General features: G+C 45.3%; 1 protein-coding gene across 1 annotated transcript; it reads right to left on the bottom strand.

The window, feature by feature from the left end:
* Positions 1 to 23229: 23229 nt before the first annotated feature.
* LOC146772859 (uncharacterized) lies at positions 23230 to 117749 on the bottom strand. The gene is made up of 7 exons (XM_085637037.1): positions 117315 to 117749; positions 77723 to 77825; positions 74679 to 75011; positions 53344 to 53646; positions 50121 to 50234; positions 45889 to 45941; positions 23230 to 23319 (listed from the first exon to the last, which is right to left on the bottom strand). The coding sequence occupies exons 1-7, from the start codon at positions 117747 to 117749 to the stop codon at positions 23230 to 23232; spliced, it is 1431 nt and encodes a 476-aa protein (XP_085493163.1).
* Positions 117750 to 144179: the final 26430 nt, after the last annotated feature.

The following is a 144179-nucleotide window of genomic DNA, read 5'->3' as shown; positions in this document are numbered from 1 at the left end:
ATTTGCTCTGCTGAGCTACGTGGAATTCCACAAGCATGGCACCACGTGCGATGCAAGAGGGTGCTGCTGGCTTCTGCAGCTCAAGTAGAATTTCTACTTGAGCGGCAGCTTCCTCAACATGAACGGAAGGTTTCTCAATGAAAGCGGTAGTGACCATCAGCTTCCACCTGCATTGAGAAATCTCAATGGGAGGGGGTCTAGCGTTGGATTTTCCTTGTTGCGCTCATGAACTTAATGTTGCAGAGTGAGGAAAAGACTCTTCTCCACCGAGTGGAGTTTTTTGCAACTCCATTTGCTCCATCGAGCGAGGAGTGCTGAAAACTCCGCAAACTCCGCGAACAGAGCGGAGTTCACCACATTGAGAATATCCTGCAGGCGAGCCCCAAGGTAGAATGCTTTTGAAGCCATAACCCCTCTGGTTGAATGGACCCCAAACATCTTGGCATCAATGCTAGCTGCCTGCATGGCCCAATGGACCCCTCTGTCAATTGTAGGGGAAGAGACTGCTCTCAACAGCTTTCATAGGGCTATCAGTAGTTGTCTCTCTCCATGGGGCGGACCTCCACCATCACAGCCTCGTAACTCTTTATACATCTCACATCACATAGTTTGTGGAAATCTGGAAAGGAAGGTAATTACACTTTGGAAAGTCACCCCCTTCGGGGTAAATACTCTACCCGTTATGTTCAGTGCTCTGACATCTGATACACGCCGGCATGAGATTAGACAAAGGAGAGCGACTAATTTGGGCAAAATGTATTTCCGTGAAATGTATCGATTCAATGGCCAAGACAGGAATAACTTGAGAACCTTGTTAACTTTCCACAGAACTGAGTATCTGGGTTCCTGAGGGAGAGAAAGGCGAATGCCTAGCAAAAGTTTATGCACCAATGGGTGTTCCCCTACCGGGTGATCGCCCACCGGTAAAATCACCGATCTGAAGGTATTGATAGTTCTATATGAAGGACCCTCTGAAGCCAAGTAAGCATGAAAATTCAGGACATGGAAATCTCTGCCCCCATGGGGTCAGATGTAGTGTATGACACCAGCCCAGCCACCTAGTCCATGCCGATCAATAACGCTTGACTGTGCCGTCTTCCCATGTCTTGGAGATGAGGGACACAGCCTGTCTCGAAAGACCCTGGACTTTCCAGCATCCCCTGTAATTCTTCATGCCATAAAAGACAGAGACCCCTCCAACATTAGAGACTAGGGATAACCTTTCGGGTCTCGAAGGGAATACGGAAACAGGAGTAGAGGAATTGGAAAATTTCAAGAAAGTTCCAGAAGAACCAGATGCCAAACTTGCAATCTCCATGTCGGGGTCCCTAGAACGATGTCTGACTCCTGACGTCTGACCTGAGCTGAGAGACGCATGATCATCACAAATGGAGGGAAGGCGTAGCCCTGCTCCAGCTAACAATTTTTGAGGAATGTGTCCGTGACCGCTGCCTCGGAGTGCGGGTGCCAACTGAAGTATCTCAGGATCTGGTGGTCCAGACGAGAAGCAAAGAGGTCCACCGTAAACGGGCCCCACTTGTCGATTAGAACTTGGATCACTGGTGGAGGCAGACACTAGAGTCTCACTACTTGGAAATGACACAAGTGCCAATTGGCTACTTGGTTGGCCGCCCCTGGGAGGTGTTCCGCTGTTATGGAAATCTTATTCTGCAGGCAGTAGTTCCAAAAGCTGCATGCTAGATCCGAGAGATTCTTGGAGCGAGTACCTCTAAGATGGTTAATATTAGGAACTGCTGCCACGTTGTCCATCTTGAGAAGGACACAACACTGCACTCGATCCTTGGTTCAACAGTGGACCACAAAAGAACCCCCTCTCCAGGAGTTTGATGCAATTGATGAGCATGGTCTTTCTTGCAAGGACCATCCACCTCCTGTGGCGATATCCCCACATCTCGCTCCCCAGCCCCTGCCACTGGCGTCGGACTCTATAACCAGGTCCAGAAGGGAGCTGAATATCGCTTGACCATTCCAAGCCTCCAAGTAAACCAGCCACTACTGGATCCTCCCTAGCGTCCTCCAATGAGGGAAAGTATGTCCTGGGAAGAGAGGCCTTCAATATTTTAAGGGCCCAACAGTGCAGGGGCCCCAGGAATATGGACTGGATTGAGCACAATATGAGCCCCACCATCCTTGCTATCTGGCGTACGGAGGTGGAAGACCTCGCCTCCAGGCGGCACAGCTCGTATTTCATCTTCATAATCTTCTGGGAAGGAAGGCTGAGGGTGGCCGACCATGTCCACCACGAACCCCAAGAACACCAGCAACTGAGAGGAGGTAAGAGCCAAATTCTGCTTGTTTATTATGAATCAGAGAGTTTCCAAGAGCGAGACTGCCATCTTCAGATGCCAAGAGAGATTTTGCGGGCAGCACAGAGCTGACGACAGACCAAAACGAAGGGTGGTGAATTTGAACTGGAGTAAGCGGCAATGAGATGGGAAAACCGCGAGTGGTAGGTAGGCGTCCGTGAGGTCCAGACACGCTATCCAGCCTTGAGGAAGAATAGATCCTGGAGCAAATGCCAGCTAACCAACCAATCATTGAACTCTTTCAAGTTGATTAATGGCCTCTGGCAACCATCTCTCTTGTCCACCATAAAGAGATTGCTTAAAAATTTTGTGCGTGAGGGGACGTCCTCACTATTGCCCCTTTGTGGAGTAAGTCTGATACGTCTAAGTCCACCAGCATGGCGTGATCAGGAGAATCAGGGGGTTTTCTTAGTAAGGGGAGCCACAAAATTCTACGTCGAAACCTTGTACAGTTTGAAGGACCCATGTGTCGGAGGTGAGGGCCTTCCAGTTCTGGAAGAAACCTGGAAGCCTGCCTCCCAGGTGTTGCTGAGGAAAGGTATGTATGCTCTCCAGAATTGGTTCCCTTGTTACTGCCGCCTTGGCATCCTCCTCTCGCACCTCAGTGTTGGGGATAGGCCCGGGTGGGTTAAAAGTTTCCGAACATGGAAGCATCCCTGGTACCATCCCCCTCCTGCTCTCATGTCGTCTGGCGTAGGCTGGGTGTTGAGCTCGGCCAGCCGAACGCCCCCTACCTTGACCAGCCCCGGTGAAAGCCTGAGGAGTAAATATGCATTTTATGGATGCTTGCGCCTTCTCTAGGGAATAAAAGGTCTGGACAAATTCACCCAGTTCCTGTGTAAATGGGTCCTCACCTGATTCCCTGAGGGGTTATAGTGTGGGGGCCTCCCAACTGATTATGCAAGCCCAGAGGGCCAATAACAGGGCCAGGTGCTGCAAGACACCGTGCGCCCACTGAAAATACCTAGGGCAGATGGACTCGCCTGGGCCGGTGCCAAAAGTACAGCCCCCATGGGGGTGTAGAAGCTCCAGGCGTGAGGGCACCAACAAGCAGATTGCAAGCACCTGGCCGGTTCCACTGTCAGTTTCAAGTAATTGAATATGCGCACCAGCAAGGGGAAGCAAGATGCGCTAAACGCAAGTGATTCTGCGGTTGTCCCTAGTGGCCGGAGACCAACACCACAATGGCCCCAGTCGCAGCAGCACATCAATCTAACTGACAGCAGCCGTGAAGGAGCGATACACGTTCCCGCGGCAGTGTAATGTAAAAATAAACACACACAGAGCAATATAGTCAGTAAATCACCATAAACATCAAATAATGATGGAAATAAGGAGGCCAGCTGGTGGGAGGCACTTAACTCAGCTGCAGGAGCAGCGAAGAAAGAGGAGGCAGCAACAGCAACCTGAGACTATGAAGGGGTCCTGGCCTCGTCTGATTGGATGTTGTTATTTGTTGAACTGTGACACTTTGTCCATTAGGGTTATGGAAAATGAAGTCTGTTGTTCTTGGAAATGTCTGCTGTATCAATAAAATGAAGAAAAAACAGTGTAATCCTTGCCTCTGGTCCTGACAGAATCTCTCATCAAGTTGCAATTACTTAATCTTTGGAAATCAGAAATTTGCTGTATACCGTCCAGGGCACAGAAATCACAATTTAAAATATCAAACAAGTGGTACTGTCCACATGGGACAAAGGACAATCATGCACTTTGACACATCTGGACCTCTCAGCAGAATTTGACACCACTGACCGAATATTACTCCTTGACGGGTTGGTAACACATGCAGAGACAGGAGTATTGTGCTTACATGGTTTAGCTTATTTGTGAATAACAGACTAAACAAGTCACCTGGGGGATTTCTCTTATCACTATCACTAGGTTTCTGCAGTCTCTCCTAGTCACTTCAATGTTTACATGGGTTCATAGATGCACATAATGTCTGTCCACAATGTTGGATACCAAATATATGCAGATGATGCCAGACCTACCTCAAATTGGAGTAGGTTCCTGGATAGCAAAAAAAGGGGATAATTTAAAGACAAAATGCTAACTGGCCACAAATATTCTGTGCATTGAATGAAGATAGCTGTTTGGAGAAACAATTGGACATCTTGATGAAAATTATACAATTTCTAAAGTTTTAATGATGCTATGTAGTGTGTTTAAGTTCCTCCTCTGGGATAGCAAGGTGTACTTCAGAGAACAACAGAGGTGCGCTGTTGCAGGTGTGTGTGTGTGTGTGTGTGCATGTGTGGGCGAATGCCAGTGTACATATGTGTGTTCGTATGTGTCATACGTAAGGAATAGCATGGTGTCCTGGAGTGCTTGAGAACGGTGCTCTGAAAGGGCTTTTTGTGACATTTTATTCAAGTTAAGTATGGGGTGTTGCAAGACAGAACTAAATTTCATTCACAAAGTTCTGTGTGAGCCACACTACTGGAATATCAGAGGATGCTTCACATGGAATGAATATGCTTTGAGAGAGTTGTGCATGTAAGTTCCATTAATGGTATAGACAGAAATCTACACGGCAGGCCTCTCAATGTATATCAGAACAAGGCCTTTTCTAATTATGGGTCAAAATACTGAGTAAGCAGGTGTATTTCAGGTCAAAGGTGAGGTAGTATCGAATGACTATGCCAAAGTCCTTATGCTGAATCCTAAGGGGCTGCTACAGAGCTGGACTGAGGTGTACTATCAGCGCTATGTGTGAGACCCTGATACTAGAATAGCATAGACATTTGTGGGATATGATCAGGTTGCACTGACAAAGTTGTGTGTGGGTGTCAGTCCTGGAATAACAGAAGGTGCCTAATTTGTGGCTGTGATCTCTGTTGCGGTTCTCCGACAATCATTTTTGGGGACCAGGATATATTTTTAAGCAGTACCAAGACCAAGAGCAAAAGAGAAAAGGGCAGTATAGGGATAAAAAAAATAGAAGCGAAAGATAGGAAAACAGCGACAAAGTAAGAAATAGAAAAAGGACTTACAAGAGTGGGATAATGTAACAGGAAATGTAAAGTGGTGAAAGAAACAGACTTAAGTTTTAATGGAGACTAGAAAACCTTGACATTCTGAGACCCTGTTGGAGGCAGTGATGGAGGCAGGGTCCTAAGAAAAACTTTGGACCCATGATCCTAGATGTTTTTATATTTTGCCTACTGACTGAATGGCAGGGTAGAAGTGCCATGACAGAGCTCTGTGCGTGTGTGTTGGTCTTTTTGCTAGTTTTTAATTTGAGCCGGTGGTTGCAGATGGAGTCAATTAGCACTCTCTTGATGGGGATCTGAATTTATTGTTAATAATTAGACTTTGACCTAGAACAAGGGAGAGAAATACAGGAAGGGGCGAAAGGAAGAGGAAGAGAAAGATGGAAAAACTGTGGCAAAGCATGAAAGCAGTGATGAAAGAGAACATGAAGACTGAGATAAAATGCCAAGGAGAGTAGGTTGGTGAAAAAAGAGGCAATGAGGTGAAAACAAGACTAAACAGCCTTGGTATTCAGCAGAGACAATTGCACTGGGCAATTTCCTGACTGTGCTGTTTCAAGACCGCCTAGTACTGCACAGCCCTGATCACAGTGAGTGGTTGTAGGTTGCAGGCTCAGTATATGATGTACACCTATTGGTGAGGCACCCAGCACTGAGTGCAGGCAACCCTTAGTGATAGTTGTAATGGTCCCTGATAACCAAAGCTCTCGAGGGGTAGCTGTGGAGAGTGTGAAGTGGGCACATTACCACTCAGTCAGTGAAACTTACATACAAGAAAGAACCACTCCAGTGTTAGAAAAATACCTCGTATTTACTATACACTAACACTAAAATTACTTTGGTATATCTCCTATCCTGAGATATCAATAAACAATAAGATATACTTCAAAACTGGTAAGTAAAACACATAAAACACACAAGCCTCTATGGAGTGGCCAAAAACTAAGTAAATGGAATGCGAAGTGAGTACCAAACCAAAACTAACACCCAAGAAACTAGGGAACACGGGGAGCACAAAACCACCACAGGTAAGTAACTAAGAGTTGCTAGGCGCCCGTGTGCAGATGTTATACCACGGGTCAGTGTCCATAGCATAACGTGTGGAAGTCGCAGTTGGAGCTTTGCTGTTTCAGGATCCTCCCCAGAGGACCCTGAGGAAACTTTCTGGATCAAGGAATCACAGAGTCATGGAGTCAGTGGATGGAGGACCGCCAAAGTCAGCCTCCTTCAGTAGAATCACTAAGGGCGCTCTTAGTGATTCTACTGAAGGAGGCTGACTTTGGCTACCCGCTGCATCACCTATATTGGCACCACCTCAACACACTGACTTCAGCTTTTTTCTTTCTGTGCCAGTCAGCACAAATTCGTGCAGCAAGCTACCCGGTGTCACTTTTTGGCAGGTTTTTTTCAATGTTTAGTCAACCCCTTTTTTAGTTTGTAGGTTTTTTCCTTATGTCGAAGAAGACTTCTGGGTTCAAACCGTGCACCTGTCACCGCACTGTGTCGGTCACTGACCCACACCTGGTTTGCCTCTGGTGCCGGGAGCACGACCATGACTCTAAGTTGTGCTCCGACTGCCGGGCCATGGCTCCGAAAGCTTTGAGGGAGTGGTGCCTAAAGCTACTTGCGGCCTGGTGCTCAGCACCACATCGATCTCCTCGGAGATCTAGTTCACAGTCCCAGTCGGGAGGAAGCTCCGGGCACCGTTCTGGGAGTCCTAAGTTTTCGTCTTCCCACTCGAAGTCATCGAGTCGGTCAGGTAAGAAGCACAAAACACATAGGATGCGACGGAGGAGTCTCGAAGTTCTAGACCTCGTTCCTCTGAACCTGCACCTGTGTCAGCTCCATGCTACCCCACCTTCCCGGGAGCTGGAGTGATCCCGGCCTTGATCAGAGAATTTTGATTCCATGTGCCTCATATTTAGGTGGCCTGATCCTACAAGCGTGCTTTTAGGCCAGGAGATTCAGAGGGGCTACATCGGGTTCCATACCGGCGGCTCCGAACCCGATGACCGCCCATGAATCCGGCGATGGATCCGGACCGACGCCATTGCAACCTTCCCCTGCCTGGCTCTGAGACTCTTGATGCCACTAACGCCCCCTGCAGCAACAGCCCCATTCTTATCCCTGACGATCCAGAGCTGGATCGGCGCCTCTCAACGCCAATAGTGGCTCAGGTAGAAACTTTAGGTCCAAGGTTAGTTCCTCAGCCTTATTCTGCAGAGCTAAGAATGGAAGAAGATTGGGAGGGGTCGCTGGACCATTTACAAGACGAGCCTTATCAAGGCATGGACTGGTACGATGAATTAAGGGACACCAGTGGACTGGATACCTCTTCAGGTTCTGGCCTCCTTTTTCCCCCCTACCGTGGTTATGAAGGAGGGAGCATCATACTCTATGGTGGAGCAAAGGACAGCTGAGGTCCTTGATCTTCAGCTCCCTTCCGTGGCAGTCAAGACAAATATCTTGACAAATGTCCTGCTGCTGGGTGTCTCCTCCTCGGAACCCTTGTTGCCCTTGATGGAGCAGGGTTTCGCAAAAATGAAACCTGTTCGGATCATGTATCCCCATAATTCGTACTAACAGTAAGTAGACGTAGTAAGTCTAACGTGCAAACACATAAACACAGGGGAATTGCTTTGTGCATGCTTTAAAACTAACCCATAATCACATTGTATTGTAATAATTGTTGTGTTTGCATGAGTAGGCCGCAAGTGCTTCAGTATTTTCATGTCTCATTTTGCTTCTAAAGTAATGATTCATGCCACTTGTTCGCATATTGCTAATGCTGGGTAACATTAACGAGAACTAGTGGATGGTGGGAGGTAAACAGTGATGGTTATATTACCACATAATTAATAAATGTTCATTTCTATCAACTTTAGTGTACTGAGTGAAGAATCCATTTTATTTTAGCTTTGCAATGGTGGGAGGAGGGATTGCTAGGAGCGAGTTCGTTCTGCCATGAGGACAGAAGGCTGTGCTGTGCGATGAAAATTACATAAGGGAGTGAAGGCCAGTGCATGCATCGCCTGCCAACTACTGTACATGAGAGTGGGACCAGAGGTGTCTTCAACAAAAGAACTGTATTTTACTAATCAAGAAATATACATTTGTATCTAATGTGTGAACATGTGAATAAACCCTGGGAAAAATTGTGCAAAAGGAAGTGATGTAGGAAATGTAAAATCATGGTGGTGTGACAGTACCACCTACCCTGCCCACCAATCACAGTGCAAGTTAGAGCATAAATGCAACATTTTGGGGAATGAACATGTCAATTTAGACTATATGTTTGGGACTTTAGGGGCGGGGTTAGAGTAGTAGGGGAATATTGCTAGGAGAGAGAAGAGGGAGATACGCCGCTGTCCGTCGGTTTTCCTAAGAGGCCTAGCTCTCGCATCTTGTCCTGTACCTGTCCAGATTCTCTGCGATTTTCCTGATTATCCCTTGGGAATCTTGGTCATCCCTTGGGACCAGGGGTGGTCTTCCCATTACCCTTCAGACCGTTAGGTTCGTATGTAGCTTAGGTGTCCTTTAATGTTTCTTAGCATTAATATATCTGTTTTTGAACTTTTGTCTTTCCACCTATCCACTCCATCAACAATGAAATTATATATTTATTTCCCGATGAATCTATTGTCTCTTCATCTATCCTTCCGTTAGGTATTATATCTGTTTGGCTTAATCATTTTTGCTGGACCCTTATGTCTCTTACTCTATCTACTCCTTCATCGCGTATTGTCATTGAATATTGAGTCTGTAATCAATGTATATGAACACCTCTACATGAGATTTGGTGTTTATCTAATTGTGACCCAAAGCATTATGAGCAATTTTACTTTGAATTAGAGATAAACATATATATTAACCTCACCAAGAGTCTGTAGTTTATTAAACAAATGTTTGGTAAAACTAGTCTTTATCATTGCCATCAACTATTCAACTAATTGATCCATCGATCAAGTAGAAGAAGAGTTGATAAATAAAATTAATTAGTTAAGTAATTATTTAAATGACATAAACGAACATTCAAAACAAATTGACCCCCGGCACAATCAGGGATTTCTGGGTTGAATGTGTATGGGCCATTGAAGTGATTTGTGGTGTATTGATCCCTGATTAATGGATATTATTGGCGCCGGATCACCCTTCAATGAGACCTTAACTGATGTCCTACTGGGAACCTGGTCCAAGCCCAGCACAGGGATTCCTGTGAATAGGAAATCACCCACCATCATCGCCCTGCACTGGGTAACTTGAAATTCCTCACCAACCACCCTACGCTCGACAGCTTGGTGGTCAAAGCATCTACGTATCACAGCATGTTCCCTTCACACACTCAGACAGGGAATTTAAGAAGCTGGACAGTTGGAGTAAGAAAATGTATTTTTCCGCCAGCCTTGCATTGCAGTCTGTGAACATCGCATGCCTATTCGGCCGCTACTCCCACTCCCTATGGGAAATGGTTGGGCAAGTGCTGCCACAGGTCTCAGAGAAGGACCGTGCCATCCTCTCCCAAGGAGTATCAGAAGGGAGAGATGTGGCAAAGTTGGCCATTCATTGTGGTCTCGGCATGACCAACTCACGTTGTAGAGCGATTACATCAATGAGGCCCTTCCTGAACTGGGCAATGTGGGAGATTGCAGGAGGTGGAGGAGGAGGGTGTTCCAGAATTTGGCTGCGAGGAAGGAGAAGGCCTTTCCTCCCATTCTGGTCTTGTTGATACGTGGGACGGTGACCAGAGAGAGTCATGATTCGGTCAGAGTTGTTTTTTGGGTGCCTGGAAGGAGAGGCATGCGGGTCTGGTGTTGTGAAGGGCCTTGTATGTGTGTGTGAGGAGTTATTCGTCTTTCGACTGGAAGTCAGTGGAGATCACGGAGATGTTGGGTGATGTGACTGCGACTGGGGATGTCCAGGATCAGTATGGCTGCGGTGTTCTGGTCAGTCTGAAGGAGTTTCTTGTTGATTCCAGGGTAGAAAGCGTTGCCGTAGTCCAGTCTGCTGCTGATGAGTGCATGCATGACAGTTTTTCTGGATTCGGTTGGGATCCATCTGAAAGTCTTTCGAAGTATGCGGAGGTCTGGAAGTTCATTGTGAGCAATGAGTCAAGTATGATGCTGAGGTTTTGTGCGGGGTCTGTCGGGGTCAGGGGATTTCTGAGGGCGGAGGGCCACCTGGAGTCGTTTCATGTGGAGGTGGTGGAGCCAAGGATGAGAACTTTAGTCTTTTCTGAGTTGAGTTTCAGGAAGCTGTTCTTCATCCAGGTGGCGACGGCTTTCATCCTTTCTTGGAAGTTGTGTTTGGTGATCAGAGGTGTTTTTTGGGTGCGTGGAAGGAGAGGCATGCGGGTCCGGTGTTGTGAAGGGGCTTGTATGCATGGATGAGGAGTTTGAAGGTTATTCTTCTTTCGACTGGAAGTCAGTGGGGATCACGGAGGTGTTGGGTGATGTGACTGCGATGGGGGATGTCAGTCTGAAGGAGTTCATTGTTGATTCCAGGATACAGAGCATTGCCGTAGTCCAGTCTGCTGCTGATGAGTGCATGCATGACAGTTTTTCTGGATTTGGTTGGGATCCATCGGAAAGTCTTTCGAAGTATGCGGAGGGTGTTGAAGCAGGTCGAAGATACAGGATTGGTCTGGCAGTTCATTGTGAGCGATGAGTCAAGTGTGATGCTGAGGTTTTGTGCGGAGTCTGTCGGGGTCAGGGGATTTCTGAGGGCGGAGGGCCACCTGTTGTCATTCCATGTGGAGGTGGTGGAGCCAAGGATGAGGACTTTAGTCTTTTCTGAGTTGAGTTTCAGGCAGCTGTTCTTCATCCAGGTTGCGACGGCTTTCATCCTTTCTTGGAAGTTGTGTTTGGTGATGTTGGGTTCATTGGTGAGGGAGAGAATTAGCTGGGTGTCGTCAGCGTAAGAGATTATGTCAAGCCTGTGGTTCTTGATGAAGGTTGCGAGTGGGGCCATGTAGATGTTGAAGAGGGTGGAGCTGAGGGAGGAGCCGTGGGGCACTCCACAGTTGGTCTCTGTCAGTTCTGAGAGGTAGGGAGGGAGTCTGACCCGCTGAGTTTTGCCGGTGGGGAAGGAGCCTGTCCAGTCGAGGGCCATGCCGCGGATGGCAGCGTCGTGGAGTCTGGTGGCTAGGGTGCAGTGGGAGACGGTGTCGAATGCAGCCAAGAGGTTAAGGAGTTTGAGGGATGCGGCAGCGAGTAAGGGGGCCCCGGTGCTGTGGTTGCTTCAGAATCTGAATTGGGAGATGTCCAGGACTTCAATGACGTTTGCTAGCTGGGTGTTGACAGCCTTTTCAATTACCTTGGCTGTGAATGGAAGCAACGAGAAGGGCCTGAAGTTCTTGAGGTCTGTCAGGTCCGCGGAGGGTTTCTTCAGGAGGGGGTTGACTTTGGCATGTTTCCATTTCTCGGGTAAGGTGGCGGTCTCGAAGCAGCAGTTGATTGCCTGACGTAGTTCGGGTGCGATGGCAGAGACGGCTCTGTGGAAGATGTGGCATGGGCAGGGGTCTGAGGGTGCTCTGGAGTGGATGCTTTTAATGGTCTTCAAGGTGTTTTCTGTCATGATCCATTTTAACGGGGTCTGTTGGGTGGCGTCGCATGAGGGGGGAGCTGGATCGGTGAGGTGTTTTTGGTTGTCGAAGTTGCCGTAGATCAGCTTAATCTTGTGGTGAAAGAAGGTGCTGAGTCTGTTTCAGAGGTCTTGGGAGGGTGGGATGTCTGTTGTTTCTCTGCAGGGTTTGGCAAATTCCTTGATGATAGAGAAGAGCTCTTTGGTGTTGTGTGTGTTGGTGAGGATTCTGTCTTGGAGGAATTTCTACCTTGTGGATTTGATGAGTTGGTGGTGTGCGCTGGTGGCTGCTTTGTAGGTGGCAAGTGTTTTCAGGGTTTTGTTGTTCCTCCATGTCTTTTTGAGTCATCTGCAGGAGCGTCTGGATTGTTGGAGTGCATGGGGTGAACCAGCTTGCTTTCTTGGTGGAGTTGCTCCTCTTCTTTAGAGGATTTCGGATGAGAGTGGAAAGTGGGCAAGGTGACAGATTGCCCCACATGGAATGGTGTTACTACTTCCAGGGGAAAGAGGCCCTAGTGCAAATAACCAATTTATCAGGGAATATTGTCAGGTAAAGATGCTTGGATGACAAAGCCTTCAATTCATTTACTCTCCTGGCAAAAGTGATTGCCACAAGGCTGTTCTGATAGTAAACAGCCTGAGGGGGCAGTTGTGAAGAGATTTAAATGGAGCACACATCAGCAAGGTGAGAACCAAATTAAGGTACCACTAAGGCATAATGAAAGGGGAAGGTGGCAACATATGTACAAGGCCTTTGAGGAATACATTTACAATGGGAGATTAAAAAAATTAAGGTTGGTCTGGCAGCCTCGTGAAGGCAGCCAGGGCTGAAAAGGTACCCTTTAGGAATGCCCAGTGCAGAGCCCTGCTGGGCAATGGTAAAAATAAAGAGCAAAACTTGAGAGGGAAGCAGAAAGAGGATCAATAGACCTTTCTGTACAATATTTTACAAATTTGTTCCACTGGCAAGTAAAGACTGTCTTGGTTGCAGGACACCAGACTGCCAAAATAACATTGCAAACTTCGTGAGGAAGATCGAATGCTATAAACTTCAACCACCCAGGAAGGTTTGGAGGCTGTAGCTGCAGGGGGTGGTGGGGTCTGATCCGACCACTGGTCACCCAACCCACGGGGTCAGAACTAACCGCTCCCACTGCTGGGCAAAGATTGCTAAACTTGCATGGTCTTGTGGCTAGGGTATGGCTGGTGCGACTGAAAGCCCCTTCTGCAGTGACGAAAGGCATACGGAGACGTGTGGCCACTGAGAAGACCAAGGACTTGGCTGTAGCCTGTTAGTCCTTAAAGTGCTCCAGCACCATGTCTTCCTTGTTTCTGAAGTGAAGGGTGACATCAAAGGGCATTTCCATGAGAGAAGCCTGGACATCCACTGAAAAGCCAAAAGATATCAACCAGGCGTGGCTTCGAACCGCTACCATTGATGTAATCGCTCTACACCGTGAGTTAGTCGTGCCGAGACCACAATGAATGGCCAACTTTGCCACATCTCTCCCTTCTGATACTTCTTGGGAGAGGATGGCACTGGCCTCCTCTGGGACCTGTGGCAGCACTTGCACAACCGATTCCCATAGGGAGTGGGAGTAATGGCCAAATAGGCATGCGATGTTCACAGACTGCAATACACGGCTGGCCGAAAAAAACATTTTCTTACTCCAACTGTCCAGCTTCTTGAATTCCCTGTCTGGGTGTGTGGAAGGGAACATGCTGCAGCAGATAGATGCTTTGACCACCAAGCTCTCAAGCGTAGGGTGGTTGGTGAGGAATTTCAGGTTACCCGGTGCAGGGCGATGATGGTGGGTGATTTCCTATTCACAGGAATCCCTGTGCTGGGCTTTTCGGATGACCCTAGCACTTAACGGAGCTGCCCACCCCCAGCACCTTGAGGCCCTCAGTAGTTGTTCTTTACCAACACTGATTGATCGTTTGACCATCTGGACCCAAAAAGAGGATTGTCATTCTACTTTGACCGCAATAAAGAGTTCTGGGTGAATGAACAACTCTTTGTGGGTTAAGTTGGCACTGAAAGGCCGGGCGATGTAGAAGCGCACGATGTTTCGATGGATCGTACTCTGCATCAAGTTCTCCTCGAACTGGCAAAGAAGCTGCCTCCTGAAGGTTCTCGAGCTCACTCACCAGAGCTAAAGCTGTGAGCACTGCATTAGCACACGAAGTTCCGATCCTGGATATCTGTCAGTTAGCAACGTGGGCATCCCTGCACATGTTCACTAAATATTATTGCCTGGACAATCAGGCCTGCAGGGGTGGGCACTTCGCCCGCTCGGTCCTGCAGGACTTCCTAGTTTAAATTTGTCCACAGACCCCAGGGGATGGCATTGCATGGGTATCTATTTAAAGGTAAGGAATCTGTGCCTAGAAGTCTCTACTGGATTACCCAGTTACTTACCTTCGGTAGCGCCTTATCTGGTAGAGACAATATCTAGCCTTAGATTCCTTACCAATACACCCATCCTCCCTGCTATGCTAACAGATTTTTAGGGTCTGGGTTGATCCCTTTCAGGGCCTTAGTTTGGACACAAGTGTCATTGCACGTCATGGCTCCGTGCTTCTGGCATGGAAAGTTGTGAAAAAGTAGCTGGAGTCAGCTCGCGTGGGAGGCGCCTATATAGGTACCGTGATGCCACTCCAGTGCAGAAAATGCTGACTACAGACGTGGAGCCGAACAATGCCACCTACTGGTGCGCAGAGGTACTTTCTGGAACTTCTGGATCCAGTCTGACGCCTGGGAAATTTAAATGTAAAGAATCTGTAGCAAGATATAGTCTCTACCAGATAAAGTATTGCCGAAGGTAAGTAACTTGTTCATATGGCCACCCTTCGGTATAGATGCAGGACCTACTTAGTGTAGGAAAGTAGGATCTGCTTCTTATGATTACCCCCACTGTTTGCTTGATGTTAACCTGTTTTTGACTAGTCTGATTGAGATCCTGCTAATCAGGACCCCAGTCAATCTTATATCTCCTTAAAATGTTATGATTGTACTTAGGTACACTCCAGATTGGATACTGGGGTACCCTTATAAGCCCCTAGTATATAGTACCCATGTACCCAGGGCATAGGTACCCCAGAGGCCTCTCATGGGCTGGAGCATGTATTATGCAACCCATGAGAGGCCATGTAAAATGGAACTACAGGTCTGCCATTGCAGCCTGTGTAAGATGGTGCATGCACCACTTACGATAGATATAGGTTCACTATATCTATAGGTCACTACACTTAAAACATATCAGTCACCCCTATAGCAGGCCTTATCAATCCTGAAGGCAGGGTGCTGGGTGTTATGTGAGAGTGTACCCCTGCATGAGCAGAGCCTCTCTGCAGCCTTTGGAGACCATTCTCCTGGGTTGTCTGTGACCCAGTCAGACATATAGGTAGAGGTGCATTATAACCTTGTGGTAAATGCTATCTCGAAAACGGCTGAAACAAAACATGTCGTGTTTGGTATCAAACACCTTGGAATCATACCTCCACAATGATAACCGGTGTGGGAGGCATGATTTCACCCTCCAGAAGCAGGCTTTGTGGGTCCCTGGTCTTCCCAGTACCAGCCTTCTCGACCCGGACAGCACAAAATGGATGCTGCCGACCAGAGACACATTTCTGCCCTACTGCTGCTGAGCCACACTCGAGCAGAGAAAGGCAGCACCATAGGCATCTTGTCACAGGGAGGTGTGACCACCTCCCAGACAGGATTTAGTGCATTGGAGCTGGGTGGGTGCACTTCCAAGGTGCCTGAAAGTGTGCAAGAGGGTCACATTAGGTGTCCCTATGCATAGTCCAGCTCAAACCAGTTCTGGGAGCCGTTGGCTCCTGCTCTGGCACGAAAATGGACAAAGGACATGGGTGTATCCACCCCCTGTCCTGACCCTCCCCTAGGAGGGTCCACTGAATCTGTCCAACCCTCTCCCGTGAGTACAAAAGGTCTTACCGGGCTGTAGGACCCTAGATTCGACATGGACAAAATTCTGAACAAGAAACCACTGACCTTCAACCATTTGGACACTCTGGACTTTGCTGGACTTTGACTGGGCCCAACTTCATCTCCCTCTCCGTCCAAAGCATCGTCTGCTCCCATGGACCATACAGGCTCTGTGCAGGACCTGTGGAGCATCAAGGACAACTGAAGTATCTCCCTTGGGATGAAGGAGTCACTCCCCTGCATTCGTAGGCATGTAATGCAACTGACCGGTCTGATGATCCTGAGCTCCTGCCGACTCCGAAGAGCCAGCAACACAGGAGGTGGTTTCCTATGTTCCATGAGGTTGAGCTGCCCTCTCACTGAGTTTGAGGCCAGTATCCCTCTTGGGGACAACATAACCCGAACCCCTGTGCACCGTGTACATTTGCAAGTGCATATGCTTGTTGGTGTTCCCCAACATTGTGCATTGAACTGTCAATAGCCCCAACCTCTGTGCACATTGTGTACCAAGGACTTTGGCCTCCTCGCAATCTGTGCCCTGCAAGCTGTTGTTTGGTGAAACTGCTAGCGGTCCCCTCGTGATTCCTGTGCCTTCGGCCTGAGGGTCCATTTGAGGGAAAATCCTGATTTTCTTGGGCTCCCATGGTTGCTCCAGGCCTGCCCTGATTCCTCTTGCTGTGGTGAGTCCTCTGGTCCTTGCTGGGCCAGACCGTAACCTTTCTTGACCTTCTTCATGGGTTGCCATTGCCAAGGCTTGTTGGTGCTGCCCCCAGACACCGACCCCTCAGCACTCGACATCCTTCATGGGGCAGCTCGTATTTGGCTCCTGGTTGTCCTCAACATCTCCTGGTCCCTGCAGCTGTAAAGTCAAGGTCTCCTTCTTCGCACCTGAAGCACCGACATAAGTGGGCATTCGTCTACCGAGCCCCTGGTCACTCCTGAGTGACTCAGACTCCGTCCCCTCTGCTTTCAGGTTCCTTCCATCAGGAATCCACCTGTGGATTCCACCAGATACTTTACTTCTTTCCAGCAGTGGCATTTCCTTGAAGACTCCCATTGAGAATGATGGTGGTTTCTGATGCCACTTTAGACCTATGCACCCAGCTTCCCTGGTATAGGTAACTCTGGTACTTTGGTATCCCCAGGTGGGTTGGCTCTTCAACCTTCTATGTTCCAAAGGGTTTCCTCGTTATCCACTGGGAAGGGTCCTTTAACTTTAAAATTGCAACCACGACTCTCCCATTGCATTGTACATAGCACGCGGTCGTGTTCTCAGACTGCACCCATCCTCCGTGCGGCCCCTACTTACTCACCTTGGGTGGTTCCTTGGGGTCCCAGTGATTCTACACATTCTAGACACTGTCTTGACTCGAGTGGTGGTGCTTACACCACTATTTTAGTATATGGTTTGGTCTCCCACAGGAGCCCACTGTGTATTAGTGCTACTTACAATTGTTTCTGTGCTAAAGTATTGTGTGCTTTGTGTTTATCTGTGTGTAGCAGATACTGTGAGGTATTTAAGGTGTTATAATAATAAATATATATTCTTATAACTACTGTGTGGTTCTCCTTTTATTTAACCAATACAATAAGATTTAATTCTGGTAAAGCAAGCTGCTTAACATTCCTTCGAGACTAAGCCTGAAGGCTGCTCTCCCCAGCTACTACTTGGATAGCTTTCTAAGGTTATCTTTGACCTCTTAAATCACTATAAGGGTTGTTTGGACTGGTGCAAGGAGCCCACTTTAATTAGTGGACATCATATACCAGGCCAACTTCTCATACTTAGCTGGAACCTAAGTGTCTCAGAACATCATTGTTAGAATATTGTCTGACATAAATGTTGTGTTCTAAATATCCTACACAAAAATCTACATTCAGTGGGGTGATATTTTTGTAAATGACATTTAGAATGTGATGTTAGTTTCAGACAATATTTCTCTCTACAATGTTCTGACATTCAACCTTGATGCTAACATGTTACAGCATCAATCTCCCCATGGCATTTTAACACATTCCATGGGCGTCGGTGTCAAAGGCCCACATGAAATATGTACCACCTTAAGCCAGCCCTGAATTTATAGCCACCAGCATCCTGGATTCATAGTGTCACTTTTAACATTGAAAGTATAGGCTCAGGAAATGGGCAGTTATTTAAAATGTCAGGACTGTTGAAGGTGTCACCTTGACAGGTATGCTTTGGCTCTACTGCATCATAAATTGCTTCTCTAATGTGCTGTACATTACTGCACCACAAGTAGCTTGAAACAGCATGTGGCAGGTACCGTAGTTATGCAGCGTATATATCAAGAAGCATGAATTCAAAGAGACATAGAAAATACCAGTAGAAAAACATAACCACTTCAGTAGAAATATTATTAGGGCTCAATAAATGTGACATTGCCATAAAACACAAGCACAAGGTATTAAAGCCTAAATTGCAATATCTTTTAAATGTATTCCAATATATGATCAGAGGTAGGGTGTAACGGTTTGAAATATGTATTCACATGGATCCATTTTGCTAAGTGAAGCTATCACAATTGGCACATATTTAGATCTCAGAAGGCTGATTGCCAATTGCCTGTGGTGGCTGAGACATTCTTTTAGCAAGCCCTATGGAGGCTGATACCTAAAAATAAAAATTACCTGCTGTCAAGAGGTTTTTTTCAACCAAAACTGCTCCTGCCAACATTGTGGGAGCAACCTCTGTGGAAAAAGAAAATTGTGTGACTGCAGCGACCAGGTGGTACTTTTTAGATCTGGCCTGAGACAGCGCATAAGCTGTCTCTTCTGAGACATTTTGGTTACCTAATCGGCTTGGAGCCCGCCCACTGCTTATCTTTTGTTGGCTTCATTGTCATTCTGATTTGCTGGCTCCTAAGTGGTCAGCAGGTATGGTTTAACTTTCTCTTCATTCCTTTCTCCCTTCTGTGGAGCACGGACCAAGTACTGATTGCTTCTTTATGATTAGTGTCCTTCCACTGCTCGCACTAGAATTGAGGTACTTTACATAATGACGGGGCTGCGTCAAAACACCCTTTTTTTGGTTTCCTCTCTACTCATTTGGCTCAACATTGCTAAAAAACATTGCCAAAGCTAATAGTTTCTAAAGGCTAGACCTATTGACTTTGCCATTATTTATTTGTTTTCCAAAGACAGTCCCCCAAAGAGGTTCCAGTGGATTGTCTTTGGAAAATTAAAAAAGAAGGAGCCTTGTCAGACAGGGTTTCCTCCCACAATGAGTAGGCCATTACTATATTTATGTCTGACCCCTTACGCTGACATGAAAAATGCCAGTGGAAATGAACCTGAAAGGCCCCCAGTAAATAGGTGAGTTGTCCTATTTTATTTACACTGATAGTCCAACGGTGGTCAGTGTTATGCCACGGTAAAGCTGGTGGTGGCCTTGTTGCTAGGGAAACCCTTATCCATGATCTCTACATGAGATGGGGAAAAAAAGTTTGTGGTCAGGCCCCATTACAGACAATTTTAAAATTAACCCCCCCAAGTCATTACTGGTCTATGGAAACTGTAGAATTGTAAAGTACCAAATAAAGGGTTATATAAATTATGAAATTAGATACTTAGCCAAATTTGAATAATTACTGTTCTACGCCAGATAAATGCAACTCTGAAAAGCAATAAAACAAGCACAAATGTATATTATTATTATCCTTTATTCATATTTTTAACAACAAACAAACTTTGATGCCACACCAGAATTGGAGCAACAGGTAATTTTGTCATTAGTCACATGCCACTTCAAGCTTTTTTTGTGTTGTCTTAATAGTTTGAAGTTATGAGAGGAACAGCAGTGGGTGCTGCACTTCATTTGAGATGTACTGGCAGAGCCTTATGTGACATAACATGTATTTGCAGCATGCATGTTCTCGGCTCTGAATAGAGGTCTATTGTTACCCGTCTCAATGGTATTAATTTTTTTTTACAGTGATATACATATTGCGAACTTGACCCGAAGGCATCAGAGCGCTTCACATGAGCACCAGTTGCGTTACAGGCAGACACATTATTTTTTTATGAACGGGGAGATTAAGTGATTTGTCCAGAATTGCAAGATGTTGAGCTACTCATGCCGAAACTCGAACCCAGATCCCCAGGTTCGAGGGTGACCGCTCTAGCCGTTAGGCTGCATCCTCTCCCTAATTTACCAATCTCATGAGGATGAAGGTCTTAAAGGACCCTCCTGGATTCTCATATGTCGCCATGGGGTCAAACACAGATCCTTGTTGTGAATGCACTGGTCCATTGAGTTATCAGTCCAGCTGACGATGGATAGCATTCATCAGCATGTTACACATTTGTAACTTTTAATTTAAATTACATCAGCAGTCTGTCTTTGGGTGTGTCCACTGGCTCCTGATACACAACCGTGCTCATTTCAAACTACTCATGCACATATTCAAGGTGGCAGTGGCGTAACGATAATTGTGGGGGCCCCTCCGAACTCTATCAGGAGCTCTGCGGCTGAAGTGCTGTGCTGAGGGGGCCCTGTGGAGCATGGGAGCCCCCTGCACTGCGGGAGCTGCAGGGACCTGTGTTACGCCCCTGCCAGGTGGTAGAGAACTTAGACCCCACCTACCTGAACAGTTACATCTCTTTCCACCAACCATCCAGACACCTCTGCTCCACAGGACTCCTACTTGTAAACATCCCACGCACACACAGAACCAGATCAGGAGGACGGGTGTGCTCTAACTCCGTTCCTAAAGCGTGGAACGACCTCCCACTCCACATCAGAGCCTCCTCCTCTCTTCTTCAATTCTGCAAGAGGCTGAAGACCTGGCTTTTCAATTAACCACCCTAGCCCAGGCTGGGCTAGGGACACACACCTGCTCAGCGCCTGCTTACCTTCGTGGGTCATAGTGCGCTTTGCAAATCGACATAGAATAACATGATGGGTAGCATTCGTAAGCATGCTATGCATTTGTAGATTTTAATGTAAAGTACTACAGTGGTTCGTCCTAGTGGTGAGTCAGAGGAATAGTCCATAATATTCTGCAGTGAACTGTGGGTCTAAAATCATGGTGATACATTTGTAAAGGCATTGCAGATATTTTGTCAGAACAATCAAGATACTCCTGAGTGCCACTGGAATTGTGGGAAACAGCACCACATATCTCGGTTTTTACAGCAGTGTGTAGGAAAAGAAACATGTTTGAGAAAATATTTTGAAATGGAAAAGTCATAAAAAGGGCTTTGATAAAATATTTTGTTTAGCCTTTACCAAGCAACAAACAGCTCACAAGGTGTCATCTCATAGGAAATTGTATTGGGACATTTGTATAACACTTTGTGACCCTGCTGAAGCCGTGGAGCATTTGACACACCAGGAGTGGGCTGGTTGCATGAACAGTTCTCATTTTACCTCGAAGATACCAGATTGCTGTGAACCAATCGGCTATTTGATATTTCACTTGGATTTTTCTGGTTAAATAGAACCCTGGTCAAATCTTTATTTTTATCGAAGGTCAAAAATGAAGCTTTAGTCAACAATTTGGCCACTATTTAAATTTAAGTGATTTGAGGAAAACCTGAGATTTGGGGCAGAAATTATAAATCCAGAAGAGAACCTGCTCGTGGAATTTCCTTCCCAGTAATAACTTGCGTCTTATATAGCTCTTCATACTATAGTTCTGATATTTGGAAGCGCTGTATATTACAGCTGCTCTCACCATCCAATGTAATGGTACTTAATTTCTGGACCTTGGAAGGATGAGCCATGATGACCACCAGATCACAGCAGAAGCCAGTGACCTGTGTTAACTCACTCTGCCATCTTGCAAAAGGGAAATGACCTGGGGAAGAAATTACCTCTCTGGATGCTCAACCATTTTAGCTCCTCTCACAGAAATATGAGGATTATGCCTCACAACCAATTTCTAAATCACACTTTTAACTACATGGAGTCACCTCATCAGAACAGCATTCGGGGGCTCTTTGGAGCATAGAAGGATAGCCAGTCCAGGAGGGCCACCAGCAACTTTTGAGACTGATCAACACCAATGGACTGAGATGCCAAGACATGGCAGCAATTCTGGACTAAAACAAGCCCAGTATTAGCAGGATAGAAATGAGAATTAGCTTTAAAAAGGAAAGTGTTTCCAACAGCTTAGATTGAATGCAGGTCTGTGAAACATTAGACAGATCTACATGAGCAATTCAAGGTGCAAATTGTGAGGATCTAATTGAGCAAAATTCAGGACTTAACTTCATGTTTATGTGTAAATTTAATAATTTATTCCGATTATAGCGACTTATCAACCTCTAAGTTTATTTCAAAGGAACACAGTAAAAATTAAGCTTATTTCTTTGATTAAGCAAATGAGTAAGACCATCTTCAAGGAAAAAGTTACATATTGGTCGTTTTAAAATCTGAGCACAATATTCGCCAACAGAAGCGTATGAAACAGAAACAGAAGCAATCGCTCTTTCTAGACCTCTATAGGGAGGATGCCCTTCTATCAGTGATTATCTTAGTATATTTTGCTATGAGAAGCACAAATATGAAATGCTTACTAACGAGACAGAGGGAATGGGGTCAGATTTAGAAGTTCTGGAAGGTATCTCCCTCCAATTACCAGGCATCCTGGATCACCTGGCAGGGAATCAGGGAAAGCATGAGGGACTTGGAATGACCAGGTCTAACTTGGCATGTGATCCCTGATTCTGTGTCGGTTCCATGGATATTTTCAGTCCGCTTTCAGCAGGAGCAAACTGAGCGAGGAACACACATGGTGTTACTGGGAATGCACAGAGTAAACTTGGGAGCCTGAGGAGGTATATGAAGGGACTTCCAAGAAGGCAGTGGTCTCACTCTTTCTATCATACAAGACCATCGTCAAGGAAAAAGTTATTTTGGTCCTTTTAAAATTTGAGTACAATATTCGGCAGCAGAATCGTATGAAACAGAAGCAATCGCTCTTTCTAAACCTGTATAGGGAGACAGTCCTTCTATCAGTAATTAACTTAGTATATTTTGTTATGGGAAGCACGAATATGAGATGCTTGCTGAGTAGACAAGGGGGTATGGGGTATGGACCTTCAATTACAAGGCATCCTGGATCACCTGGCAGGGAATCAGGGCGAGAATGAGGGACTTGGAATGACCAGGTCTAACTTGGCATGTGATCCCTGATTCTGCGTCGGTTCCGTGGATATTTTCTGTCAGTAGCAAAATGAGTGTAAGAACACACGTGGTCTTACTGGGAAGCACAGGGTAAATCCAAAAACATGAGGAGGTATCCACCCCAGAGATACCGCTCTACCAGACTTGGAAGGGGCTTTCAAGAAGGCAGTGGTCTCACTTTTTCTATAAAACAAATGTTTGATTTCTCTTCTCCGATCTTGATTATATTTTCTTCCCACTGATCCTTCCTTGATGTTTGTTTTTCCTGGGATTCTTGGTATCAAAATCCAGGTCTGCATAAAAGATGTCACCCTGTGTAAAAAATATTCACAATAATTTTTATTATTACATAAACAAAGAGCTAATGTATTAAAAAAAAAAGTGCACTGAGAGCCCTCAACAAACACTCTAGATAACTTACCTGTCATTAATCACTTTTTTGGCAGGTGTGATATTTAAGCATATACATCGATCACTAAAGACAACACTATGCCTCCCAGACTGGAGAAAGAACACTGTAATAACAGAGAGATATCCTTATTAAGTACCAGTTCAGGTACTATATTCTCTATGATGGTAAAAATGCCACATCGCTGCCCTTCATCGCCATCCCCCAGCAGCATCATGCCCCTACTGGGCACCTTCTTTCTCTCATCCCGTTTCGGCTCCATTCCGAAAAGGTCATCATTCAGAAAGGCTCACTAACAAGAGTCTTTAGTACATCACAGGATATGAGGTCACCTTGAAACCTGCCCCACCACAAGGCTGCTTAAATATGTATCCTCTTCGGTTGTGGTAAGCTGCATATAGTGTGTATACCACAAGTTTCTGCTATACACATCTATGGATTAGAAGCTGGTGGTGTTTATGAGTTTAATAAAATAGCCCTGTCCCTTTATTCCCAGCCTTCTGCAGCCCCTCTGTTCCCTGTTTATAAAATAGGGAACATTACAAATAAAAATGGATGCTAAAGCTGTTCATCAGTACTGCTGTGCCATCAGTGGAAGTTGCTGAGCAACCGATCCAGTGTTTCCCTGTAGCTTTGATTTGCCATTGAGAACCTTCCACCAGCAGAGCGGTTCCTCTTTAGGGTGGAGAAGCATTGCCCCTCTTGGTCCGAGCGCAGCAGCAAACAAAAATGAAAATGGTAATGGTCCTTACCATTTAAGTGCACCTCTTTGTGTATGAGGGTGGGACTAGGGCCATTCCGACTAGCAGACAGGTCATAGTTGCCTAAAGTGCTCATGTCAGATGGCCAGCTATCTTGCCACAGCTAACCCAACATGCGCACTCAGACCGCAGTAAGTGTGAGCTGTATAACAGCAGGGCAGACTGCAGACATATGCTTCTAGTCTGAAAAGGAGTGCTATGTTAGACTGCTTTCACCAATCACGGCGCTACTCTCATGTTGAAAAATGCATGAGAGCAGCTCCAGCAGTGGTTAGGTTCGTTGGCACTTCCTATCTTCAAATTACAATGAAGTTTGACCGTGTCCTGTTTTGTTATAAATATCAATGTTGCATGCTGTGTGCATGGTAGCAAGTTCCTGCTAGGAATGCACTTTTCAGTCCATGCTGCGTAGGAACTTTTTTGGGCCTTCACATTGTGGTGCCCATTTTCATGGCACTGCTGTGGGAACGTAAAAGAAAAAAGCCCGCCAGACAGGAGGAACCTACTAATCTGGCTGGTGGACTAATCACAGCTTTGACGGTGCGGTGCGGTGGTGTGGTGTGGCAGGTGGTGTGGCAGACTCGGCGCCGCACTGCCAAAGTCATAATCAGGCCCTTTGTCTTTTTCTCTTGCCTTCTGGTATCTGCAGTCTCACAATTATAATGGAAAATCTGTGAAGTTATAGAACGGAAAGGACAATGAGTACTATATGTGCCATAGATCCTAATGCAGACATGGGAACTCCACAACTGGGTTTGATAATAAAATACAGACAATGGGGTCGATTCCGATCCTGTATTTTTTTTTCCGTACGACCTGTATCCGTAAATTTTTCCGTACGAATTGTACAAGTACCGTCCGACCCATGAAGTACGATTCGTATGGGAAAAATACATACGGATCTGCCCTATCTGTACGAATCATATCGGGAAAAGTTGTACGAGACAGACCTGGACACTTCTCCGTACGAATCCTAAAAATACAGTCCGACCGCACAAGTACGATCCGGACCGGCTTTCCGTTTTACGAACTGTACGGAAAACGTCCCGTACACGGGGAATGACTTTATCCGCTACAAAGCGAACTTTGTACGACTCTTATCCCGGGAAAAGTTTTTCCCGGGGTGCGAGTCGTACAGGGGTACGAGTCGTACAGGCCCCCCCATGCATATGTACGCACCTTACAATAACATCGCGTATGTACGCACTGTACATACGCAATGTCGGTGTACGCACTGTACATACGCAATGTCGGTGTACGCACTGTACATATGCAATGTTGGTGTACGCACCGTACATACGCAATGTCGGTGTAAGCACCATACATACGCGATGTCGGTGTACGCACCGTACATACGCAATGTTGTTGTACGCACCAATGTTGTTGTACGCACCGTACATAGGAATGTTGTATGCACCAATGTTGTTGTACGCACCGTACATACGCAATGTTGGTGTACGCACTGTACATACGCAATGTCGGTGTACGCACCGTACATACGCAATGTTGTTGTACGCACCAATGTTGTTGTACGCACCGTACATACGCAATGTTGGTGTACGCACTGTACCTACGCAATGTCGGTGTACGCACCGTACAAACGCAATGTCGGTGTAAGCACCCTACATACACAATGCATGGGGGTGTGTGCCTGTACGAGTCATACCCCTGTACCGTACTGAACCATGGACACTGTAAAACAGCACAAGGAGGGTCTATTCGACTCGCACAACACCACAAAACACGTCTACAGTGCACAAAAAAGGGAAATGACTGACCTGGCCACATCCAAACAGGCAAACAGAGGGGCAAACTCACAACCACCCCTTATAAAAACCCACCAAAAATTCAAACTGAGGCCCACCCACAAATGGACCAATAAAAAGTGCCCACACACACAAACCATGAGCCTTTGCAACAGACTCACTGCAGCTAGAGAGCACACACCAACAGCTGCACCCATCCACCTTAACATATACACCTTCACACAACCTCCTTCACACATACCCCCTCTTCACATTCAGACCCACACATTCACATTCAGACCCACACACCCACAACCATCCACACCCTCACCCCACACCATGCCCACAGACAAGAATCCAAAGTTCACAAGGGAGGAGCTGGAGATCCTTGTCAATGAAGTCATCAGAGTTGAGCCACAGCTGTTTGGAACATTGGTCAGACAGACCAGCATAGCCGAAAAATCACGCCTGTGGCAGAGGATCGTCGATAGGGTGAATGCTGTTGCACCCATCAGAAGGACCAGGACTGAATGCCAAGCCAGGTGGTACGATCTGCGGAGGGCGGTCAAGCGAAAAATGAATGATGACTACGCCCAGAGCAACATCACTGGAGGTGGTGGGCCCCGCAGACCAGTACATTTCCATCCCTGGGAGGAGAAGGTGATGTCCCTGCTTCCGCCGGTGGGAGTACATGGACTTCAAGGAGTTCCAGAGCCTGGTGAGTACACAAACAACTTATGTAACATGGGGGTAATGGCATCCACACCCCAACTACACCAAATGCACGCAACTACCCCCAAGCCCTCACCGGCCAGAACCACAGTCAAAAACAACGCTGATGCTAATAACATGTGTATGCCCCATTGAGAAAGCAAGGCCATGCTATGTCCCATGCTACACGAAGCACCAACACAAGAATGGATATCCGGTATGCTGGGAGGGTGGGTGTCACAAAACGCATTTTTGAACTCCAAATCAGACACAATTGCCCTCATCCCGTATGGCCCAGGTACATACCCATGCACCATGCGCAATGCACAGGGATTGGGAAAGTACTGACAAGATAGCTGACACTTTGCCCGGGTGTAGGCAGCACAAGGCCCTCCTGTGACCAGTGCAAACACAAACACCAAGACAACAAGGTCAGATATCTAGGACAGGAACTCACACTCACTGTCATGGCAGCATGCTCCATGGGGGGACAGCTACATAACCTGGGAGCCCCAGTGCCAAATCACACTACACACACCAGCAGGCCCTGCCACACACACCCCTTACACAAGCAGACACCCCCGGGACAGGCAATGGATTTACCCACTGTCACAATGGACATGTAACACAACAAGACCAATACATAGCCGAAGAAGCATCCAAGCAAAAAATCTACATGTCAAAGACTCAGGAGAACATATCAATCTGTCCCCCGCAACATACCCATCCACAAGTGAACATTGAGGAGAATGCTAGGCACATACAGCTACCTGGAGGAACAGTGTCAACTTGAATGTGTATGAAACATGGATGTTGCATGAAACAGCATTAACATTGTCTGTCTCTCACACACAGGGCAACGTGATGAATCTCCCCCCAACAATGGGGGTGAAGAATCACAGTCCCAGGCTCGGGAGGAACCTGATCCCACCGGCAGCGACTCCTCTCAACACTCCGCGGATGACTCCGACCGACCTGGACCCCCTGCTGTCCAAGCCCCTGCAGCACCTGGTTCAGGAACATCTGTGCCAAACACCACCCCCATTCCTGCCACATCCCAGGAGACAGCGAGGAGCCCTGCCCGCAGTGAACAGCTGAGCCAGTCTGACCAGGAGGGACAAGGTGTGGGGGGCACCCAGGAGGAGGCAGACAACACCGCCACTGCCATCCCTCAGGGGTCCCGTAGACCCGATGTGCCCACAACAGCAGCCGCCCAGGCACGTGTGGGCAGGGCTGGTTGGAGTGGAGGCAGGCAGAGGCGAGAACCTGACCAGCCAGCTGAAGGGACCGGTATGTCACACATACACAACATCATGGACGCATACCGGCGTGACACCATGGAGTTCAGCCAGGTAGTGGTGACCCTCACAGAGATGAAGAACCAGCAGGCCGAGCAACATGCCAGTCAACAAGAACACTAAGGACGGATGGAGGCAAGACTGGTTGAGCTCCTGGCGGTGCAAAGGGACATAAGCCATTCACTCCGTCGGATCGCCGACATTATGGGCAACCCTCCCTGTGCCACCAGGCGAAGACCACCACCAGGCACAGGGAGGGAGGAGGATGATTCGTCCGATGGAGCGTCCCAAGCATCGTCAAGGCCTGCATCTGAGGGTCACCCGAGAAAGGTGGGTCGTCCACGGAAAAGACCATGAGAGGCAGCGGACCATCCACATCTCCCAGGTCACCTGGCCTGGCACCTGGCCTTCATGTGCGACAGCATCACCTCATTGACTGACATCATCTGCCACATGGACTTGCTGGTCACAGTCTGACCAATGATGCCAAACACTGTGGCCTGGACTCTGATGACTTCAAATGCCAAGGATCCCATCACCCCCTGTGAACTTTGGATTCTATGGTCCCTGTATTGCACCTTTTTCTGTGCACAAATCACGCCCCAGACCTATAATAAAAAAATTAATAATTGTAATTTTATGTTGCAGTCATTTAGCATGAGTCCACAACATACGTGTGGGGATATGTCAAAGTATGCCTGAGTGTGGAACTAACTCCAGCCATCCATACACTTGGATCTGAATCCCGTCGAGGACACACATGGGTCACAATGTATCACCAAATACAGACATGGAGCCCAATACTCACCCGTGATGGGCTCAAGCTGCTGAGGGGGGGGCTTGCAATACTGCTCAGACAGACCAATTTGGCAGAGTATCATGAAGGTGTAGAGGTCATGGGTCATGTTGAGGTGGCCGGGGAGGGAGTCCCAGGTCTGTTTGGCGAGGTGGGAGAACTATCTCCTGCATGCAGTTTTTCTGTGGATGTGATGAATGGTGGCCAGGGCAAGGTGGGCTGCACGGAGTTGGGCCAACGGGGTGTTGGATGACAGACGTCCAAGGTCGGTTTTGGGTCTGGGGTTGTGGACTGCCTCCTGAGTGTGGTTGAGGAGTCTGAAGCTGATCCTGCAGCAGACAGTGAGCCATTGTAGCTATCTCAGGTGGACGGTGATGTGGCTGGGGCGGGGGATGTTGAAGATGAGGTGTGCGGATGCACCCTGGATGTGGACAAGTTCTCCTGCAGTTTTGCTGTTGTTCCTCCGTAGAGGGCGGTGCTGTAGTTGACCCGGCTGGTGTTGTGGACCTGGGGGATGGTCTGTCTTGCCTTGAAGTGGATCTATCTGTGGATCATTTGCAGCATGCGGAGGGTGTTGCAGCATGAGGCACAGATGGTGTTGAGTTGCATGGTAATTATGAGCGATGAGTCCATGATGAACACCAGCTTGCGTGCGTGGCCACTGGGTGCTGGTGCAGTGCCCAGGCCGGTGGGACACAAGGAGTTGACCCAGCTGTAAGGGGACAATCCTCAGATGATGACCTCAGTCCTGTCCAAGTCAAGCCTCAGGTGGCTGATGTTCAGCCATTCGTCAACGCATCTCATGCCTTCTTGAAGGTTGGATCTGGCAATGGCTGGGTCTTTGGTGAGGTTGCGGAGCAGCTGGGTGTCAATGGCATACGAGATGATGATGAGGTTGTGTGCGCATGTGATGGTGGAGAGGGGGGTCATGTAGACATTGAAGATCGTCACGCTGAGAGATGAGCCCTGGGGCATGGGCCACATGACCCCAGTGTACTACATGCTGCAGGGTGGAGGCTGACTCCCTGGGCCTTGCTGGTGAGCTACTTGTTGATTTAATCCTGGGCCCTCCTCTGGATACCAGTGTTGGAGATGTGTGAGCTGAAAGTGTGGTAGCACATGGTGTAGAATGCCGTTGAGAGGTCAAGGGGGGTGGTCTCACCATTCTTGAGCAGGGCAAAGTTGTCGTTGGTGGTGCCAATGATGACGGTTGCAGTGTTGTGATTACTGTGGAAGATGGTCTGGTGCCGGTTGCCTGGAGCTGTTTGCGTGGAGGAAGTTTGTGAGTTGCTCGTTGAGTGTCTTTCTGATGAAATTTGCTGGGTAGGGAAGCAGGGTGATGTTCCAGGAGATCCTGCGGTACTGCCGTCCGTTGTTTAAGAAGGGCCTGGGTCTCTGCATGCCTCCAGCTCCCATGGAATGTGGCAAACTCAAAGGAGACATTCATGACGCGCTGGACGTGGGCTTCAAGGATGGGGAATGATGTGGTTGAGATGTTGTGTGGGAAGGGGCCTGATGGAGAGCCAGAGTGGATGGTGCACATGAGCCAGGTGGTGTATTTGCTGCTGACGGGAGTCCAGAACCTGAGGGGGGTTTGTCCTGCGGATAATAGTGCTGTCTGCCTCTGTGTGCCAAGGCTGTCGTGTATGGCCATGAGCTTGCAGTGGTAGAAAGTTGCAAGGGATGTGATCTGCCTTGCAAGGGTGGGGTGTCTTTTGGATGGAGATCTGCTGTCAGTTCACTCACAATGCTGATGAGCTCCTTGATGTCTTGTGTTTTGGTGCCTCGGCCCTATCTGAAGGATCTCCACTTGTCCTTGCTGATGATATGGCGATGGCTGTGTGTGGCGTTTTCCAGGGCTGTAAGGTAAATGATGGTTCTTTGTGTTGCAAAGTTTGCACAAGAGTCCGGCTAGATCTGTATGAGTCCAGTAGGTCTGCCTTGTCCCAGGTGGCTTAACTGTTGTTGTGCTTCACAGGAAAGTCCGTCAATGTGGCAAGATTTTTGGATCAGTTGCTGATCCAGTGTGTGAGGTTGCAGGGTGTGGCGGTGGTGTTGGTTCGAGTATCCCACACAGCTTGTCTGTGGTGACTTACATCAAGCATCTTTGGGGGATCAGTAGTGGGGTGTGGGGCAGTGTGTTGCTTTGTCGGAGACGTGGCTGGAAATGTTGATGGACCAATGATGGATGGTGGTGTGGTTCTCCTCCAGCAAGAAGTTACTGGCCCCCAGCCACATGTAGCCTGTGGAGGTGAGGGCGTGCGTGCAGATGTACGTGTTGATGGCTTAGCAGAATTGTGGATGTAGGCCTGGAGATCTGTAGATGACTGTTACTCTGAGGGTTGCCAGGGGGTTGGTGCAAAACCGGATTTGTGACTCTGAGGGTGTACTTGGGAATAAATTGCAATTCATCCTCCAGGATTGTTGGTGCCGTCCCTGCGGGTGATCTTGTATCCGTCTGAGATGGCAATGAAGAAGTTGTGTGCTGAGGATGCTTTTGTCCAGGTTACTGTCATGAAGGTGATGTGTGGGGCTGTTGTGTTGAGGAGGTAACAGAGTCCAATGGCGTGCTGGTGGACGGAGCGGGTGTGGAGTAGGAGGCACATGACCTGGTTGTTCTGACAGGGTCTGGTAGGCGGGGCAGCGCTGTGTAGGCAGTTGGAGTTGCACTCTCAGCATGCGAAGGTGTTGTGTGTGCGCTTAGGGGTTGCCTGATAGCAGGCGGTTGATTGCCTGGAGGACATTGCTTGGAGGGTGGCTGCAGCATGAGCCTGTTGTGTGATGTGGGTCATGCAAAGACCAGAGGGTTGTGCACTGTGCACGTTGCAGGCGCAGACGGTCCTGCCTTTGGCACAGCGTTGGCACAACAGTGGCACAGACAAGCTGCTGGCTGCATTTAGAATGGGTGGAGTGGGAAGGGAGGAGCATTTTGGAGGCGTGTGGGTTGCAGAATCAGGGCACTCGGTGGGGCGGTGCCGCAGGTGAGGCAGCAGCAGGCGGAAGGGGTGAGAAACTAGGAAAAAAGTAGCACACAAAGACAAGGAGGTCAGAAAGGCACAGTGCAACAGGTGTATATAAAGGAAGGAGTGTCAGGTTACTCATGGGTCACTCCAAGAAAATGTATGAACAATCAGCAAAAATGACGGCCACAGGATCAGGCAACAAAATGCGGAGCTGCGCACAGGAGACACACCATCAGCAGGCGTTCACGTCCCGTTGTGGGGAGCAACCTGCACAAATACATACACAACCAGGTACTTCATGCACAATACATATTATTAGCCATGAAGAACTGCATGCATGTTGCCGAAGTACACATACACCCATATGCTCAATCTTTGACAATTATGCCATAGATGACGCATGCAAACTGGCAAGAGATCTGCAGAGACAGAGATGAGGCAATTTGGATTGTGCTGAACACCTTTATTCCACAAACACACACAAAGGGAAATGCATCCATATGAGCAGACTCACAGGTCAGTTGACATAACATGTGGGACATACGCTGGACCCCCCCTTCACAACACGGATGATGTAAATCCCAATGAACTGGCACACAAGTTAAGGGGATGAGCCAAACACATCCTGCTGCACACGGAGAGGCTGCAATTCCCCATAGAGCCTGTTGTTGTGAGGTCCCACACTATGTCCACCCGTAGCATCTGCAATGTTTCAGAGGCAAGGTTTACACACATTGATGCCTTCATCAGACTCCACACTCCACTACAGATGACTGACAAGAAGGATGACTATCATGTCATGGGAGTGATGCTACATGTGATATGCTCCATGGTGAGAAGACATGTATGCATGGTACCACAACATGCACAGAAGCAGTCCCCACACATTCCCAACCCGTACCACCACCAAAAAGCCTTGCTGCAATCCTTACCCAAACTGACATTTCCACATGTCCGTGCATGGAACGCTGATTCAGCACACGTTGCAATCCTCATGAGGAATACCAGGAGGACAACGATGACACGAGCAGACAACAGGCGCAAAAACCTAGGAATGACAGACACACAAGAAGTCACCTAAAAAAATTCTCGCCGCACACATGGTCATTTACGAAACATGAACAATGTTGGACACATGCAAATTTCAAAGAAAGTCTCTCCGCAAAACTGTGTGGCATGACATCATCACTGGAGTGACACATCAGAACATACATCAAAGTCACTTTGCATTCAGTCAGCTGGACACACACATTGCAACACATGCCACTCAAGGCTACAAGCTTGCACACTCATACCCAGTGACTCACCATGATGAGAAGAAGTTGCGTATGAGCTGACTCCGAATATCATCCTCATCCTCCTCATCACTAGCCTCGTGACCAAGCCCTTGATCCTCCACGGGTGGATGTTCCTGCTCATCCGGATACAGGATGAGTGGCACTGCGTTCTGAACTGCCATGTTGTGCAGCATGCAGCACACAAGGAAGATTTGGCAGACCTTCTCCGGTGCATATGGGAGGGACCCGCCTGTCTTGTCAAGGCACCGGAATCGGCTCTTCAGGAGTCCAAACGTCCTCTCAATCACTCGCCTGGTCTGTCCGTGTGCATTGTTGTAACGGTGATCTGCAGCTGTTCTTGGGTTGCGGAGAGGTGTCAGCAGCCATGGCATGTTGGGATATCCAGAGTCCCCTACATGGAAACATCATGTAAATAAGTGGGTCAGGAGATGCCGTAAGAGCCAAAGATACCACAACACACAGGACAAACAGAGTATACCCACCAACAAGACATGCTTGTTCGTTGTGCAGCCGCAGCATCATTTGTGGCACCCTGCTACACCTCATGATGTAGGCATCGTGTGCTGATCCTGGAAAACGTGCACAGACATGGGAAATCAGCATGTCAGCAAGACACACCACAAGGGCATTTATTGAGTGGTAATGTTTTCTATTGCGATAGGCTTGCTCCTGTGCCTGTGGTGGTAACAAAGCCACATGTGTCCCATCAATGAACCCAATTACATGGGGCATCCCTCCCAGGGCATAGAAATCACCCTTGACATCTGTCAACTCCTCAGGAGTTGGAAATTTGATGAATTCATCAAGGTGCTCCAACATGGCTGCCAAAACATCACGCAGGACACGGCTGAACATTGTCTGTGACATCCCACCAACATTAGCTATGGTCAATTGAAACGTACCTGTGGCAAAAAAATGTAGGGCTGCCATCACCTTCATCTTGGGGGTCAGCGCAGTAGGATACCTGTGTCGCGGTTGGAGGTGCGGTGCCAGCTTGTTTGTCAAGTCCTCAATCAACTGTCGAGTGAATCTGTAACGGCGGATGCAGGCACGTTCCCTCATGGCAGCCAAGTCTGGCATTGGTCTTGAGACAGGCGGTGCCCTGCAAGACATTGTTTGGAAGAATGAAGATTGAGAGTCAGCCAACATCAATGTCACTGAACATAGCACATGCTAAACTGCTACTACACATCAGGTAACTATGGAGTCTGGTGTGTGCAATACATCCAGGACACATATGCCAGCTTGCTGGCACTCCTACGAAAAGCCAGATACACCTGTTGATTGTCAAGTCTACATGACATGCCCTGAAATGAGCTAGGGGCCAGTCTGAGTGAACAGGCAGAGATATCACCGGAGTGACACACATCCACATAGCTGCATTGGAAGGATGTCATCTCATCCAGACAGCTGACTGCAAGGCACACACACAGGTCACATGGAATGTCAAATGTACATATCAAACACATTGCGATGAAGGGGTACACGTGACAACAGAAAAACACAGGTATTGAGACAACGCAGACATGTATGCCTGGGAAAATATGATGTCCGATGCACACAGACCCTACAGCCGTGGGAATCCACATGTGGCATGGTGTGCGTAGATGTGTGCCATGCCCATCTCCACACAGACCCATGTTGGATGCACCAACAGCAGATGCAGTTGACGGGACACTGACAGCAAGCTCATGGGAACACATGACACACACCTGACCTAGTCACAAAGGGGCACGCTGATCGTGACATGTCAGTTGATAGAGTGTCCCTGTCCCTGGCATCAGGAGACAGGTGCGGGTGTTGATGACTGTGCCATCCCACTGCTGCTGTGCATGACACATTTGTACTACAGACACACATGTGGCAAGTGGCAAGGTGATGTGTGCCACATAGTGCCCCATCACACATGACATGTGTCCACAGGTCATCACACATCAATTGTGCAACTAGATGAGATGACCTGTGCAATATCACTGGCTGCCACACCTAGGGCCTGAACATGAAAGTATGAAATGACAAGTACTTGATGGACATCCTTGTGCGACTCGTAGCCCTCCATTCTTGGCATGTGTACGCCTGTATTACCATTGTAAGCGTGTAAAACGCACCGTACACCCGCATTCAATGCGTGTGTACGCTTCGTATCATTATTGTACTGGTGCCGTACCTGTACGTGTGAAACGCACCGTACCCCCCCTTCATTGCGTGTGTACGCCTCATATCCCAAATGTACTGGTGCCGTAGGGGTACGTGTGAAACGCACCGTACAACTGGTGCCTGTAGGGGTACGTGTGAAACGCACCGTACAACTGGTGCCGTAGGGGTACGTGTGAAACGCACCGTACACCCGCAATCATTGCGTGTGTACGATTCGTTTCACTATTGTACTGGTGCCATAGGGGTACGTGTGAAACGCACCGTACAACTAGCGCCGTAGGGGTACATGTGAAACGCACCGTACACCCGCAATTATTGCGTGTGTACGCTTCGTTTCACTATTGCACTGGTGCCGTAGGGGTACGTGTGAAACGCACTGTACCTGTGTGTGGATTTCAAAATTACATAGGGGACACATAAGGGACAAGTATTAGGCCCTAAATGCATGCTGGTTGTCATGGATACAGAGTTTTCAGTTGAAATGTGTCCATCAGGTGTCCTGGAACAGTCAGTTGGCCACAAAATACAATGTTGCAAAGTGGTTGTTGACTTGACATGATGCTCAAAATTTGAACGATGCGAATGCGTGTCATTGGTGTATGTTTAAAGGGATTGGAGTAAACGTACGATAAGAATGAGTCTGACCAATCACTATGTACTCCTCAAAATGAATCCCCCTCAGCAAGACAGATATAAGGCAGCCAGAACCCATGAGAGGGTACTTGCCTGCACAACTTTCGAGTCGACCACACTGCTGTTGTCTCTGCTTCCTCTGGACCATGTCACGTACTGTGGAGAGGGCCCAGCCATTCACCCTGGAGGAGAATGAGGCGTTGCTGGCCTGCCTCCTCCCACAGTACACCAAGCTGTATGGGAGACCAGGGGAGCAGGTGAGTGCTGACTCCACTACCTTTGCCTATGCACCTGTTGTGTGACTGTCAATATTGTGTCCAGGTGGGACAGACATACAATGTTGTTTAGAGTGGGTCCCAGGGGGGGGGACATGCTGATGTCTCTCATGCAGAGCATGATGTAGTTCCTGTGTGCACTCCTTACTTGCATTGTGCTTACTGTGACTTTCACTGCATAGTGCATGACACATTCAACCTAGCAAATCCTTGGTGGCTTTTTTTCCTATTGTCCTGAGGTGATTCAGTGGTCCCCCCGGTGTGACAGGTGACTGTACCCACAGATATGTATGAGTTGAGTGGACCTGTGGTGAGAGTGTCCAAATGATGTGTACGACCTCATGGACATTAATGTGTGTGAATGTTCATGTGGGTGAGTGTCTATGTGAAGTGTTGCACCACAGCTGCATGGAGGAGGCAACAGATCTACCCATCTAATGTGACAAGTAAGCTGTGCTGTGTGTCTGACTTGCAGAGCTAGCACGACACCTGTGACACCCCACTGGCAAGTGGCACATGTGCAGAGTGAGGGTTGTATCCGCTGTTGTCTACGACAGGCAAGTGATCTGTGCCTGGGTGTGTCTGTCTAGTCTGCTGAGGGTGTGTCAGTGGAGTGGGACATGTGACTGCTTGGCACGTGCTGTCCATCAGCCTGCTGTTGCACGTGCTGCACAGTGTGTGGCATGATCAGTGAGTGTGTCGCACCCCTCATGCCACCTGTTGACTTTCAATGCCATGTAGTGCATTGGGGCTTGCACACAGGCCAATTTCTTATTGTGAATGATGCAATTCCTGTCAGCATCCTATGCCCTGTTCAACATTTCAAAGATGTTCAAATGTGTGTCTCTGGGACATGGAGCAGGTGTATTGATGTTGTGTCACTTTGTCATCCTGACAGGTAACTGCCTACGAGAAGGGGGAGATTTGGCGGGACATCATCAGGGCCGTGAGATATGCGGGGGATCGTAGTCGGCAACTGCCACAGGTCCGCAAAAGGTGGCAGGACATCCGGTGCTGGACCCGGCGGATCGCCTGGGTCCAGCTGGGGATCGACACTCCTCGCCCCCATGGCGGGTGCCGACGCCTGACCCCCCACATGACCCGTGTCCTGGCGGTGGTCTTCCCTGACCTCGATAGGCAGTTACAGGAGAGACTGCAGCAAGGAGGGGGTAGATACATGGCTGTTTGTTGTGTTATGTGTCACCAGCTTTTGGAAGTGCTCTGTAGCCTGGATACACTCCCAGAGTTTATATGTGCAGTGCATTTTCTGTTCCCCAATGTCACCTGGTGCTCTTTTTCATCCCTTCCCCTCCTTGACATGTGTCCCCTGGTCTGTGTGTAATCACATTTGCACATGGTCATCTAGGGTGCCAGTAAATCTAAGTGCACATTGCTTTCTGCATCATGTGGGAGGGTGGTCTGTGACTTGTGTTGGTGCCTTGCCTGTGCCATGACCTGTTCACTATGTTGGGGGTCCATATTTGTTGGCACTGTTGATGATTCTCAACATAGGAGTGTGAGGTTTCACCTGAACACCCTTGCACCATGCATGACCAATGTTGTGGCCTCAGACATGATGTGCATGAGTGGGAGATTTGCATAGTGCCATGACGGTTGCTCATGGTACAGTCAGCTCATGCCAGGAACACGGAGCAGTGGGCCCACTACAGTCCCCTGAGACACCCTGGCCTCCTAATCATGTGTGTCATCCAACACTGTGCACATTCTCTGTGGGTTCAGCATAGGTCTGCCTCTGTGGCATTGATCCCTGGCCTAGTTTGTATTTTTCAAATGTGTGCTACATGTGTCCACTGGACAGGGATACACCATTTTGCTTGTGCATACTCACACTGGGCAGTGCCTGTGTGGCTATTCACAACAATCTGTTGATGGTTGTTTGTCACAAATATGTATTGCCAGCCCCAGGAGGTGATGTTGTGTAAATGTAGCAATTTTTGCTGCACAGTTTTTGTAACCCTGAATAAGAGGTGTCACTTCTTGATCGGTATCAATCACATTGACTCAGGTATGGGTGGTTGTGCGGGAGAGGTCTACATGGGCAACCCTGATTTTTCCTTGCCAGGTCTGACCTGTGTGTGAGAACTAGCTGTACAAAGAATCACCGTGCAGTGCCCCTGTGATGCTGGCCAGTGCTTAATGTTTGTGCTTTGCAGCCTGTGTCAGTTTTTTCAAAACATGATTCCTGCTCATACATTTTTGGCACCTGTGTGTGGTTCAGATGCAACGCAGTTTGGACTTTGTGTGCTGACAGCTGTGTGGACATTCTGGCTTGCCATGAGGGTGTCTCCACAGTACAGCTATGCTTTTTTACAACCCAATTGCAGGCCCAGTAGCTTATGCATTGTCCTGGGTGTGGACATGTGTGCCACTCCAGATGACAGGCAGTAGGTCATATGTGTAGCCAACTGTGTAATCAGGTGACGGATGGCCATGTGACAACTGACATCATTCAAGTTGTTACTCTAAAAAAATTGTACCTTGGCATTCACAGCACTTGTCAACAGTTCTTCATGTTTTAAATGTGGTAATTTGATGATTTGTGTTAAGAACACTGATGTGCCTGCATGAAAGATGTCTCCCAAGGAAGTGCACACCAAACGACATTTCCACTTTCATGGAACACGCTGGCACCTTTTCAAAGAAGCCACTGTTAGAACTAAATAGTGTTGCAGATTCTCCATATACATGTTCCCACAGTGGTCTTGATTTTGTGAGACTCCTTTGTTGTTGGTGATACAAACTAACGAGTCTCAAGACATCAAGACCTCCGTGGGCCCATGTATATGTACTTTCTGCAACACCATTTATTTCTAACAGTGGCTTCTTAGAAAAGGTGCCAGCTTCTTCAATGACAGTGTAAATGTAGTTTTGTGTGCACTGCCTTGTGAGACATATTTCATGCAGACACATGAGTGTTCTTTTCACTAAATGGCGAATTGGCACATTCAAAACATGTCGATTGTGTAAAGTATTGTGAGTCCCAAGGTACCAACATTTTTTCGTTTTGTGTTCCAAAGTACTTACAGGTCTCTGAATGTGGTGACACCTTGAGTATTGAGGTGTGTTAGTTTACCTTGGGTGCACCACTACTGTTTCTTTCAGGGTAAACAAGAGGTGGCATGACTTCATTGTATTGCTGTGCTCACCGGTTCACAGACACTAGGTTCTCAGTGTATTTCTCATTCAAGTTGTGGCCTGGTGTGTTATTTTTTTCCTTGTGTCCAAGTGGCATAGTGGGTCTACAAACTGGGCAGTACAGGGCTTACATATGTGCGGAGTAATCTAGCTATTACTCATGATGCATTGCCTGGTATGCACTGTGACCAATTGTTTTTGTGCTCATGTGTCAGATGTATACAGGTGACTGATGCATTTCGGTTTCTTCTCCTTGCCCACAGCATCATCATCCGCAACAGAGGGAGACACCTGCACCGACCTGGAGGAGGGACCCAGCGACAGTGCCACCAGTGCTGTAGAGTCAGAAGGAGCCAGTGGCACGGAGGGCGAGGGGAGTCAGTCCGAGGACCTGTCTGGAGGCGATACCAGCTACGACGCCGACGGGTCCGACGCTGACCTCCTCAAGGAGGCGGAGGCTGCAACACCACCTGGCAGCATCCCCACGTCTGTCCCTGCCTCCTCCGTTACCATCTCCGCCCTCCCAGTTGCTCCCGCCCCTTCTGTCCGTGCAGAGGCCCAACATGTCTCCTTCTGCCCAGGCACCGCACCCCCTGCCCCAGTCACCCCTGCTGCCCTCAGTAAAGAGTCTGTGGACATACTGCGGCAGTTGCAGGTTGGGCAGGCATCGGTGCTGAATGTCCTCCATGGACACACTAAACTGCTCACACAGATGGTGTCGTTCATGGAGGGCATGTCAGCAACGATGTCTGACCAATGCAGGATTCTGCGGTCCATGGACTCTTCCCTGACGGCAGCGGTTACTCTCCTGCAGTGCTCCGTCCCCCCCTACCCCAGACCCATCCACACTTCCCTCTCCCATGCCTGTCCAACGCACACCCAGACAGTCACGGGCACGCACCCCACCAGACACAGCCAGTACACCCCCAAGCAAGGCAAAGCGCACACCTCCTGGCACGCACACTCAGGGGGATATTGGCACACCCACGGGGTCTGGGGACAGACGACAGACGACATACACGCAGCCACAGTCGCAGTCCGCAGTCCTCACAACCCTGTCAATCCAAAACCACTCCCCTTGGCTCCCCTGCCAAACGCTCACCCAAGCAGCTCTTCATGGGTGAACTGGACCTCGCCCCCACTGAGCCACCACCCCACAAGCGGGCGAGGAAGTCCCCGGGCACAGGAGTTGAGTCCCCCACCATGTCGACCCCCTCCCCCAAGAGCGCTGCACCCCATCCCTCACCCACTACACCCTCCGTTGACCCTGGGGAATCCTCAGGTGCAGGGGTTAGGCTGGACATCCTAGCAGCAGTGTGCAGCGTCAAGCTCGCCTCCACCTTTGGTGCTGCCCCACCCCCTGTGGTGGAGATGTCCACCCCTGCACCCACCACACCTACCCTTCCCCCTCCTGTCCCTGCGGTGCCTGGTACTGCCACAGATGATGCCCCCCCCCGGTCAACAAACCTTGAAGTTCCTTTGTGCAGGCAAGCTAGGGGTAGACGCGGTCCTCTACGTCCCCCCTTGGACTTGAAATATGGACTGGCCATTTGCCTCTGTACATAGTCTATTTTTTTTTTTTTTGGGTGCTGAACAATGCCTTTTGTTTTACTTTCAACACTATTGCTTTTCAGGTACTTGATGTTGGTGATGAGGCTCCTGGAGTTGGTGTTCTGGTAATGTGTTAGGGTTCTGAGAAATGTTTTTGTATGATGGTCATGAGGTGGACCATGGTATCTGTGTGCCATCACAATGTGTCTGCAAAGAATCATTGGTAGTGTGTGTTCATTTTGTTTTGAGACATTGTCCCAAGGAGTGTTCCTTCCTCTGTGGCACCTGACATCTTCCCTGCAAACAGTTGCACTATTCTTGTGCTGACCTGTGTCAACATTTCCTTTGTTGGTGACGGATCCCTTCAACAATGGCCATGCCTGCCCACCGATGTCTCCTGCTGAATCGTCTATGCCATCCTTGCTTGTCACTGTACTTGTGTTTTGAAAATGTAGCAATGCCTTCAGGGACAAATTCCCCCTTTTCAGCACTATGCATGTGTGTAATCACGGCCTACCACACAAATGGTACTTGTTATTCAGGGTATTTGGGCACCTGACTCACAATTGTGGGCATTCTATCTAAGGGAATTCCACCCTATTCCTTCCATGAGAGACAACATCTTGGTGGCTGGACCAGCACCTGGACATTCCTATCACTCCTGGGATGTGCGTGACACTGTGTGTTCTCTTTGGCTATCTTAGTTTTGTAGGCAGTTCCATGACTATACAGTTTTGTGGCATGATATCAGGGTGTGTATTGTGCTGCATCCGCCATGGGGGGGTGTGCATGTGTTATATGTCCTCACACCCACATGTGGTGCATCATGCAGTGTGTGAAAGACATCCATCCTCTTGGGAGTGGGACACTGCTGTCAGTGATGTGTTGTTATAGCACTATCATCATAGTCCAAAGTTAGGGATGCGTCCATACCACCATGTAGGTGTGGTCATCAAATAATGATGTACACCCCCCCCATATCTCTGTCCACTGCTGGGAGTCCTCTGCACCCACCCCTCATATTGCAGGCCACTGCTGGTAGTCATATGCACCCAGCCCCATATCTCTGTACACTGCTGGGAGTCCTCTGCACCCACCCCCATGTCTCTGTCCACTGCTGGGAGTCCTCTGCACCCACCCCTCATGTTGCAGGCCACTGCTGGGAGTCCTCTGCACCCACCCCCATATCTCTGTCCACTGCTGGGAGTCCTCTGCACCCACCCCCATATCTCTGTCCACTGCTGGGAGTCCTCTGCACCCACCCCTCATGTTGCAGGCCACCGCTGGTAGTCATATGCACCCACCCCATATCTCTGTCCACTGCTGGAAGTCCTCTGCACCCACCCCCATATCTCTGTCCACTGCTGGGAGTCCTCTGCACCCACCCCTCATATCTCTCTCCACTGCTGGTAGTCATATGCACCCACCCCCATATCTCTGTCCACTGCTGGGAGTCCTCTGCACCCACCCCTCATATTGCAGGCCACTGCTGGGAGTCCGCTGCACCTACCCCCATATCGCTAAACACTGCTGAGAGTCCTCTGCACCCACCCCTCATGTTGCAGGCCACTGCTGGTAGTCATATGCACCCACCCCCATATCTCTGTCCACTGCTGGGAGTCCTCTGCACCCACCCCCATGTCTCTGTCCACTGCTGGGAGTCCTCTGCAACCACCCCCATGTCTCTGTCCACTGCTGGGAGTCCTCTGCACCCACCCCCATGTCTCTGCCCACTGCTGGGAGTCCTCTGCACCCACCCCCATGTCTCTGTCCACTGCTGGGAGTCCTCTGCACCCACCCCTCATATTGCAGGCCACTGCTGGTAGTCATATGCACCCACCCCCATATCTCTGTCCACTGCTGGGAGTCCTCTGCACCCACCCCCATGTCTGTGTCCACTGCTGGGAGTCCTCTGCACCCACCCCTCATATTGCAGGCCACTGCTGGTAGTCATATGCACTCACCCCCATATCTCTGTCCACTGCTGGAAGTCCTCTGCACCCACCCCCATGTCTCTGTCCACTGCTGGGAGTCCTCTGCACCCACCCCCATGTCTCTCTCCACTGCTGGGAGTCCTCTGCAACCACCCCTCGTATTGCAGGCCACTTCTGGGAGTCCTCTGCACCCCCCCATGTCTCTGTCCACTGCTGGGAGTCCTCTGCACCCACCCCCATGTCTCTGTCCACTGCTGGGAGTCCTCTGCAACCACCCCCATGTCTCTGTCCACTGCTGCGAGTCCTCTGCACCCACCCCTCATCTTGCAGGCCACTGCTGGTAGTCATATGCACCCACCCCATGTCTCTGTCCACTGCTGGGAGTCCTCTGCACCCACCCCTCATATTGCAGGCCACTGCTGGTAGTCATATGCACCCACCCCCATATCTCTGTCCACTGCTGGAGTCCTCTGCACCCACCCCCATGTCTCTGTCCACTGCTGGGAGTCCTCTGCACCCACCCCTCATATTGCAGCCCACTGCTGGTAGTCATATGCACCCACCCCCATGTCTCTGTCCACTGCTGGTATTCATCTGCACCCACCCCTATATGTGTGGCCACTGCTGGTATTGATCTACAGCCACCCCCATATGGCTGGCCACTGCTGGGAATCCTCTGCACCCACCCACCCACCCCCTTGGAGCAGTACACTGCCGGCCTGGACCTACGCACACACCAATATGAAGGTAACATGCAGGGCCAGTCCGTAAGCCCACATTCCTGGCGTGTGTACGCCTCGTATCCCAAATGTACTGGTGCCGTAGGAGTACGTGTGAAACGCACCGTACCCATGCATTCATTGCGTGTGTACGGTCCGTATCACTGTTCTACTGGTGCTGTAGGGGTACGTGTGAAACGCACCGTACCCACGCATTCATTGCGTGTGTATGGTCCATATCACTGTTCTACTGGTGCCATAGTAGTACATGTGCAACGTACCGTACCCACCCATTCATTGCGTGTGTACGGTCCGTATCACTGTTCTACTGGTGCCGTAGGAGTACGTGTGAAACACACCGTACCCACGCATTCATTGCGTGTGTACGGTCCGTATCACTGTTCTACTGGTGCCGTAGGGGTATGTGTGAAACGCACCGTACCCACGCATTCATTGCGTGTGTACGTTCCGTATCACTGTTCTACTGGTGCCATAGGAGTACGTGTGCAACGCACCGTACCCACGCATTCATTGCATGTGTACTGTCCGTATCACTGTTCTACTGGTGCCATAGGGGTACATGTGAAACGCACCGTACCCATGCATTCATTGCGTGTGTACGGTCCGTATCACTGTTCTACTGGTGCCATAGGAGTACGTGTGCAACGCACCATACCCACGCATTCATTGCGTGTGTACGGTCCATATCACTGTTCTACTGGTGCCGTAGGGGTACGTGTGAAACGCACCGTACCCACGCATTCATTGCGTGTGTACGGTCCATATCACTATTCTAATGGTGCTGTAGGGGTACGTGTGCTCACTCTTCTAATGGTGCCGTAGGGGTACGTGTGCAACGCACTGTACACGTCCACTTCCATTGTTGCGGTACACAGGGGCTGCTGGACACGCCCCCCCCAAGTGACCAGACCCTGGTGGTAATGTATGGGCTTCATATTATAGGTTTGGCTTTGGGTATGGGGTATGTTTCCTGCCCCTCACCCCCACCCTGGCCCCTGGGTGTTGTTCTCACCTTCTGCGGCGTGTACGTCGGGTCTGGTGCACCAGGTCGTAGGCTAATAGGACCGGGATGACACGTATGATGGGGTTCATGGCGTGTACGTCGCGTACCGAGGCTGCATTGCGTAGCGGTTCGCGGAGGACTCTGCTTTTCCGGCTGTGTTTGGCTCCCGTAAGAAAAGAGCCGTACAGAGTGCAGTAGGGACGAATCGTACTTGCTGGGCCGGAGACCGCTGCTTAAATACGTCCGGACGTCGCGTACAAGCTGTTCCGGATCAGAATCATTGTTTTTTTTACCCGTATGGTCTTTTATACGATTCGTACGGAAAAAGGCTTTCGGTACGAATCGTACTTCCTAGGTTGTAAGAAAAGTTTACCGGGTACGAGTCGTACAGAGAAAACGCTCCGTACAGCGATTCGTACTGCCTTTTTCCAGGATCGGAATGGGACCCAATATTGGGTAACAGTCGGCTGTGCCTACACAAATAATCTGTACCAACTGCCCCTCACTTTGTACATCCCTGAACCACAGCACCCAGCGCTCACCCAAAGCACAGCACCCAGTGCTCACATGAAGCATGGCATCCAGCGCTCACCCAAAGCACAGCACCCAGTGCTCACGTGCATCACAGGACTCAGTGCTCTCATGAGGCACATCAAACTGTGTTTCAAAGAGAAACATCAACTAGTGCTCTGCTTGAGGGCATCATTAGTGCATCTCCTATACACATCACTTTCTGCTGTTCTGTCGTACATTGCACTGTGCCTCCAAGCTCAAATCAGGCTGGGCCTTGCTGAGTTTCATCACTGTGTGCCTCCTTTTGCACAGCATTATAGAGGACTCTTGGTTTATGTGCAGTAACACCTGTATGCTTGTTAAACTTTGCACTTGGATGCATGTATTTCTGTTGGACCCTATGAAAATGTAATCTGAAGATGTGTTTGTGTGCACTTGTGTTATTATATTGTGTGCTTCTACATGAATGCGTAAAAGAAAAAACATAACTATTGGCTTTGACATTACTAGTTATAAGAAATCTTTCTGAGTGGATATTGGACTTATTGACCGTTACTATTACGTCATTCTGTTTTTGTGTTCCAAACCTACTTTCACCACTTTGGGCCTGATTCTGATGCAGTTAGGAAGGCCTCCTAACGGCATTTGCTCCTTCCAAATCGGATCGGGAGCGTGTCTTCCCAACCGAGGGCCCAATTATGATGCAGTTAGGAACATATGCTCCCATTGAAGTCAATGGGAGTCCAACCAAATCGTATCTGGAAGCATCCGGATGCATCGTACTCCGCCGGTCGGACTCTCCCGATCCGAGTGGGTCGGAAACCATTTCCAAACCGATTCGGTCGGGAAGCTTTTCCAACCCGCATCAAAATCGGGTCCTTTGTGTGAATTTTAAAAAACAAATCTTGTAGAAGTCATATTTACTTGACTCATCTTACCTGTGTGCCTTCTGTTTGTGCCCCAGTTGCCACAGACTGGCTCTGACAGGTTCCTGAAATAGAAAAACAATTTTGCTCCTAACAGGTTTTTTTACTGTGTCATGAGACAATTTATGTGTTTTCAATGTTGATGAGATATGCACATTGGTGGCAACATTAACCATCAAGTTATTGTTCATTGAGTCTGTTATAACTTGCATTTTTCCTGGTTTTCTTTATAGCATATCAAAATGAAATTGAATAGAGAATAACACAGTTCTCCATGGGCTGTGTGTAAAAATGTTGACCATGAAAATTTCATTTGACCAAAATATGGTTGTTAAAATATCAACAAAATGTCTATTTTATACGCATCTAATTTAAAGGGCTAAAACAGTGACTTCCAAAATATTGTGGTCCAAAAATGACGTTGTATGGGTAAGTATATTTATTTTATTGCAATTAACATTATTGTAATTTAAAGTTACGTTGATTTATATGTTTAGAAAGTAACATATTTAATGTGTGTGTATGTGTGTATAGATATATATATATAAAAATATATATAAATACATATATTTGGCACGTCCCTCCATGATGCCACAGATGGCAAGTGGCCACCTGCGGGAGGGGCGTGTGGTGTTGGGTGTGGCCCCCGGCTTTGTAAATCCACAATTCTCCAACCAAGAGAATAAACGTGCACTCAAAATAGTTTGATTTGCTTTATTGGATGAAATCCAGCCCCAGCTACGTGTTTCAGACTACAGCCTTGCTCTAGCACTGAGTGGCTGTGCTGTGCTACCAATACCCTGTGCATGAACAAGACTGTAGTGCCGAAACGCGTCTATACATATTAATATCAATTTATTAACTTTAAGATAGTCATGCATGTAACTTTACGAATAGTTTATCAAGAGATATAAAAAGCACATTTTCAATTTATATTAATGAATAAACTACAATATAAATCAATATAATTATTAATATTTTTTTATAAATAATATAGAACATATTTTACATTTACTAAACCATTTGGAATAATTTTTGTCAATTATAAACACAAATCTTTTTATTTTTTTTAAACAAAAAAAATAATAATAATTCAAAAACAAAACACCATGGAAAAAATAATTGAAAGATATCAAATAATTTTCAAAAGATGTACTTTAAATTAAAAATAACTTTAAAAACTCCAGGATGAAATAACATTTATCGCTCCCAATTCTGATCCAAAATCATTAATAAATAAACACGTAAAATAACTCAAATACAATATTCTAACTACAATCTCACTTGCATTGGGGAAATTGCATAAAACACAAATGCCTGCATTTTGTGGTGGCGGGGGACAGATTTACTGTTCTAATTTCAGTCTAACAATAATTGCAATAGGTATGAGGGATTGTCACTTTTACTATGATAACACAAGTCTAACAAACATGGACTAGAAACATACCTTCGGGGGTAGCTGTACTATTCTAAATACAGGAAAACAATCGTTGAGGAAAGTGAATTAATTTGGGTGGGACACATTTACTGATGTAAATTCAATCAGAATATTATTGGAGAAAGTGCATACATTGGTGGGGTCATGTTTAATATTGTAACTCCAGACAAAAAAACATTTGGGAAAGTGTATACTTGCAGGTGGTCAGATTTACAATTCTATCTCCAGTCAAATAAGCGCTGGTAATAGTGTAACATTTGGCGGTCAGATTAACTACCAATCTAGCTTCAGTCTATCAAACATTTGGGAAAATGCATACATTGTGGCGGGGAGAGGTCCAAGTTACTGTTCTAAATCAAATCTAGTAAACATTGGGGAAAATGAATACACCAGAGTGGGAGAATTGACTTACAACTATATCTCCAATCTGACAAACACTGAAGAAAGTGCATACGAAGGAGACCTTCAGATATACTAATTTAGTTAACAAACATTAGAGTAAGTGTATGTTCGGGAGGGTGTCAAATTTACTATTCTGACTCTAAGTCCAATGACAGTTTAGGAAAGTGGGTACTTTTAGTGTAAGAAGGGGTGAGATTTACTACTCTAACACCAGTCTAACAAACATTTGGGATAGTGCACATATTGTGGTGTCAGATTCACCAGACTCAAATAATAACAGTACATGTAAAATATTTTTTCATAAGTTTAAATAAAAGCTTACATTTATATTTAAAACAATTATTAAAATAACTAACAAACATATTTGAATTGTGAAAACACTTTCCAAATTATTAAATACATCATTTTTTAAATGAACACTATCCCTCAAAGGTCCCGAAAACACACACTTGTAAAAGAAAGGTGATAAAGTCTCATATGATAATGTAAAAATAAAATACAAATATAAAGTTTCACATATTTCAATTTGAATGAATTCTATTTTAATAATATGTTTATATTATACATGATATAATTATTAAATATTATAATATAGTAATCAAATATTTTAAAACATTTTCCACAAATGTACTAAATATACCAAAAATGTAATTAAATGAAAAAACTGTGATAAATTTAAGAATTATTTTTAAATGAAATATAATTCAATACGTTAAAAATATCAACATAAAACATAAAAACATTTTCAGTTAAAAATTAACATAATTAGTAGATTAATCCTTTCACATAAAATGAAAGGCATTTTAAATTAAAAGACTATCAACCTAATCCTCAAATAAACCCCACATTCCAAAATAACAACATATTTCAAAATTAGGAATTATATGAAGAAACTAAAAAAATGGTCAGACATTAAAATGTGACAGTAATTATTATATACTTTATAATAACACTACACACCCAAACCTTAATACATCCCACAGCCCTTAAAATAATAAAATAATTTTCTAAAAGCATTACATCCCACAGCCCTGAAAATAAAAAGATAATTGTCTAAAAGCTTATAAACACTTTTATAATGTGATATTAATCAAAAGGTAATGTCCATTTAATACCAATTTACTATGTTTTATTTAAAAGATTTCCTACTAAATCAACCCATAAACTCCATTTCCTGCAATTAAAATGTATTATATAATTAAAATATGCATTAAACATGTAAATAAATAAGTGAATTAATAATTAACATTTTAATCAATAACCATAAAGTAATAGACAATTAAAAATAAATTCTCTCAAATCACGAAAAAACTCATGAAACCAAAAAATGATGATGCATTAAAATATTATTTTAATAATAATTAATATAATTTTCACATTAAAATAATTAATAAAGTAAAAGCATAAAATGCAATAAAACAGCATCACAAAATGATATTACTGGCAACAATATTTTAAAAAATAATATTATTGTAAAAAAAAAATTTAATGGTCTTCAATATTTTTGTCCACAATATTTTTGTAGTCACAGTACTTTTATCATTCATTATACTTGACAGAAGCCGTACAAAATTAAATTATAAAGGTTAGAGAAGCATAAGGTGAGGAGGCAGCAAATTAGACCATTTTTAATCCATTTGTTTTTCATTAAACTCAGGGGAAAGTCAATGGCTCTACGTGCGTTGCATAAGCCTTTTGAGGTAAAAGGCCTCAATACCCAGAAAGGGCCTCATTACTAGGTTCATTTTTATTCTGATGAGGCGAGTAACAGCTGTTATTTACACCTGCAGAAGGATGAGATCTGAGAGAACACTGCAGTTCTGTTTTAATTCACCCAGAGATTTTCACTGGTGAAAACAACCAACATTTCTGGATGAAACTCTGTAGCAAGGTGTGGAATTTCTGTAGGAATTAGCATTTCTAGGTCTGATTTCCCTGGTAACTCAGCTTTGCAATTTTGTAGTAACTGTCCCCTTAATGTTTACTGTTACCCCTGGTATTGGTAACTCCGGAGAGTGGACTTAATAGGAGGATTCCCAGGGCATTCGTAATGAGGCCTAACAAGAGTCCCCTAAGATTTCACTACTATTTAAAATCCCCAAGCAAACTGTGAATGTTTTAAATACATCAGCATAGTTTTTAAGCATAAAGTTTCTACAAATTTACGCTACAGAGGACTACTGTATTTTTTTATTCAATTTAGTTGTCAATTTCAAATCTATCTTAAAGAAGCTAGAGAAGAATATATAGTGGACGTTAAATATGCAAGGGCGATTTGTCTCAAGGTTAAGTATTGATTGTGATGATATACATAGAAAAGGAGGTACCATTTATTCAAAGATTGATCTTGGGGTTATCAATGGCTGTTTACTGCAGTGGTGTTGGTGAGGGTGGGGTCCATTACCTTTATCTGTAGTTTGGTAAAGCCTGTAGAAGGTCACTGACAAAGTCAGCAGCAAGAGGAGGATCCCAGACACCAGGGGAGCAGCGCATTGACTGACATCAGTATTGGAGAGAGCTGGGAAGGATAAAGAAATTATGTTACGTAAAATTTTCCTCAATGTGCAAATGCATGACGCAGTCACCTACGAAGTTCCTGACGGATTAGCAGGGTGATTGTTGATAGGGTTGGGCAAATTATTTTTACCCATGCGTAGTCTTGCAAAAATCCAAATTATTGGGGTTTGCTTGTTTTGCATTTTTCCTGCGTTTCTAATGTGTACTAATGTGTTTTTTTTCTTGAAAAAAAAAATGTTTTGTTGGAACTGTAAAATTAGATATGTGCAGTGGCTTCATGCTATGGGCGAGCTGTTTTTACCTCTTGGCATTAGAAACTGAACATGCAATATAATGATGTACTATATTGTCTGCCTTTGTACATGAGTTACAGTATTTACATGGACACCTACCACACATGGTACATGTAAAATACATTATTATCTAGGAAAAGAGGGGCCCCTTCTAGACCAAAGGAGTAGGGCACTATAAAGTGAATCAAAAGGGATATCCTTTGGAACAAATAATGAGCTTGCAGTAAGATCTAATATAGTGAGTAATCTTACCATGCATATCCTAGTTCAAACCCAGTTGTTTCATTCATTCATCTCAAACTAAGGAGGATTGTATTGCGTGCCAACAGGAACACAAAGAAACACAGTTATAAACTAATAAAAATCTGGTTTGATTGATACATTTATTAATTCTACACAATACATTAAAAACGCAAAATTTGTTTAGTACAGACAGTAAATAGACACGAATCAATAATAAATCACAATAAAAATGAGCAACTTAAGTTCATCGCAATCAATTAAAAACAAACAATTTTAAAAAAAACGAACAAATGAGAGTCACTAGCTAAGACAAACACAATATGTCATCAAAAGTATAACACATCTGTCAAAACCCTATGTGGGACGTAGAACCTGGTACTTTTGTGCTTAGTACTCGTTGACTGTCGTCCCGGTGAACAGATTAGTGTAACAAGATAAGCGTCGACGCGTTTCAATGGCTTGATTATATTTCCATCTTTCTCAAGACCAAATTCATGACTCTCATTTCATGTATTAAGGAGCACCCGAGAATTTAGCACAATAAAAAGTCTGTACCTTTTTTAAAAATATAGGCGGGCTACCATCGATGTAATTAGTCAGTGGTTTACACTGTAACTGTTTGGAAGAATCTTGACAGTGGTCTGCAAGGTCCTAGGAATATTCTTCCATAACATTGAACTACTTTTTCCAGTTAATGCTTTTTTCAAAAAATGCAGTGTTCTGGTTACTTAAAACTCATTTTTCGTTGTCCAATCTGCTTGTAAGGACTGTAATAATATGTGTTGGCCAACCTTGGAAAAGGGTGTGCGCGATTTAGAAGCTATTCTTTGTCCTCTTATCATGGATTTTGTGTAGCTTCTTAATAGAGTTGTCGATATATTTGGTCCCTCTTATAATTAGGGTTTGGTAGAAAACCGTCCCTGGTAGAATCGGCGTGGTACGGATGATAAGGTCTGAATTTGGTCTTGAGAAAGATGGAAATATAATCAAGCCATCGAAACGCGTCGACGCTTATCTTGTTACACTAATCTGTTCACCGGGACGACAGTCAACGAGTACTAAGCACAAAAGTACCAGGTTCTACGTCCCACATAGGGTTTTGACAGATGTGTTATACTTTTGATGACATATTGTGTTTGTCTTAGCTAGTGACTTTCATTTGTTAGTTTTTTTTTTAATTGTTTGTTTTTAATTGAATGCGATGAACTTAAGTTGCTCATTTTTATTGTGATTTATTATTGATTCGTGTCTATTTACTGTCTGTACTAAACAAATTTTGCGTTTTTAATGTATTGTGTAGAATTAATAAATGTATCAATCAAACCAGATTTTTATTAGTTTATAACTGTGTTTCTTTGTGTTCCTGTTGGCACGCAATACAATCCTCCTTAGTTTGAGATGAATGAATGAAACAACTGGGTTTGAACTAGGATATGCATGGTAAGATTACTCACTATATTAGATCTTACTGCAAGCTGATTATTTGTTCCAAAGGATATCCCTTTTGATTCACATGTAAAATACAAACATTCCACAAGATCTTTGGATATTAGGCATGGAAAACAGTTTACAATTTTGCTCAAAGCCTTCAGGTAGTGTAAACATGGCAGTGTACAGCAGCTTCAACGTTAGGATACTTTGAACTAGTTGTTCTTAACTTGTGGTCTGGGGACCCCAGGGGTTCGCAACGGCTACTCAAGAGGTCTGCATCTGCTTAGAAAATTACATTTTAACAAACTAATAAAGTATATGTAAATGAAGAAGCAAAAGGTCCAATTTTTTTTTTTTTAAATGTTAAGTAAATGGGAAGGATTTTCTAATTGGAGGTAAAAAATTAAGTTGGTGTCCTGCGCTTGATTTGTGGGAGCAGTGCAAATGCATCAAACTGAATATAGTATGGACAATGAGTGGCCTCAGTTGAATATAGAAAAGCCCCAACCGGCACAATAAAATTAAAAATATTGATTGTTTATCTTTGTGTATTAGATAAAATGTTCATCATTATTTACCTATTTGTTTAATGAATGCTTGTTTCATTTTTTTTGTCTTGTTTTGATGTTCAAATCACCCAAATTGCTTAAGCCAAGGTCACTGTCTACCAGAAATGACTCAGTGAGATCCCCAGATACCAATAATGATTCAGTGAGGATCCCTGATACCAGTAGTGGTTCAGTGGGGTTCACGGACTCCAGTAATGAGTGGGGATTCCCAGAAGTAAAAAGGTTAAGAACCACTGCTCTAAACATTCAGCATTACAAGTAAAAGCGACATTCAAAAATGACGAATAAGTGATAAATAAATCAAGTGAGCATCAAGTTGTGAGTGTGTGGTTGACCTATGGGCATGGGCCCTAAGTTATTGAGAAGGTCGCCTAGTTTAGCAACAGAATCTGGGAGAAGCAACAGCCCATGTTTGACCTTGAAGGGCTCCAGATAATAATACGAAAAAGATAACATCTCTGGTAATAAATTAATGTCAACTGGGTCATCAGCAACTTTTTCCTGTGGAGCACTAAACACAGTTCTAGAAATTGAGTCAGAGATTTTTTTCATGAATAAGGATGTAAAAATCTACCTCTGTGGGCTGCACTTCTCGTCACCACGCTCTGAGATGAATTGAACTGGACATTACAGGACACCTCTCCTCTGGTCCAGTTTTCCGGGGAGATGGAGATATGACTTATAAAGGTAAAGTCCCCATTTATGTCTTGGGTCAATCTTGTCTGCCCTTCACCTGGGCTCCTAGAGATGTCCCAGGACACCCAGACTGGTCCGGAAACATCCCTGACCACACAGGCCAGAGGGACAGGGCTGCGAAGCATATTCTGCTGTAGTGGGGCGGTCACAAGCTCCACCGATGTCCTTTCTGTGTAACTGTCTGAAAAGGGGACAAAGAAAACCATTGACTACTACATATTATCTGGTGCAAAAGGCCAGGCAAAATGTAAAATTACACAGAATGTAGTTTTTTTTTTTTTTTTTTTAAAGTTTTTATTGAAATTAGACAAATCAAATAATACAGATTTTGCGGCTGTGCGATACACAAATAACCAATCAGTAGCAGCATTGTGACATTTCCGGTCCTGAAATAAACAATACCACACCATGAATGCAACCGACAACAAGACCCCATCTGCCAATCCATCATCAACACCTGCCCGAACCCGAACCAGGGGGATCCCTGACCCGTGAGCTGTCTCCAGGGTACTAAAGACGTCCCCCTCCCCTGCCCTCATTTCTAACATGGGAAAACGCCACGCGGTGTACAGTACCCGACCCCAGGAGCTCAATATCCCCGCGTCGACACCCCAGCTGGACCCCTACATCTTCGTAATAGTGGGTTGGCACGACCTACCCCACTCCAGTGGGAGCTATTCCGGGATTCGGGGATGGCGGGGTCGAGTCAGGCAAGCCTGCAATGTATGTTTTATAAGGGCCCCAGATGTCCCTAGGACGCGCTATCGTTGGGAGGAGACTAGAGTAGATCTCGCTATTCGTGCTGCAGAAAGCCATGGCTGTAAGCCATGTCTTGGACGTGGGAGCTGTCTTCCTCCCCCAGTGCTTTGCTATCTCCCGCTTGGCCAGAAGAAGCCCTAGAGAGGCCAGTTTACGGACATTCTTTGGGAAATTGACCGTATAACCCAGCAGTGCGACCTCAGGAGTGGGAATGAGTGTAAGCCCTAGCATCTCTTCTAGGATCTTGTGAACCTGAGCCCAGAATGTCTGCAGTCTCGGACACGTCCAGGCCATGTGTGCAAAATCGGCATGTGGTGCAGCGCATTTCCAGCAGGCGTGCGGCCGCGCGGGATCAATGGCGTGGAGTCTAACCGGGGTCATATACCAACGGCGTAGGAATTTATAATGTAGGAGTTTGTGACGGCTATTCAATGACACTGTGTCGGTGACCTTGCAACATGCCGTCCATTGTTCGTCCGTGATAGGCCTACCAAGGTCTGTCCCCCACTCCTCCCGCGCACGATCATCCGCACAGGGGACCCGCGCCGCGCACGCCCTGTACAGCTTGGAAACAATATGTGCCCCCGTATCGGCGTCAATCAGGATGGTGAGAGGTTCAAGGGAGGCCGGCTCGAGGGGGAATCCCTGAATCTCCGCCCGGGCGGCGCAATAGAGCCGGCGAAGAACGGACCGGTCCATGAATGTAGCGTCACTTAATCGCGCGTCCTCTGACGCCGAGAAAATGTGCCCACCCGGGTACAAGTCCCCGATACTGGTGAGGTCAAATTTCGTCAACGTTCGTCGCACCAGTGCTTCATCCGTGCCAGGCAACAGCCCAGGGTTGGGTATCGGGAGGGAAGACGAATACAGCAGAGGCTGAGCCAAATAGCGCGAGAGCCTGTTCCATGCCCAGCTGGCGGTAGACACGGTTTGAATGTCCTTTGGGTCCCTGGGGACACCTTTGGGCAACACCGTCGACAGGCGACCCGGGAGGACAAAGTCCGCCTCTGGGCGAAGGAATGGGATCCGAGCATCAGGGTGATACCAGGCATAGGCATGGGCACACTGAGCGACTAAATAGTATAAATATAAATCCGGCACTCCAAGGCCGCCACGATCTTGTGGGAGTGTGAGGGTCGCCCAGCGGATCCGGGGGTGTTTCCCGCCCCAGACCAGCCTAATCATGAGGGACCGCAGTGTGGAGAAGAAGGCCCGGGTCAGAGGGATAGGGATGTTATTGAAAAGATACAAGAATTTGGGGAGCACTATCATTTTAAGAATAGCTATCCTGGCGGACATAGAGAGCGGGAGCCGCAACCACCCATCCACCTGAGTCTCCAGCCGCGCAATCGCGCGGCCATAGTTGAGGCGGATGATTTCGTCCGTGTTCAAATGTATTTGTATGCCCAAGTATCGCACCGAGTCTGAGCACCACTCAAGAGGGAACTCACATTGCCATGGGGAGGTGCCGATAGTCAGTGGGAAGATGATGGACTTATGCCAGTTTATGCCCAGGCCCGAATGGCTACCGAAACGAAGGATCTCCTGTATCAAGGGGGCCAGGTTGGCCTGCGGCTCCCTGACATACAGGATTGTGTCATCGGCATAAAGAGAGGCCAGCAATGGGCCCGTCCGAAACTGGAGACCCCTGTGGAGGTGCCGCTCTTGGAAATGCCGAATCAGGGGGTCCATAGCCAAAATGAACAAGAGCGGTGAAAGCGGGCAACCCTGCCGCGTACCGCGCGTGAGTGAGAATGGGCGAGAGAGCGTGCTGTTGAGACGCAAACGGGCCGTAGGGCGACTATAAAGGAGTCTGACGGTCGCCAGGAAGTTCATGGGCATGCCCATGCGCTCCATGACGGAAAGAAAGAAAGGCCACCCCAAAGAATCGAACGCTTTTTCGGTGTCTAGGAGGATCGCGGCAGCCGGAGTGGTCGGGTTAATTCTGTGCAGAACCGTGAAGAGCGTTCGCAAATTAAGCGACGTCGAGCGGCGGGGGACAAAGCCGGACTGTGCGGGCGATATAATGAATTCCATCAGCTGGGAAAGCCTGTTGGCCACTATTTTGGCCAAGATCTTATAGTCAGTGTTTAAGAGGGAGAGGGGCCTGTGCGACCCACACAATGTAGGGTCCTTATTCGGCTTCGGGAGCAGCACAATGACCGCCTCACTAAGAGTTGACGGGAGGGAGCCACGTTCCAAGGCCTCCGCATACACTTCTATTAGCTTGGGCGCCAGCAGATCCGAAAAGGCCTTGTAGAAGTCAGCGGAGAAGCCATCAAGGCCCGGGGCAGAAGAGCCCCGGAGCACCTTGATCGCCCCCCGCACCTCCGCCACCGTTATAGGTTCCGCCATGAACTCCTGCATGCCCTTATCCAGGAACACCAGAGCGATTTCAGATAAATAGGCCGCACGCGCGGCCGCGGAGTCACCCAACTTGGTGGTGTATAGATCTGTGTAGTAGGCCAGGAACTCGTCCCGGATCTCAGCGGGCGTTGTGCGGAGCTCCCCGTCCGTGCCCCGCACCTCGGCGATCAGGGACTTGCTGTATGGTGGTCGCAAGGCCTGCGCTAGCGTGCGCCCTGGTCTGTCCCCCTCTCCATACCTACGCGCAACCTGGTATTTCCCCAGATACAGGATCTCCCTGTCCGCGGCCTCCCGGAAGTCAGATAACAGTCGTAAGCGCCTGGTAAATACCTCGTCCGCGGGTGCTTGCTGCGCCTCAGTGTCTAGCGCGTCTAGCTGTGTCTCCAGTTGTGTTATTGTGGCGCGCAATACTTTCAGGACCCCCGCGTGCTTAGCAATGCAGACCCCTCTGATGTATGCCTTGAACCCATCCCAGAGCACTGCCCACGAGTCCACCGAGCCAGTATTTATGGTGAAGTAGTCCTCTATCGCCTCGGAAACCTCGTGCACAAAAAGGTCATCCAGCAGCGCCCTCCCAGGGAAGCGCCACTGCCGCTCAAATCCCTCAGGTCGAGGAACGTCTAAGCCAAGCAGGACTGGAGAGTGGTCCGAGTACGTTCTCGGGAACGTCCTCAACGCGCGGAACCAAGGGGACAGGCCCGGGGAGAGGAGCCAGTAGTCAATTCTGGTCCAAGTGTTGTGCTGCCCTGAAAAGTGTGTGTAGTCAGTAGTGTTTGGGTGTCGCCTGCGCCATATATCCGTCAACAAGAATCGACGGCAAAGGTCCTGGAATGCGCGCCTTGCCCTAGGCTTAGAGTTTGTGGCCCCAGAGGTGCTATCCAGCCCCACATCCAGCAACATGTTTAGGTCGCCGCCCAGCAAAACGCCAGCCGGCGCCAGGGTTACCAGATGGGCCGCAAGCGCATTGAAAAAATCCGGGGAATCAGTGTTGGGGGCATACACACAGACAAGAGTAACAACATGGCCCATCAAGACCCCCTGTACAATACAGTAGCGCCCCTCCCTGTCCCCCAGGAACGTTTGGCATTGAAACGGGACTCTCTTATGGATCAGCACCGCAGTGCCTCTGGCGTAATTACTATAATTAGCGAAGTATCGGTGAGCGCCCCAGGAAGCCACAAAGCGGGAGGGCATGGGGCCATGCAGATGAGTCTCTTGGAGAAAAGCAATGTCCACCTGATGCCGATTTAAGTAATGCAGTACTTGTTTGCATTTACTCCGGTTGTTCAGGCCCCGGACATTCCAAGTCATTAACGATAGATTGAGAGGAGCTTCATTCAAACCTATGTGGGCCATTGATGCCAGTCAGCAAGTGATGGGAGCAGCAAAATCGGGATGTCACTGTGTATCAATAAAGTTCGTTCACACATAGCCGTAGTAGTAGAATCAAAATTGCTTACCCCAACCCCCCTCCCCCCGCCCAGCCAAACCACGCAAACGTGAGGCAATCCCAATTCTGGAAAAAAAGAAGAACATAGCTCTAGGCAGGAATACCCAGTGTAACCAAACAACAAAAAGTAGAGCATCGTAACAGAAAACGATCCCAGCGGTTTCAACCAAAGGGGGGTGACAACGATCCGCAATCAACCCAGCGCTGCAGAACCAATATACTCCAAATGTTAGTACGTCCTCAAATAACCAAAGTCAAAACAGTGCAAAGTTCAGTAACGGGCGCAGTCTCAGCCGACACCGGAGGATGAGAACAGGTCCTGGCTGCCCGCAGACCCACTACCAGGGGGAGACCGTCCACCCTCATCTCCCCCCGGCGGGCCCCCGCGCGGCTTGTAGGTACGGCAAAACTCCTGCACCGCAGCGGGATTGTCAAATAGCCGAGCTCGGCCATCAACCTCGACCCGGAGCCGGGCCGGATAGAGCATGCCATATTTAAGGCCCAGGTTCCGGAGCGCCGCCTTCACCCCCGCATACTTACGCCTGGCCTCCTGGACCATGGCGGTGAAGTCTGGGTAGAATGAGAGTCTTGCACCTTGCCAAGTAATCTCGCCCTTCTCTCTGGCAAGCCGCAAGGCCGTGTCACGGTCTCGGAAGTTCATAATGCGGGCAATCAGGGGGCGAGGCGGGAGCCCCGGGTTAGGCCTCGGCCCCAGGGAGCGGTGGGCACGCTCCACCACGAAGCCAGGAGTGAAGGAGTCTCTCCCAAAGATATCAGCCAACAGTTGTTCCACAAAAACATCCAGCCGGCCCGTGGCCGTGGACTCCGGAACCCCAATAATCCGTACATTGTTTCGCCGACTGCGCGATTCCAAATCTTCGTTTTTGCTGGCCACTTCCTTCAGTATGCGCTCCAATCTGTCCACCCTTTTGATCTCCTGTACCGATTTATCCTCCACTGCCGAGATCCGGGCCTCAGCCTCTCCCAAACGCTTGTCATGGGCCTGGATTTTGGCCCCCATAGTTTCCAGCGTCTTATTTAGGGCGTCAAAGCGACCATCCAGGGCCCTGAAGCCGGCACGCATCTCCTGTAGCCAGTCCGGGGCCGGAGCCTGGGTCGTCGCGCCGCCGGTCGCCCCATCAGCCGGGTCCAGCATGTCAGGGGGGTTATCCGTGGGCTGCTCAGACAGTTTCTCGAATTGCAGCGTTTTCTGTTTGGGGTCCTTGCGACCCATTCTCACAACCGCCAGACGTGTGGAGCGCAAGGGAGGCGATGGTGCGATGGAGCCAATCTGGTCTGGAGTACTGATGATGGTGGGCCCACCGGGCACCGGACAGATCACGTCCTCACTGCGCAGCAGGCAAGAGCCACGACTCTGTGTAGCCAGCAGGTCCCCAATGGAACATCAAGTGCGCCATCGCGATGTGGTCAGCAGCCACGATTCGGCGCCGCCGGGAGGGGCAAGGGAGGAACGCAACAACCAGCCGCGGAGCACATGGCAAAACCCGAGAGGGCCCAAGTGACGAGGGCGAGACAACCCGGGCGTCGGGCCCAGCGCAGGGCCCCAACCGCCCCCCCCACCGCCAGCAGGCCGTCCCGCCACACCTCCCAGGCTCCCCGACCGGATTAGTCCGGGGCCCCAGGGAGGAGACAACGAGTGAGGCCGCGGCCGGAGCGCAGGGCCAGAGCCGTGCGCCCGGTCGCCCCCCGGCCCGCAACGGCGTAGGGAGAAAGAAGCGTGCCCCCGCCAGCCAGCACCCCGGTGCTCAATGCCCCCCCCTCCGAGCCCCCCGGGTACCTGTCTCTCGGCCGGCCGCCCTCCTCGCACTCGAGTCCCCCGATCCCGGATCAGCCCGCCATCTTGGGCCTCAGGATGGTGTGCTCATCTCCGGGCGCCCCCGCGGCCCGGGAGGTCCGCTCTGTATCCCAGCGCACTCCGGGGTCTTAGTAGGGTCAGCGGCAGCGTCTGGCGTCCCGCGCCCGCATCAGGAGGGCGAGGAAAGCAGGGTTTGCGCCGGGTCGATGGCGGAGCTTCAACGCCGTGCGGCCATCTTAGCCCGCGGCTTGGCCACGCCCCCACACAGAATGTAGTTAATGAAATAAACAAGCAATGGATATGAGATACCTTTGGAGGTATAGTTGATTGAATTTTACAACAAACTCTGCGGGAAAGTTAGAGTTTGACAGACAGAGTACTCATTCACAAACATAATGGACTACCCTGTCCTTCAAAAAGACAGACCACCCGACCTATTTAGGGTTGGGAAGACTGTCATCATTCTGTCGATGGTTCTCTTTTTGGCTGCTTTCATTGAACACTTTTTCTGATTCCCCAAGGAGTAGGGTGCATCAGAGGAAGGGCATTACACTGCCCGCCCTATTTTGGATGGATTGTGTGAGGTAAATGTTTTGTGTCCGAAAAAATAAACAATGACCTCACACTCAGAAAAAAACCTCACTGGGTGTGGGGGTTATTAGTTTTCTGTTTTTGAATAACAAACTCCAAATTTTGGGGTTTATTTTTGGAAAACAGAAGTTTGTAAAAGTTTGGAAGACAGTCCTCAAAACAGAGGGCAGTCATCCACCGAACATTGTGTACCTTGTTAGGAACCGCCATTCTGTCAAAGTACAGGGATCACTGATCCGGGCCAGTGGTGAATTATGTTCTTGATAAACCATAGTTTGTTAGGGAGGCAGACGTAATGTGCTCCTTCACCCAGATGTACAGAGTACCAGCTAGTAAACTCTAAAATATAGATCTGGCCCTCTGTCTCAATCCTTCTCTGGGTGAGCCCCAAATTTTAAATTCCCTTTCCCCTCAGCTTTGCTGACGGTCTTGCAAATAGCTTCTATTCAGCCATTAACTTTACTTTTTTAGTCTTGTAAGACCTTCATGCAGTGCTTTAGTACCATGCTGGTCCTAAACTACTGGTGAGGGAGAGGGGAGGGCCTTGTAGCTGTGAGGTTGGACCACTACTGCAAAATGCACAATGAAATGTACCTCACATAAAATAATTATACAATGTTTGCCAATGAATATAAAAGCAGTTAATCAGTTGATCTACAGAGTAGTTATCAATTAAATATAGAGAGATTTTTTTATTTAACATATACACATTTTCTACAGGCTTACCATATCATATGTCACTGAGAACATCAGTCATACAAATTAGCAAATTGATTCAAAGGCTTTTTGGTGAGTTAAAAGTAGTGTGAGCTGTTACCCAACTTTGGCAAGCATTGTATGATCATCTTAGTGAGGTACTTTTAATTGTGCACCTTAGTACCGTGCTAACCTCTTCTGTTTCCTCAACTCCCCTCAATTCACATTTGCTTGCTTCCAAGGCATCCTTTCCAACCCACTGCTGTTCTGATATGAGTATTAAGAATGCCTTTTGCTCCACGCCCCTTTCTACCCAATGTTGCACATGGTTTCTGGGCTCGATGTTAGCCATATTGTTGTTACTTTTGTATTTGTCCTTGAAATCCTACTACCCACTTTGTTTAAGTCATATTTATATCTGCATTTGTTTACCAATGTTTAATGTATTGTGCAGTGCAAGTCTGTTTCCATTGTGGGCCTGTTTCATTCTAAACAATAAGATAACCAAATATAAGTATTCGGCTGGGAGAGGTCAGCTTGTTTCATGGGTCGCAGTGAATTAGCATCAATTCTTTGAAGATTACAGTTCAAACTGAGACCAGGGGACTGTTTCACACCTTGACATATCACTTTTATTGTGATTTAACATTTTCAGAAGCAGCAAATATCACAAAGGCCACATAAAGAGGCATCTTTCCAATGTAACAATAAGTACAGAATTGAAGACAGATAAGGTTGGGGGTGGATAAGACTGTGTTAAATTTGCTCTCTGAAGGTGTCAAGCTGTCTTGAAAGTATTATCATTTCAAAGAAAAGAAAAGAACCTGATTGCAAAAATAAAACCCTTGCACTCTTAGAACATGTAGTCCCTGCTTGTGAACCTCTCAAAACACAGTTGACATCAAGCAACATCTCATAAGTCTAACAATTTCTTAGGAAACACTTATTCTCATTATCACTGCGACAGCATCCTTCAGTTGTCTCCCAAGCAACACAAATATACTGGAAAGACCTATTTTTATTGTGAGCGGAACACAACCAGACTACCAGATGCCCTGCTGGACGTCCAGACTCACACTGCACCATTGTTAGAGGAGGCGGGAAATCAGTGCTATAGAGTACAAGCGCCTTGACACCCTCGGGTAATTGTTTGCGCTCTATAAGTCGCCATTTCATTTCATTCCTACAGCGTGGGACACAGCCAAACTAACAGAGGCCGTGCTGGACTTTCAGGCCCACAGTGCATCATTGGAGGAGGAGGCAGGACATCTGCGCTATAAAGCACACATTTGAATCCCAGATGAACACTGGGCCAAGACAGGCCCATTTGAGCCTATCAGAGACGGGAAGAGACAGGGAGGAGCCACCCCTCTGAGATCTTGGATTTTGGATTTTTCATCTAATATTTCATTTACATTTTCTAAGACGTTTTTGTAAGGTCAACATGGGTAAGAGAAAGTCTACAAGTCTTACTGGTGGTAAGGACTGTGCAGCTACTTCTTCGATAGCTAAACATTTGACAGAAGTGATGGGAATAATGACCAATGAAATTGCCAGTGTCAAGGAGGGACTCGAGGTAGTACAGAGTGCGTGTATGATGCACTTAAATCTCCATCCACTAATAAGACTCTAGTTGTGTAACAAAAGCAAGTTGATGTTATTGAAGTACCTTTAAACAATCCTTGTGTCTCAAATGCACCTATGTCTATCACCAGTATTACTACCTCCTCAATAATCCACTAGCCACCAGCAAAAACGCAAAAAGAAGTTGCAAGAGTTACGCAGCTATAAATTAAACAGGTGACACATGTGAGTGGTGCGGTTAATTGTAAGTGCAGAGGACGTTTGGGCTTTATAAGAAAGGAGGACATTTCTACTTTGCTATATGAGAAATTAAAAACCGTTCTAGTATCTTTGGAGGGATCCATAATGAATCTCTTTGATCTAGTAAATACTAGATTAAAGTGTTTTGAAACTTCCTTATTCAAATAGGTGGAGTGTATTAACAGCTCTAAAGGTAATCCCATAATTGACATGACAAATTTTAAAAATAGAGATCAGATGGAGAGGGTGACGCTAAAGAAAGCTGTTAGAGCTTATGATGAGCAGGAAAGATCACATGGTCGAGAATGCAGGGTGCGAGGTACCGTAGTGTATAAACTTGCATCTAAATTTCCTTTAGAAGCATCTGTTGGTCTGACTCCTGCTCATTCTCCTCCAGCATTTGTGGCGCTGCCATTGCCATTAACCTCTGAGGCTACACCTTATTTGTAGTGTTAAATAATGTCCCTCCCCAGGAAATATCCATTACAACGCAGTCATTACATCGCACTGCTTTTACAACACAACTGTTACAATGCAACCGCCTTTACATCACATGCCATTACAATGCTACAACGCATGCCATTAAAACGCATACCATTACAACGCATGCCATTACAACGCATTATAAGGTAAGTAAAGGAGATTTTAGTTTTAGGGTGGGTATGGGTTTTGGGGTAGATGGGAATAGTAATTTTTACCCCTACAATACCCAACACTTTCCCTACTGTTGCAATGACTGGAGTGGGAATAGTAATTTGTACCCCTGCACTATCCAACACTTACCCTACTGTTGCACTCACTGGAGTGGGAATAGTAATTTTACCCCTAGACTATCCAACACTCACCCTACTGTTGTCCCAAAAGTATTATGTGTTGTAATGGTATGCGTTGTAAAGGTATGTGTTGCAATGGAATGCGTTGTAATGGTAGTTTTAAAAATGCATTGTGATGATATGCGTTGTAAAATCATGCGTTGTAATGGATGTTGCGATGTAAAAACTGCGTTGTAATTGTTTGCGTTGTAATGTCATACATTCTCCTCCCCACTATCTCAACTAGCCTGAGAATTGGTATGAATTGAGAAACAAGACTGTACATTGGTTATCTAAAGGGTTAGGATGTACACCTCGTCTCTTTGATGTTATATTTATGTTGAGAGTGTTACCTTGCATGAGGTTGAGAAATACAACCTGTCCCAGTGACTGTGTGGTAGAGAACTTTAGAAGTCCTACTTTCGCAGGTCATATTATGTCCTGATTGAATCCCTCTGCTTGACATTGTAGCATGATTAAAGTTGTTTTGTTGGGTTATTTTAATAAACCCGCTGATTATAGAAAACTGGGACCAGTGCCTTCTCTGGTGAAGATGGCCGTAGTTATGGAACAAGTATTCAATATTGATTCCTGCAATAGATTTACTCCTCCTGATCTTATTAAAAAACTTGATTGACAAAGTGGGTCGAAGACCAGGAAAGCCAGGATCTGATTGAAAACGTGGGGAAGATTGATATTCGCCATTGAGGCCAAAGATGACAGCGCCTTAAATTAATATTTCTGTGGGTTTTTTTGAAGGAATTAACTGCTCCTTCAGTTGAGGCATAGATCCCAGCTTTGGAGTGAATTAGGTATTTTAGCAGCATTTATCAACAGTCACCAGAGGTGAATCTCGCCATTGTTCCATTTAAGAATTTAGGTACTGTTCCATCTCATTTGAGTTGACTAATGCGTGCTCTGCTGTTAAAAAGAGCAAGCTTGGTAAAGCCCAAGGCTTAGACGGTTTCTTTATGGACATGTAAAAAAAGAATATGGATGTTTGGAGTCCCATTTAAGTAGTGTTTTAAAAGTGCTTGCAGACAGCGATTTTCCATCTACGTGGCCGCAGTCCTTCATAATCCCAATCTTTAAAAAAGGGAACAGAGCGGATCCAAAATGCTACCGACCTATCTCTTTATTAGATTCTACAGGAAAGTTGATAGAGAGAATATTATTGGAAAGAGTGGAATATTGGGAGGAGAAAAATTCTAATCTGTAGGATACTCAATCAGGTTTCAATAAAGGATTGGGTACAGTACCAGTGTTTAAATTTTTATATTTTAATCAGTAAGTACTCTGTAGACAGGAAGTGGTTTGTTCATCTGGGCTTTATGGACATTTGCTGTGCATTTGACTTTGTTAACTACACAGTTATGGGCCATTGTGAATTCTTTAGGCCCGCTGTTATTTCAAATGTATACCAAACGATAGCTGAGTTCCATTTTTGTCCTAATGGTAAGTGTACAGATGCCTTTAGGATCAAACTGGGAGTTAAATAGTGGTGTGTGCTTGCTTGCTTTTTATTTACACTTTCTATTAATGATCTAGAGAAGTTATTGGTTGATGTTTGTTCCAATATGCTACAGATTGCTGCTCGTCCAATACCTGTTTTACTCTGTGCGGATGCGCAGTTTTAATGGTGAGAACAGCAAGTTGCCTACAGAAATGAATTAATTCCTTTGTGCTTATCATGCACCAACTGGGCAGTAAAACAAATGTAAATATACCCTTCACAATGATTTGTGAACAGGGGGTTGCAAAGTCACAACCTCATACCATTTTTGCTGACCAGATTACCAAAGTATGCACTTTTCCGTACTTGGGGATCCAAATTGATTCTCTTGGTAAGCGGATCCATTTGAGGAGCATCAGGAATCAGCAGTTTTGAAATAATAAAGGAAGTGTTTAGGTTTGTCGCAAAACTGAGCTCCAAACCCCTTAGGGAGATGTGCAATATTTAAAGGAACACGTCTCTTTCTATTGCTCGTTTTGACGCTGGTCTATCAGGCTGAGTAGATTGTGGTGCTAGAACATTAAATACCTTCTTAAGAAGGCAACTGGCCGTCCCGCACAGATGCTCAACTTACCTTTGTCACAGGGAACTGGGTTTAGCCTTTTCAGAGGACATGATTCAACTACATCCGTTACTCGTGTGGCATTCAATATGGTCCAAACCAGAGGCTACCTTCTATAGGGCTCTATTTCGTGAGTATTACTCAGTAATTGCAGTAAGAATGACCCCATATTTTCAGGGTCGGGGGTGAGAAAAGGAAGACCCAGCTAAGTCAGCATTCTCCCAAACTATTACCACATGAAACAAACGTAGCTTAATAGTAGCTCAATATTAGAGACTTTATGCTCCTGATTTCTGGACTAGAACTTATTCCACTAGCCGCCTTTTGTGTCGCTCTAACCAGGACCATTGGACTATTCTTAGAAATTGATGGGATGACCTCAACTCCCCCTGCCACGTTCCCCAGGGGGCCATGCTTCATCATTGGTCATCCTGCGCTCACCAAAGAATCCTCTTTTGGTGGGCGGGTCCTAAAATACATTGAGGGTACTTGCAGAAATAAGGGGTGAAGGATCCAGGCAAGGAGGTAAACATAAAAGTCCATATCATTTGCCCCAATAAAATATCCCTTTTATTAGTGGGGTGGTGAAGAGATAGTTAAAACTTACTATGCGATGTAATAGGAGAATCTTATTACTCCTACATCCAGCAGGTCGACATGTTTCAGCCGTATCCAATGGCATGTGTAGGCCGGGGACTTTCGTCAGGACCGGGATCCCTATTTTGCCCTATATTAAGTCCCTGACTTCAATCATACATGAGCAACACTCAATCAATACCCTTGTAATGTTTCAGCTGGTAAGATAAGTAATTGCTTCTCATTCAGTGTTCATGGGGTGCTGTCCATGTATATACAAAACAAAAGATAACATAAATCCAAAAAATCTCAATATTGAAATAAACTCACAGTAATTAAAAGACAGGCACATGGAACATATAAGAACATAAACAAACAGGGAGACTGTGCTCCTCAAAGTAGCATTCTGTGTCAACTGTGTGTACACTGCAATCATAGTAAGCCAACATTTTTCACATAACCAAAGGTGGTATCCACTGCAAACCACACTGTGATTAAATGTGCATGTATATACCATACACACATGCTCATTCATCATATTACCATCACTGAGGAAGCTCCAGGACTCATGGAGGAGTGAACAAATAGAGCCTTATATGCCTTGTGTGGGACAATATGTATTATAAGCAATACTCCACAATTAAACTAACAGGGTGCCTGGCAAGGGGAATTCACTTACTTCTTCAAAGGTCTCTCCCTGCGTCTTACACCTACTAAGCATTCCTTTCTCCTCCAAGCAAAAACTGGTAGTGTTGTTTGAGGGCTTTAGGAATACATGCGCGGTGCATGTAATAGACGGTTAGGTATTCATAAATCTCAATGAGTCATGGGAATCTTTCTCCTAAAGGGTAGGCTTGTGCATGGTGCACGCATATTGTGAGTGGCAATCCTAGAGAAAATGGACCACAGGGTGCGGAGTCGTGGGTATGCTACGCCGGTATGTTTAATTAAAGAACTCTTGACACGGACAACATATCAGGTAAAAAGCAGACTATGTTAAATAGTAATTATCATGTATACAAATGTTCCTAAGGGGAACTCATTCCTTTATTCATCGAATTGATTACATGCCAATTAGTCCCAGAACTGCTAGGATAAATTATTCAATTTAAAAATTGGGGATTTAACAAACTGAGTAATATATCATTAACAGACCTATGATCATGTCCTTGTGCGAGAGACAGCGATTCAAAAAGATCTGTTGAGCATAGTGAATATGGTTGTCAACTACAGTAAATTTCTCTACTTGGACCCTTCTGTTTGTTTAATTTGACGTGCTCACCAAAAACCAATATCCTATGCAATAGGCATTTAAAACTCAGCCAGACCAAAGATACAGACCTTCAAAGAGCGATTAAAATTATAATTGTCCGTATTCAAGTCACCCATGCAAACAGGTCACTCACTTGGCAACATGGAGCCAGGGTATGTCGTTGTTTAGGTCTCGTATTTTTGGTTTCAAATTATACACCCAGTGTTGTTCCCTAATAAAACGTTTCTGAGCAATATTGTGGTTTTGTCTGAGATTTGTTTTTTTAAGACTACCCATTCTAGGTCCTTATCTGAGTGTTTTTGTTCCATATAGTGTGTAGTCATACGTGTAGTACTTTTCTTACGTCTGATATTACTCCGTTGTTCCCCTATCCTGATTCCTATCTTCCATGTCTTCATGCCCATATATCTTATTGAACAGGGGCATGTTATCATATAGATGGCATTTTCACTATTGCGGTTTGTGTGATGCTTCACCACCTATGGACGCTTTGTTCAGATATCTCATTCCTGATAGGCCTTTGAAAATGGACAAACAGAACAATTTCCACACTGGAAATGTCCCGGCACTGCGGGTAGGTCCCAGGACGTGTTTGGTCCTGGTGTTGGTAATACTGGTGGCCTATTACATGAGTGGGCAAGCGTGTCACTCAAGTTGGTGCTCCTTTTGAAAGAGAAGAGAGGGACTGACCAGTTGTTTTCTGGTTTTGTAAAATTTTCAGGTTTTTTGTGGCAATTCTCTTAACTAAATTAGAAATAATATTAAATGTAGTTCCACATGTAGCTCTATTTCTTCTCCACAGTATGTTTCTAATAAAGATTACCAATTTTTCTTTTTTTGTTTGCATGTTTTTTCACTTGTTGGATAATGGATCAAGCGTATTTGCGGACCAAACATTTTTCAGGGGATATACTCAGTGAAAAACGTTTGGGTTGCAAATACCCCCCAAAAAATAGACTTATATGTGTAACCACGTTTACTTCTATTTCTAATTTAGTTAAGAGAGAGAGAAACAATAGGCTGGATACATGCTATCCAGTCCGACATACTGGCTAAACCATCTTGTCTATAGCAGATATGCAGGGTTACTACATGATTGTGCAGATGTGGCAACTTTAAATTCATTCTAAAACTGCTCATTATCTCTGAGTTAGCCATTACAATGATGATAATTCTGATACACTTGATGTATGTTAGATTACCACACACTAAACACTATGGCCATCATTGCAAGTAAGGCTAAAAAGTGTGAGGTTTTTACCACAGGTGGCAAACACAACTACCCTGGGGAATGAATTTTGCCATGTATGTTAAATGCCACCTAGCTTTCAAATGAGGTATAGGATGTGGAATCAGTATATAACACACAGTATTCCGCATTTTTAACTCTTTATGGGCCTTTTTGACCTGCCTGAATCTATTTGTGGAAAACCGCGAGGGTGTGATAATTATCATCAACTCATAATCATGATCACAGTGCAAACAAGCATTTGTAATAAAGCGTAATTATTATAAAAAACCAAGGCGTCTATTGTGTGTAATGAGTCCTGAGGCTTAAGGGTGAAATTCCACATTTCTACTCAGGTAGATGTTCTCGGGTAGGTCAGTTGTATTCCCATTTTTATGAGTGTAGCCCAAAGGAGATTTTGAGAAAAACATGCCGGTATACACAGACCACAGGAGTACTCTCCATGTGTCTGAGGAATTGGAATAAGGGTGACACAATCGCCGTAACTGGATTTCTGACGTTTACAGGAAGATTGGGGACCTTCATACTTTTGATATGACTGATGAGTGAGGACTCTTTTATTGGATGAGATTGAACACGACAATTGAAATACATTGCGATGATCTGTGAAATAACCCTGATGAAGTCAATTTGGTTTATGTACTGATGATGAAACTCGTGTTGGCTACAAGATTGACTGCAATGAATACTGAATTCCAGGAGTGACAACTCTATGTGGAGATGGAACAATAAAAAGACAAAGGAATACCACTACAGAATAAGAACTTTTTTGTACTGACATTTAATTGTTGTGATGTTCAGGGGTCTTATAATCTAAAAAATAACATAAGAGTTCTCGGTAAGAGTTCAAAATGTACATTGTGGAGCAGGCCCTCCAAAGTAATGCTTGTAGCGATATGACATTATTTGAAAAGGGACTACCAAATCAAGTCCTACAAATGAAGTTAATATTAATGTGTTGCTTTCAAACACTGGGCAGATTGAGAAAATTAAAATTAAAATGCAGGTGACAATGTGGCTTGTTTGAAAAGGACAAAAATGTAACAATGACTTGGGAATTAGGGCGTCTGGACCTATTGGCTGTGTGTCACCCCATATTATGTGCTAGCTGTAATAACCGAGTCAGTGATTATACCCATGAAAAATGCTGAACCCTCTCCCCCTTTGGTTTCCGTCCCCCACCCTCCAATATGGGAAGAGCTGCCTGGAATGCCGCTTTCATCTGCCGGTGGGAAGCAACAACAGTGATAAAATCTCCACCATCATAGCTTGACCCAGGGCCAGCTTTAGTACTGGTGGCGCCCGGAATCATTTTTGGCGCCCCCACACCCCATGACCGCGTCTTTGGATTCTCTCAGACATAAGTGCCCCTCATTTCTCCAATCATGTGTTATTACTAAACACAGCGCTCCCCCAAGGTCAGCGCCCCCCTCCACAGGTCAGCGTCCAGTGCCACTGCACCAGTTGCGCTGCCCTAAAGCCGGCCCTGGCTGGACTAGAGAGAGCCAGTGAGATCAATCATGCCACGGAGCCCTCATAATACACAAGAAGCAGAGGGCAGGGAGGCGGGGAAGGGGGCTCCCACAGCACCAACACACCGATAAGGATGCTCTTAATCTAAACACATCCACACTCTGCCACCCTTTTCAGATACAGCAGCTATGGCTACCATAAAAAAATGCAGTAAGTACAAACAACAGAGACAGGGCACTTTGGGTGCTACTGAACTCTATGGAAATACTTTCAAGTTTACTCTGTAGACCAAACTAACGATTTTATTTATTCGTGAGTATAAATAATCTTGACTTGTTTTTGAACAGCACCACAGGCTGAGTGTCACCTGCTTGAAGTTGTAAATTGACAGGCAGTAAAAGTTTATACATATTTGCATTAAAATAATTAGCAGCAGTTTGTCAACACAAGTTGTTTGATGCTCGTCAGTCTGTGTGTGAATGCGCTGCTGATGCTGCTGGAAAGAAACACTTCAATGGCCTTTTGGTGATCTTTGACCCTGTGACGTTCAAGGTTGTCTGGGGGTGCGGCAGCACGTGCAGCCCCCCCCCCAGTTCCAGGCCCCCTGCCTGTACCCACCCAATGCACGGTGGGAGCTTGGACATTCCACCGCGGAAGGCAAGGAGGAAGCAGGACTTGTAAGTCGGTGTATCACTGCCTCTTCCTGTTCATTTCGTCTCCATGGACGACAATATGCGAAGAAATGTGTAATATATTCGAAGGCGTTTTCCAATGTTAAGTACACACCTCATTTAAAGCGCTCTGAAACCCCGGGTCTGGTGTGTGTGTATATATATATATATATAACAACAACAAGATTCTGTGGATAATACTCAACAGAGACTGCGTAAAATAGACTTACAACAGAAAGGAGCTGGGGAAAGCCCTTACAAGCCGAAATCAACGTTCCTTCCAATGATGCCGAAAGACGCAGTCGACATTTTCCATGAACGTGTCATAGAAGAAATCAAAAAGCTACACCATCAAGTGAACTACAAAAAAAGTAAATTACAATATAACAAAATCCAATATCAAAATCTGATGAAAAAATTAAATGACAATGTGGAAATTGTAATCAAAAAATCTGACAAGGGCGGTAACATCGTTTTATGGCCCAAACAAGAATACATTTTGGAAGCAATGCGACAATTGAACAATGAACAATGTTATGAAAAATCTACTATGAGGGAATATAACAAAACGAAAGACTCTCTAAAGAAGGAGCTACAATTTTGGAAACGGGAAGGATTAATAACTTCAGAAGAATTTTTATATTTGCATAATGAACATCCAGTTCTTCCTTTCCTTTATCTCCTACCCAAAGTCCACAAAAACATTATACCAATTCCAGGTCGCCCCATAATATCGACAATCAACAGCATGACTGAACATATGGGCGAATACGTGGATTTCTTTTTACAGGAGTTGGTAAAAGCTTTGCCCTCATATGTAAAGGACACAGGTGATTTTTTAAAGAAAATCAATGATATTGTCTGGACAGACAATTCGACATTAATAACATTAGACATTGAATCACTGTATACCAGTATAGAGCACAAGTCTGGTTTGATCGCTTTGAATCATTTTCTGGAGTCGAGGCCCTGTGAATACTATCAACATAACAAAATGTTAGTAGCTTTTGTTACTTGGTGTTTGAACAACAATTATTTTTTGTTTGGTAAAGATGTTTACAAACAGATACAGGGTGTTGCCATGGGGGCCTGCTTCTCTCCTAGCTACGCATGTTTACATGTGGGCTGTTGGGAGGAGCAGGTCCTCAGGAAGCAACATCTAGAGACCTTTAACAACAACATTGATCACTGGTTGCGTTACATCGATGATGTGTTTTTAATATGGAAGGGGAGCATTGACAGTGCCAATAGATTTATTGAAAAGATCAATACGAATTGTATGAACTTACATTTCACATCACACATAAGTCAATCTAGAGTGGAATTTTTAGACGTGAATGTGTTCATCAAGGAAGGCCAAATTGTCACCACAGCCTATAGAAAACCAACTGCTGGCAACACAATCCTACACGCAACCAGTGCACATCCCAAGCACCTCATCAGCAGTATTCCGTACGGGGAACTGTTGAGGCTTAAACGTATTTGCAGTACCCCAGAAAATTATGACAAATGCAGAGAAGAAACTCTGAGTCGACTAAGAAAAAGAGGCTACAATAACAAAACGTTAGTGGAAGCCGTAAACAAAGCTGATAGTCGAACAAGAGAATCATTGCTTCCACAAAATGTTGAGAATGATACAGCTCCTGCAGACACAGTCGATGACACACCAAGACTGATAATAGCGTATAGCAGGCAAGAGAGGAAAATAAGATCGATCATGAACAAAAATTGGCCCATCATTCTTACTGACAATGTCCTAAACTCAAGACTGCCAAATAAACCAGTAATTACTTTCAGGAAAACTCAATCTATGGGGTCCAAGTTGTCTAAAAATAGCCCAGAATTGATCGGTAATGCATCTTGGTTAAAACCAAGACAGGGCTTTTTTAAATGCACATCATGCAGAGCATGCAAGTTTGGAGTGAACACAACCCAGTACAAATCTCCCTTTAGAGAAAATGAGATAAAGATCAAGGGTAGTTACAATTGTCGTACTGAATTTGCTGTTTACGTTCTTGCGTGCACTTGTGGGCTTAGGTACGTGGGAAGCACCAAGCTTCAGGTGCACGTAAGGATATTGCAGCATTTACGAGCAATCGTCAATAACGATCCGGCCTATCCGGTTGCTCGTCACTTCAAAGAGGCACATGACAACGATGTAAAATGTTTATCTTATTTTGTGATTAATTCAATCCCAGTACCGCGTAGGAGAGGAAATCGAGAGAAGATGTTAAGACAATGCGAAACCAAAATCATCTTAGAACTCGATAGTAAATTCCCCAATGGGTTGAATAATTCAGAGGATTTACACACGTTTCTTTAACTGAACTTAATATACATATCTTTTAACAGCTTTTGCAGCAATGTATATTTATAGAAACAATGATGTAAATAACCAGTGGACCCCTAACAAAATGTAATATTTAATATTTAATATTTCATGTTATTTATGGTTGGTAGTCTTCTTGAGTAAACGCACTGACGTTTTTATATTTTTTCGTACTTTTTGATATCTGATATTATAATCATTAAGCACTAGCACTTCTCGTTCACCTAATAGGAATACCTCCAAATAGTAGCTTTTTTAACCACATTTTATATAAATTTTTATCACATTTATGTGTTATTTATTTATTCATAAAATTGTGAATGTTATGCATTAAGCACTTTATGAATTTGGTAAACCTATATCTAAAGAGCACATTTTGCACTAAATTTGCACAAAGACGCTTTTTACCACAGAAACACAAAGAGGTACTGCGAAGAATAGCAATATGCTATACATTTTGGAAAACAAACCGCATTTAGGCAGTCATAGGTTTTTCCAATGACAGACATTCGCACAAAATACTGTTGAAAATATGCTTTCATCATGGTGAATTAATGTGTATATTTTAATTATTTATACATATTTATTTATTATTGAAAATGTAATATTTCTTTGTATGTTTTATACATTTTAACTATTTATGTATAACTCACACTATGATGATAGTTATTATCACTAATATATGTGATTTGAAATACAACAGTCTGTTTTCTAATTCCATGAATGTCTAAGCAAGCATTGGAGCACTTAAACCGTAACAAGAAAGTGTTTCTTCACTGTTTAGCACTATAGGGGTGTGTTCTTTCCCATTCATTGTATATATAAAGACGACGTACTATAAGTTCTGTATGTGATCAAGGGCACTTGATGCCCGAAACGCGTCATGAAATGAGGATTTGAAAATAAAAGAAGATATTTTGCCACTAACTGGTCCTGGTGGTCCGTTTCTGTCAGTTCGCCACAAAGGAGGTGCTGAGAGGTGTTTGAGTGCATATATATATATATATATATATATAATGTTCAGGTATTCATGTGTTTTGAAAAAGACTGGAAAGATCGACGATGGGCAACGTGGGGTACGTATGTTTCATCTAACTGAGGATGTGAAACAATTCCATATTTGTCACATGGTGTTTCAGTTTTTTCCATTAAAACTATAGTAATGATACCATCATTCATTAATTTCAATCCACTTACTTTGATTTATCAGCGAACACAAAAGTGTGCCTCTTGAAATGACAAGTTATCTTACCTCCCACGATGAGAGTGGCTCCGCTGGCAAACGTCAGCCTGTTCAATACTGGATACGCGCAGTAATAGGCGCCGCTCTCATTCCGCTGCATACCGTAGATTTCCAGAGTGGCGCGGCGGGGTTCACCTCTACAGAGATATTTTCCATCCGTCTTGTTATCCCAACAATTCACAATGAATGTGACCGTCTCCTCTCTTCCCCTCCAAAACCAGAGCACTTTACTTCCTACGTCTGCGTTATCTGCAGTTAAAAAGCAGGAGATCCTGGCGGTTTCATTGACGGTAACGAACCGGTACCACTCCGTCTGATACAGGCGCAGATGGACCCCCAAGACTGTGAGAAGAAAGCAGAACATATAATGTTAATATTGGTGCCCTCAATATCCTTCCCGCAAAACGGCCACGCACATCCATTCCATAGGTCCAAACCTATCCACTGCTTTCATTGTGGGGATAACTGCACAGATTTCCATTGATGCTGTAAAATTAGGCACTGATATCTCCAAATTAGAAGATTGTGTTGGTGCTGATGCAATTTTACAGTGACATTAACAACAACACTTGTGAGCAACGACTGGTGAGAAATGTCACTTTTTTGCCTTGGTTAGTGCCAAGCAGCAAAAGGTCATGCAAGTTTGCACAAGTGCGTTTTTTTAAAATCTGGAAATGTTAATGAGATATATGTCATTCCACTCAGTATCTCTGTAGCTAGAATTTAACATTTCTTAAGCCATTCTGTTCCATCTCTTTCCCCAATCCCTTTCGTATACAGTTCATTTCAGCACATGAAGCAGACGGATGCACAGCATCTATCGTTTTATAGATGCCCATAAACATATTGAAACATACTTTTCAATCATACCTCTTCATCTAACAGATAGGAAACAAATAAAACATTAACAATGATTTGAAAACAAATATAAAACGAAAATTGTAATTTTTAGTATGAATCAACAGAGCAATGTTAGCTTTCAATCCTCATCCATGCTCCTGGTCCATCTGTTATCCTTGCATTCGTGAATGTAAAGTTTACCATTGGAAAGGAAGATGCAATATCTGAACCACTTCTCAGCTTGTCTAGTGTCCATCCTGCTCCTTGTACAGCTGCTCAGGTCGCACCCACCACAAGTGAAGCATCAGTTGCAAATCAGGAGGGAAACCCTCTGCATGAGATAAAAAGTAGTGAACCACAGGGGAAGGAAATACATTACTGCCATCAAGAACCTCAGAATACTTAAACGCATGCCTTGAAAAATGCTACTGGGGCGAAACGCGTGTCACATTTTGTATTCTGTACGATTTATAAAGGTTACCAGTAAAAACGAACAAAAGATATTGAAACTGAACTCTTGTATCAGTTCCAATAGTATTCTTTATCTTCTAGATCACACAGCCATGACAGGAGATGATTCTAAATTATGCATTTTTTTTGCTGATGCAAAAATGTCCCTGTGTGGTGTGCATCAATCATGCATGGTGAACAACAGTGTACATATGGTATTCAAAGAATGAACAAGTCTTATTTAATTCACCCTGCTGCGAGCAATGTGGGAAAACTCATGCTTATAAACGGATGAAAAATGAAGTTCAACATCTTCCATATATGCATTCATATCAGATCAAAATTATATACAGATTCTCTCTGAGTTATTCAAATTTATCACACTTTTTTTTACAGAATAAAAGACCAACTTAAATGGCTTATCACGTGAGCTAATTTATATTCTTTGTTTTATATATATGTATGTATATATATCTGCTCCCACTCCTGATTTGCTGCCTTAACACAGGCACCGACACGGCTGGACTCGGTTTCAAAAGTTTTATTTTACAGAAGACTCTGATGCATTTCGTCAGTTTGCACCACCTTGCTCACACAGCGTAGATGCCATTTTACATGTTACATTTGATGCTGTCATGGATACCAAACACAAAGGCATGGACATAGTAAAAACACTCTGAATTCCTATTTACATCTCAGAGAAAAAGTGCTCTGTGCAAAATATAATAAGGTAAAATTTAAATAAATTTCATTATTCAAAATCTTGTTTGTTTACATATTTACCACATATATATTTAGGAAGAATTTGATACATTTACATAAACAAGATTTCAAAATCAGTGTGTTTTTGAAAATGCATCCCAATTTGCTTATTATCCAAGGTTGGTCATTACGGTCTAGTGCCCTAATCCCAAATTGCCATCGAAATCTGGGACCTGATTCACACCCTCTCGCCCAATGTCGCCTTCTTCACGGAAACCTGGACCAACGCCACCTCCGGACCCGACATCGCCACGGCTATCCCGGACGGCTACAAGATCCAGAGAAAAGACCGCCTGCACCTCCCAGGAAGAGGACTCGCCATCGCACACAAGACCCCCCTCCGACTCTCCACATCCAGCATGAGTGACCCCCTCTTCAAAACAGAACACCTCCATTTCCAGATCCAGAGCAGCCCAGAACCATTCTACGCAGCACCCTCATCTACAGACCGCCAAGACCTCGCACCTAGCCCGCAACTACCATCGCTGAGCTTGCCGCACCCCATGCCATCACCTCCACGGACTACATTCTGTTCAGGGACCTGAACTTCCACCTCGACAACAACAACGACCCCGACTCCATCACTCTCCTCGACAACCTTGACAACTTAGGACTGAAGCAGCTTGTCAACACGCCCACCCACAGAGCGGGTCACACCCTCGACCCCCATCTTCGCGGGAGGATCAAACATCCATTTCAGCCCATTTGGACAGACCACCACTGCGTCCATTTCACCTTCCACACCACCACACCACCCAAGCCCGCCCCGCGCCCACCATGACAGAACTGGAGCAAGGTCACAGAGGAACACCTCAACACCACCCTCCTCCAGGACCCCCGCAGCGCCACGACCGACACCAAATCCGCAGCCAGGGAAATTCACCGCTGGGTCTCCTGCTGCGCCGACAAGCTGGCACCCCTCCGCCACCCCGCCAAACAACGCCCTCTGAAGTCCACCTTGTTCACCACAGAACTTCAAGAAACCAGACGCTCCTGCAGACGCCTTGAGAAAACCTGGAGAAACCAGAAAACCACGGAAGTACTGAACAACCACAAGAGCGCCCTGAAGGAGTACCACCAGAGCATAAGAGACACTAAACGGACCTTCCAAAGAGACAAAGTTCAGACCAACGCGAACAACGTCAAGGAACTGTTCAACGTCATTCAGCAGTTTGCAAAACCCACCTGCAAAGCCACGGACATCACACCCTCCCAGGAACTCTGCGACAAGCTCAGCTCCTACTTCCATCTGAAGATCAAGGCCCTCTATGACAACTTTAGTGAACCAACACCGTACAACACGCCCTTACCTGCCTCCGCTGATAAGCCTACCATCGCGGCCTAGGACCCCGCGACCGTCGAACACATCACTGCGACCATGAAGAAAACGTACTCAGGAGCCCTTGCCTACCGCAAATCTTCCACAGGGCCGCCGCTGCCACCGCACCCGATCTAGGACGGACGATCAACACCTCCCTCAGATCCGGCATCTGACAGACGACTGGAAACGGGCGGAGGTGAAACCCCTCCTCAAGAAACCAACGGCCAACCCAACGGACCTGAAATACTACCGGCCGAGAGACTCGTGAACGCCCAGCTGACAGCCTTCATCGAAGAGAACTCCATAATAGACACCTCCCAGGCTGGTTTCCGCAGCAACCACAGCACCGAGACCGCCCTCCTCACCGCCACTGACTACATCCGCATGCTACTAGACCAGGGACGCACCTCGGCCCTCCTCCTTCTAGACCTATCTGCAGCCTTTGACACCGTCTCACATCACATGCTCGCAGCCAGACTCCACGACTCTGGGATACAAGGAGCCGCCCTCGACTGGATCCAATCCTTCCTCTCTGGCAGAACCCAGAGGATCAGACTCCCTCCCTTCCTCTACGAACCCACTGACATCAACTGCGAAGTACCCCAAGGATCATCGCACAGCCCGATGCTCTTCAACAGCTACATTGCCCCCTTTGCCGCCATCGTCAGACAGCATGGTCTCAGCATAGTATCCTATGCCGACGACACCCAGCTCATCCTCTCACTTACGAAGAATCCCGAAGAAACCAGACTCTGCTTCCAGGAAAGAATGAAGAACATGGCAGCCTGGATGAAAGACAGCTGCTTGAAGCTCAAATTCAGAAAAGACCGAGGTCCTTATCCTCGGACCCTGCACCTCTGCCTGGGACAACACCTGGTAGCCCTCGGGAACCCACCCACCCCGACAGACCATGCTCGGGACCTCGGCATCATCCTTGACTCCTCCCTCTCCATGACCCACCAGATCAACGCCATCGCTTCCACCAGTTTCAACTACCTTTGCATCCTCCGTAAGACCTTCAAATGGATCCCCCCGACTGCAGAAAGACCGTCACCCACACACTCATAACCAGCATACTGGACTACATCAACGCCCACTTCGCCAGAATCAACAAAACACTTCTACACAAACTCCAAACCATCCAGAACGCCGCAGCCAGACTCGTCCTCAGGACACTGCATCACGAGCACATGACCCACCACCTACGAGGCCTCCACTGGCTTCCCGTCAAGAAGAGGATCACCTTCAAACTCCTCACCCACGCCTACAAATCCTTCAACAACATAGGGCCCAAATACCTCAACGACAGACCATCCTTCCATGAACCCAAGAGGAACCTCTGCTCCGCCGACCTCACCCTGGCAGAGGTCCCCCGCATCCATAGAAACAGATCCGGCAGGAGAGCTTTCTCCTACATCACAGCCAAGACCTGGAACGAGCTCCCTGTGAACATCAGACGCTCCCCGACCCTGCACACGTTCAGGAAGGACCTCAAGACCTGGCTCTTCGACTGACCCGGAGCCGCTCCCCCCCCCACCCGAGAGGCTTGAGACCCTCACGGGTAAGTAGTGCCCTCTACAAACCCCTGATTGATTGATTGATTGATTGAATATGATGAGGACAATCGAAAGTTAGTTGGTATTGGACATCATGTCCCAAATGGGAAAATTACATAAATCATAAATAGATGTGGTTAAACTTAATTCATCAAAATCAAACTTGAATAGATTAATTTAATCCCACAGGTGGGTAACATATCAAAATCATGTTCGAGAACAAACATTCTTCTTCCTGTGTCTTATACTAATTGCAAGGCCTATTCAATCTTCAATGTCCAATAAATCATTATACAGGACCACCTTCATTATTATATACATTGGACCATCAAAAAAGTCAATATTAACATCCATAGTCATAAAGACATAGGAGTCATCATATGCAATGTCATATATTTTGCATAAGAAGCCACCTATATCTATTAAAAAAGGGTGGAATACAGACATGGTCCTGTAGCAAATGATCAATATACCGGGATGTGGTCTCAAATAACTCTCCAATAGCTGAAATTATCAGTCAGCCGGGGGGGGGGGGGGGTTCTATGCATTCTTATGTATGGGGATTAACGGATGCTCCACTCTGAGCAACTGATATTCCTCATGTGATATTCATTTCACCCCTCTCCATCTTGATAGCTCACCATGAAATTTGTCTTTGATTATTTTTATGTTAGTTTGGGTGACCTTACAATAGCAATCCTTGTCACTAACTTGTCGCTTAGCTTCAACTAGATACATGTCTAGGGGCCGCAAAACAATTATGCCCCCTTTGTCTGATTGGCGTACTGCCATATCTTTCCTGGCTTTTACTTTGTTAATCACCTGATGATACCTGCGTGATTGTGTCATTCTCTCACACCTAAATTTATGACTTGATTCTAAAGATAACCCTTTAAGATCTGTAATGACCAATTCTGAAAAAATGTCCAAAGTATCTCTGGGCATCATTTGCAAAAGTACAGATTTAGGGTCGAAAGATGTGAATACACTGCCATAGATGTCCACCCCTAGTGTATCAGCTACTCCAACAGTGGAACTTGCTGGGCTTTCACCTTCAATTTCTCTCACCACTTGATTCAATAGTTGCAATAGTTCCATATCTGCTACCACTAAGTTGCTTGTTGATTTGCTTTGCTGAATAGCACTGGGTGGCCCAATTACTTTAGTGGCAATGTACTTTTGAAGTTGTAATCACCTTATAAACCTGAAAAAAATCAATTTGAGTCTGACCATAATTAAAATTGGTCGGTGTACAGTACATAAGTCCCAAAGACAGAGTTGTTTCCTCTTTCTTAGCTAATTCAATATCCATGATGTTTGTTACAGTCTGGTAGCTCTCCATATCCGTCATTTATTCTGGTGTGTCTGTCTTGCTTTCACCACTTGGTTGGATGCCCCAGCGTCATATTTTTCTTTGCTTCTTCCCTTTCCATTATTTCTTTCCTTTGGAGGCGTGAGCTTAGGTTCAATGTCCGATCTAACCCTAAAAAAACGAAGCTCCTCTACTACTGTCGGAATGTCTCTATATCTATATATTGCTGCAGACTTCGCCTGTAGAATTTCCAGTCTTCCAAGGGGAGCAAACAAATGCAGACCCGTACTTGTTGGTGCAAAGAATATTTATTGGAACCCTCACACCACCGCCATTACGCGTTTCAGCCTGAAGAGGCCTTGATCACATGACAGGCATGCAAATTGCCTTCACAATTTAAAGTGCTAGTGCCTGAACATGTGACAAAAAACGTCAACATGGACATAAAAGAGTCATTGCAAAACCATGATTTTGAATATATATAAATTGTAATTCTTTATGATTGAGGGAGGTAAAAGCAGGAATCTCTAAATATTTACAAATAGCTATAAATATTTAAAAAGGCAATACATATATAAGTATAAATGCGTTTAAAAAGAGCCAGATTATAAAACACTGAATATCGACAAGTGCATGCGTGGCATAATACATACATAAAACCAAGTCATAATTCAGTCAACGTAGGTCCATGACTCTAAGTGACCTAAACTGTGTGTTCACAAGTTTGCAGGTCATTTGCTTATACCTATATGTGCAATGTTAAACAATTCAGCCCAAGTGAGCCTTCAATATACTGATATATCTATGGAAAAAGTGCTTGTGCTAGATAAGTGCCACCATAATAAACCTAAATGGTTCATAAAGTGCATAAGTGAAAAAATATATGTAAAGACTAAAATACTAGAAAGGTTCAGCAGATGAAATTACAAAACAGTTACAAGGAAAAGAATCAAAGGCAGGTAAAGAAGTCTTCACTAGAGTTATGGCCCTGTGGCGTTTTAGTATCCAGCTCTATAATATACTGGGTTTCTAGTTTGCGTAATAAGGCTTCCCGGTTGCCACCCCTTCCGAGCGCTGGGACTGCATCCACAACAAAGTATTTCAGCTGTTCCAAATTATTGTTGTGGAAGTCCTTAAAGTGTCTCGCAACCGGGTACATTGAATCAGAGTTAGTAATTGCCCTAATGTGCTGGACTATTCTTTTGCGGACCTGCAGCTTTGTACTCTATACATACTGCAGGCAACACGAGCACTCCAGCACATACACTACATAGTCTGTTGTGCAGTAAAGCATTTTTGTTATAGGCACGGGTTCTGCCTTGAATGGTGTTTTATAGGTAATTTTATTAGGCCCAAATCTGCACGCCCGACACTAAGTACATTTTAAAAACCCTTTTCTAGAGTTTAACCAAGTTTTAATAGGTCTTATCTCTGGGCTACTGCTAACCAGGGTATCACTCATCTATCTTGCTTTCCTAAAGGTGATGTTAGGATTTTTTGGCATTTTATCTCCAAGGACAGGATCACTTAGGACCAGGGGCCAATTGTTATTCAGAATCCTACGTAATGTCTGGTGTTGACTGTTGAATGTTAGGATTAATCTGGTGGGTTGGTCTGACTGATCATTAGTCTTTTTACTGAAGCTAGCTTGATTGCTCAACAAATCAGATCTGTGGAGTCTTCTCGTTTTTCTGATTGCATTGTCAATCGTGGTTTCAACATAACCCCTGGCCAGGAATCTGTATTTACTATCATATTGTGCCTTTTCACAGTCACTGGCCCTACTGCAAATACGCCTAATTATCAACATTTCCCCAAAGGGAATGCTGTGAATGAGATGTCTGGGATGGTGGCTGGTGGCTGGTGGCATGCAATAGTGTGTTACCTGCTGTTGGCTTTCTGTGCAATTTGGTTTCTAACCTGTAATTAGCTACAAAGATCTCAACGTCCAGAATACATACTGACTGTTTACTAATGTGTGCTCTAAAGTGCAAATTTAGGCTATTTACATTGATTTGTTCAATGATACGGAGGGCACTCTCCTCCTTGCCTCTCCAAATCACAAACAAATCATCAATGTACCTGCACCATAATAAAACATGATTTCTCAGAACATCACCATATTTAGCCTTAAGGACTTGTTCTTCCCATAGTCCCATATGGAGGCAGGCATAACTGGGCAAAAAACATGCCCCCATTGCTACGCGTCTGGTCTGGTAAAAGATCTCATTCTGGAAAAAAAAGTAGTTATTTTTCAAACATATGGTGATCATGTTTACCAGCATTTTCCTTCCTTCCTCTGGATCATATATATATATTTCACTTGTACAAAACCAGAGAATTTCGGCCGTTATAGTTAGTAGATTTAATTATAACTTGCGCCCCCATTGCGGGGGCGCGAGTTATAATTAGCTGCTGATGACATCACATATTACATCACTCATGACATGGTCAGTGACATCACTGATGACATCACTGATGACATCTCAAATGACATCACTGATGAAATCATCCAGTGTATGTGTGTTTCTTTATAGTGTAAATATGTTTTTTTATATATATATATATATATATATATATATATATATATATATATATATATATAAATATATATATATATATATGCCAAGGTGTATTGAAGAATGCGTGGGTGTATAAGTGTCTGAATGGATGATTTAGTAGGTGTGTGACTGATTGTATAACTGACTGATTAGGCGCGAGTTATAATTAGCTGCTGATGACATCACATATTACATCACTCATGACATGGTCAGTGACATCACTGATGACATCACTGATGACATCTCAAATGACATCACTGATGAAATCATCCAGTGTATGTGTGTTTCTTTATAGTGTAAATATGTTTTTTATATATATATATATATATATAAATATATATATATGCCAAGGTGTATTGAAGAATGCGTGGGTGTATAAGTGTCTGAATGGATGATTTAGTAGGTGTGTGACTGATTGTATAACTGACTGATTAAGCGTATCTTACTGAATGCATGGGTTAGTGAGTCAACTGTAAATGTCTGTATCAGTCTGTCAGTTGGTGTATAAGCGACTGCATGGGTTGGTGAGTAGCTGCATGACTGTCTATGTGGGTTATTGATTGGTTGTTTGATTAACAGTATGGGTGCCTGAGTGTCTGTATGAGTGGGTGGGGGGTGGGTGACTCTGTGCATAGATGTGTGAGTGGGTGATTCACTGGGTGTATAGGTTAAACAGTGCATCTGTGAAGGGCTGTATAGGTGGGTGAGTGTGTGTGTATGGATGTGGTGGTGAGTGAATGGATGTGTCAGTGGTACATGTGTGAGTAACTACATATGTGAAAGGCAGTATATGTGAGTGTTGGAGTATATAAATTACTGTATGTGAGAGTGAGTGATTGTGAGAGTGGCTGTATGGATGAGCGTGTGTTTGTATCAGTGATTGTATAAGAGAGTAAGTATGTTAGTATTTGTATAAATAAGTGAGGTGATCTGTGTATAACTGTATAGGTGAGTAAGGTGTGATTGATTCTTTGCAATAGCTGACTAGGTGTGTGAGTAACTGGATGAGTGGTGGTGTGTGAGTATCTGTATAGGTGTTTGAGTGCATATGATAGTATTGTATTGATGAGTGACTGCATGTATGAGTGACTGTATGAGTGGATGTGTGTGTAGACCTAGGAATCAGTGTCTGCGTATGTAGTAACTGGTATTGGTGTGTCTCTGGTTTCAAAAACTCTAGTCCGTATTTTAAAGTGGGTGTATCAAAGGTTATAGTAGGGTGTGAGGAGGTGCATCAGATTATCACATGGCTGATGTCATCAGTGATGTCAGCAGTGATGTCATTTGAGATGTCATCAGTGATGTCACTGACCATGTCATGAGTGATGTAATATGTGACATCATCAGCAGTGCATTGCGGGGGCACGAGTTATAGTTAGCTCTCCTAACTATAACGGCCAAATTTCTCTGGTTTTGCACGAGTGAAATGTCTAACTAACTATAACGTCCCTGAAACCTGTGTTTTTTTTCAGTGCATTTCTAAGGTTTTTTAAATGCTAATTTCTAACTATAATGTGCCAGAAACCTATGTTTTTTTCAGTGAATTTCTATGGTTTATTAAATGCTAATTTCTAACTATAACGTGCCTGAAACTTATGTATTTTTCTGTAAATTTCAATGTTTTTTTTAAATGCTAATTCCTCACTATAACATCCCTATTAAGTCCCCTTGAATCCTGAAGGTCCCTGGTGGCCAAGTAGCCCAACAGGTAAATTCAGTAAGCGTTGCAGAGAGGTGTTCGGAGGTCATGCTCCTTTTTACACCATGCTACAAACGTGGATTCTGGTGCACTGCTGCTCAGAGGATGAAGTCCACATGTGTACTGAGGGCCTTGGACCAATTCTCTGCAACGCAGCTCCCTGGCACATACTGGAGGTACGTGGTGGGCTAGTTGGCCCCCAGGGACCCTCAGTATTCAAGGGGAATTAGTTCCCCAACTTAAAGCACGCCAGGGGGTGTGTTTGCTGAGTGCTGCAGGGAGGGGGCGGGGGATCAGGAGCAATGCCACTGTAGTATCCTCAGGTCATGTTAATATGTTCCCTTCATTCTGTACCTAGCTTCTCAGCCAGTGTCAGTGTTCCGCGTAGAATGTTAGTGTGGGTGGAATGCTTGGATGCCTGTGGGGGACTGAGACAGTTGGGAAGATGGGCTGAGCAGCTAGGATGCTGCTCCTGGTGGGGCCTATTGTGGAGCCTGACCTGAGGCCTGTTCTGGGTTTACTACTTCTACACCTAAGATCTCAATAAACTTCATCTACTCCTACCTGGCCACGTCTACAGCGTCTACTTGTACATCCTGCACACGTGGGGCCAGCCCACTACATTTATGGCGAGGATCTGGAGCTCATCTCACGCAAAAGGTAGCCTGAAGACAACTAAGAATGAGGAGTGGACCAAGAGAACGTGTAGAAAAGAACCTATGTCAAGTAAAATGAAAAAAAAAGAAACAAGCATCAAGAAATTTAAAGAAATTTAAAGAAAAGAAAAGAAACCTGTTTAGCGACGCAGTTGAAGTCAAAGAATTATGTCAAGCATGCCTGTCTGCCCTACCAGTGTCCACCACACCGGACAGCCCAGCCCAGGCATGTTGTGTTGTCATCTCAGTGTCTTCAACAACCAGAAATTTATCATCAAAGGTGTCTAGGTTTGTCAAGAAGAACCAACTACTCAAAAGAAATGTACACCGTGTATAAGCAACATCAAGCATGTCACTATTAATGGAGAATGTGCCTCTGCAATCAAGGTAATCACTGGCTGCATCGAGTGGGTGAGGTGATTTTGTTTGAAAATGAAGATCAACTTTTCAGCGTGTCTCTGATTAATGCACGACAGCTGTCTACCCTACTTCTTCTGCAAGTTTGTTTTCATCAACAGTTAATTTAAGCTGTCCACTGGTGTTGTAATACAACTAAAGTAAGCAGTTTGCGATAGAGAATGACTTTCATCTTAGTAAGTGAGTCGTCTAGTCTTCACCTTCTTAAAGTGCAGCTATCGTCTTGCCAGAGAGCCTTAACGAACTTTGGTGTGTACACTGTGTATCTGCTTGTAACTTTATGGGGATATTTCGTGAGTGTTATGAATGCTTGGCATTAAGCGGAACCATCAGCCAAGAATACTACACAAATGGTAATTCATCGGGATGATGAGTGAAACTTTACGTGAGTCTACATTACATTTACGTACTTAAATTAATTTTAAATTGAATTCAGCATAGAAAATGTTATGGTCATCTGTACCTGTGACGGTTAAACGGCTTGGTAGCAGTTTCAAAACGCGAGCACGAGACATCCCGCGCAGGGTTATCTTTTACTCTTCGAGCCATAGAGTTTTCTCATTTGTTCTTCGATGACGTCTTCTAACTATGCTGCGGGTCGCTTGGCTTCATGGACGTGCCGTAAGCGTTCCAGCACTAGCGTGACTCAACGTGTAATCATCTTGGGATTGTCATGCTAGTTCATTGCCAACCACGTTGTACGCAAGGAATATATTTTTACGAAGACAGTGCTAGCGTAGGGAATTTGAGGAGTGACATTAGTTCAACCGTCGTTTGTAGCGGATTTGACTTTCTGGACTTATCGTTTGTGCGGTGTTTCAAGTTGTTTCGGCATGAACACTTCGGGGAGTCATGTGGTGAGTTTTTACTACTATGTACTTTTTCTGCTGCAAAGTACTTCTTCTGCTGCCAAGTACATCTTTCCGCTGCCAAGTACGTTGTTTTCTCATCTTCAGTGGTCACTGCATTTTCAGCAAGGTTTTTTTTGTTGATGACTAGTCTTGTGGAGTTGTTGAACGCCTGTCGCGGTAACAGGCACACCATTGACTTTTGAAATACGAGTTGTAGGGCATGCTTTAAAGATTTCACGCAAAAATGTTTTTTTTCTCAAGTGGAAGAATTTAACGCAAAAATGTTTCACAAGAGAATTAATTTATCGCAAAAATGTTTTATTTCACAGATTAGTGAGATTTGTTTCTACAGTGTCTTGTGATTGCTGTATGCCAACGTTGCTGTATCGCTTTGTACATGTTCTTGTTTTGTTGGCATGGGAGTGGGTACTAGTCCCATGTCTCTTATTTACGTATTTTATCGTTTCAGATATTGTATCCCTGTACTGGGATGGGAGTGGGTTTTTAGTCCCATGTTCCCATGTTTAAAATGGTGTTATCCCTGTCTAAGGGGTAGGAGTGGGTTATAGTCCCATTTCCTTCCATGTTCCCATGTTTAAAATGGTGTTATCCCTGTCTAAGGGGTAGGAGTGGGTTATAGTCCCATTTCCTTTTCAAATATCTTATCCCTGCCTAGGGATGGGAGTGGGTTTTTAGTCCCATGACCCTTATTTCAAATGTTTTATCCCTGCCTAAGGGATAGGAGTGGGTTTTAGTCTCATTTCCTCTTTAGATAGTTTTATCCCTGCTTAGGGATGGGAGTGGGTTTTTAGTCCCATCACCCCACGTTCACAGTAATTTATATGGGAATGGGTTTTAGCCCCATTTTTTAAAGGGGGTTTTAGTCCCACCTTTGTTATTTTGAGTTTGGGTGTCAGTCCTATTTACTCTGTTATAGGGGGTTAGAGTCCCACCTATTTATAGGGGGTTAGAGTCCCACCTATGTAATTAGTAATGGGTGCCAGTCCTATTTACTAAGTTTAAAGGGGGTTTTAGTCCCACCTTTTACGTTTGTGTTGGGTTTTAGTCTCTTCATTTACGTATTCGCTGTCTTGTGTGTGGGTAGCCATCTTTTGATGCCACACGGTGCTGCATGTCGGTTTTTCATGCTACACTAGTCAGTGGGTTTTAGTGACATATTATGTACATTTGGGTGTCAGTCCCAAACACGTGGGTTTTAGTCCCATAGTGTCCCTCACATGAGGGGTGGCGTAGTGGTTTGTCGTCACAGACGTGAGAAGTACTTCCTTGGGTGTTGTTCTAACCATAGGTTTTCTGCCCGTAGGATTCTACTCTGGGTATCATATTCATTTGTTGCATGTGAGCTCTTATTTCACTTCTTTAATTTTTCTTTGTTCAGTATTAAGGGAAGGGGATGGTGTTAGTGTGTTGATCTATGCTTGCATCTTTCTTTTCTCCTTAGTGTGTCTGTTTTCCCTCTTGTGATGTATTTCTGCATGCATCCCTGGGTTTATGGACTCTTCATTTCTTTTGTACATTTCTGTATTTATTTGTTTGCTTATTAGTTTGGGTTTATTTTAGGTTTTATTAATTTTCAGTGTAAAGGAAGAGGATATGTAGTATCCTCAGGTCATGTTAATATGTTCCCTTCATTCTGTACCTAGCTGCTCAGCCAGTGTCAGTGTTCCGCGTAGAATGTTAGAGTGGGTGGAATGCTTGGATGCCTGTGGGGGACTGAGACAGTTGGGAAGATGGGCTGAGCAGCTAGGATGCTGCTCCTGGTGGGGCCTATTGTGGAGCCTGACCTGGGGCCTGTTCTGGGTTTACTACTTCTACACCTAAGATCTCAATAAACTTCATCTACTCCTACCTGGCCACGTCTACAGCGTCTACTTGTACATCCTGCACACGTGGGGCCAGCCCACTACAGCCACCTTCTTTTTTTGTTTGTTTTTCAGAAGAGGGGTTGTGTGGCCCCCCTTCTTTTCCCTTTTTTTGTGGCCCGGGGGACCCCATCCCCCAGGGCCTGACCCCTATTTAAAAAAAAAAAAACGGGGGGACCCCACCCCCGGGGCATGGCCATATATATATTCAATGAAAAAACCAAAGGTTTCACACATGTTATAGTTAGCTGGACATTTCACTCGTAAAAAACCAATGAAATTCCCCCGTTATAGTTAGTTCAGCTAACTATAACTCGCGCGCCCGCAATGCACTACTGATGACGTCACATATTACATCACTCATGACATGGTCAGTGACATCACTCATGACATCACTGATGACATCTCAAATGACATCACTGATGACATCATCCAGTGAATGTGTCTTTTTCTGAAAATTACATATGTTTTATACATGTATATCTCAAGGTCGATGGAAGAATCAATGGGTATATAAGTGTCTAAGTGGATGATTTGTTTTTGAAAAATTGATTGTATTACTGACTGATTAAGTGTATCTTATTGAATACATGGCTTACTGAGTAATGTTTAAATATGTAAATATCTGTATCAGTCTCTCACTTTGTGTATAAGTGGCTGCATGGGTTGGTGAGTAGCTACATGAGTGTCTATAGAGGTTATTAGTTGGTTTTTTGAGTATCACTATGAGTGTCTGAGTGTCTGTATGGTTCGGTGGGGGGTATTATGTAGTGCATAGGTGCATGAATGAGTGACTCACTCTTTGTATGTGTTGAAGACAGCATGTGTGCAGGACTGTATGGGTGGATGACTGTATGCATGGATGTGTTAGTGAGTGAATGACTGTCTCAATAGTGTCTTTATGAGTAACTACATATGTTTTAAACTAGTATATGTGACTATTGGTGTATATAAGTGAGTATATGTGAGAGTGAGAGATTGAAAGAGTTCCTGTATGAATAAGTATGTGTTTCTATAAGTGATTGTTAAAAAGACTAAGTATGTGTAAGTTTCTGTTAAAGTAAGTGTGCTGGTGTGTGTATAACTGTATATGCAAGTAAATGGATGTTTGTTTCTTTATTAGCATGAGTGACTATGTGTGTGAGTAACTCTATGGATGAGTGGAATTGTGTTACAGGATGTTTAGGTGTATGAGTACATATGATGTGTGAGTACATGTATGAGTGACTGTATAGGATTGTTGGTGGATGAGTGGATGTGTATGTGGATCTTAGAATTACTGAATAGGTTGTTGTAACTGTTATTGGTATGTCCATTGTTTTGAAAATTTTAGTGTCTATTTTTGAATGTTTGTATCAAAGGTTATATTAGGGTGAGAGGAGGTCTACCACTCTGTCACAAGGATGATGTCATCAGTGATGTCATTTGAGATGTCATCAGTGATGTCATGAGTGATGTCACTGACCATGTCATGAGTGATGTAATATGTGACGTCATCAGTAGTGCATTGCGGGCGCGCGAGTTATAGTTAGCTGAACTCACTATAACGGGGGAATTTCATTGTTTTTTTACGAGTGAAATGTCCAGCTAACTATAACATGTGTGAAACCTTTGGTTTTTTCATTGAATTTCTAAGGTTTTTTAAATGCTAATTCCTAACTATAACGTGTGTGAAACCCATGGTTTTTTCAGTGAATTTGCAAGGTTTTTTAAATGCTAATTCCTAACTATAACGTGTGTGAAACCCATGGTTTTTTCAGTGAATTTGCAAGGTTTTTTAAATGCTAATTTTTTTTTCTTTCTTTTTTTTTTTTTTACATATTTTTATTTTAATTTTCTATCCTTTTTTAAAGACTATGGTTAAATTTTTAAAATTCTATAATATGTTTTTTTTAATATATTTTATAAAATAAACATGTAAAATTTATTAGCAATACATTTTTTATTTATTTTTTATTTTTTTTTAGTACGCGTACCGTAAGCTTACGGTAAGCGTACGGTTTACGCAACGTCTGTAATTTTTCTACGCTGTTTGCGTATAGTTACGCAATTTGCGTAGCCGCGCGTACTCCGCGTGGGACGCGTACGCGTGTACGCTACACGCGCACGTTACGCGGAAGTGTCGGGTAGTGACTGTTATGCGCATGCGCGCAAGCGCGTGTCTTTTTTACGCGCATGCGTACTTTTGCCGTAAGCGTACCGTAAGCGTACGGTAGGTCATGTGATCATGAAACACAACTTTTGATTGGATGAAACTACTTTCAGTTCTAGAACTCTCCTACACCACACCCATTCCCCTCATTTCTGCTTGTGATCCCTTAGGAGAAGGAGCTGGGTTGTCTTTGTGATACGATGGCAGAACAGCAGAGCCCTTCTGAGAGTGAGGCTAGCACTAGCAGCACTACCTTGAGGCAGAGAGCGAGGAAACAAAAGACCTCTTATGTATGGGATTATTTTACTTTTCCTGAAGGCCAGCTAAAGGTAAATGCACCCTTAGTGACTTGCAAGCTGTGTCAGCGTGTACTTTCAAGAGGTAATCCTGACAGGAAGTATTCCTTTGGGAATCATACCATGATGAGGCACCTCAAGGATGTACACAAAAGGACACATGCTCGACTTTTTGGAGGTAACCCTTCAGTAAGTCAACCAAGCACATCCACAGCAGCTCAGCCTGGACCATCATCTGCAGGGCTGAGTCCTTCTTCTGCAGGTCAGGTGAGCCCTTCATCTGTGGGGGGAGCATCTCCTTTTGCTGGCCCTCTGGAAATTAACCCTCGATTTCTGAGGGTTGATATTCGATGCGCCTCTTGTCATGATCTAATTTGTCATAGGGAGACCAGTGTTTCCCTAGTGAACAACAAAATAGATCAGCACACTTGTCGCAGAGACTAATTTTCCCAATCTTTCTTTCCTCTGTCCCTGCATGAACACAACGGCTCTTTTAAGAGCCAACCTTATCTTTCATCTTTTTTTTATATATGTTTTTTAAAACTTTTTTTTTTTTTTTTTTACCGTACGCGTACGAGAGACTACAATTATTATTATTGACTTACCATACCCACTCAAAAAAATATTTATTCATTTGTTTTTAAAAAAAATTGCTTTAAAAATGGTTCTAGTTTTCGAAATCACCAGAGCAAAACGCAATAAATCTCTGCCTGTAATTCCTATTTGCACACAGAGTCATGTTTTCACATTAGTCACAAAACGAAATTTCTTTGCCAATTTGAATGCACACTTACTGCTCTTTTTTTTTGGCAAGTGATAATCACTTTTACAGACTGACACATTATGAATCCACTTTTCAGATTTTTTTAAATGCACATGTCCAGACTGCTTTTTCAGACCACCACCATGTGTATCCTGGGTGACTGCCTACACTCCAGCAAGGGCAACCAGCCTTACTGATGCTGAATGTCTTTGCATTACAGACTGAAACCTCAAACCCCACTCGCTTGTAAATACTGTGCATGATTATACATGGAAAGGAGCTGGGTGTGTGCTAAGAGTCTGCTTCTGCACCAAAAAATCGCTCCCCCTTTTTCCTACTAATGCAACTGTGAAATCACCAGAGCAAAACGCAATAAATCTCTGCCTGTAATTCCTATTTGCACACAGAGTCATGTTTTCACATTAGTCACAAAACGAAATTTCTTTGCCAATTTGAATGCACACTTACTGCTCTTTTTTTTTGGCAAGTGATAATCACTTTTACAGACTGACACATTATGAATCCACTTTTCAGATTTTTTTAAATGCCCATGTCCAGACTGCTTTTTCAGACCACCACCATGTGTATCCTGGGTGACTGCCTACACTCCAGCAAGGGCAACCAGCCTTAGTGATGCTGAATGTCTTTGCATTACAGACTGAAACCTCAAACCCCACTCGCTTGTAAATACTGTGCATGATTATACATGGAAAGGAGCTGGGTGTGTGCTAAGAGTCTGCTTCTGCACCAAAAAATCGCTCCCCCTTTTTCCTACTAATGCAACTGTGAAATCACCAGAGCAAAACGCAATAAATCTCTGCCTGTAATTCCTATTTGCACACAGAGTCATGTTTTCACATTAGTCACAAAACTAAATTTCTTTGCCAATTTGAATGCACACTTACTGCTCTTTTTTTTGGCAAGTGATAAACACTTTTACAGACTGACACATTATGAATCCACTTTTCAGATTTTTTTAAATGCACATGTCCAAACTGCTTTTTCAGACCACCACCATGTGTATCCTGGGTGACTGCCTACACTCCAGCAAGGGCAACCAGCCTTAGTGATGCTGAATGTATTTGCATTACAGACTGAAACCTCAAACCCCACTCGCTTGTAAATACTGTGCATGATTATACATGGAAAGGAGCTGGGTGTGTGCTAAGAGTCTGCTTCTGCACCAAAAAATCGCTCCCCCTTTTTCCTACTAATGCAAATATAAAATTACCAGAGTTGTACACAATAAATCTCTGCCTATATTTCCCAACATGTGTAACCTGGGTGACTGCCTACATTCCACCAAGGGCAACCAGCCTTAGTGATGCTGAATGTATTTGCATTACTGAGTCCAACCTCAAACCCTTAAACTATTCATTTTTTATACCAATACACCTTAATTTATCGTGAAAACATAGTCCATATTATTTTACATGTTCCTCACATTTAAATTTCTCCCAAAACAGAAAATAATAAACGCAACTTCAACAAAAAGAATTACATTTCTATTATTCATTTCTTAATTTACCATATACATCCCCTCTCAAACTCTAACCTCACCTTTAAAATTAGTTAGTTGTGAAAGAAATGTGGCACTCAAACAGCAGATTATCAGAGCCAGGATCTCTGTTCTCTACACCTCTCTCCTCTCAGCAGAACCAGATAATGGCAAAGTTTCCCTCTATTTTTCCACACATATACATGTAAGTTTCAAATCTCAGTGCTTCCCCCTTTTTTTCAAATGTAATCACACATTTCTATTGGTTGAAAACCAACCCTTTTCCAAAAGTACCCTGCCCCCAACTTGACTTCTGCCTAGTACCCTTCCCCCAACTTGACTTCTGCCTGCTACCATAGCAACAGCTCATGGAACACTGCTGTGTGGAGTTAGGTCAGAAGTTCGCCACACAATGTTTCAATTCCACAGAGCAAGAGTGCTTGACTTTTCAAACCTAACAGCAAATCCATAGTACTGTTCTTTGGTAACACATTTTTCTGTACCAACACAAAACATGCTTCTATTAATTTACACATACAGCCTAGTTTTTATTCTAGAATGGTATGAAACAGCCAATCAGTTCTTTTTGTTTTGAAAAAAATATGTATGCCTCCATTTCCAAACTGTCTTTCTTTTCATATTGCCATTCTACTGAAAGACACCTCCTGAGTGCATCCAGTTCTCCTTTGAAGATGTTCACAGTGTGGATTGTAGGGCACAGCTATGTCTTCTGGAGTGAAAAGTTTGCAGAGAAAACAGGTATGGTGAGAGACCTTGCTTTGCCAAATGTAGACATTAAATGGATTGGTCAGAGAGGGTTAAAGTGGCACCAATTGATGCCATTGGTGAAATCCTTCATGCAAATCCAACACCCTGACCTCATAATAGTGCACTGTGGTGGCAATGACCTAGGCACTTTGACTGGGGTAGGTCTGGAAATGCTTATGAAGGACACCTTTGCACAACTGTTTTCACTTTTCCCTAAAACTGCCTTTGTGTTTTCTAACATATGCCAAAGGCAAAAATGGAACTGGTCCAATAATTTCTGTCCGCAGATTGACAAAGCAAGAAAGCACGTCAACAAATCTGTTTCTGCTTTCCTCCGTGACTATGGTATGGGTTCCATTTACCACAACAACTTGCGTTACGAAATGCAAGACATTTATAGAGGAGATGGTGTGCACTTCAATGATGAAGGGAACAGAGTCTTCCTCTTGAACCTTAGACTCTGCATCGGTACTTACTTGTAGGTACCACAAAAAAATCACTTAATAAACACAACGTCTCTTTTTAGAGCCCCCTAATATCTAAACACTTAAATCTGAATTTCATTTCTTTTTTGTATTTTTTTTTTACCGTACGCTTACCGTAAGCTTACCGTACGCGTACCCCGTGATTTTTTTTAAAATCAATAAATGTTTCCTTTGTACTTTTCTGTCCTTCTTTGACCCCCTTACAAATGTTAGGGGGTCTGTAACTCTCTCCCTTGCCCCCTTTTCAAGATATCACTCTTTTTTACCGGAGTGAAATACACAAAATGGCGGCCGCCGCTTCCTGGTTTCGGCCGATTCGAATGTTTACTAAGATCTAACAGCCAATCAGAATCGCGCTCGCGCACGCCACCGTACGCGTACGGTAAGCTTACGGTAAGCGTACCGTAAGCTGGCTCAGATATATATATTGATTTAAAGGCTATTTTCTCAGAATCTACTGAACAGATTTACACCAAACCTACAAAAGGCACTTCCTTGACCTGAGGACTACCTCTCTGCCAAATTTCTAGTAATTCTGTTCAGCCGTTCGGGCTGTAGCCCTGTCTAAAGGTCCTATGGAAAAATGCATGGGAAAAACGCGTTTTGGGACCCCCCTTTTATCTCAGCCCCCGCTTGACGAATCCCCCCAAGACTTTCAGGGTAGGAGCGGAGCGTAGCGCCCCACCTATTTTGAGAAATTCGCGAGGATTTGTCGACCGGCGCCAAAGTTATTCCAAATAGAATGTTGCGGATTTCCTATGGAAACAGGGTCCTAACTATAACTACCTACTGGCGACCGCCAGTAGGTAATATATATATATATATATATATATATATATGGTTTTTTTAACTATTCTTTAAGGAGGGGGGCTGCGTGGCCCCCCTCCTGAGGCCTCTATTTGCCCCAGGGACCCCATCCCCCGGGACTCTGCCTCCTTTTTAAAAATTATATATATTTTTTCTTGAAGACGGAGGCCGCGTGGACCCCTCCCGGGGCACTTCTGGCCACGGGGACCCCATCCCCCGGGGCTGGCCCTATCCGTTAGGGGCCGTGGGGGAGCCCCAATGCCCCCACGGTCCTGCTGGCACCCCGCCTCCTGTGGGAGCTGGCATTGATTTTCCACAAGGGGAGCTGCTGACATGCAGCTCCCCTTGTGAAAAGCAATCCTGCTTTGCTTCATTGAAGCAAGAGCAGGTTTCCCTGCTCTCGTTTCAATGAAGCAAAGCAGCGTTTGCAATGACAGGGAGGAAGCCGCACGGCTCCCGCCCTGTCATTGCAAACAGCAGTGTCCCGGGGGTGGGCAACCCGGCACACTGCAGGAGCCGGCTCTGGGGAGGTAGTGCTCCCCGGGGCTGGGGGTCCGCTACTGACCCCCAAATTTAAATAAGTATGTGTCTCGGGGAGGTGGTGGTCCCCGGGGCATGTGGGGGGCTCTTGGCCCCCCACACATCTATTTTTTTTTTAAAAAGAGCACCAGGGAGGTGGCGGGCCCTGAGGCTGCGGGGGGGGCGCATGCCCCCTCGCATTCATTTAGCAAAAAGCCCCGGGGAGGTGGAGGTCCCCGGGGCTGCAGGGGGGCCGCGTGCCCCCCACACATAATTACCATAGCCTCAGGGAGGTGGCGATCCACAGGGCTGTAGGGGCCCCGCGGGCCCCCACTATTATTTTTTAACAATGTCCCCGGGACCTGGCCCACCTGGGGGCCTCATTAAAATGAAGCGCGGGAGCCCACACTTCATTTTTTTATATAATTTTGTCTGTATTTGCGACCCCAACGCGAATTCCGTCAAAATTATCTTCTCCTTCTAAAACTACGAGTCTGTTTTCTAGTACACTAAGGTTGTAGTCACATCACGTGACACTTCACGAGCACAAAAAATTATGTAAATGATGGGTTCAAGTCTGTATTGACTGTTGGTGAACAAGCCTGCAGGTCAGGCGAAACGCGTTCAACCGGCTGACTGAAAAATAAATAAGTTTGAGCCAGGACAAGGCGTCGTCATCCTTGGGAACTTTTCAGGGGATTGTGTGATATATATATATATATATATATATATATATATATATATATATATATATATATATATATATATATATATATATATATATATAAAAATAAACAAAGGCTCTTGCGCTCTCAAAGGGCACACCCGACATTCCAACCATCCGGTTTGTTGTTCCTTTAAGTGTTTTCATGTCCCGACGCGTTTCGAGGCCACTCCGCCTCTTCTTCATGGGGTCTAAGTACAGAAAGCAAGCATAAATTCTCCCCAGCAAACAATTACTTTTATTTGAATGACACCGCCCTCAGTGGGCGTGGCTTATCATCTAAAAATCCATCAAGCATGATGGTAGTCGTAGTCCATTGGGAGAATACAGTGTTCCTTAAGTAGGTTGCATGCTTCTTTACATTGATATCCGTATATTAAAATCCTTGAGTAGGAAGGATTCTGGAAAGCAGAGCTGTCTTCATTATAATGGAACATCGTGCCAAGCGGCAAAGACAAGTGTTTTGCCACAGCCTATTCGCGTTGTAGCATCTTTCTCCACAACCGGAAATGGTGCTCCTCCGCACGGCCAGGAGCAGCCGCGTAGTGTATCTAAATAAATAAAGGCTCTTGCGCTCTCAAAGGGCACACCCGACATTCCAACCATCCGGTTTGTTGGCCTCTCGCAACTCTGTTGCCCGTTCTCCATTAAGTGTTTCCATGTCCCGACGCGTTTCGAGGCCACTCCGCCTCTTCTTCATGGGGTCTAAGTAAAGAAAGTAAGCATAAATTCTCCCCAGCAAACAATTACTTTTATTTGAATGACACCACCCTCAGTGGGCGTGGCTTATCATCTAATCCATCAAGCATGATGGTAGTCGTAGTCCATGGGGAGAATGCAGTATTCCTTAAGTAGGTTGCATGCCTCTTTACATTGATATCCGTATATTAAAATCCTTGAGTGGGAAGGAGTCTGGAAAGCAGAGCTGTCTTCATTATAATGGAACATCGTGCCAAGCGGCAAAGACAAGTGTTTTGCCACAGCCTCTCCGCGTTGCAGCATCTTCCTCCACAACCGGAAATGGGGCTCCTCTGCACGGCCAGGAGCAGCCGCGTAGGGTATCTAAATAAACAAAGGCTCTTGCGCTCTCGAAGGGCACACCCGACATTCCAACCATCCGGTTTGTTGGCCTCTCGCAACTCTGTTGCCCATTCTCCATTAAATGTTTCCATGTCCTGACGCGTTTCAAGGCCACTCCGCCTCTTCTTCATGGGGTCTAAGTAAAGAAAGTAAGCATAAATTCTCCCCAGCAAACAATTACTTTTATTTGAATGACACCACCCTCAGTGGGCGTGGCTTATTATCTAATCCATCAAGCATGATGGTAGTCGTAGTCCATGGGGAGAATACAGCATTCCTTAAGTAGGTTGCATGCTTCTTTACATTGATATCCGTATATTAAAATCCTTGAGTAGGAAGGAGTCTGGAAAGCAGAGCTGTCTTCATTATAATGGAACATCATGCCAAGCGGCAAAGACAAGTGTTTTTCCACAGCCTCTCCGCGTTGCAGCATCTTCCTCCACAACCGGAAATGGTGCTCCTCCACACGGCCAGGAGCAGCCGCGTAGGGTATCTAAATAAACATGGAGGAAGATGCTGCAACGCGGAGAGGCTGTGGCAAAACACTTGTGAGAATGGGCAACAGAGTTGCGAGAGGCCAACAAACCGGATGGTTGGAATGTCGGGTGTGCCCTTCGAGAGCGCAAGAGCCTTTGTTTATTTTTATATATATATATATATATATATATATATATATATATATATATATATATATATATATCAAGTCACGTGGGGTGTTCTAAAGAAACGAGCAGCACTCAAGACACGGACCTCTTGTTCCCCAGCAAGGCATTTAATGGCATTGGCAGAACAGCAAACCAGTTCATTCAAAGGCAGCTGACCGCCACCTGACGCGTTTCAAGTCAATCTCTTCCTCAGAGGCGGTTCCGGTCAGAAGGCACAAGGCGGGCTGCAAACTCCTTAATTAGCAATATCGTATGTCCTGATTGGACGGCTCTAATGAGGCAATACGTGGCATTATGGGAGTTGCAGTCCCAACATTCCTTGTCACTTAAAAATGTCTGCCAAATCTCAAGCTCTGGATGAGCCCCAGCCAGCATATCTGCCATTAATCCATAGTCCGTGCTCCACAAGCAACCCCCGCTGTAACGAGGATCTGTGGCCCCCTTCACCTGGGGTGGTGCCAGCTCAGCGGCAGAACAACCGCTCATACATCAAGTCACGTGGGGTGTTCTAAAGAAACGAGCAGCACTCGAGACACGGACCTCTTGTTCCCCAGCAAGGCATTTAATGGCATTGGCAGAACAGCAAACCAGTTCATTCAAAGGCAGCTGACCGCCACCTGACGCGTTTCAAGTCAATCTCTTCCTCAGAGGCGGTTCCGGTCAGAAGGCACAAGGCGGGCTGCAAACTCCTTAATTAGCAATATCGTATGTCCTGATTGGACGGCTCTAATGAGGCAATACGTGGCATTATGGGAGTTGCAGTCCCAACATTCCTTGTCACTTAAAAATGTCTGCCAAATCTCAAGCTCTGGATGAGCCCCAGCCAGCATATCTGCCATTAATCCATAGTCCGTGCTCCACAAGCAACCCCCGCTGTAACGAGGATCTGTGGCCCCCTTCACCTGGGGTGGTGCCAGCTCAGCGGCAGAACAACCGCTCATACATCAAGTCACGTGGGGTGTTCTAAAGAAACGAGCAGCACTCGAGACACGGACCTCTTGTTCCCCAGCAAGGCATTTAATGGCATTGGCAGAACAGCAAACCAGTTCATTCAAAGGCAGCTGACCGCCACCTGACGCGTTTCAAGTCAATCTCTTCCTCAGAGGCGGTTCCGGTCAGAAGGCACAAGGCGGGCTGCAAACTCCTTAATTAGCAATATCGTATGTCCTGATTGGACGGCTCTAATGAGGCAATACGTGGCATTATGGGAGTTGCAGTCCCAACATTCCTTGTCACTTAAAAATGTCTGCCAAATCTCAAGCTCTGGATGAGCCCCAGCCAGCATATCTGCCATTAATCCATAGTCCGTGCTCCACAAGCAACCCCCGCTGTAACGAGGATCTGTGGCCCCCTTCACCTGGGGTGGTGCCAGCTCAGCGGCAGAACAACCGCTCATACATCAAGTCACGTGGGGTGTTCTAAAGAAACGAGCAGCACTCGAGACACGGACCTCTTGTTCCCCAGCAAGGCATTTAATGGCATTGGCAGAACAGCAAACCAGTTCATTCAAAGGCAGCTGACCGCCACCTGACGCGTTTCAAGTCAATCTCTTCCTCAGAGGCGGTTCCGGTCAGAAGGCACAAGGCGGGCTGCAAACTCCTTAATTAGCAATATCGTATGTCCTGATTGGACGGCTCTAATGAGGCAATACGTGGCATTATGGGAGTTGCAGTCCCAACATTCCTTGTCACTTAAAAATGTCTGCCAAATCTCAAGCTCTGGATGAGCCCCAGCCAGCATATCTGCCATTAATCCATAGTCCGTGCTCCACAAGCAACCCCCGCTGTAACGAGGATCTGTGGCCCCCTTCACCTGGGGTGGTGCCAGCTCAGCGGCAGAACAACCGCTCATACATCAAGTCACGTGGGGTGTTCTAAAGAAACGAGCAGCACTCGAGACACGGACCTCTTGTTCCCCAGCAAGGCATTTAATGGCATTGGCAGAACAGCAAACCAGTTCATTCAAAGGCAGCTGACCGCCACCTGACGCGTTTCAAGTCAATCTCTTCCTCAGAGGCGGTTCCGGTCAGAAGGCACAAGGCGGGCTGCAAACTCCTTAATTAGCAATATCGTATGTCCTGATTGGACGGCTCTAATGAGGCAATACGTGGCATTATGGGAGTTGCAGTCCCAACATTCCTTGTCACTTAAAAATGTCTGCCAAATCTCAAGCTCTGGATGAGCCCCAGCCAGCATATCTGCCATTAATCCATAGTCCGTGCTCCACAAGCAACCCCCGCTGTAACGAGGATCTGTGGCCCCCTTCACCTGGGGTGGTGCCAGCTCAGCGGCAGAACAACCGCTCATACATCAAGTCACGTGGGGTGTTCTAAAGAAACGAGCAGCACTCGAGACACGGACCTCTTGTTCCCCAGCAAGGCATTTAATGGCATTGGCAGAACAGCAAACCAGTTCATTCAAAGGCAGCTGACCGCCACCTGACGCGTTTCAAGTCAATCTCTTCCTCAGAGGCGGTTCCGGTCAGAAGGCACAAGGCGGGCTGCAAACTCCTTAATTAGCAATATCGTATGTCCTGATTGGACGGCTCTAATGAGGCAATACGTGGCATTATGGGAGTTGCAGTCCCAACATTCCTTGTCACTTAAAAATGTCTGCCAAATCTCAAGCTCTGGATGAGCCCCAGCCAGCATATCTGCCATTAATCCATAGTCCGTGCTCCACAAGCAACCCCCGCTGTAACGAGGATCTGTGGCCCCCTTCACCTGGGGTGGTGCCAGCTCAGCGGCAGAACAACCGCTCATACATCAAGTCACGTGGGGTGTTCTAAAGAAACGAGCAGCACTCGAGACACGGACCTCTTGTTCCCCAGCAAGGCATTTAATGGCATTGGCAGAACAGCAAACCAGTTCATTCAAAGGCAGCTGACCGCCACCTGACGCGTTTCAAGTCAATCTCTTCCTCAGAGGCGGTTCCGGTCAGAAGGCACAAGGCGGGCTGCAAACTCCTTAATTAGCAATATCGTATGTCCTGATTGGACGGCTCTAATGAGGCAATACGTGGCATTATGGGAGTTGCAGTCCCAACATTCCTTGTCACTTAAAAATGTCTGCCAAATCTCAAGCTCTGGATGAGCCCCAGCCAGCATATCTGCCATTAATCCATAGTCCGTGCTCCACAAGCAACCCCCGCTGTAACGAGGATCTGTGGCCCCCTTCACCTGGGGTGGTGCCAGCTCAGCGGCAGAACAACCGCTCATACATCAAGTCACGTGGGGTGTTCTAAAGAAACGAGCAGCACTCGAGACACGGACCTCTTGTTCCCCAGCAAGGCATTTAATGGCATTGGCAGAACAGCAAACCAGTTCATTCAAAGGCAGCTGACCGCCACCTGACGCGTTTCAAGTCAATCTCTTCCTCAGAGGCGGTTCCGGTCAGAAGGCACAAGGCGGGCTGCAAACTCCTTAATTAGCAATATCGTATGTCCTGATTGGACGGCTCTAATGAGGCAATACGTGGCATTATGGGAGTTGCAGTCCCAACATTCCTTGTCACTTAAAAATGTCTGCCAAATCTCAAGCTCTGGATGAGCCCCAGCCAGCATATCTGCCATTAATCCATAGTCCGTGCTCCACAAGCAACCCCCGCTGTAACGAGGATCTGTGGCCCCCTTCACCTGGGGTGGTGCCAGCTCAGCGGCAGAACAACCGCTCATACATCAAGTCACGTGGGGTGTTCTAAAGAAACGAGCAGCACTCGAGACACGGACCTCTTGTTCCCCAGCAAGGCATTTAATGGCATTGGCAGAACAGCAAACCAGTTCATTCAAAGGCAGCTGACCGCCACCTGACGCGTTTCAAGTCAATCTCTTCCTCAGAGGCGGTTCCGGTCAGAAGGCACAAGGCGGGCTGCAAACTCCTTAATTAGCAATATCGTATGACCTGATTGGACGGCTCTAATGAGGCAATACGTGGCATTATGGGAGTTGCAGTCCCAACATTCCTTGTCACTTAAAAATGTCTGCCAAATCTCAAGCTCTGGATGAGCCCCAGCCAGCATATCTGCCATTAATCCATAGTCCGTGCTCCACAAGCAACCCCCGCTGTAACGAGGATCTGTGGCCCCCTTCACCTGGGGTGGTGCCAGCTCAGCGGCAGAACAACCGCTCATACATCAAGTCACGTGGGGTGTTCTAAAGAAACGAGCAGCACTCGAGACACGGACCTCTTGTTCCCCAGCAAGTCATTTAATGGCATTGGCAGAACAGCAAACCAGTTCATTCAAAGGCAGCTGACCGCCACCTGACGCGTTTCAAGTCAATCTCTTCCTCAGAGGCGGTTCCGGTCAGAGGGCACAAGGCGGGCTGCAAACTCCTTAATTAGCAATATCGTATGTCCTGATTGGACGGCTCTAATGAGGCAATACGTGGCATTATGGGAGTTGCAGTCCCAACATTCCTTGTCACTTAAAAATGTCTGCCAAATCTCAAGCTCTGGATGAGCCCCAGCCAGCATATCTGCCATTAATCCATAGTCCGTGCTCCACAAGCAACCCCCGCTGTAACGAGGATCTGTGGCCCCCTTCACCTGGGGTGGTGCCAGCTCAGCGGCAGAACAACCGCTCATACATCAAGTCACGTGGGGTGTTCTAAAGAAACGAGCAGCACTCGAGACACGGACCTCTTGTTCCCCAGCAAGGCATTTAATGGCATTGGCAGAACAGCAAACCAGTTCATTCAAAGGCAGCTGACCGCCACCTGATATATATATATATATATATATATATATATATATATATATATATATATATATCCAACAACAAAGTCCCTGTTACAGGAACACACACGGGGCACTCAGGATTCTGTACTTGCTTTCTTTATTTCACCCAGCATGACGCGTTTCGTCTGGCACGACTTTATCAAATGCTCTTCAGTGAGCAAGATAGTCTCCGGTATTCTTATGTTATAAAACCCTTATTGGGCCCCTCCCACATAGTGTTTGGTGAGGAATGACTGCTTTGGCAACTCAGTCCTTCTGATTTACATCACCGCCATCTTGGAGTATGTGTTCCTTCTCTTTACGGTCTATAATAGTGTGTAATTCAAGATAGTCGTTCTTTCTCGTAAGCCTCCATACAGTGATGGGAAAAAGGAAACCATATCTCCTTGATCGTGTTCTCTCACTCTGTGGTATGATACGGAGCCTCAATATTTCTTCATCAGACTCATTCGTCAACCGCTTTCCTACCATCACTTTCTTTTGCACCTGAGAGCGCCGATTATAGTAATCTCTGCTCCTTCATGTTGTCATGAACCAACTTCGTGTTGACCAGTGCATCAGATTTGGCCACGGCGGTTCAGGCAGAGCTCGAAGTTGGTTCAAGAAGCACAGGCTAAAGTCAAATTAAGAAACAGAGAAGGACTTCTTGAACCTATATGTGACAATGCACAAACAACAAAAAATGACGATTCTGAGTCCAGACTGATTATTACCTATAATCAGCAAGAGAGAAAAATTAAATCAATTCTCAAACGTAATTGGCCCATAATCCTCACAGATGCGGTACTAGCACATCATTTGTCGGATAACCCTACAATCACATTTAGAAAAGGCAGATCTATAAGAACACAGCTGGTTAAAAATAGTCCAGAGATCTGCCACAATAAAATGTGGTTGCAACCACAACAGGGCTTTTTCAAATGCTCGAGTTGCAGAGCCTGCAAGTTTGGGATTAACACAACTAGTTATGTTACCCCATTCAATGTCAGGCCCAAGCTGATTACAGGCAACTACAATTGCAAAACCGAGTTTGCTGTATATGTCCTGGCTTGCACCTGTGGGCTAAGATACATGGGTAGCACGAAACTGCAGGTGCACGTCAGGATATTGCAGCATATCCGGGCAATTGTCAACAACGGTGATGCTTACCCAGTTGCCAGGCACTTTAAATAATTCCATAATAACAATCTCAGTTGCCTAAGCTACTTCGTAATCAGCTCAATAACAAAACCACGCAGAGGAGGCAACAGAGAACGATCTTTACGCCAATCTCAATCACGGTTCATTATTGAGTTAGACAGCAAATATCAGAATGGTCTTAACAACACGGAAGACCTTCATAACTTTTTATAAATTTTTACAACCTGATAAATCGGTCCTATATGATGTTTCTAGATAATGCCTATATAATGACATTTTATTTGCTCGTTTACCGATCACTACGCAGCATAGTTAGCTTCCCCCAGGGTAAGAAGCAATACGAATATTACAATATTCAAATCTACTATGATAATAACATGAGTTAATAATGTTTCTTTCAGTTCAATACTAGCTGCTATTCCCCTTATTTTCTCTTTTTTCTCTTTTTTCTTTTATATTTATAGTCATGCACCTGAACTTTACGCACTTATGCACTAGCACTTTTTAATTAATTAAGGTAGCACTAAGCACTTTAATTATAACATACTATCATACCAATAGAGTCAGGACATTTAGCAAAGATAAGCAGTGAGACATTCATGCAATTTATGTCAATCAAAGTGGTAGTAACTAGTTGAATATCCAATTTATCACAGAAATTCTTTGCACCAAATTATAGTCTACAAGTTCTCGAGCATTTATGCAATAATATATAGGCACATACTGCATTATGTGTTTTAAATAAAACAAATAAAATTATATATTGGTAAATCTGTTTACATATGTATTTATATATATTTATATGTATTTATATTTATTTATTTCGGTTTTAAATTAACCATGATTTTACCATGATTTTACTAAACAGTTTTTATAATATGTTGACTAAAGGACACACAGTCACTGTATGATTTCATCATTGATGTCATTAGTGATGTCATTTGAGATGTCATCAGTGATGTCATGAGTGATGTCACTGACCATGTCATGAGTGATGTAATATGTGACATCATCAGCAGTGCATTGCGGGCGCGCGAGTTATAGTTAGCTGAACTAACTATAATGGGGGAATTTCAATGGTTTTGTACGAGTGAAAAGTCCAGCTAACTATAACGCCCCTGAAACCTATGGTTTTTTCAGTGAATTGCTAAGGTTTTTAAAATGCTAATTCCTAACTATAACGTGCCTGAAACCTATGGTTTTTTCAGTGAATTTCAAAGGTTTTTTAAATGCTAATTTCTAACTATGCCTACAGAGAAAGGACATGTGAAGAAAGAAGAAAAAACAAATGCAGAAAGAAGCAACAGAAGTCCTCAAAGACGAAGAAAAGTGCAGGAAGAAGGATAACGTGCAGAAAGAACAAACAGAAGAGCAGAAAGAAGCCTTGTTGCAAAATCATCCTGTACCCTCAACTTTTTCAGACGGATACTGGTGGTAACTGACTCTGACTAACCAGTCCTAGAGCCAGTGCTATGTTAAAAGACACTCAGAATACAGTGAAAACACCTACATACACTAGGGAACACTATGCGTTGGGGTCCCCCTGTGATCAGCATGACCTCCTCTGTAAGCCCCTAGTATATAATAGGGCAGGGATTAAAACTACCTCTTAAAACGCGCCACAGGGCGTGTTTGCACACGTCACCTCAGGCCCCGTCCCCTCACTCTCCCACTGTGTAAATACGCCCTGTGGCCGTTTTAAGTTGGGAGATTAAGTCCCCTTGAATCCTGAGGGCCCTAGGGTCCAACTAGACCACTAGGTACCTCCAGGAAGCGCCACAGAGCTGCATTGCAGAGAGATGTAAAAAGGGGCACGGCCTAGACCACCTCTCTGCAACGCAGCGCAGTGGCGCTTACTGGAAGCACCTGGTGGGTAGTTGGCCCCCAGGGTCCCTCAGGACTGAAGGGGAATTATTTCCACAACTTAAAACGCGCCACAGGGTTTGTTTGCACATGTTAACTCAGGCCCCGTCCCCACCCTTCACCATGCATTCAGGAAGGCACGTTTAATCACTCACTTATACAGTCAGTCACACAACTACTAAATCATCCATTCAGACAGTCATACACCCACTCATTCTTCAATACACCTTGACCTATATATATATATAAAACATATTTAAACTTTACAGAAACACACAGTCACTGTATGATTTCATCAGTGATGTCATTAGTGATGTCATTTGAGATGTCATCAGTGATGTCATGAGTGATGTCACTGACCATGTCATGAGTGATGTAATATGTGACATCATCAGCAGTGCATTGCGGGCGCGCGAGTTATAGTTAGCTGAACTAACTATAATGGGGGAATTTCAATGGTTTTGTACGAGTGAAAAGTCCAGCTAACTATAACGCCCCTGAAACCTATGGTTTTTTCAGTGAATTGCTAAGGTTTTTTAAATGCTAATTCCTAACTATAACGTGCCTGAAACCTATGGTTTTTTCAGTGAATTTCAAAGGTTTTTTAAATGCTAATTTCTAACTATGCCTACAGAGAAAGGACATGTGAAGAAAGAAGAAAAAACAAATGCAGAAAGAAGCAACAGAAGTCCTCAAAGACGAAGAAAAGTGCAGGAAGAAGGATAACGTGCAGAAAGAACAAACAGAAGAGCAGAAAGAAGCCTTGTTGCAAAATCATCCTGTACCCTCAACTTTTTCAGACGGATACTGGTGGTAACTGACTCTGACTAACCAGTCCTAGAGCCAGTGCTATGTTAAAAGACACTCAGAATACAGTGAAAACACCTACATACACTAGGGAACACTATGCGTTGGGGTCCCCCTGTGATCAGCATGACCTCCTCTGTAAACCCCTAGTATATAATAGGGCAGGGATTAAAACTACCTCTTAAAACGCGCCACAGGGCGTGTTTGCACACGTCACCTCAGGCCCCGTCCCCTCACTTCCCCACTGTGTAAATACGCCCTGTGGCCGTTTTAAGTTGGGAGATTAAGTCCCCTTGAATCCTGAGGGCCCTAGGGTCCAACTAGACCACTAGGTACCTCCAGGAAGCGCCACAGAGCTGCATTGCAGAGAGATGTAAAAAGGGGCACGGCCTAGACCACCTCTCTGCAACGCAGCGCAGTGGCGCTTACTGGAAGCACCTGGTGGGTAGTTGGCCCCCAGGGTCCCTCAGGACTGAAGGGGAATTATTTCCACAACTTAAAACGCGCCACAGGGTTTGTTTGCACATGTTAACTCAGGCCCCGTCCCCACCCTTCACCACTGTGTAAACACGCCCTGTGGCCGTTTTTAGTTGGGAGATTAAGTTCATTTGAATCCTGAGGGTCCCTAGGGTCCAACTAGCCCACTAGGTACCTCCAGTAAGCGCCACAGAACTCCGTTGCAGAGAGGTGTAAAAAAGTGGCACGGCCTGGACCACCTCTCTGCAACGCAGCTCAGTGGCACTTACTGGAAGCACCTGGTGGGCTAGTTAGCCCCCAGGGGCCCTCAGGATTGAAGGGGAATTATTTCCCCAACTTAAAACGCGCCATAGGGCGTGTTTGCACACGTCACCTCAGGCCCCGTCCCCTCCCTACCCCACTGTGTAAACACGCCCTGTGGCCGTTTTTTAAGTTGCGAGATTAAGTCCCCTTGAATCCTGAAGATCCCTAGGGGCAAAATAGCCCACTAGGTATGTCCAGAAAGCGCCATTGCAGAGAGGTGTAAAAAGGGGCACGACCTACACCACCTCTCTGCAACGCAGAGCAGTGGTGCTTACTGGAAGCACCTGGTGGGCTAGTTGGCCCCCAGGGTCCCTCGGGATTGAAAGGGAATTATTTCCTCAACTTAAAACGCGCCACAGGGTGTGTTTGCACACGTCACCTCAGGCCCCGTCCCCTCCCTTCACCACTGTGTAAACGCGCCCTATGGCCGTTCTAAGTTGAGAGATTAAGTCCCCTTGAATCCTAAGGGTCCCTAGGGTCAAACTAGCCCACTAGGTACCTCCAGTAAGCGCCACAGAGCTGCGTTGCATAGAGGTGTAAAAAGGGGCGTGGCCTCAGAACACCTGTCTACAACGCAGCTCCCTGGCGCATACTGGAGATACCTGTTGGGCTAGTTGGCCCTCAGGGACCCTCAGTATTGAAGGGGAATTAATTCCCCAACTTACAACTGGCCAGGGGGCGCGTTTGCAGAGTGCTGCAAGGAGGGTGTGGGCCTCCGGCACGATGCCAGTCTTTCATTTATTTTATTTTTTTAAGAAGGAGGGCTGTGTGACCCCCCTTCTTTTTCTAATTTACTGGCCCTGGGGACTCCATCCCCCATCCCCCAGGGCCTGCACCCTAATTTTTTTGTTGAAAAAAATAAATTTGGCCCTTCCAAGTCCTTAATCAGCCCCGGGGACCCCAACCCCCGGGTCATGGCCTTTTTTTAAATTTAATTCTTTAGGAGGGGGCTGCGTTGCCCCCCTCCTCAGGCCACTTATGGCCCTGGGAACCCCATCCCCCGGGGCCGGCCTTTGATTTTTATTATTTAAAAAAAATATATATTTATAGAAAAACCTAGGACATGCGTGAGATTCATTAAAAGGCGACTATGCATAGAATGAATCCACATGGAATGTATTCACACCACTAGTGAAGCTCTGACGTGTCTGACGCCCTACCGTGCCTAATCCCGGCGCCCCCGCCAGTGGGTACTCTCCAAGTAGACACCCTTGTCGTTTATTTATACAAACATGGGTAGCTATTGACGGGCACATTTAATATACACGCACACCACTCCATTCAAAGGGGATTTGACAAAAATTTGACCAAACTGTGCAAGAAACCCCCCTCACGGTTAATAAAACACACATCCACCGCCGAATGTGTAATACTTTTTATTTTACTCTCTGGAAAGGAGACGAACCTCACTTGAGAGTCACAGCGTGCTCCTGGCTGAGCCCAATGCTGTGTTACACCCACCAGTGCCCGCCGAGTGCCTCACACCTCTGTGTTGTATTCCACCAGCTAGTGCATATGCTATGACACTCTCTAGCCCATGTGCACTGTAACACCACCCCGTGAATATGTCATGCCACACTTGCTTCGCACGGGTTATATTGCCCCATCTAACGTGCCTTCCTCGATGCCTATGTTATAACGCACAGCGCTATGCCATACATATTACAATCTGGGATCCATATCTTTGTCAGAGTGCATATGCAACGTTACACTCCCCAGCACATATTTTATATTACAACTTTAGAGACTAGTTAGGTTACACAACACTGCCCTGTGCATATTACACTCCAAGGCGCTAGTGCCTGTGCTATCTCGCGCTCGCCAATGAATCTGTCATTGCGAACAATGTATTGCATATTATATTTCATGCCCCGGTTCATCTTATATCACACTTTTTGGTGCATAGTTTATACCACAGACTATATCTAGTTTTCATTTTCAATCGTGCTCTCAGGACTATGTTCTATATAACACTGCATCCACCTACCCTTTTCACAGGCATTACATTTTGCGATGGGGGTGGAGGGTCAGGGGGTGTTTCTGCCAAGTGAGTCCAGAGTCACAGTCACAAACGTCCTCTTCTTCCTGAATAAAAGTTAGATTATGCTGCATACTTGTTCAGATTTTAAGTAGTTCGCACAGACACACATTTTAAAAACAATAAAGTTCCTAATACTCACCTTCTCTGAACAGTTAGCCTGCTGCCCCATTCACCTCCTCCCTATCCTCTGTTGTCTGAATCCATGGACTAGCCTCCTCCCTCCTGCCATGCATGGTCTGATGTGCTGCCACTGCCCTCCATTTAGCATGATGTACCAGTCCACTCCTCCTGCCCTCCATTGCCCAATTCTATGGCCCATCATTGACCTCCTGCTTAGCCTCTGTGTTTAGCTTGTTGCCCCTATTCTCCTTCCCCCTGCCCTCCGATGTCTTTGTGCATGCCCCTGCTCCATCCTTTTTGCCCACCATGTTCCATGGACCTGCCACTCCTATCTACTCTGAGTGTTCTATTGAGCTGCCACTCCCCTCCCACCTGCCTAGCATTGTCAGATGACTGTAACCTGTCCCTGCCACCTCCACACTGCCTGCCCACATGCCATGCCCCTATCCCCTTCCTCCTGTCCTCCATGGTCCATTTTACTGCCACACCCTTCTGCCCTTCCTGGTCTGTTGTGCTGCAACTGATCCTCCTGCCTGCCCCGCGCGGTCTGTTGTGAGGCCCCTTCCCCTGAACTCTCTTGTCTGTGCCCAGGTCCTGACCCTCCCTTCTATCCTCCATGGTCCTTTGTGCATGCCCCTGCACCCTCCTTCTTGCTCATCATAGCCATTGTGCTGCCACTAACCCTCCCGCTTGCCATGCATGGTCTTCTATGCTGCCATGGCCCCTCCCACCTTCCCTGTGTGGTCAGCTAGCTGCCCCTGACCCCCTCCCACCTTCCCTCCATGGTCTGTGTGTATGCCATCATAGTCTCATTGTTGCTCTCCATGGTGTGTCTTGTTTCTAGTGCCCATCCTGGCTGACCTCCATGGTCATCTTGCTGCTCCTGCCCTGCCCCCTTGCCCCCAGCCCTCTATTTCCATGTGCAGACCCCTATTCCCTCCCTCCTGGCTTGTCTGTTCCATTGTAATGCCCCTGATCTGTCCCTCCTGCCCTTTATGGTCTGTTATGCTGCAGCTTTCTCTCCTGTCTGTCCATTATGGTCAGCTAGCTACCATTGCCTCTTTCCCCTCTGTTCTCTCTTGTCCATGTGCATGGTCCTGTCCCCTCCCTATTGCTTTCTATGGATTGTTGTGCTGCACTCCAGTCCTGCATGCGCTGTGTGGTGTGTTGTGCTGCTGCAAACCCTGATGCCTGTCCTGTAGGGTCAGTTTGGTGCACCTCTCCATGTCCCTCCTGTCCTCTGTTATCCGAGTCCATGTCCCTACCCCAATTCCTCCTGCCTACCATGATCCAATGTACCATACTTGCGAACATTTTGAACTTGGTAAGAAGGAGATTTTGAAAAAAAACTGGGGTATTGATTTTCCCCTTTGAGTTACATTGAAAAAGAGGAGATTGTAGATAGGAGACAGATCAAATAAAGCCCATTTGAGCTTAAAAACATTGGACGTTTCCTGGCTGAAACCGGTCTGTTGGCATGTATCGTTGTACTACCACTGCCTCTTCCTTCTGCCCACAATGGTCTATTATATTGCCGCAGCCTCTCTTGCCAGTCCTGTATTGTTGGTTTGTTGCCCCTGCCCCCCTTTCCACTGCCCTCCATAGTCTGTTGTGCTGCCACTGCCCTTCCTGCCTGCCCAGTGTGGTCAAATTGTTGCATGTGCACTCTCCTACCTGCCTTCAATTTTCAGAGTTCATGCCCCTGGCCTCTGCCTCCCAACAGTATCCCAATGAACAACTAGATTGCTAACATTCTATATTTATTACAAAAGTGTGGAACGCCTGACGTCATCTTGATGTAATCAAAACTGTAATACCTAGAGTATTTCCGTTAGAAATTACATATATGAGAGGGTCTTATTTGCATCAAAATTATGGTTAGTGCTCTAAAAAACTAAAATGAGGACATATTTTCTGAGTTTTCAAATAGCAACAAAGAACTTTTAAATTATTTGTAATCTTTATGTTTTTTTATCCAGTTGACCACTTGATTAAATGTTGCACCTAGGGGAGAGGATGTGGTGTTACTTCTAGAGCTGCAGACTTTGCAACTGGGGAACCAGGTTGGAGGTTCTGCTTCAGCTCAACATTCTGTGATTCTGGTCAAATCACTTAATCTCCCCATGTCTACAACCAAAATGAATTTGATCTTGTGTGATGTAACCAATGCTCATGTAAAGCACTCCAATACCTGACAAGTCTGCACTATATAAAACTGCAAATACACAAAAAATAAGTGTTTTGCACACTTCTGTCATTGGGCTATACTTGGGCTACATCTGGGTGATATTTGGGCTACATTTGGGCTCTTTTGTCTCTGGTGGCCATCTTGGGAGATTTATTTGTTCTGAAGTTTCCTAATTTCCTCATTTACTGCAGTCTCCTCAGTGGGAATACTTTCAGTTTTTTATTTTGGTTCCATCAAGAAGGCATTCAGATGTGTCACACATGTGCCATAAATTCTGAATGTTAGCACTCTAGTTGCTCATTAGATCACCGTAGTAAAACTACTGCTCACCAGGGAAGTCTGCTGCTGGTATTCAAAGTTCATGTTTCAGTCTGCATGTCAGAATTTTTTTATGAAATAGAAGAGGATTTGAGAAGTCAAAATGTGCCCTAATTTTTCTTTCTGCAGAACTAATCATAATTTCTATGGCAAAATGAACCCCCTCATTTTGTTCCTTTGTAAATTAAATGTTTTAAGTGTTACCACTTTATTGCAATCAAGATGGCTTCAGGTGTGCCATACTTTTGTCATAAGTAAGACTGTTAGCGCTCTAGTTGTTCGTTAGAACACTCTGGGACATTCTGTCATTGGGCTATACTTGGGCTACATCTGGGTGATATTTGGGCTACATTTGGGCTCTTTTGTCTCTGGTGGCCATCTTGGGAGATTTGTTTGTTATGAAGCTTCCTAATTTCCTCATTTACTGCAGTCTCCTCAGTAGGAAATACTTTCAGTTTTTTACTTTGGTTCCATCAAGAAGGCATTCAGATGTGTCACACATTTGCCATAAATTCAGAATGTTAGCACTCTAGTTGCTTATTAGATCACTGTAGTAAAGCTACTGCTCACCAGGGAAGTCTGCTGCTGGTATTCAAAGTGCATGTTTCAGTCTGCATGTCAGAATTTTTTAATGAAATAGAACAGGATTTGAGAAATCACTCAAAATGTGCCCTAATGTTTCTATCTGCAGCACTAATCATACTTTCTATGGCAAAATGAACCCCCTCATTTTGTTCCTTTTTAAATTAAATGTTTTAAGAGTTACCACTTTATTCCAATCAAGATGGCTTCAGGTGTGCCATACTTTTGTCATAAGTAGGACTGTTAGCGCTCTAGTTGTTCTTTAGAACACTCTGGGAAGCTGCAGTAGAACACAAAGGAATCAACTGACAGTCTCTGCCCTTGTTGGATGTACATGTTTTACTGAGAATGTCAGACTTCATTCTCACATGACTGAGAAAGATAATGTGAATTTACAGAAAATATGCACTCAGTTTAGCTTATAGATCACCTTCCAAACCTCTGTGGGAAAAGCATGAGAAAATAGTTTTCTCTCAAACATGATTCATGATATTACAGCAGAAGGCTTTTTCACATGGTAAAATCACCTTAGAACACACCACAATTCCTAAAATGGGTATGGTACCATCAACAAATGATTTATAATGTAACTAAAGTCTTAAAACCTTCTATTAACTGCAATGCTTTTTAATGAGGTGCTATCATGTATATTGGTCCCAAGATGGCTGCCAACACTTCTTGGATGAAGTGCTGACAGCCAATCAGATCTCACGATGAGATGTGTGGTTAGGCTCCGCCCAGATATGTATATGCTTTTAACTGCAATTTTCTCAGGAACTAATGAACAGATTGACTCCAGACATGCAAAAGGCACATCCCTGACTTGAGGACTACCTCTCTGCCAAATTTCAAGTTATTCTGTTCAGCCGTTTGGGCTGTAGCTTGGACTAAAGGTCCCTATGGAAAATTGCATGGGAAAAACGCGTTTTGGGATCCCCTTTTTTCTCAGCCCCCGCTTAACGAATCCCCCCGAGACTTTCAGGGTAGGAGCGGAGCGGAGCGCCCCACCTATTTTGAAAATTTCGCGAGGATTCGACAATCGGCGCCAAAGTTATTCCAAATAGAATGTTGCGGATTTCCTATGGAAACACGGTCCTAACTATAACTATCTACTGGCGACCGCCAGTAGATAATATATATATATATATATATATATATATATATATATATATATATATATATATATATATATATATCAAACAAGTCCTGAACTCCCAATCCGAGCAGGGGAGTCTAGAAAACAGGTACGGACCTCGAACCATACACGTTGCTGTTGTCCAAAGAAAGTATGCCAAGCGGTTTAAAGTTTCATTTCTGATTTATTCCATTAGTCAGACAAGTGTCCGCCTCAGACGCATTTCGATCGCCTCCGCGATCTTGATCACATGACGCGCTGAGACCGGACCTTCCTTAAAAAGATAGTAACACCCAATCAATTCTCTCGTGCTCAATAAACATAAACAAAATACCAGAGAACCGAGAAATCACCATGAAACTTTCGTGAATTCATGTCAAAGAGTTCAACACTCCAACAAATCACAAAAAATAGTACAAATCATAATACTGAGCCTACATTAACTGTACAACAAATGTCTGGCAAGTGCCCCAGAATTAATTGAATACAGTAATAAATCTCAATCAAAAATGTACTAAATCACAGAATCCATGGTTCATTGATTAATAATAACATAGTTTCATGCTCATATTCTCTGAATAAAAAATGAAAGCAATCAATAATTTCTTTAAATCAAAAATAAAAATATTAAAGAGTAAAAGAGAGTCAAATTTATATAAAACAGTGAAAAGAAAGGAAAAAGAAAATAAGGTAAAGCAAAAGACAAAGAAATAAAAATATTCCTGAAAAATAGAATTGATATGAAGACTACCAGAAAAGCATAAAACAACTAGATGTGTAAGTGACTAATCAAAAAGTTTCTTTGTACATCAGCATAAAAAAACATCCAAAGGATCAGATACAAATTCTATAAAAAAAAAATTTACAAGAAATTATGCAGGTCCTCACTTGTATTCATCCCATTTGGCATTTTAGTGTCAAGTAATAGGATGAAGGAGGATTCTAGCTGACGAAGTTGTTTCTCTCTGTTGCCCCCACGGATTGAAGGGGGCACTGCCCCAAAGACAAAATATTTCAAGTCACTGATTTTGTTGGAATGGATGGCTTTAAAATGTCGGGCAACGGGATATGTGGAATCCGAGTTAACAATCGCACGAAGATGTTGCAAAATGCGATTGAAAACCGGTAATTTGGTGCTGCCCACATACTTAAGATGACAAGTGCATTCAAGCACATAAACTGCATAGTCTGTACGACAAGTGTAATGATGTTTTATTTGTACTGGAATGTTACTGAACGCTGTAGTGTATTCAGAAACATTTGTTCCAAATTTACAGGCACGGCATGAAGTGCATTTAAAAAAGCCAAACCGTGATAACCAAGTGACTGTTTCCGTGATTTCAGGGTTAGATTTAACTAAGGCATCCCTCATAGAGGGTGCTCTCCTGAATGTGATGTTCGGCAAGTCAGGCAACAAAAATGTGAGGGTCATGTCAGTCAGAACAATGGGCCAATGTTTGTAGATGATACCACGGAAATTTTTATGCTGTTTGCAAAAAGTGGTAATTAGTCTTGTAGGTTGCATAACCTCATTCGTTGTTTCACTCCCAAAAGATGTGGTATGGGGTTGTTCAGAGGGAAGGCAGGATTCACGTGAGCAAAAATTGGCTTTATCAAGTGCTCTTTTGAGGTTAAGTTGATTATAACCTCGGGCAAGGAATCGATCAAAGGCTTCCTTCTGACATTGTTGAAGGTCAGATTGACGGCTACAAATACGCCGTAGGCGAAGAAATTCCCCATAAGGTATACTGTATATGAGATGGGGTGGATGAGCACTACTGGCATGTAAGATGGAATTTCCAGCAGTGCTTTTTCTATGCAATTTGGTTTCTATGTGGTTGTCTAAAATAAAGACCTCCACATCCAGAAATTCCACCCTCTCATTACTGATGTTCGCCGTAAACTGTAAATTCATAGTGTTGGTGTTAATTGAATTCACAAATGAGAAAGCCTCCTCTTTAGATCCTTCCCAAACGATAAAAATATCGTCTATGTACCTGCCATAGTATCGAATATGTGAATCCCACATGTTCTTGTATGTGACTCGGAGGACATGTTCCTCCCACCAACCCACCAAAAGGCAGGCATAGGTTGGGGAAAAACATGCCCCCATAGCCACGCCCCTGAGTTGTTTGTATAAAACTTTGTTAAAGAGAAATACATTGTTATTGAGGCAAAGGTCAATCATTTGAAGAAGCATATCATTGTGCTCTTTGAAATTAATGGAGCGAAAGCCCAAAAAGTACTCTATAGCCGTCAACCCTTGTGAGTGTACTATGCTAGTATAGAGGGAAGCAATGTCTAGCGTGATCAACATAAAATTCGATTGCCAATGGACTTCTTGTATTTTCTTCAAGAAATCGCCAGTGTCCTTAATAAAGGACGGCAAAGCAATCATATGTGACTGAAGAAAATAGTCAACAGACTTAGACATGGATTCCAAAAGACTCTTCCTGGCAGAGATGATGGGTCTGCCAGGTATAGGGTGAATTCCCTTGTGAACCTTAGGAATAAAGTATAGGGTGGCTGTAGTTGGATAATCATTTTTGAGAAACAAATGCTCATTTTTGGAAAGAAGCCCCATTCTTTTCCATTGTGCCAAAAGGGAGGAGACAGTTTTTTTAATTTGTATAAGATGGTCTCGACCTACTTTACAATAACAATCAGTATCCGATAAGTGGCATTGTGCCTCCTGGAGATAATCATGTTTAGGCCATAAAACTATGTTCCCTCCCTTGTCAGCACCCATGACCACAAGTTGACCATTATCACGGATCTTTTTGATTAATGCCCAATAATTCCTCCATTTCCAATTAATTTTACCACATTTAGAGTGAATCAACAAATTTAATTTTTTCAAGTCATCAATTACCATGTCACTGAAGACATCTACAGAATCTTTAGGCATCATTGGGTAAAAACAAGAAGGAGGGCGAAACGGACTGGCAGCCGCCAATCCCGTATTGATTCCTTCAAGTTGTTCACAATCATTGTCAAGTATTGGAGAGTCCGAGTTTTCCTTAGCCAAGGATTGCATCATTAGTAACATGTTAGAGTCCCGGACTTGTAAGGCATCAGGCATAATGTTAGAAGTGGTAACCTCAGTCGTGGATTTGTTAAGTTGGAAGAACTTCTTAAGCTTGATCTTGCGAATAAATTTATAGACATCAATGCGAGACTGTTTATATGAGAAGTTGGACTCAGGACAAAATGACAGACCTAGCATTAATAGTTGTTTTTCAGCTTCAGATAGTACAGTGTCCGTTAAATTGATAATGGTGTTATCATGAGAGTCTAACGTTTCCATCTCCGTCCTCCTCTGCCCCTGTTTGATGGCCTTGAGGCGCTGCCTGCGCCTCTCTCTCCGACGCTGGCTGATACTGCGTCGGTTTGGCTCTGGGGATTCCTGGGGCAGAGGGTAGCTCACCTGTCCATAGTTAAAAAATTAAGCTCCTCCCCTAAGGTATGTCTTGTTGCCACGATGCTGGATGTTGCTTGTATACCGGGGCCTTCATCCGAATCCCCGCTGGTGAGAGAGTTAGTATCTGATTCAACTTCAATGGTGGTGTTATCATTGTCAACATTGGTGCGGTTAGAGGGAACCTGATCAGTAAGAGCCTTTCTTTTCATGTTGTCAAATTTACGTGAAAACGTGAAAACCCTTCCCGCCAAGTAATCATCTCTATCCCTTGCAAATTTGAAAGCCTTACGAATTTTGATAGTGTCCTCGTACTGTTTCAATTTGTTGGCTATTGTAATTTTTCCCTTGGCAATGATATCTTTTTGATCATGGGCCTCGAGAACGTTGTTTAATTCATCGATCTCCTTTAGAATCCGTTCTCTATCAATCACAGCATATTTGATTAAAATATGAACCATGTTCATAGAGGCTTGAAGATTGTTGGTAGCCCATTCTGAGAGCATATCAGGGTGTGGATTCTCATAAGAGGGTGCAATCATGACTCGCAGTCCTCGCGGCACCCTGCCTGCATCACGATACTTTTCAAGTGATTTGCTCTCCCACCATTTTGAAAGCTCAGTTTTTTGTAATTTCTCCAATTTTTTCAACATTCCCCTGACATCATTGGTATTTCCCTCATAGATTCGTGTTTCAGCTTCAACACTGGCAGTTGGTAAATTTTCAAATAATGCTTCTGCTGCTGCCTCCCGGTCTCGCAGCGCGTCCTGGGCTGACATTATAAGCTAACAAGCTTGCTTTAATCAGTTGGTAAAAACCGCTACACTGTGGGGCATGGACGTAATTTCAAACAACGATAGGCAGATATCTCCCAGCCCGTTATAAAACCTCCTTAGTACAGCAGATGACTCCTTACCGGCAAAAGAAAATAGGAACCAGGAATCCTCCGACTCCGAAGGGCTCAAAATTTCCTTGTCCGGTTACGGAGTATTGCAACGCTGATCGGAGAGACGGGGGCGTGGCCAAGTTACTCCTTCCTAGTCAAGTGTAAGCACTAAAAGTGATATCCGGCCAAAACACGATCACGCCACTTCAGAGGGAGAGGGTCCGTAAAATCCAGAGTTCAGCCAGCTTCTGGAAGAAATTGTATCAAACAAGTCCTGAACTCCCAATCCGAGCAGGGGAGTCTAGAAAACAGGTACGGACCTCGAACCATACACGTTGCTGTTATCCAAAGAAAGTATGCCAAGCGGTTTAAAGTTTAATTTCTGATTTATTCCATTAGTCAGACAAGTGTCCGCCTCAGACGCGTTTCGATCGCCTCCGCGATCTTGATCACATGACGCGCTGAGACCGGACCTTCCTTAAAAAGATAGTAACACCCAATCAATTCTCTCGTGCTCAATAAACATAAACAAAATACCAGAGAACCGAGAAATCACCATGAAACTTTCGTGAATTCATGTCAAAGAGTTCAACACTCCAACAAATCACAAAAAATAGTACAAATCATAATACTGAGCATACATTAACTGTACAACAAATGTCTATATATATATCGATACCCTTTCAGGCATAGAGTGATGAATAAATTATGCAAAAAAGAAGCAGAGAGCTCTGGGTAGTTCTCAAGTTTAGGTGGAAAGCAGCTCCTGAATAGAGCACTCTCAACACCAGCGACACTCTAGATCTGCTCACCTCAAATGTCTGCTTCTCTATCAAAGTCTTGAAGCATAGGACTAGCACAGTGCCATCCATGTCGAGATGGAAAAGTCTTTTGCCATTTCTACAGCAAAGTCTTTAAGCATAGGACTAGCATAGTGTTGTCCTTGCGGAGCTGTAAAATGACAAATATCCAGGTGTAACTAACCCTCATGAATGCATATTACTAAGGGATTGAAATGCGTTATGCTTTACTTCCTGCCTGAATAAATTCATCATTTGAAAGTTCGGCTGGAGCTGGCTTGCCTTCGCACTAGTTGCAGTGCGTAATTCTCTTTTGGAATATATGGCGGTGACGTCGCCTACAAGCCCCGACTTGCTATGCTGTGGCTCCCTTTGTCACATTGCATTTGTAATACAGATTTTAAGGGAGCCCGCTGGGTGTTCTGTGTATCAGGATTGACTTTGCCAAATCGAAGCCACTCGAAAACACAGTTGGCTCTGCTACGTGTTTTCTGAGGAGGGCTGGGGGCTGAGGATTTCTTCAATATTTCTGAGCAGCCAGAGTTTGCAGTGTTTTTTGAAACGTCTGCATTTCCGAACTTTAATATGTAATTGGCAGCCACAGGGAGACTCGTGACTAACAAAGGTATGAGGGATAGTGCTTTGGGAGCAAATTGAGACATTGTTACCACCCAGCACAATATGAAATTGGATCCTTTTGAGGCAGGGGGTGGTTTAGATACTTTATTTTGAAATTCGCTAAGACATAAATCAACAACTCACTATAAGGATGTTACCATACTTTGTAAATCAGCGGCAAGGCATTATGGACATTGAAGTCCAGCATCAAATAGAAGTGCTGGCCACTATTGAGGATACGGAACATTGTACAGATAAAAGTCATTATCATAATATTCTGAAGGGTACTGGCTATAAGAACTTGCTTTGGTCTGTGAGGCTGATGGAAAAGAAATATAACGTCTTTAAAAAGGAACTAACATTTTGCAGTCCTTCGTTTGAGGACCCGGGCCGGGTAGGCAAAGCCGGACCCATTAGAGGCCCGGGCAAAACGCCATCCGGCGGCGGAGGCCCTCCCCCGTCCGCCCTCCTCATACATTAACATATGGGCTAGGCCAACGGGGGCCAGGATTGGCCCCATCGGCGGGAACAAGCCCCCCCCCAATCAGGGGGCGAGCATAGGGGCCAGGGGGGGGGGATAAAAGGGGGACGCAGGGCCCTGTTGGAGTCACACATCCCCCCCCCGGGACTTGGACAAAGGAAGAAGAAATGGCGGGGCATACCTGGAGGCGACCGTCGGGCTTTTGTTTGGCGCCTAAAACCAGCGCGGCAAGGACTCTGCAGGCTCCAGCGAATTTCCAGCCCACGCTTGCCAAGCGACGGCGGCTCCAGAGCGCGGGGGAACCCGTGAGCGAGCACGGACCGGCGACGGCGACCCTTCAGCGGCGGAAGAATGGGGTAGCATGCACAGGAAGCCACCACCCCCGCCAGCGTGGTCCAAGTGAAAGGGGGCCGAGGCATCCGGTTTCCCTCCAGCGGCAGCCAGCCACAGCTTCCCCCCAGTGGGCGTCCACAGTGCGGCACAGGGAACCCCCCCCCACCTTCGCCTTTCCCAGGGGAACGAGGCATCTGGCCGCCAAGTACCTTCGGCTGCGCACGACGACGCGGTGCCGGAAAAGCACGAGAGGAGGGGAGCTGCCACCGCCGTAAACTTCTTGGTGGCAGTGAACAGCCCAGCTTAAAGCACAGGGCAGGGTTTATTACCTTCCCCTTTTAAGGTCGATCTTACCCCCTGCCAGTGCGCGGCATCGCTGGGGGGGCCGTGTTTGGAAAGCACGCTTGAGCCCCTGCAAGAGGAACACGAATACGAGCTGCCCGTGACGAGAGCCAGGAATAGGAGCAGGCATCGACGTGGAGGCGACCTCACCGCCCCCGGCAGAAAAAATTCGGCTGGGTCAACAGGACAACCTGGAGGGTGGCCCTTTTCATGTGATCGAGGAGCCGAGCGGGCGTGGCCACGTCCCCTCTACCGCGTTGCATTTACCAGCACCTGTAGCCAGAACGGCAGTGCTCAGAAGAAGAGGGGGCAGGCTTAACGGGGGCACAAGGAGCCAACAGAGCGGCATTAATGAGGAGACAGGTTAACCTGAGCGGGACCTCCCGCATTACCATAAGATGGCGCCCCTGCGCGTAGAATCGAGCCCGCGCTTTGGAAGGTGTTTATCGCAGCTGCCAAGACTCAGCGTGTGGAGAGGAAAAGCGCTCTGGTCTGCAGCACAGAGAGACCCCACTGTTCTCGCCGTTCACAGATTTCCGATGTATGTGACACACTGCTGCGGGGCAAGAAACGTGGCTGCAATCAAAAAACGGATGACAAGCTGCGGGTCCGTGAAGGAATCAGTTATTGCGCGTAGGTGCGGGCGCTGGTGCCCCCGGAACGAGGGATAACATCACGGAGTGAAGGTAAGCACAATAGAAGTGTAGCCAGGGGGCCAGTGCTGCGGCGTACCGGGCATAGAGGGTCGGCATGGGAAGAGTCGTTAGAGCACGCGTTGTAACAGGAGGCTCTAAGATTGAAAACCGGGAGAATCTAGCCTGGCATTATAGGCCTCAACGCGGCTGAGAGGGATCACCTGGGCGCTCCTGCCCCGTTTGCCATGGGGTGGAAACTCTCTCTAAAGTGGCAGGTGAATAGCTGAGAGAAAGGCGACAGTCGGGTATTGTTAGAGAATGGGAGAATTGGTCACAGTATTCATTTGACTTGGGACGCTGGCGAGGTGTGGGGGGTGCGAGAGGAGGCGTTGTGTTTCATGCCCTCAAGCAGCTTTCTGGGTTGGTTTCTAATGCTATCCCAGTTCATTTCAGACCTGAAAAAAGACGACATTTTAAAGGTCACTGAATACTTGATTAGAATAATGTCAGGATACACCTTTCGTAACCAGCAGGTCATCCGTTCCGTAACTGCAGTTGCCAAAGCTGTCGCCGGAAGCAGAAACACCTACACCACCTGGCCAAGAGCTGATTTTCAGCCAAAATGGTGGCAGTTTCACCCCAAAGCTTTCAAGGGCCAAGATTGTCTCATAAGATTCGACTTGGCTGCTTTCGTCAACAAGCGCACAAATTGTGGAATTATTTCTAACAATTCATCGCACAACAAGCTTATTAGCTCTTTATCACAAGCATGCAGACAGCGTCAGTCTCTCTAAACACTCGGCAGCTTTGCTCCTCTGCGAGCAGAGCCGAGGGCATTTTCCCTTGGGGAACAGCTTGCCCATAATTAAACGAGACAGTTATTTGTAGCCCTCCCGGTACAACTTACTACCTAATGGGTTCAGAAGAGTATACGATACATAGTGCTTTATTCTATTTATTCTCCAGTGATTGATGCGCACGGAAGGTGTTATACTTCCGAAGCAGTGACATGGTAACCGGTCTAAATAAAAAAAAAAAAAAAAAAAAAAGCTGGATATCAGTGCGGGGTTTGAGTCAGCATAATGTGGACCACATACTGCTAGATCAAGGCTGCTAGCGGCAGTCACCCCCCTCAGCACCCCGGAGCCCTCCCATCCCAGCTTTAGAAACAGGCACTTACCACGCACAATATCCCTGGCCTTCTGAGGTTTATGGCGCAGGTCTTTGCAGGGAATAGAGGAGGATGGCAGGACAGTGAACGCCATTGCAATAGTGAGCAACCTCTGAATACTGTTGTTGATTTATTCTCTTACTAGTGCTTTGCAGAGTTACTATTAAACTATTGGGTACAGTAGAGCCGAACAAATCATCGGAGGCGTTATAGGTTAAGGGCACCAACTAAAGTGGTGAGGCGTAGTGGCCAGAGCAGTGACTTCTCAGCTGACTTCGCAGCTGAGATAGGTCAATTGGGTAATGCGAATCCTGCGGGTAATTTGCCCCTAGTTAGGTAGGCCGTTGGTCGCTCAGACCGAGGAGAAGAGTGGGACGAGGAAACGTTTTTATTGTTTTCTGCGGATAGTAATATGGAGTAAGGAAGCTGAGGGACCTCTCAAATATAGTAAAGCTGAGGTAGCTAAGAATTAAATAAACTAAGGCGAAGGGGAAAAGGACTAGGTCAGTTATTGAGATCATGTTCACTGCAAGGCGCAACTCTCTTCAAGGGATGGGATATTATACACATAGTTAAGAGACAAAATCCCTGTTTGACCTATACCGCTAAGATGGCGCGCATCAGTTTTATATAAAAGAAAAAAAAAAGAAAAAAAAAAAAAAAAAGAAAGAAAAAATTGTACTGAGTGGTGATAAGAGGGGTGAGAAGCATGCACGCAAACCAGAGAAGGAGAGATGCATGTTACACAAAGTCCTGAGTACACAGAGGCCTACGAAGGTTATTTTATTTGACTGTTTTCTAACATTGTCATCAGAATCACCGAGGGGCCAGAGAGAATTGTAAGTGAGTGGGTATAGGTGCAGATCAGTGCTGGCTTACGTAACATGGGAGATTGCCCTGTGTACAGCAAGTAGATGGAATGAAAGAGAGACGGCGTGGAATCCTGCACAGAAGCGGGCACAATGTTGCTCCTAGAATGGCAATCGAAGAGAGGCATTTAACCCTCGGACTAGTAAGCAACCCCGCAGAGACAATAGTCCACAGCGAACTCTTTCGGAGCCGGGGGAAACAAAAAAAAAAAAAAAAAAAAAAAAAAAAAATTATGTACATGACAGTAAAAGTGATATTGGCGCGCAGAGATCTGACTACCCAAGTCTCGTGGGTCGGCGGTCGGCGACCTAGTTGGCACGCATAAGAACCAGTTCAACAAGTGTAGTGTAGGCTGGAGGAAACGGCCTTGCGCATAGAGGTTGGGAATTTCTGTTAAGGACTGATGGCTTTGCTAAATGGGAAAAGCGAATGCCACACTTTACTTAGTTTACAACCACCAGCCAAAAGCGTACTTTGGCACGGAGGAAGCGATGAGTTGTTGCAAAGTGAAAGAGAAGCAGGCTAGGGTTACGCAGCAAGAATCGGAAGGGGAAGGGTCACTCCATCTTAGTTCTTACCCAGCACCTGCAGCGTGTGATGTTCTGCTGCAACCATTGACGGTCCAGAAAGAAGTGTAGTTGTGTTAAAACCCCAATTCAGAGCAACGGATCTAACAAATTTATTTATTTGTTTGCAAAGTTTTATCTGGCGCTGGCTGGACCCGAAGGGGTCGGAGCGCTTTACATAATTATCAGCGAGTTACAGGTTACATAGTTACATCAATTACAGGAACCAAGTATAGGCATGGTATGGATAGGTTATGGTCTGAAATTGGCTAAATGGCAATAACTAAGTCGCTTAAATAGGAAATATTTAACAAAGCTGCACATCCGGGAGTTAACTAGTTCATCAGGGCTAAATGAAGGCCAGGTCAGCTGGCAGAGTCGCGAATAAACACAGTTGGAAAACAGCAACTTCATTTATAGATAGGAACAAGGATGCTACTGATAAACCCCAAGCAAGAAATTAAACCGGGTCAGGGGCAGCAGGCTTGCTGACATTAGGCACTTTCCAAGCAAATCTTTTATTCATCCTGGCGTCTGCTGCAGCTTAGCCCCTTCACCGCGGCGGGAATTCTGCCGCGGCGCTGGGGGGGGGGCGTGGGGGAGCAGCGGCGGCGCCGTGGTCGTGACGGGGCCGCTCCGGCATGGGTCACGGTTCGTGGCTCGTGGCGGAGTGGTTCCGTCACGAGCAGGGAAGGGGTTGAGTTAGCTGCATGGTCTCAATGGAAGATAAACAGACAGGGAGAGGTTGGCAGTAAAACATGCCTTCACCCATGGACAAAGGAGACCAGCCTCCTGCGTCCACTGCCTAATTTGCAATAATTGTAGGGGTACTGGAGCAGAGGGGTTTTCTCTGACGGTAGGGCAAGGCAGGGGTCGTTTGGGGGGGAGCTCCCTCTGATCGATAAACCATAGGGAGCGTGGCGGAGCTAACCTAACTAAATTAGCAAACGAGAGGGAAGAACTCACTAGAAGATAGATGGGAGGCTCTCACAGTGTCCTTGGGATGCCGCACGGCAGGGGCACTGGGGGAGCCAGAGGGCGGCACGCCGCCAGCAAAGTCTAGAGATAATGCTCTCCCATGACCCCTGGGATGCCTCACGGCAGGGGTTCAGAAGGAGACAAAAGCAAAGGACCCAGTCGCAAGAAAATAGAGTAGTTGCTCAAGAAAGGTCCTTGGGATGCCATCCGGCAGGGACCTCTGGGTGAAGGGAGGGCCCACGAAAGGGTACAGGGCGAGCGGGACGGCGCTTGCGGCCCAGACAGGTCCAAACGGAGACCCGCCAAATCGGTAGCAAGCTGAAGCCTAGACCCGAAATCAGAAAACCCAAAGAAGGGTTCCCTCCCCTCCCTGGTGATTGATAAAGCTGGGTCAAGAATACTAATAATGCAACATGTACCTAACCATGAACAATGTGATGCAAATGTATAAATTGTTATTATGCGAATAAACTGCGACCTTTTCAGGCACCCAATAAAGTTGTCAGTGGTGATTTAAGGTAGCAGAGCGCAGTTGGATGGAATGAGGGGGGAAGCGGGGAAGGGAGACTCGCCGCCTGGAGGGGGTTAGGACCCGGGCCGGGTAGGCAAAGCCGGACCCATTAGAGGCCCGGGCAAAACGCCATCCGGCGGCGGAGGCCCTCCCCCGTCCGCCCTCCTCATACATTAACATATGGGCTAGGCCAACGGGGGCCAGGATTGGCCCCATCGGCGGGAACAAGCCCCCCCCCAATCAGGGGGCGAGCATAGGGGCCAGGGGGGGGGGATAAAAGGGGGACGCAGGGCCCTGTTGGAGTCACACATCCCCCCCCCGGGACTTGGACAAAGGAAGAAGAAACCCACCCACCCACACCTAGGAGTCGGGCGTCGCAGCCGCATGGTGGAGGGTAGCGGAGCTAACCTAACTAAATTAGCAAACGAGAGGGAAGAACTCACTAGAAGATAGATGGGAGGCTCTCACAGTGTCCTTGGGATGCCGCACGGCAGGGGCACTGGGGGAGCCAGAGGGCGGCACGCCGCCAGCAAAGTCTAGAGATAATGCTCTCCCATGACCCCTGGGATGCCTCACGGCAGGGGTTCAGAAGGAGACAAAAGCAAAGGACCCAGTCGCAAGAAAATAGAGTAGTTGCTCAAGAAAGGTCCTTGGGATGCCATCCGGCAGGGACCTCTGGGTGAAGGGAGGGCCCACGAAAGGGTACAGGGCGAGCGGGACGGCGCTTGCGGCCCAGACAGGTCCAAACGGAGACCCGCCAAATCGGTAGCAAGCTGAAGCCTAGACCCGAAATCAGAAAACCCAAAGAAGGGTTCCCTCCCCTCCCTGGTGATTGATAAAGCTGGGTCAAGAATACTAATAATGCAACATGTACCTAACCATGAACAATGTGATGCAAATGTATAAATTGTTATTATGCGAATAAACTGCGACCTTTTCAGGCACCCAATAAAGTTGTCAGTGGTGATTTAAGGTAGCAGAGCGCAGTTGGATGGAATGAGGGGGGAAGCGGGGAAGGGAGACTCGCCGCCTGGAGGGGGTTTGTTGCTTACCTGTATATACATCATCCAGGTGTAACTAACCCTCATGGATGCATATGACTAAGATCCCCATGGATTGAAACTCGTTATGCTTTACTTGCTGCCTGAATAAATTCATCATTTGAAAGTCTGGCTGGAGTTGGCTTGTCTTCGCGCTAGTTACAGTGCGTAATTCTCTTTTGGAATATATGGCGGTGACGTCGTCTACAAACCCAGACTTGCTAGGCTGTGGCTCCCTTCTTCACATTGCATTTGTAATATATACATTAAAGATGTTGGCGAAAGAAAACGTATCTGTGCGGGCTCACTCTTTGCAGGCAAACTGTGTTTTGCTTTTGTACGGCACTGCCTGGGCCGCGAGAGATGCCCCGCTGCACGTTGTGCAGTTCTGCTGAGACGCTTAATACGGAACAGTTTTGGAACAGGTATGCTGATGGGGGAAGTTAAAAGCATGAAAACCGGCATTTGTGTTCTTTCGCAACCCACTTCGGATTATATTTTTTGAACAAAGAAGCACGCATGGCTACTCACCAGAGTGATAATAAAGGCACTACGAAGACCATCAGGCCACGGGGTGGCCACGCCCACATGGGCGGGGTATTAAGAGATTAAAAGGTGTCTTGAAAACAGCCACAGCGTTCATCTTACAGACAGTCGTTAGCCCATGAAGAAGTGCTCCATAGCACGAAACGCGTCGGGCTGGACTTTGACGAAGTGCGAAGGCATTCTGCTGGCTTTCAATGTTTTCCCCCATTAAAGATGTTGGCGAAAGAAAACTTATCTGTGCGGGCTCACTCTTTGCAGGCAAACTGTGTTTTGATATATCTATATATATTCACTTAAAAACCATAGGTTTCACACATGTTATAGTTAGCTGGACATTTCACTCGTAAAAAACCAATGAAATTCTCCCGTTATAGTTAGTGCAGGCAACTATAACTCACGCGACAGCAATCCACTGCTGATGACGTCAGATATTACATCACTGTATTTAGACACTTATTTACCCATTTTTTCTTCCATTAATCTTTAGCTATACATATATTACAAATATTTATTTTACAGAAAGACACATATGTCATCAGTGATGTAATATCTGACGTCATCAGCAGTGGATTGCAGTCGCGTGAGTTATAGTGTCCTGCACTAACTATAATGGGGGAATTTCATTGGTTTTTTACGAGTGAAATGTCCAGCTAACTATAACATGTGTGAAACCTATGGTTTTTTAAGTGAATTTGCAAGGTTTTTTAAATGCTAATTCCTAACTATAACGTGTGTGAAACCTATGGTTTTTCAGTGAATTTCAAAGGTTTTTTAAATGCTAATTTATGTATGTATGTTTTATTTTTTTTATGGGATTTTTAGCATGCGCGAACCTCGCAATTTTTTCCGTTAAAATTTTTTATTTTTTAAATTACGTGTTTTTCGCGGTGCGCGCACAGTGCGCGCACCCCCGCGATTTTTTGAAAAAAAAATTAAATCTTTTTTTGTCCCTTGGGGGTGATTCTGGGACCCCCTGACAAAGGTTAGGGGGTCAGGAACTGTCCACCCTGCCCCCTATTCATGTTCTCCACCTTTGTTTTTCACTGCCTCAGACTGCGAGAGACAAAATGGCGGCTGACACTTCCTGGTTTCAACCGATTCGAATGTTTACCGACATCTAACAACCAATCAGAATTGCGCTCGTGCACGGCACAGTGCGCGCACAGTGCGCGCACGGTGCGCTCGTATAGATATTGATATGGTTTTAAATGCTATTTTCTCAGGAAATACTGAACAGATTTACACGAGACCTTCAAAAGGCACTTCCTTGACCTGAGGACTACCTCTGCCAAATTTCAAGTAATTCTGTTCAGCCGTTCGGGCTGTACCTTTGACTAAAGGTCCTATGGAAAAATGCATGGGGAAAACGCGTTTTGGGACCCCAATTTTTTCTCGGCCCCACTTGACGAATCACCCCGAGACTTTCAGGGTAGGAGCTGAACGGAGCGCCCCATTTGTTTTGAAAATTTCGCGAGGATTCGTCAACCGGCGCCAAAGGTTTTCAAAATAAGTAGATAGTTATAGTTAGGACCTATTTTCCATAGGAAATCCGCAACATTCTATTCCCAATAAGTCTGGCGCCGATTGACGAATCTTCGTGAAATTTTCCAAACTTTTGGCCAGCTCCGCTCCGCTCCTACCCTGAGAGTTTTGTGGTGATTCGTCAAGCGGGGACCGAGAAAAAAGGGGGACCCATGCAATTTCCCATAGGATCTGTTGTCGCAGCTACAGCCCGAACTGCTGAACGGAATTACACCAAATTTGGCAAAGAGGTAGTCCTCAGTTCAGACTCGTGCCTTTTGCATAAATGGTGTGAATCTGTTGAGTAGTTCCTGAGAAAATTAGGGTAAAATAGTTAGTGATATCTATGGCCGGGAATGATCCGCGCACCCTACCCGCACCGTAAGCGCACCCTCCCCGAACCGAGCGTGCGCCCTGACGATCACGCGCTGAATGCTAATTGGCTGTCGAGTGTCTGTCTACATTCGAAACCAGGAACTGTTGGCGGCCATTGTCTGCCTCGGTAGAAGCGAGGTTGAAGAAGCAAGGGGAATAAGTGTGTAAAACATATAAAGGGGCAGAGTGGATATACTCTGACCCTCTAGATCTGCATGGGGGTCCCTGGGGCCCCCTTTTAAAAAAAATAAACAGCGAAATGCACGCAGGGTGTGCGCTTCCTATCGCGTTGGGTGCACGGACTCTCTCGCGTTGGGTGAGCGGTTCCTAACGCGTTGGGTGCGCGGATCCAAGGAAAATAAAATTGACATTTTTGGGAGATAAACATCAAGCTTAAGTGTTTTGTTCTTGAGTGGCTCTAAAAAGAGCCGTTGTGTTCATTGAGAGTTTTTGGTACTTATAAGTAAGTACCTATACAGAGTCTAAAGTTGTTGAGGAAGACTCTGTTTCCTTCATCAGTAAAGTGTACTCCATCTCTCCTATACATCTCTTGCATATGAAAGCGCAGATTGTTATTGAAAATGGACCCCATTCTATAGTCTCGGAGAAAAGCAGAAACAGATGTATTCACATGCTTCCTAGCTTTCTCAATTTGTGGACAAAAATGATCGGACCAGTTCCATTTCTGCCTTTGGCATATGTTAGAATACACAAAGGCAGTTTTGGGGAAAAGTGAAATCAGTTCTGCAAAGGTGTCCTTCATAAGCATTTCCAGACCTACACCAGTCAAAATGCCTAGGTCATTGCCACCACAGTGCACTATTATGAGGTCAGGGTGTTGGATATGCATGAAGGATTTCACCAATGGCATCAATTGGTGCCACTTTAACCCTCTCTGTACAATCCATTTAATGTCCACATTTGGCAAACCTAGGTCTTTGTGAATGCCTTTGTTTTCTGCATACCTATGGCTCCATAAAATATAGCTGTGTCCCACAATCCACACTCTAAGCAACTTGAAAGGAGGTCTGGATACACTCAGATGGTCTCTGTAAATGAAATGGCAGTTTGGAAAGTAAGATTTTTCTAAAATGGTGGCTAAGATGCAGTTTTGAAAAAAGACAAGAAATCATTGGGTGTTTGACAACCTTCTACACTGAAAGGTAGGGTGCATATTTCTGTTTTTTAAACGCATGATTCTTATTGGTTAACAAAAACTGATTGTAAGGATCATTATGTATGATAAGCTGATATGCTGAAAAGTCAAGCACACTTGCTGTCTTGATTAGCAACATTGTGTGCTGAACTCGTGACCTGTGTGCTCAGTACAGTGTTCCATGACCTGCTTCTATGGTAACAGGCAGAAGGCAGATTGGGGGAAGGGTTCAATTTTATGTCATTTGGAAAGGGTTGAAATGTTAACCAATAGAAATGTGTGTTTGGTTTTGAATTTATGTGGGAAGGAATGTGATTTGATGTTTACATGTATATGTGGGGAAAATGAGAGGGAAACTTTGCCATTCTTTGGTTTTGCTGACTGGTGCACAGTGCAGACATTCTGTATAAGAAAATCTGGTGTGTGACTGATATACTTCTTAATCTACAAAACTACTTGAAAGGTGAGTTATTTAATTGAGAGGAGGTCTTTTGTGATAAGCATTTGTGTTATTCATGTGTTTGCAGGGAGATAACTGTGCTGTTTTTATATTTTGGTACAATTAGAATTCAGTGATTGTTTATGAATTTGTGAAATGAGTTATGTTTCTACACTAAAATGTAGTACTCCTTCTAGATGAAGAAATGTGTTTTGGTATAGTGCAAGGGATAGTGTTGTTTGTCTAGAATCACACAGTGAGTCTGTGTGCGTTTGGGAGTCACTGTGAGAGAGGCATTTGGTAACATCATGTATTTGCTGACAGATAACTGTTTTAAAACCTGTCATGTTGTGAAGTTTTAGTAGCATTAGAAACCAGTCTTTGCTTATGCATTGATAAAATGAGTCATGTTTTGACACTAATGTGCTGTACTTTAATATGTAGATTGTGTGCAGTCCCCTTACCCCTTCCACAGTAGTGAATGAGTTTTGGTAAGCTGCTAGGGATAGTGTTGCTTGTCTAGAATCACACTGTGAGTCTGTGTGCATTTCGGAACCACGGTGAGAGAAGCATTTGGTAACATCGTGTATTTTCTGACAGATAACTGTTTTAAAACCTGTCTTGTTGTCAAGTTTCAGTAGCATTAGAAGGCAGTTTTTGCTTATGCTTTGATTAAATGAGTCAGGCTTTGACACTAAAGTGCAGTTCTGAAATATGTAGTTTGTGTGCAGTCCCCTTACCCCTTCCACAGTAGTGAATGAGTTTTGGTAAACTCCTAGGGATAGTGGTGATTGTCTAGAATCACACTGTGAGTCTGTGTGCATTTGGGAACCACTGTGAGAGAAGCATTTGGTAACATCATGTATTTGCTGACAGATAATTGTTTTAAACCCTGTCATGTTGTCAAGCTTTAGTAGCAATAGAAGCCAGTCTTTGCTTATGCATTAATAAAATGAGTCATGCTTTGACACTAATGTGCTGTACTTTAATATGTAGACTGTGTGTAGTCCCCTTACCCCTTGCACAGTAGTGAATGAGTTTTGGTAAACCGGTAGGGATAGTGTTGCTTGTCTAGAATCACACTGTGAGTCTGTGTGCATTTGGGAACCACTGTGAGAGAAGCATTTGGTAACATCGTGTATTTGCTGACAGATAACTGTTTTAAAACCTGTCTGTTAGAAATGGGATTTCTGGTTGGTTAGGGCTTGTGCCAAAGCCAGGCAGAAACCACCACTCTAGTCAGGGCAAGGAAGTTACACGCCAAAGATAACCCCTGCTCACCCCTTTGGTAGCTTGGCACGAGCAGTCAGGCTTATCCCGGAGGCAATGTGTAAAGCGTTTGCGCGCGCACCCAGCGACAACACCCAAGGCCCACCACAAAGGAAACTCCACACAAGGTTATATATAAAAATAGCCTTTGTATTATACCAAAACACATTAGATAATATTCACACAATTTAGACTGTGCCAACTGGCACTGGGCAGAAATTTACAAGGAATTATATGGACAGGGGACAGGGCCACATGGACCACTGTCAGGAATTAGCACTTTTAGAACTTAGCACTTAGAACATAAGATATAAAATTACTGTAGCGCAAAATAGAACATGTGGCGCACAACCAGTAACTACTGGTAACAGGTAAGTACCTCCTACGCAACCCTAACCACCTTAGGAAAATATTATGCAGGGAATCAGGACCTCACTAGCACCACCTGTACTAGGAGAAAAACAACCACCTAAGTATCACAATACCTGTAGGGGTGTAAGCACATTACACATGATGCATCACAACACATTTAGAGGTGTAGGGAAGGAAAACACATGATGCATAACATACATTCAGCGGTGTAAGAACAAGGCACATGACGCATAAAAACACATTCAGAGGTGCAGGAAAAACACAATTGCGCCCAACTCACATAAGTCACCACCTGTGACTGTCCATAGGCCAACTGGCCTGGTTGGGGCTAGGACGCCCTGTCCAGCAGAGTCAGGGCCAGACTGCGCACGCAGTCAAGGCAAAGCACCAAGCGCCCAGGAGCAACTGAGCACAGCCTACACGTTGCAGCTGCCCACTAAGTGCTGGGCAGCTGGGAAAATGCTGGGGCACCACTGTGCCTTTTTAAAACATATCACCTGCGTGGAGCCCCTCTGGGCTCTTACAGAAATGAGGGGGGGGGCAGACGTTGGAGCCTCACAGGGCTCTAAAACAAATATGCCCCCTTTGGAGTCCCTCTGGACTCTGAACAATGTTGCCCCCAACGTTGGAGCCTCCCTCGGGGCTCTAAAGAATGCCCCCTCACGTTGGAGCCTCGCAGGCTCTTTGAATAGTGTGGGCCCGTATGTTGGAGCGTGCAGTGTGCTCTGAAACCAACACTTTGGAGCGCACCAGCGCTCAAGGAAAACAATGCGGGCCCCGTTGGAGCGCACCAGCACTCAGCAACAAACCCGGCTGCTCCGTGCACCCTTTCGGTAAGAGCCCCCACTCACCGGGACACTGGCGGCTGCTCCGGTCGCGGCGGGAGGCTCTCTGCTCCCCTCCGGCGGCGCTTCTCTCCTTGGCGCGGGGCTTCTGAACTTGGCAGGGCTCTCGCCACTCGCGGGAGCCCTGCAGGGGAAGCCGCCGCATGTCTTCGGTGGGAGGCGGGGTAGGCTCCCGCCCTCCTACTTCCGGTTGTCCCGGAGTCCCGCACCCGGCCTGCCTGACTTCCTGCGAGCATGGCCGCGGTGGTGATTTCTAAATTTCGGCAATAAGAGGGGTAGGCTCCCTCGTTATAGGAGATATACGGCGGGGTGGGCACCCGCCGTGAGATAAACAAATAAGCGGGGTGGGCACCCGCCAACGAGCACACAATGCGGGGTGGGCACCCGCTTTCCAATCTCTGCAACCAGAGGGGGAATCCCTACGCCAGGGATTCCCTCGTTCCGGAAGAGCAGTTTGGCGCTGCAGAGGCGACACAGGAGCGCTCTCTAAGCGCTGAGGCACCAAATAAAGCGCTCCTAGCGCTATAAGTAAAATAAAAGCGCTTCCAGGTGCTTAGGGGAGAAGGAAAGTCCAGCAAAGTTTAGGAAGGTAGGCAGGGGGCAAGGCTGGGCCCAGAGCCAGCTCACTGGGCCTCCAGGCAGGGAGGTAGTCCAAGTGGCGGTCCTCTGGCCCAGCAACAGAAGCAGCCCCCTCAGGCAGGATCCTTGAAGAAAACAAATTGCAAGGGGACACAGCCCCTTCTTATACACCTTTTCCCTTTGTTCTTGGTTCAGGGTGAGGGGGAAAACCAGTCGCAGCTGGTTGGGGAGCACCCTTGATGTGCTCAGCCCCTCACTCTATTCACTGGCAGGGCTAGGGTCATCAGTCGCACCACAGGGGGCGGAGCCAGCATTGTGTGGGGAAATCCCAGCCTTATTCAGGTCCCAGGTGCACTCCTCCCCAGCCATCAGCATGATAATTTTGCACTCACCACTGGGGCAGACCCACCCAGACTCCTGGAGCCAGGCTCACCAGCCAGCTCCAGCCAATCACACGCCAGACACATTTTACACTAATATGCCAACTCCTAGAAGTGGCACTTCCGCACATGACATAATCACGCATTATACATCATTGCGAAGCATTCAATCACACGAGTCCGCACATACCAAACTTGAGCCTGCACACCCCACGCATCAGGAACTACCAGGGACACATACATTCCCCATGCATTCCTATGGGAGGGCAGGGCTATTTCACCACATGCACTCAGAGTGCGTACGCACTTTACTCTGGGACACAGGGAAAGTGCGCAGAAACCAAAAATCACTACCACCAGGTCACCAGTAAAAGCAAAAAGTTTAGGGGTGAACCTGCCAGAAGGGCCAAGTCCAACACTGTCTTGTTGTCAAGTTTTAGTAGCATTAGAAGGTAGTTTTTGCTTATGCTTTGATTGAATGAGTCAGGCTTTAACACAAAAGTGCAGTCCTGAAATATGTAGATTGTGTGCAGTTCCCTTATCACTTCCACAGTAGTGAATGAGTTTTGGTAAACTCCTAGGGATAGTGGTTGTTGTCTAGAATCACACTGTGAGTCTGTGTGCATTTGTGTAACAACTGTGAGAGAAGCATTTGAATACTTCATTTCTTTGAATATGCATAACTGCTTAAAAAATTTCCTGTTCTCTAGTTTAGGTAGAATTAAAAGGTAGTCATTCCTTATGTAATCACCGAGGAACTGTCCTTGCAATACTGTAAACATTCAGTTAATATTCAAGTAGTAATGGAGTGAGGCAGACTTTTGCACATGCATTGATTCAAATGCTTATCTACTATGCATGCAGTTCTCTAACCATCTACATAGTTCTCTTTCATACCTTTAATTCCACAGTCAGTATCCATACACTTCAAGCAAACACCCTGTCACTCCCCATGTACTCCTCTAGTGACCCATTCAGCACTATGTACTAATCCATTCACTGCGCAAAAACCCAAACACTTATAAATTCTCCCAGGCACTCTCTTTGCAGTACTTTAATCATTCAGTCAGTGTCTAAGTACTCATGGTGCGAGCCAGGCCTTTCAACCTGGAATGCTTTAAACCCTATACAGTATGCATACAGGCTTCTAGTCACCTACACACTTGTCTTTCACTTCTTTAATTAACTAGTCAGTATCTATATATTTCAATAAACATCTTGTCAGTCATCTTGCACTCATCCAGTGACTGAATCAGTATCATGTACTATTCTCTTCACTGCGCCAGAACTGAAAATTTAAAAGTTTTACCCAGGCACTGTCCTAGCAGTAGTCTAATGATTTAGTCAGTTTCCAAGTACTCATGTTGTGAACCATGCATCACCATATAGACTGCTTCAAATGTCTGTGCAGTATGCATGCAGTCTTCTAACATACTATACACTTGTCTTTAACAGCTTCAATTCCCCAGTCAGTATCCATGTACTTCCAGAAAACATTCTGTCACTCCCCTTGCACTGTTCCAGTGACCTATTCAGCACCATGTAGTAATGCATTCACTGCGCCAAAACTGAAACACTTATATATTCACCCAGGCACTCTTCTTGCAATAGTATAATCATTCAGTCAGTACCCAAGTACTAATGGAGTGAGACAGGCCTTTGCACATAGATTGATTCAAACATGTTTCCACTATGCATGGAGGCCTCTAAGTACCAACACAATTGTCTTTCAGACCTTCAATTTCCCAGTCAGTATCTATAAACTCCAATAAACACTCTGTCACTTCAATTGCACACATCCACTGACTCATATGGCACTAAGTACTAATCTATTCACTGCACCAAAAACAAAAAACTTAAAAAGATTCACCCAGTCACTCTTTTTGTAGTACTGTAATGATTCAGTCAGTACTCAGGTAGTTTTGCAGTGATCCAAGTGTTACTCTATGGACTGTTTTAAACGTCTATCTACTATGCATGTAGGTCTCTAGCCACCTACATACTTGTCTTTCACATCTTCAATATTACAGACAGTATTCATACAGTTCCCACAAACACTCTGTCACTCTCCTTATACTTCTCCAGTGACCCATTCAGCACCATGTACTAATCCATTCACTGTGCCAAATTCTAAACACTTATAAATTCACCCAGGCACTCGCCTTGCAGTACTCTAATCATTCAGTCAGTACCCAAGTACTCATGCAGTGAGCCAGGCCTTAGCACATGGACTACTGCAAACGCCTATGCATTATGCATGCAGTTCTCTAACCATCTACACACTTCTCTTTCACACCTTCAATTCCCCAGTCAGTATAGATACACTCCAGCAAACACCTTATCACTCCCCTTGCACTCCTCCAGTGACCCATTCAGCACCATGTACTAATGTATTTACTGCACCAAAAGCCAACAACTTATAAATTCACCCAGGCACTCTCCTTGCAGTACTCTAATCATTCTGTCAGTACCCAATTATTCATGCATTGAGTCAGGCCTTAGCACATGGACTGCTTCAAACGCCTATCCACTATGCATGCAGTCCTCTAACCACCTACATACTTGTCTTTCACACCTTCAATTCCCCAGTCAGTATTCATTCACTTCCAGCAAACACCCTGTCACTCCTTTTGTACTCCTCTAGTGACCCATTCAGCACCATGTACCAATCCATTCACTGTGCCAAAACCCAAACACTTATAAATTCACCAAGGCACTCTCCTTGCAGTACTCTAATCATTCAGTCAGTGCCCAAGTATTCATGCACTGAGTCAGGCTTTAGCACATGGACTGCTTCAAACGCCTATCCACTATGCATGCAGTCCTCTAACCACCTACATACTTGTCTTTCACACCTTCAATTCCCCAGTCAGTATCCGTACACTTCCAGCAAACACCATGTCACTCCCCTTGCACTTCTCTAGTGACCCATTCAGTACCATGTACTAATCCATTCACTGCGCCAAAACCCAAACACTTATAAATTCACCCATGCACTCTCCTTGCAGTACTGTAATCATTCAGTCAGTACCCAAGTACTCATTCAGCGACCCAGGCCTTAGCACATGGACTGCTTCAAACCCCTAACCACTATGCATGCAGTCCTCTAACCACCTACACACTTGTCTTTCACACCTTCAATTCCCTAGTCAGTATCCATACAGTCCAGCAAACATTCTGTCACTCCCTTTGCACTCCTCTAGTGACCCATTCAGTATCAAGTACTAATCCATTCACTGCGCCAAAAGCCAACCACTTATAAATTCACCCAGGCACTCTCCTTGCTGTACTCTAATCATTCATTCAGTATCCAAGTACTCATGCAGCGACACAGGCCTTAGCACATGGACTGCTTCAAACCCCTATCCACTATACATGCAGTCCTGTAACCACCTATACACTTCTCTTTCATAACTTCAATTCCCTCGTCAGTATCCATACACTCCAGCAAACACCCTGTCACTCCCTTTGGACTCCTCTAGTGACCCATTCAGTACCAAGTACTAATCCATTCACTGCGCCAAAAGCCAACCACTTAAAAATTCACCCAGGCACTCTCCTTGCAGTACTCAAATCATTCAGTCAGTACCCAAGTACTCATGCAGTGAGCCAGGCCTTAGCACATGGACTGCTTCAAACGCCTATCCACTAAGCATGCATTTCTCTAACCACCTACACACTTGTCTTTCACACCTTCAATTCCCCAGTCAGTATTCATACACTTCTAGCAAACACCCTGTCACTCACCCAGTGTGTTTCCTTATAGTACTGTAATCATTCAGTCAGTTAGCATGTAGTGTTTTAGTGAGGTAGGCTTTAGGGCATGAACTGCTCCAAAGTAGTATGCACTATGCATGTAGTGTTTTAACCATTGTCACACTTGTGCTTCAGGGCTATAGTTTCTTAGTTAGTTTTTATATAAAATGTGTTTCTACAGTAATAGAATAGTATACATTTGAAAGTTATTAATATACATTTATTTGTGATTCTTTTTTACAGATACTGTTTTTCAACGTTAAAATAGAGAAATCATGGCAGAAAAAAAAGAAAAAGAAAAGAACAGAGACAGGAGGATTACTTGAAGAAACATCAACCACAAGTATTGACTGTACAAGATAATGTGGCTAAAAGGAAAAAATCTTCTGGTAAGATCACAAAGCAATTTATTAAAAATGTTTGTAAGACCAAACAGAATGTACATAATGCTGGAACTACTGAGAATGCTTCAACTAAGAAAAAAATTCAAAATAAGAGGAAAAGCAAAAAAGCAAATGGTCAGTCAAAGGAGATAAAGTATGGTAAAAGAAGGCAAAATCAGTATAAGGAATTACGCAAAAAAAATATTTTACAAGAGAGTAGTGCATAACTTGCTGAAAGATTTGAAGAAATATAAAAAGAGAGCTTTATTTTATAAAAAGAAGAAGCATATTGAAAGCAGTGTGGAAAAGGCTTTTGAAATAAAAAGGAAACTGTTTATTTTAGTATTAAACAGAATTCGATCACTAGATAAACCAATCCATGTAATGAAGGCCAAAAGTAGGAGGAAAAGAGTTATTAATAAAAAAAAAAAATGTGATTTTTTTGGGGAGAATGGAAACACAGTTCTAGTTCAGAGCCTTTTTTTAACGAAGAGAGTTATTCACAGAGCGAAAAATTATTGTATGCAGTTGATACCAGTGGTAGAGGTTATGAGGTTAGAGACGGTTGTCCAATTGAGAAAGAGAAAATGGTTGAAAGAAATGCAGAAGAAGTGATAGCTAATGAAGTTTTAGGGAGACGTGCTAAAAACCCTATGTACACTTGGGATTGCAGTAGTATTTGCAGTGTACAACAGGAATCTATTGAAAAATTATGTAGTTTTTTACGAGCCTATACTAAAAAAAGTGTAAAACAACAGATTAAGCTGTTGCAAGGACTAGACCCTTGCAGAGTGAGAAAACATACTGGTTTGCAAGGTCATTCTCTGGCTTGTCTTTCTAGGAAAGTTTGTCAAAGTGTTTTTCACCATTTCAGAATGCTGGCAGTACATCATACTCAAATGCGGATGTTAGTGAGAAGGTTGTATTATGCAAAAAGTCCAGCACTAAAGTTAAGTGAGTTGGACAGTGCTCTTTTGCGTGGGTCAGTATCAGATGTGAAGCAGGTCTGTGATGATATTGAGTTTTGTTACTTTGGTCCTCAGCAAGAGAGTGAAGAAACTGACACATTAGTAGAACAAAATGTTGAAGACAATGTACAACCCGTAATTACAGAAAAATTTGAGGATGAAATCACAAAGTTTAAGGTAATTTCAGGTGAAAGACCAAGGGCCTTATGTAGGTAAATTACATTTACCACTTCATAAATACCGAATTTTACCGAATCGGTATTTATGAAGTGGTAAATGTAATGTAGGTAAAAAAATACCGATTCGGTAAATGTCGGTATTTTAGAATCGGTATTTACCGATTCGGTAATGGTAACCTGTATCTCATTGATTCCTATGGGCCAGGAGGCCCATAGGAATCAATGGGAAGCCAGTTACCATTACCGAATCGGTAAATACCGAATCGGTAATGGGGGGAGCTCAATCAAGGGTGGCAGGGTGTCACATTGACACCCTGTTGCACCCCTGATTTCTGCATGTGTGCACATGTGGCACACATACATGCCCTGAGGGCATGTGTGTCTGCCACATTGCACACATCTAAGGGCCAAAAAATGCATTTCCTGAGTCATTTGCCATTTACCACCAACTTACAGTTGGTGGTAAATAACGAATCCCCACACCCACCACACACTCCCCCTACATCTCATTTCTGTATTCGGTATTTACCGAATCGGTAAAATTACCGATTCGGTAATTTTACCGATTCGGTAAATTACCGAATACAGAAATTAGCCCCCTACATGTCAAAAGCCTAAATACCGGTCGGTAACGGTATAATTACCGAAATTCGGCCGTTACCGACCGGTATTAGGCTACGTACATATGGCCCCAAATGTTTCTTGTATTTGTTGTCGGCGAAGTCACTATAAAAATCAGACTAGGGGTGTCAATCTGTATTTAAAAAGTGAAATAGAAGATAATGATAAGTGGATGGAATTTGCAACTTATTTGTTGGTAGAGGATTGTTTTGATTTGGGATCTGAGCAGCGTATTTGCAAATATTGTTATAACAAATTAGATGAGAATAAAATGCCTGCTAGAGCTGTTCATAATAATCTAGAGTTGGTTGCTATTCCACCAGAGCTGATAGATTTAAATACGTATGTGTCTATTCTCATACAACGTGTTCACCCATTTCAGGCTATTGTTCGTATGGAGCCCAAAACAGGTAAATTATCTCCATCAGAGTTGCAAAGAGGATTGAAAGGAAGAGTTGTGTATTTACCGTTAGATTTAAGGCAAAATATTGAAACTATTGGTGTAGACCATGCAGAAAATGAGCCACTAGTCATTCTAGTTAATGTTGTTCCTACTAAGAATAAGAAAATTTGACAAGTTTCATTCATTCAATTCTTTATTTCGGTTATAATAACCATAAAAGAGTACCGTACAATAAAAAACAATCATTATGACAAAGTGCAGCATTTCTGGTGGGTACAAATAATCCATACATAAATACAATATACAATATAAAAAGTTTTTCAAATATTAATTTATACACACTGTTGGTTTACCAACCTTTTAAAATAGGAATTAAAAAGTTTTTAAAAAAAAATTTTTAAGAACCAGGCTTAGTGAAGATACCATTACATTTTTTGACCATTCCTTTTCCTAATTATCGCAACACTAAATAAAAAACGACTCAGGCTAAATACTATCCTCTGTGATGAGTCGCCCTTAAATATTCTTTCCTCGTCCTGGACACGACGAAGACCCAAGTTTAGACAAATAGGTTTGATCCATTTTATCCTTGGCCGCATATATGCAGGGCATATAAAAAGAACATGGGTCTCATCCTCCTTTGCCTCCATATTGCACAATTTGCACAGGTCAGATTTGTTATTATTATTATTGGGCGCCCATTTTGATGTTCTAGAACTGAGTTGCAAAATACCATAGCGATACTTTAAATACAATGATTTAGCCAAAGGGGGTTCAATTTCATCCATATAGTTTTCGAATTTGCTTTCACATTTAAAATTTAAAAATTTAAGGGTCAGTGGTCCAAGTTTGGGGTTATGTAATACAGAGTTATTAATATAGTCCCAATATGTGTCCTTCAACAATTTTTTAGAGGAATTGATTAGTGAATCCGGATCTGTCCAAAAGTTGCGTAAGCCCAGCTTTGTGAACCAGTTTTCAATATACGCTAACCAAACCAACTGAGTAGCATTCTTTATTTGGATTATTTCCTTCAGTGCGTCTCTGTAGTCTGCAAGCTCATAAGTTGACCACAGGCGCACCCAATACAGTAATGGGCGTAAATGAGCTTGATCGTCCAAGTGACGTATATTCAAATCCCAAAATAACGGGACAAGAGGGGTACAGCCCGGGATCGCTAAGAGTTGCCTGAAAAAACTGTTTTCTTGGACTGAAAAAGAATCTCGTGGTACATGGCCCCATAGTTCTGCCCCATATAGGGTAGCTGATTGAACTTTATATTTAAAAAGTTCAATAGCAGGTGATATTGCTTTAATAGGGCTGCTTTTAAACTTCCTGATTATAGGGGCTTTATTTTGTATTAATGTTAACCTCGATTTTTCTATTTGCGGTTTCCAGTTCATTTTAGTGTCAAGGGTGATACCCAAATATTTAAAATTGTTCACTTGTTCAATCTTTTCCTTATTTACATTAAAGACTTTGTTAAACCCTCTGTGGGGATTAATCGCCATAACTTTCGTTTTAGAAGCATTAATTTCAAGGTTTTTATCCAAGCAGTAGTCCCGAAATTTATTCAAAAGATTTTGCAGACCATTAGGTGTCTGGGAGATTAAAATCGTGTCATCCGCAAATAATAATGCCGGAACGGCTTGACCACACAACTTGGGAGAGTCATGCTCGCAGCCCAAGAGGGTTTCAGGGATGTCATTTACGTAGAGAGAGAAAAGAGTTGGTGCCAAAACACAACCTTGTCGGACACCTCTCTTTATATTTATTCTCTCCGATAGCTCTCCATTTGGCCCCCACCTTACTCTTGCATAGTTACCCTCGTGTAGCCTAATCAATTGATGGCAGATGTCCCCAGGGGCACCCATATCCCTCAACCTTTTCCATAACTGCCCCCTGGGAACCAAATCGAAGGCCGCTTTAAGGTCCACGAAGGCTATGTATAGATGGGATTTCCTTATATTAATATATTTCCATGTTAAACATAAGAATCTAAAAACCTGGTCTACAGTACTAATTTTGGCTCTGAAACCTGCCTGGTATTTGGTAAAAATAGAGTGATCCTCAATCCACATATTCAATTTATTGAGAAGTTGACGCGCATAAATTTTTTGCAAGACATCTATCAAACTGATAGGTCTATAATTTGATGGGTTGGATCTGTCCCCCTTCTTGAAAATGGTCACAATTTCTGCACCCTGCCAGGTTTCTGGAATTGGGGCACCTCTTGCAATGTCATTACTAAGTAGATTAATATAGGGTGCCCACAGATTATTCTCGTGTTTCCAGAGGTCCCCAGGGATTTTGTCTGGACCTGGGGCTTTGCCTTGTTTAACTAAATTAATGGCTAGTATGGTATCTGCCAGGCTAAATGTTAGCGTTGTATCACAAGTGTTTTGCCCTAGGTATTCGTTTGTCATTCCTTCCTCCTCCCCTACACATGAGTACAATGAGGAGAAGTGTTTGACCCAGACCTTTTCTTCTAGAAACCTATCTCTGGATTGCACACCTTCTTTGGTGCCCTTTGCTATAAGGTTCCAGAACAACGTTTGATCTTTTGATTTACAAGCTTGAAGTAAATCTGCCCAGACTTGTTCATCCCAAGATCTTTTTGCAAGTAAAATAGTGTTTTTATAAAATTTCCTTTTTTCTCTCAAGATATTTATTTGCTTCCCTTTTATGGCCTTTATTAGTTCTAATTTGGCCTGCCGGCAGGCTTTGTTATACCAAAGGCTCTCCTTAGGCCGGTTATTCCGACAGGCTTGGCCTATGTTAACCTCTTTTGAGAGGATTTTCCTAAGTTGCTGCATCAGATTCCTATGTACTAATGATACCGAGCGTTCCTCAGTATTAATTTTATCTAAGGACGACATAAGTTTTACATAGAGTACATAGATTTCTCTAATTGTATCGACATTACCCATTACAGCAGGCCATTTTAAAGACCTGCAATTGTTGGACTCCAAGGGCTCGTAGGTGGAAATATAATCACTAGGTATCAATACCTTAGGGAACATAAACAATGAGCCAGTGATAGTCAAGGAAAGAGGAAAGTGGTCACTTTCAATACGGTTATCCACATTCAAATCTATGAGCATTGGCCATAGGTTCAAGGAAACCAGTATGCAGTCAAGATGGCTAGTAGAACAACCTCTTTCAAAGGTCGGTTTACTTGGGCAATCAGAAGGGAGTCGGCCATTACAGGAGCGTAGGCCATGTTCCATAGTCAATCTTAACATCTGCAGTGAACTATTTGTGCAGGGTGTTAAGTAATTTGCGTCAATGCTAGG

The sequence above is a fragment of the Triturus cristatus genome, chromosome 12 (genome assembly GCF_964204655.1).
Source record: "Triturus cristatus chromosome 12, aTriCri1.1, whole genome shotgun sequence".
In the NCBI taxonomy this organism is placed as follows: Eukaryota; Metazoa; Chordata; class Amphibia; order Caudata; family Salamandridae; genus Triturus; species Triturus cristatus.
This window is presented reverse-complemented; position numbering and strand designations above follow the sequence as displayed.

Coding starts and splice junctions, on each gene's coding strand:
- LOC146772859 (XM_085637037.1), bottom strand. CDS start 117,749: ATGGAAACGTTAGACTCTCATGATAACACCATTATCAATTTAACGGAC. Junction 53,647..74,678: donor AGCCACTCTCATCGTGGGAG/GTAAGATAACTT, acceptor TCCCCTTTTCAG/ACAGTTACACAGAAAGGACA. Junction 23,320..45,888: donor CACAAACAGAAGGCACACAG/GTAAGATGAGTC, acceptor TTTTTTACACAG/GGTGACATCTTTTATGCAGA.